Below are 139,331 nucleotides of genomic sequence, written 5' to 3'. Positions count from 1 at the left end.
AGAATTCAATATATATAAAATGCAATCAGTATTGCGTTGAATCAGACCTCGTAAATTAAATATTTATCAAGAAAAAATGAAACTAAGAAAAAAACCCGTTCATGGCAAAAGTCCGTAATATATAGGTGCTTCAGAGATTCTTAATTTTGCTTGATAATTTTATATTTAAAACAAATCAGATTTCATATCATGATGTACATACATGAAAATCGAAATAGATATAAAAAAATTGGTAAGGAATATCTGAGCTTTGTCGTTTATTATTATGTATCCTAAGATTCGGTACTTAAGTATTGTAGTTATAAAACTTACGATTCCTCGTCTTCGGGGATAATCTTGCGCAATAATTATAGCTAATTTACTTATCGTCTGTACTAATCGAATAGCTCTGTAAATTCCACATGTTACTATACTATGTAAGTTAAACATTCGTAGCATTAAGGTTTTATATAATAAATCTATGAAATGTATCTTGCATATACCGAAGTTTTCTTTTAAATATCCTTAAAAATAATACAAGCAAATGACTTACCTGATTTTAGGTGACCTCGAAAACATACCTGCAACAAATTACATTAGGCACACATATTACATATTACAAGCTAAATTGTTGGAGTTAGATTTCAACATTCAGTAATAAGAAAAAGCTTTTTCGAGCAACAACTGTTGTTGTAAATACATAATTGTAATTCGTGTCGAAGTCGACGCTATTTGTGCTCAATTGAATTCTTAATACATTTTAAGGTTTCATCAAAACCAACAGAAAATGTGACTAACAATTTTTACTATCAAAAAAGGTTTCTTTTTCTATTTTCAAAAGCACATTTTTAAATAACTCAAGAAAATATACTTCTCACGAGTCTCATAACATTATAATAAAAAATGACACAAAAAAAACTCCTAAAAATGATGTTTAAAATAGTTTCAATCTATCAAGTCGCATACCGAGTTGACATTTTCGTCATAACAGAGCTGGAGGGTGTTGCCCCGACGAGGGGAGACCGTCCAGGGGAGAGGACTATAAAAAGTGAGGGCGCGTAATTATATGGTGCCACTAAACTAATTTCACGATACATTGCCGACGAAATCTGTGCATGGCACCGCCTCGCCTGTTGGCAAATTGTGATTTTTCGTTAGCAACGAAACGTCTGATTACTATTGTTTGGGTATTCTTATGAATTGCTAATATCACACTACATGTTAGTACACAAATTGCTTTTGTGATGAAATTGCGGGTTGTGTATTTTTTACATAATATAAGGGTAAAAGAAACATTTCAACATTTTGACGTTAAAAATTCATAATATTTTGTAACCATAATTTTATAGATAACAAGAATACTTCTTTGAATGTCAAATCCGATGAGGACTTAACCATGTTTAAATTCTATTTCGTTGTATTACTAATTTAAATATGTACTGTACTTGTACTTAAAGTTATGGCCGAAAGTTTTAGAAATACATATTTGTTTTATATCTACTTATATAATTAGTTCCTCTATTATCAGATTGATACATACTAATTAAGCAATTACTATCATATTGTTAGAAACTAGCGCTGTACTAGTTGCAAGTTGTTCGTCTCTCACAAGGCTCAGATTAGTCGAAAACTTTGCAGATTTGTCAAATGCTTCGCACTAAACTGCAACTAACTAGAACGTGTTATGCTTAACAATGCTCATCCGTACAAGATGCAACATTAATATATGTAACTACATGGATTATACGCTCGCAGCATCGCAACCGGCGGTTCGAAAACTTACATACTATTAAGTACATATTAATGTAAAATATAAAACGAACATAATACAATAATAGTATATTTCATAAAAAAATTAACTCACTATCGACATTATTTGATATAGCTGCATAAATCAAAAACATCAGCACGGCTGCCAAAAATCATTTATTTCGTTATTAAAAGACTTATACTAACACTATTTACACATTTCAATCAAACATTTATATCTACTACATCTTGTTGTTAAAACTTCCCGCGCGATTCTCTCTGTTCTCTCGTCTATATTTTTACTTAACAAAAAGGCAAAGGTCTCGATGACCAGAATGCCACCTCTTTGGCAGAAAGTTTAATTCTGCACTGAACATCACCCCTTGTATTCGTTTACTATGATTAGTCATTTTTTGCCTTACAATTATTTTTTTAATCCTAGGTTAAGATCGTCTACTATTATACTCTTATAACGTATGCGAGTGACACATTCGTGAAATATTCACACACCCAAATTACAAAATTTGTATACTACGTTTGATGTTTATGCGTTTCAAAATATTATTTTTTTGATTAAATCTATTAATACAGGGGAAGAAATGGGAACACCACATCAAATGGCGGGTGTACAGAATGCGGCGGTGGGCCGTGTAATATCTCATTTCACGGCGGCGCACGACTCCGCCAACGGACTTCGTCTCCATTAAATAATTACACGCCGAAACCTCGGGCACAGGGTAACGAAGTAAACTTGATAGTGGTGCATTTAACTTTTATCACTTAAATGTAAAAGTGACCGATATCTGCGAGAGAACAGTGTATCTATCGTTAGAACATCAAGTTTAGAACAAGGCAAATGGAATATAAACGCTGGTCACTGTAGATTAAGTATTTATTCCCTTAAAACGATTTATTTATCAATAATTTTAAATAAAAAGTGAATAAAAAATCCTAGACAAATCTTATTAGCATTAAAAGGGCAGGGAAAAAGGTTAAAAGGATTACGTCATGTGTGCTTAGTTCCCATCACTAGAAAGTAAACGGGAAGCGGGAGTGCAACGAGAGGTCAGCCGGGTAATCCTTTATTACATAGATCGGCGCGGGATGGGCTGCGGTGTCCCACTCTCGTAAGCGCATTACCCGAATTAACAATTAGTCAAGCCCACGTCTGCCAACGAAGTTTGCACAAATTTACATAACAATAAAACCCTTCGTACTCCAGACTGCTGGGCTGATTTTTAATATTAATTGGATTACGATCGCGCACCGTGTATAATGCGTACGAACCGAACGTTACGTTGCGGTCAGACTGAGGTCACGAAATGCGTGAACATTTTATTTTCATTGCAACAGAAATGTTTTAAATTGTACATTTATTTTAATACTTCAATGGTTTCGTATTATTTATTTCCAAACCGTAAATGATATTTTGACGTCAAAGTAGTAAAAGAGGCATATCAAGATCATCCCAGTGAACATTTACAACAATTCTACAAATTTACAAAATGATCTTAAAGACGAAGTTTAGTATAAATCCACCATTATTGTAATATTTCGTAGTTTCATTGATAGCTATTACTCTTATAAGCTGCGCACCCTGTTTTTATAAATTTGAAAACACGAATATGTTCGATACTTCTCTAAAAATAACGCCCGACTGGTCGACAAGAATATTTAAACTTTAAAATCAAAATCTGTGAAGTGATAACGTTGGTAACAATATAGAGACCCCGCATCCACTCCCACTCAAATGGATGCCGATAAAAGCTCGAAACTAAATCGCGATCCGAACGAACAAGAACAATGACATAGCTTAAATTGTAGCATTGTGAACGCGCGGGCGACGCGTCCGCGAAGAATAGAGTCATTTGCCGCTAACAGCATTAACAGTCGTGACCCTCCAGCCATCAGTTTTTGTTTGTTAATCTACAGGAAAGGGCGTAACTCATTTTGTCATCTCGTAATTTAATTTCACTTGAACCCCCGCTACAAGTTCGGTCATGTCTCCGCCGCGGCCGCACCCAGCGCCCCCGCGCCGGACACTCGACATACTAATTAATTTACGTAATTTATTATCACTGTATTCGCGGATAGCCGAGTTATAACTCGACTAAATTTAATACCAACCAAAAACATACAGCACTCGCGGTTTCGGTAGTATTTACGTATAAAAACGTATTACGAAGCGCCATAAATTTCAAACTTTCCGTATCCCGGCAATATAATCTCGTCCAGGCCCAAACGTTATTCGAGAACTTTAATTTCCTTCCACAATAAAAAGCCCAAGAGCCGTCCCTTTCATAGGTAACTGTAGGTATACATTTGGAAACGCTTAAAATGCAATTTTACACGACCGATTTTATTTATGGCCGCCAAAAATGTAAAATGCAAACGTTTTATTATGGGGCTCAGGAAAAATAGGAAGAACAAACAATGCCTCTGTTATCCCAAGACAGGGGATGTCGGAACATATTTGTCCGTTTTCCGCGCTTTGTTGGGGCGCTTGAGCGGCTGCTACACGTCTTTGAATAAAAAAGGAACAGGTAAAAGCTTGAAGACGACACTATATTCCTCTCATCTCACTTTTTAACGTAAAAACATTAAACATAAATATAAAACGACCGGTCTTTCAAAATTGAATTAAAAATCTCAATTACATTTATTAATACAAAACAGACAGGCGTTTTAAGACCCTTTGCAATGAATTGAAGATTCGTATGACTGATAAATTTGATTACTCCTCTTACAAAGAGATTTAATTTTGATAAATCAACGTTTATTATTAGAGAAATATATTGTATTTCGTTCGCTATGAGTTTCGTCAACGTTTTTAATTGGATACTAAATTAGATGAATACGAGTATAAACAACTGAACTAACATAAACAAATGAATCTATTCTTATATAGGTATAGGATGAGAATAAACTTTATTTTTACGTCTTAAGCGTACGTATCCTATATAAATATGGGGTCGTTCGTCTCTAGGGATACAGAGATGGGAAGTTAAGTGTTGAAAAATGTAAAAAATTTAAGTTGCAAAAATGTATAATAAGAATGTCGGAGATTACACCTTGTGTTCATTTATTTTTAACGCGGCACTGGGAGATGGGACATTTTTATTGGCCTGGGCTTTAGATTAGTTTTGTTCTGTGAATTTGATGCATATGCAATGAGCTCGATTGTTCAACTCTCCGCGTATGCTTAGCGCATAACTGTAATATAAATTTGAAATGACAACACTCTGCATAACTTCCCCGAAGAATAGACCTGTGCGTACATGCACCTATTTAAATTTCTACGCGGGGTTCTGTTATATTTAACTTTATTTATTTTAATATCAGCAGCTTAAAGTTTGTATATGATGACTCTTAATAAGATAATAAAATTACATATCATGTATTTTAACAAGTTTTTAGTATTTTAAATTAGTTCCAAAATTATGTGCAACTAGCTGTCGTCCGCGATATCGCCTGAGCGAAATTATAAAAAAAACTTAGTCAGTAGACTATGTGTTCTTTTAGACTATGTTCTAAATCTATGCCAAATTTCATCATTCAAATAAAAATCTATCCATCCATCCATGTAAACTTTCGCATTTATAATATTAGTACGATAACAGAATAAAACGAAGATATTTTACGGTATCGTAAGTGTATGAAGTATTAAACTTTCATGTCAACAAAAGAGCTATAGTAGAGTAAGTACGTGATGGACATGTGTGTGCCACGGTATGTATTTGGTTTGCAAATGACGGAGGGAAAAGCGAGGACTAGGCAAAATTGAAATTTCCTCCTAAACATGTTAATTATGGAGGCAAGTACTAACTTTGATTTTATACAAAATTTTCTTTATTACCATAAATCAGTATAAATGTAGTAAATTTAAATGTTTGATCGATCTCCCATGAGCAATTGGAATGAGCAATACAAACGCCATATGAACATCGCCACCAATTGGGAATTTGAAATTCTGTGAACAAATCTGAATTATAGCAACATGAGTGACATTCTGTGTCCAATTCGAGTACAAAAGTAAAAATATGAACATGTGCAAAAAATATCCGTCGTATGCATTTGGGAATTTTGCGCGGCGACGAATTTAATGCGAGGGGAGTCTAATATTAAACCTTGGGGACACATCACTTTTAATATTTGGCCTGTCCTGGAGGGATTCTAAATTATTTACCAAATGAAAAGGTAATGGTCGAGGAAGAGTGCGAATGAAGGTATGCAAATTTTATGTAAGCATGTATTGTTAGCTACAAAACGCGTTAAAACGTGTAGACCTGCTCTTCTCCGCTTTAATGAAGAATGCGAGCTTGCCAAAACACCGCCGCAGCAATATTCATATCAGCCAAAGTGAATTTCGTCGTACCGCGAATATTAGAAATTATGACTCAAAAATGTACATCATACTTGTACCTTTATTTACAATATTTTAACGCTAATACGTTAAAAGGTATTACACTGTCATCCACCTAAATTAACTAAATGAACAGAGAAATGTTCCAAATATGTAACATGAACATTTCTGAAACGTAACCCAAATTTTCCCGTTACTTTAAACTTAATTTGAAAAATATTTAAGAGGAATTTAAAAATTAATTCATGACCGAAATCTGTTGTTTTAGTGAGTGAATATCCGTCTCAAAATTTGAAGTATCTTCGTATCATCTGGATCATTTCGTTCGTATCAAAACAAACTTTAATATTAACGACGTATTAACAATACCGAGGGTGCTTACCAATTTAGTTTTCCGATTAAATTACAACTGTGCATTGGGCAGAGCTGAAATGCGCTTTCTGAATACGCACCGATGGGATTTGCTGCGAAAAATCAGTAGTAATTCGTACACGTGTCCGTGTTTAGGGGAGAAAGGGGTGAGCGGAGTCACGGGTCGTAAACAGTCACGCATCGAGGCGCCGCGGCTAATGACGGGTCGGCAGCGCAGCTACTTTCCACGTCCATACATCACCAAACGCCACTACCTACAAACGCTCCTAGCATTAGTTATCGCCTCGCATTTTAATTGATAGCCCAACATTTGTTTTAATACTTGTATTTATACTAACTCTATTAATTAAAGGAGTAACTAAAATCTTAATTAATTATTAAAAAATCTAATAACGTAATTCATCCAAATTAGATTATTTTTCAAATTCTTAACTTGCATTAATGCAATATTTTATACTATATTAATTAGGATTAGTTATTAAAGAAAAAAGAAATACGAAAAATACTTCTTTCACTGAGTGCAATGTAATATTTGTTATTTTTTGTAATTTGTGTACCACAATCTTCGTGATGCGAGTTCAAATAACCATATAACTTGTGTACGTGTAATACAAAAATACACAATTTCTTAACATTATCTCGTTTCCGAGACAGACGGTGGGATATAGTCACATGGATTATTCAAATAACGGCTTTCTCTTCCGCCTCACGTCAAATCATAAAGCGGATCTTCATAAATAAACAATGCAGTCATAAGATACCTTACAACGCCAATCTTACACGAACACGATACAAAGTACGAATATCTCCTCGCAATCTATTGTATCACATTTTATACGCAGTTTTTTCGGCAGCCAAGCGTCAAATATTCTGACATTAGAAGACGTCTACATCTTTATACGAAGTTAGCTTGGCATTATTATATGATATTTTAGCTCGATGGTTAAATAAGAGTTAGCTATTGGATAGCGGGTTCTGAATTAGACATTTATTCGAAAATAAGGGCCATAACATCAAAACTTAGTGTTTATTTGTTACAATACAAAGTGTAGCTTAAACATACGTCAACCATTTTATACCGTGACTCTAGCGGCCGAGGCGGATAACTGACAAATCACGGCTATTATCGATACGTAGGATTGCGAAATGCGATCTTGAACAATAAGTAATGAAGTACTCATACCGAATGCAGTGTGGTGATAACTAATTATGGTGAAACATGTTAAAACATGATCAAAGAGTTAAAATGCGTGTTTGTCTAAACTCTAAACATTGTTTAACTAATTTTTTTGGGGTAATAACAGTAAAAGTTTATTTTATTTTTTTTGTATTCAATTCAATTTGTTTTTTATAATTCATAACACAATTAGAAATACAACGATAAAATAATATTTAGTAGAAATCGATTTAAAGCTTAGAATACACAACTTTATCTACTAAAATATCTAAAATCAAAACGTATCAATCTCAGTACAGTAAGTACATAATATGGAATTCGGTTGCTTCGTATCAATACATCGAATTCCAGAGACAAGCATTGCGCTGTAATTTTAGCTGCATTTACAGTCGAGCTGTGCCTAACGTTCCAAGCATTGCCGTGGCTAAATTATGGTCAAGATGCAATAGACGCCCTGTTGCCCCCCTGTATAACTTGCGGTTTGTGGGGAAGTCATTCAAATGCATGTTCGGTACAAAATCTAAACATTTTGCTTTTTTTAATAACTACAATCGATGTTATACGTAAGTGTAACGTAACAAAGTACTAAAAATTTATAATATTATATTAATATTTGTGATTAAAAACATGAAATGTGAAAAAAATGAATGGTTATTTACTTTTATCTGAGGAATATGTATATGCTAACACGATTATTTAAATTTTTTGAAAATCTACAATTCTTTCTTTTATTTTAAAGGTTATGTTAACCTTGTTTTGTTAAGCTTCTTTGTGTTTACAAAATATTGATTTTCTTTATGAAAATCGTATAAAAATGTTCTTGGTAAAAATCAAATAAAATAAACACTAAGGATGTTTCCGTTTTATAATATGTACATATACACAATGAATGATAACTTGGATTTATGTCTGTAACTGGTCATAGTGTACACATAATGTAATTAATTCACAGACTGAACACATTACAGGGATTGTTTTGCACTAATTACGTTTGTGTCATTTGCGTAATATGCCTCCATTGTCATAAATATTGCAAACCTTAATAAATTTTATCATTTAATACTCGTACTGCGGAGTTTATAGTAACTAGTTGATTAATATTAAAAGTAAAACCAGGCTATTAAATTAATAAATTACTCCTATATATTTACAACACGATTGTTAAAATTAAAAGTAGGTAAATAAAAGTACTTTTTATCCGCGATAAAAGAAGGTAATTATCAGTAATAATTCGTGATCAATTAATAATTAAGAAAATAAAGTATATTTCTTATTTATTTATTTCATATAACATTAGGTAGATACACAAATACACATATTGGGAAAATATTACATTAGTTTAATTTTTTATATAATTTCAATATTACAATATTAGCATATAGAGTAATTATACAGAAGACAAGCATGAAGTGGAAGTAATTCCGCGTTTCTTCTGACGAGTGTGCGTGCCAGAGGACTAATTTGGGTCCTCTTTCCACCCATCCTTATCTTAAAATAAAAGGATTGGTATGGGAAGTGGATTTGATTTGGAAAATATTCTCTTTTTGTGCGTCCCTTGCGTCAATTAAAATAAGGCAACGTATATGCAATTGCGGATGTCTATGGGTAGAGCTCACCTTGCTATTTTGGCGTTTTCTAGAAGCCGCTTGCTCGCTTACCACTTTGTAATATAAAAAAATATGATTTATAATGTTAATACAGCATATACTATGCTATATTAACATTATAAATTCAATTCCAAATATAATCGGTCTTAAGCTGTGGTCTGAATAAATTTAACATATAGTCCGAGTACAAAGTCTTATAATTCCTGGAACTGTATCCATGCAAAACATAATTTTCTGTGGATTACAACCACAGAATATTGCATAGAAATTGTTAGAATGTTTAAATTATGTAAAGTAGTAAATATGCTTACGGATTCCGTAGCTTCAATTCTTATCTAAAGAAAATATATGTGATGTTTTCAAAATAAGAAACATGTGTTTCGAGTCTGATTCGTTCACTGTATAAAATGATAGTCAAACATTGTTTATTTAAATGCTGTTTTGTTTTCTGCTTTCTAAGAGTGGTTAAATGACAATAAAGTTTGAATATACTATGCCTAATATTATCCAAAAAAATATATTTTAAAACTTCAAATTAAAAAAAAATCATTCTTAATAAAACTATGTTCAACTAGCTGTCACCCGCAACTCCGTCCGCGCGGCATAAAAAAATAATTAGTAGCCTATGTATTCTTCCAGGCTGTGATCTACATCTATACCAAATTTCATCGAGATCCATGCAGTCGTTCTGGAGATACCTTATAACAAACATCCATCTATCCATCCATCTAAACATTCACATTTATAATATTAGTAAGAAGTAAGATGTATGTATGAAGATGTTATTATCGATTAATAAAAAAATGGCATTTGAAACATTATAATGTTAATTCGTTACAATTAAATCGTAAATATTGGAGAATCGAAGTCGAACAAAACATAGCGTCATGTCCATTGTCACATAAATAACATGTCTACGCCGCGGTGTAGGCTGGTCAGTGCGGCTTTTCTGTTTTCACATGAGGGCAAAAGAGTGAGGCAGAGCAGTACACAGCGCAGTACTACTATTACTTAAACGTACACTTACATTCAAAACAGTAGTGTTCGCATGTGTCAAATCTATAGCCGTAGCTGTTTCACTAGTCTATCCTCGTGTGAAACATTGTACAATGGGCACGACAAGCGTTCGTTTACGGTTGCGGTGGCTGAATGATGTCGCTTGTCGCCGCAACACCGCAGCGCCCTCTGTGCTCAGCCCTACGCTAAACCCAGCTGTCTTAATCAATGACATTCTGTGATTCGGAAGACATTACCAACACAAAAGACTTTGGTCTAAGTTACTAATTTTTATTTTTTCTCTTTATAATGTTAATAATTAGTTAATATTAAAATTATGTATTTACAGTATTTATCGAATGAAAAGCGAATTTTTTGTGTCAGTAAAAGAATTTAGAATTTATTTTAACAACTTTCCAATATTCTCTAAACTTTTTTTGTCGCTTGCGTTATTAAATCCCAAGACAATCTAATAATATGTGCTAACGTCAGTGACCCAGAGGGTAAAGATTAAGGCTTTTCATTTTTCACGGTCTTGGCGCACCCCTCAATTCTACGTTCACGCATCTACCTAGTAACATGTAGGTTGTATTACTCAATAATTCCCTTCTATAAAGAAAATGAAAACATATACTTATAGTTGAGTGACACTAGTATTTTATTATAATAATCACAAATATTATATTACAGATGAAAATACTTAAAAAAAACAAATGAAAAACGGAATGTTAATATTTTACAGAATGTTGTGAATATGAACCGGCGGTTAACAACCAATGAGGTAAAGCAAAAGATAATCTTGCCACAGAAACCAAAGATCTACTTGTTTCCGAATGTAAGACTGCCGTTTAGAGTTAAAGTGCACTTACAGTTTTATTTCGTTCTCCAAGGCGCGTTGTACACTGGAGGTGTGTGATCTAAGTCTTTGAGTGCTCGTTACATGAGAGCACGTTTAGCTTCCTTACAAATTTAATGAGTATTCTTTGTACGATTGCAGTGAAAATAATCCTTTGTTTGTTTTGAAACTGTGCAACCGCAACGAAAAATAAATTGCTTAAGTACCTACTTACAATTATATGAGATGTACAAACATACATCGACTTCTTTAGTAGAAAAGATGTTGACAAAATGGCAATACTAAAGTTATTATTTTACTGGAATACGTCAAAACAAAAGGTATTTTAGATAAAATATAACAGGAATTCAATAAAGGAAAGAGATATATTGAATTATATTCAGCGTTAAGTGCGGCAGAGTAGGAGTTGGGACAATATCACGGATTAACGGAAAGTGTAAAGTGCATCGCTGATGTCGCCGCCCACGATAAACGAAAACATTTCGAAATAATTTTTAAAGATTAAAAAATACATTAACTACCCAAAAATATACAGGTTAAGGTTGTTATATTTGTTACAAATAATTTAAATTATATATTCCTTAAATTATTAGTACTTTAGTGCAAAAATAATTACTCCGTTTATAACATGAAGGTTCATTTTTTCTCGTCTTGTCAGTACACATGATGCCAAAAAGAACCCAAAAAATTATAAAAGATAGCGGTGACAAAATAAACCTAGTATACAAATAAAAAGAAAAAATTATCATTTGCGTTTAATTTTCATTTTTAAAATGAAGTGTAGTTGGCTGGGGCGCAGCATTAATGCCTCGGATTAAATAATGTTAGAGCGCCTTTGTTGCCACAGCTACATGCAAGCTGGGTCGAGCGCTGTGGACTTTTTTGTACAACAAAACATGGCACTGCATCATATTCATCTTTACTATTTAAATTATTATGATGATATTCTTTTTTATGATAATTATTTATAATCAAAAACAGAAAAACTATACTGACAACTGTACACCTTAATATAATCCAAAGCCTAAATTTTTTAACCACAAACAAACTTTAAAACTTTAAAGCAAATTTTACGCTAAATTGTAAATTCCAAAATATTTCCAGCAAAACTCTTTTTCTAACAAACTACGGTACTACACCTATATAACATTACTCCTCTTTCATAATTTTTCATTTAAAAAAATTATAAAATAATTTTTTTTAATAAAAATTTAAATGGCGTAATGGCTGCCATGCGTGGAGACTGAAGTACCTGTGTTAACACAAATTTGGTGTTCAATTGAAACGCAATATAGAGTTGTTTAGTTTTCGTAAACTTCGAGTATGCGAAGTGAAATCTTAAGCAAAACATTGTTACTAAAATACCTACCTTTACCAAATACCTAATACTTGATACTTGATTCTTGACTTTAAACAGCACCTTTTCTGTATTTATTAAACTTCTTGTCAATTTGCCAGCCCTTCTTATATGACAAGAGACAAGCCGTTCTCAACAAAGGGGCAGTTAATGGATGATGATAAATAGTTCTGTCAGTCAATGCTTGAGGGTTGGATAAATACATGATTAAGGACAGTTCGCCACTTCGTTAAGAGGGATTTTAGATCTATTAATTTATATATATTTTGTCAAAGCCTTGATACGAATCTTAAGCTTGTGTTATTCGTGTCTTTACGTTTTGTCTATCTTAATAAAGGTTATATTAACTAACTAATATTTAATTACCTATTAAACAAGTTAGAACGAAATGTTAAAAGTTTTTTTTTAAATAGAGATAACAAAATTAACTTTGTCCTAATGAAGTCAATGTCCGTTTCTACAATAGTAAAGGAACATACTAGCTTCTGCTATAGTAAGCATTTCCCAATTCTTCGGCTAAGTTTTTACATTGTATAAAACATGTATTTATGAGGCGAGCAATTGACTTTTATACAAGTTGTCTTAATATTTCAATGTCTGTAACACAGATCTCGTCCCCTACCTAATCAATTTACGTTTCCGAACCATAAAACAACTGAAACAAGCAGTTAAACAGACCTTAACCGCAATTAAATTTATTTCCCAGCAGACAGATTGGATCAATGTTTGTTTTTGTCATCGTTTTGCATAATTCACGTAATATTCTATTATTTTAACAGGGTAGAGACTTATTACTGTGGATTTCCGCTTTAATATAAAGTTAAGTAGCTATATGTTTACGATATTTTTTTTGTTATTACAAGATTATTTATAAAGACATTATGCCCTTTCATTTTACAAAGCTAATACGTAAATACACATTACACAGTTAAGTTACTTAGTGAACATTCGACAGGTGTTCGTTAATATTTCAAAGTTCGACCCCTTCAATAACCTTGTCTCAAGAGACACATTTACCTCATCTATCAGAGGGTTAAATATTGAATTATTATATTAATTTACTTAAGAGATCACCACCGGTTAAATACATAAATGTAACCAGGAATTAGTACATAGAACCACAAGGGTAGAATTGTTTATAAGAGAATTTAGAACGATAACCTCGATGGACCTATAAATTTATTGAAGTAAAACATCTAATGGTTATCTATTTATTATTTAATAAATGGTACACGATAAAAAATTAGAGTAAGACATTGTCCCACAAAACTGCAAACAGTTCGTTCAGTTCGCATTTTATTTAATAATATTGGATCTATGAAAGCGTTAAATTTAAAATGACTACATCCTAAAACAATTGTATTGAAACATGATTAAATTATGTTGTAGGTAAAACGATCGCAACACTAGGGGCGCCAAAGCCTGGATTAAGGCTGGTTAGTGCGTTGTTCCTGGCGCCGCCGCGAGAAAATGCCAGCTAAAACATAAATTATTTTTAATTTGATTTACGATGTTTATAACCATAAACTTCGTTATATAATAAATTGTTTTTAAGTTCCAAATTAGAAACGTAACAGAAATTTTAAAAATAACTTCAACGCAAACAATAATGTGTCCGTAAACTCTAAAATCCGAAAAAATACATATTTAGAATGCTTTACATAACACTAAGGGAATTTCCTGTTCATAATGCTGTGTATTCCGATAATGGAGTTTACCCATTACACGAAATAAAGAGCTGAGAAAGCTGTATTACGTGTATTATTGTTAAAACAGCACTCAACCTTTAAGACCAAATTAAAACTGTGCTTTTACGATATCAATCTACTTTGTCTTTGTGAAGTATATTGAAATATGTAGAACATGCCCTCAATTAATCTTTAACTAAAACAAAACTCCGATGTCTTTGTTAACAGTCTATAATAAAGATATCTGTAAACAAAATTGGCAAAACAAAGACGTCGAACTGTTGACGCGTCGGAATCCGTAGTGACAGCGGAATAACCTGTCCGCAATCTGACGAGTCAATTATCCCCCCCCCCCCCCATGGCGTCAATCAAGCGGGAACGCGCGGGATTGATAGAGTTATGCGTAATCTATGGTAAAGCCGGCTCATGCCTCCGTCTGCCGTCTGCCGTATGCCGTGTGCCGTGTGCCGGTAACACTAGCCCTGTATTCAGACCAATCGATGAACGATTAAAGGATTGTAAAATGTAACTTCTTTATCGGTGTTGCACGCTTCATGAAATGTTTATAACCTTACCTGTTACTGTAGTAATGAGTTTATTTTTTTTCATGAATTCGTAGATTTTTCGCTCACGTCTTTCGCTTTTAGGCGATAAAAAAATATTTTGTTATTACTAACAACGTGAGCTGATGGAAACTATTTTGCGTACTCTTACGTCGTTAGAAAGTGACAAAAATGTTAGTAAAAAACCAAAACTTTCTTTAGACTAAAATCATTCAATACTATATACCATATTTTCTTATACCTACATTTCATCAATTAATCCAAACATCTAAGGGCATATCAAGAAGGCCATTAGATGTCAGCATGCGATGTGATGTCACATCCGGACAGCTCCCTATCGCGTCAGCATCGCACGTCGCGTCATCTGCCCCATGTTTATACTGCGAGATAAGCATGACCAATCTTATACCGCCCTCGTACAGGAAATGATTCCTTGCTAGAATACAAAATGTACTGGAGTTCAAAATATTCGCATGACAATTTTGTTAAAATGATTTACTTACACTACCAGAAGTCTTTTTTAAAACTGTCGTAATTTTTACAAAAAAACTAATGTGTGTTGATCTTAATTTTGTTAGCTTTCGGCCATAGAATCTCCATAAATTTATTTATTGTGTTGCAGTGGTAGATAGGTAGATACGTATGGGTTCTACATATTGCCTCTTAATTTCGACCTTGAGCGTTTTTGAGTTACTATGACCAATGTTGTTACTGAACATAGTTACAAACTTCATATTCATTATTTAATAAATTTGTGTTATTACTAACGTAGGTACCACGGAATAAAGCTCTTTTTATCTCAAATTCATCTTTGGTCGACTCTATGTATTTTCTATTCCAGCACTGTAAGCCTCCCAGTGACCACCGCTGACATTATTCATTGAAAACTATTCCGCACTAAGCGATGTTTCGGGTAGTCTCCGGCCAAGCGAGGCGGCATTGTTTGTTCGGGGATCTTCGCTACAGACATTACAACGCATTCAAACGGAAACCAGTGGTTTTGCATCCTATATACTTGTAATGTCATATAAATAAGTATTTTCACGTTTTCACATTCACTGGCCATGTAGACAATAAACAATCTAAATTAAAAAGAAAAAATCAATACTTATAGACCGCCAATGTTATCTAACCCTGTGGATAAAAGACATGCTAAGTACTTTAGCTGTCACGTAATTTTTTTTCTTTTATGTCGTTTCCTATACCTATAGTTAAACAATGATACAGTACCAAAAAAAATATTGTGACACTTTTTGATGTTGAATGGAGGGCGCTAGTGAGCTGTCATAATTTAGTTTGACTTACACCCACCGGGTCAGATATCCTTATAGGTCTAATTATTATATTCAGACAAAACTAACCTCAACAACAACGCCTCTTGTACCAGTATCTACAAAGGTAGTGTACTTAAAACTGAATCTAGCAACTAATAAAAATTAAATATATAGATACTAATAATATCTTTGTTTATTTTAGTACATAGTCGCGAATATGGTCCCAATATTCTTACATTACATAGTACGAGCCGCCTGTAACTGACATTTAATAAACCTGGGCGCCGGTTCCCTTCTGTTTACTGCCGCGTTACACTATATTGTAACTAAAGTTATTTATACGACACGTATTAAAGCCTTTCATATTAATTGACAACAACATATAAGTTATTATCACATAAAAGGATATAGTATACAGATTCTTTAAACGAACTAAACAAAAAAAACTTAAGTTTTTATTAAAATAAGTACCTTTTTCTAAGTTTCTAGACAATTGTAAATAACAGATTATTAATTAACAAGTCATTAAAGCAGTTTTAAAGTTCAAACTAATCTTACTAATATTACGAATGCGAAAGTTTCGATGGATGGATGGATGGATGTTTGTTAGAAGGTATCTTCGAAAAGGCCCAATGGAACTTGATGAAATTTGGCAAAGATATAGAATATAGTCTGGAAGAACACATAGGCTGCTTTTTAAGTTTTCTTTTTACTCCGCGCGGACGGATTTGGGGGCGACAGCTAGTTTTAAGAAATATATTTTTGAAAATCTAAAAGAAAAAAAAGACGGCGGAAAAGACTAGAGTGTAACTTATTCCTTCAAGATTTTGAAGAAGTTCAGTTTGTTTGCATTTTCTCGTTTTAATTTATGTAAGAAAATTAAATATAAATTGTTTGGGTTAAAGTTTTCTCGACGCAGTTCAATATAAGAACAGCGGGCGGCTCGCATTAGTTCGGAATTAAGCGAACCTGCCACTGCAATTATCGCGCTTATTAAATCAACGCTATGTTATGACTAATTTATATGTTAGAAAGGTTCGCTCTTGACAAAATCAACGGCATTAAAATGTTAAAGTTCTACTCAACGCTTAAAATGTAATCAAATATACAGACAAATTTTGCAGTATTATACAAACATTATTGCTTTATACTTATTGCTTAATATGCTTACTTACAGATTAAAATTTGGCCAGGGAGAAAACTATATCTTTTTTACAGGATAAATCGCAGAGAATTTATTTTAACTCATCTTGGCAGTCGTATTATGCATTGCTTTACCAATTCTACAGGGAAAATTTTTCCTTGCAAAAAAGCTTTATCTAATTTTAATCTAAATTAGTTCACATAATTCTTACCACATCTCTTGACGTTTGTAAAAGAAACGTAACATGAAAGTGAAAAATAAAAGCTTTTCGCGTAGCAGCATTTTAGTGTAATATTGTACGATGACGTATGTAAACAGGCTGTGCCCATTCTAATTGGTGGCAATGTTCTTCCGCGTGCAGCCGTGACGTCGTCTGATTTCCAGCGACCGACTAACGAGTGGTGACGAGTGACGTCACAAGTATTTTGTTTTCGAACGCTTAATGCATCACGTTGAAAATTATATTTATACGCCATTACACTGAACTAAATTACTACGCAATTTTTTTGGATTTTAAAACAGATCACATTATAAATCACATGATAACATTTACTAGATTAATATTTGTCAAAGAAATTATAATAATATTGTTAGTATTATACGAAAAAATCTTATTACATTTGTAACACATATTTGACTTTCATGCATAAAAACAACAATATAACTGTCTGCATTTTATTCCAAGGAACGTCTAGATATAAAATTGTGATTAATGTTTAGTACTTACGTTGTTCTTCTCACTGTAGTTCAAAACCTTGCTTTGATAACACTAATTTCCACTTTACTATTTTCAAAACACAGTATACCTAACCTTTTAACCTATTAACTTTTATCTTTACGTAGTCTAATCAAGATGGTAACTTATAAAATATGTGGATAAGTACAAACATAGTTAAATTTTAAATCGATTACTCCGCATCGACTCGATTACACTTGTAGAGGTGAACTCGAACATTAATCGAATTTGATGTTCGTCGGGCGAACGATCAAGAGTACGTTAGTTCACATTACGGTGCTCTTGAGTTTCACTCGATACTTGCAACTCGATTGCTCGGTAGCTCAGGATCTCGATATCTATACTAGCATCGACTCGAGATGTCTAACACGAGTGATCGCAGCTTGTCAAGCACATACAAGTATTATACGCTGGATTGAAGGATGAAGTCAACACTTCATTCTCGGCTGATGCATCTCGACCACGATTTAATGGATACATTTCATGGATTTGTTTCTACCAATGTTTGTTCATACTAATCTTGGAGCAAGATTAGGTTAGATTATGTAATTAATTTGTAATGAAGAACAAGCTCTTTTTTTCCTTATTGTGCTGTTCATATTCTTGTCACTTAACTTTACTAAAACTCTAGGGAACACTTTGTTGTGGGTTGTTCACCAATATAAAATTGAAATGATTTTTTTAAAAGCGTTTAATGTGTCGAAAAGGATGTCCATTAGCGGGGTTAAAGTCCTTTGCCTCGGTCATTATTCAGCCCTCTGTAACACCTCTCGCCCATATAACCCTGTCGTATCGAATGTTCGTTAAAAACTTCATTTTTTTTGTTAACAATGACCGTTGACATTTAATAGATGCCTGAATTTTTTAAGTAATTCACAACAATTAAGCAAATTTCATTAAATATAAAATATTTACTTTGGGAAAAAGGATTATTTTTAATTAATATTTATGCTTCGTATTTAAGAGGTTGTTTTATTTCAGTACAAACATTTTCGAGTCCCAGATACTGGAGGTATGTAAACACTATTTAAACTATGTTTATCTGTAGTATCGTGTTGGTTCTGTCACTTAAGCAGAATCGAAATTTGTATTTTCTAAGAAATGATAATAAAATAATGTACTTTTAAATAAGTTACAATTACTGACAGTGTCTATAGGATTAAATGACTACAGTTTGATTGTTAAATAGCGAGTGAGTCACAAAACTTGCGAGTGTCCTTTGAAAACGAAGCTAACTCGAGATCAAATTACTCCCTTAGGTCCGAAGGTGTGTCCGAGGACAATATTTAAACGCTAACGACGTTCACTTTCCTACCCTTTCACTTAAAGCGGATTTTTTAAGCCGTTAGTGAGTTGAAAAGCACGCCCATTAGGGAGTTTATTTTCTTTTATCTCATCCATTACTCGGCCTGTCTGCAACATCTTTTGCCAGTACGAATCTGTCACGTCGGATGGACATTTTGTGACGAGGTCTTATGTAAGCATCTGGTAATTGCATCAGACTTTTCTACAACTTTCTATGATGCTCTTTGACAGACACTCTCTTAATTGTAGTAACAGGTTAAGAAAAATTGCTGACCCGGGTAAATGGTATTCTACAATATTGAACTATTTTATCAAAATAGTACTAAATCTAGTTTATATAAATTAATTTTATACATTACATATACGATATCCTATCAGGATTAAAAATAATTGAGAACGGACGCAAGTTATTACAAAAATAAACCTACTTCACAGATTCACTGATTAAATAACTTTTAGGTTATATTTTGGTTTCGATCATTTAAATGCAAATTATTTCTACTAGAAACATTCTATTTCAAAAAGAAACTTTAACCGTTATTTTACGTAAATTTAATGTATTACGTATTCTGTTTTCATTTAAATTTATTCTAACTGTAAAAACGCGGTATATTCAAAATGTATTTATTCTAAACAAGCGCATGTCGTTCAGTCCTGTCCTGACAGGGCAGTGCAAATTATCTACGATAACCCAGTTTTCAGAGGAAACTATTTAATTCAGTTAACGTGTACGGAAGTCTAAAGTAAGGGAACGAGAAGCACTTATGTCAGATACTTGAATCAGGGACTTAGTTACTCGCTGTTTGCATTTCAAATTAAAGCGGTATCGTGATGCCACTTTATTTCTAAACATGTTTGATCTTTTCGTGGAAAATTCGATTTACTTTAGTTAAATTGTCGTTTTTTAATCGTTATTTTGCAGTGTTCCATCACCTGTACTAAAATATAGTAATTTCTTTTATTCTCTTTGGAAAAACCAAAGATATATAGGTGTGTGTTAGTAAAAATTATGATATTAAATAGCGGTCTACTATTAACCTATAATATTCTCGTACACTTTAGCTACCTTCCCGTCCAATCTGCCCAGCCGTTTCGGAGATTACCCGGAACAAACGCGGCTTGCGGTTAGACAGACAGACAACCAGAGATTTTTTTAAATAAATTTTTCATTATGAGCAAAGCAAACACATGTGTACGAAATATGATTTTTTTTAAAATTTCATTAATATAATATATAGGTTAAAGGAAACACTGCGAGGGTATTTAACCGAACGATTGACGTTTTACATTCATACGATAAAGGCTTGTGATGATGAAGACTATAATAAAATAATAAACTTACCTATAGAAACTACGCTATGTTTAAATTTAGTACATCAAGTCCGTAGTTCCCAGTTAAGTAGGTAAAGTTGTTGCTTTAGGCTTTTAAATGCATACTTTACCTGTGATTAAAATTTCACACTGTCGGTCCCGAGGCTCGTCCCTAAACAATATTTTAACATTAAGGACGTTTACTCTCGTACTGTTTCACTTTAGACGAGTTTTTAAACCCTTTAATGAGTTAAAAGGCGTGGCCATTAGGCTACAAGCGTTTTAGCGTCCTTTAATCTAGTTCATTACTCAAACTGTCTACAGAAGCTACACTTTTATGCTTAAGTCACTTATCAGACCTTATTCAATCTCGTTTTTTTTATTTTAAATTAATCATTCAAAAGATAATGAACATCTTAAAATGTAACTTGAATAATTTTGTAATAATAATAATAATTTTGTAAACGAAAATTAAAAAATAAGTAGATTATTCTTATAACCATAAAAAGTAAACCTAATATTCTTTGGGTAAATTTTAAATAAGAAAGTACTTAAATTTCTTTGTCTTCGATTAATTAAAGTAAAAGCTCATTCAAACAAGAAAAGTGTAATTTGACCAGAGAAATATTTTTTTACGATAAATAAAATATCTGAAGTGGCTTTTAACTTAAGTGAAATCAAATAATTCGAGAGATGAAAATATCCCCTTTTAGGCAATTGATAGCGAACTACAAATTTTTTAAGCTTCTTTATTTACCAAGAGGCAAAGTAATAGGTTTATAGGATTTATTAAAGTACTAGCTGTCGAATCGAAAAACACTTAATTAGTAGACTATGTGTACTTTCAGATTATGTTCTACATCTATGCCGAATTTCATCAAGATCCGTTGAGCCATTCTGGAGATACCTTCAAACAAACATCCATCCATCCATCAATCCATCTAAACATTCGCATTTATAATATTAGTATGATTCGTTGAACTTTACTTTTTATTACTCATACAATTTTTGTAGTTCCTGTTCCTTACCTATAAGTTCAAATAATTTATTACTATTAGTAAATAGACAGGCGTTTCAAAAAAAAATTATCTGAATTACTCATAAGTCTACAGCTAAGATGGTTGTCAGTAACCATTAAAATTAAATTAATTATGTGCATTAAAGTAAAGTATTATCTATGCTCATTATAACAGATCAACACTTATGACCTTTCACTCAAAATTGGCAACAGTATATCGATTGCCTTCCCGGCTAGTGATTGACGCTGCGAGAATAATTGAGTCGGTAATCTGTGCCCGAATTGATACACTCATAGCCTCTCTCTCATAGCATCGCCCCGTGCATCATAATCTATTCTATTCATATGTTTGATACACACGTAATAGGTGCTTTTAGGGCTGTCACCTCTTTTAGTTCAATCTAGCTCTTAGTACTCATATACTTAGTACCTTTGTAGCTAAGACTGCTATTCGACCCTTTTGTATAGTGGATATTCGGGCTACATAATTAACGTGAATATCTTCGGGTGATGTGAAATAAATCACTGATATCTGTTTTTCGATTTCGTCTTCCACTAAGGGTCAAGAGGTCCCAAGAGAACTAGTCTCTGATCGTCGTCTTTTATCGCCGTCGGTGTTCTGGTCTACGTTTATAGAAATTTGGCTGCCATGGCTGTTGTCTGTCCTTAATCCAGATAATTAGTATGAGCTCAATCGTTGACATTTTACACCACATCACAGTTGGTTATAATTATGAGACATGAAAGCTTACCACAATACTATTAAATGCGTTGCAGAGCAATATAATAACAGAAATATATAAAGTAGAAAATCAGTATAAAAGAGGAGCCTCACACTGGTCGCTGTTTAAAAAATCATCACGACACGACAATGCACTCCTCTGTGCATTCTTGATTATTCTCTCGTCGTGTTCGTTTAATTGCATATTTACTGCAAATTGCAACGGTTTACCTGCACCATTATCTGTATTATATGAGGCAAATGAAATATGTATGTAGGAAAATCAATGAAATGGCTTTGGTACCTGTATACTTAACAATTCATGTAATAAACCACTTTAAGAAGCAATAGACAATGAGTAGGTAACCTCGCACAACCTCATTTATTTAATTCAAAGAAATATAAAACTATTTTAGTTCACAAAGAATTTTTATAACGCTGTTTTTTTAAAATTGAGGTTAGTCAGTTCTTTCCAAACTATACAAATATACAATTTGTATACAATTTTAGAACTTTACATACTAGGCTACAAAGGTAACATTTTCTAAAATTTCGTTATTCATATTCAATAAAGTTGCAGCTAACGAACGTAGTGCGGTCGCAGACGAGGCAGTGAATGCTGTTGCCGGAGCCAATCAAATCTTATTGTTTGTTCCACATAGCAACATCGGAGCGGATGGAAATTCGATGTTACATTTACCCCTACCTACGAGTATCTAAGTCAACATGTATACATATATCAGGAGGCTACAAACTTCAACAGACATTAGACATAACTATAGATTGCTAGCTTTTGTCCGCAACTTCGTATGCGCAGTATTAAAAAAAAGTTGAAAAGTATTTCATGTGGTTTTTGTGACTATGTTCTATATCTATTGTATATCAAATTCCACAGAGATCCGTGCGGCCGTTCTGGAGGTACCTTCTAACAAACATCCATACATACATCCAAATACTCGCATTTATAATATTAGTAAGATTAGTATAAGAATTTTTGTGTTAACGATAGGACAAATTTTAATACGATTTTTTTCCATGTCAATATGAAGGCAATTCTAACAAATATTCGTGATAGGCTAGGAATGAGAGATTGATATTTTTTTTTATGTATGTGTTGCAGCACGTAGCTGATAATTTGCATTGCACCTCAGTTATCAACAGAATAAAAATAAATGGGACTAATAGATTAGATAAATCTAAGCCGATAAGTTTTTGTAATTAGTCAATCTTACACATCATAATAATTATAAATCAGATAAAATGCATTAAAAGATTATAATGATTTATGTTCTTACAGACGAAACCGGATAATATTGTTATCTCTATCATATGGAAATTATTTCAATACTAAATCATAACCTAAACTTTTTAAACAAACAACTTCATCCTTTACGTTAAACTTATTCAATTTCATATTTGTCAAAACGTACTTTTCTCACATTTCCTTGCGTTACAAGGTTTTATAATGAAAAGTAACTGAGACGACCATATCTATATATATAAAAGAAAGTCGTGTTAGTTACACTATTTATAACTCAAGAACGGCTGAATCGATTTGACTGAAAATTGGTGGGCAGGTAATAATTTTTACCCCGTTTTCTATTTTTTTATTCCGCGCGGACGGAGTCGCGGGTAAAAGCTAGTTTTAAATAAAGTATCATCAAATGATTGTAGCTGTATTTTCTGCATAGAGACACTGGCATTTTTTAATGTTTTTTTTTTTGGTGATTTGAAATTGGAATTTTCTAATATATATAATTCTCGTGTCACAGTTTTCGTTCCCGTACTCCTCCGAAACGGCTTGACTGATTCTCATGAAATTTTGTGAGCATATTCAGTAGGTCTCACAATCGGCCAACATCTATTTTTCATAACCCCCCCCCCCCATGTTTTAACTGCGCGCGGACGGAGTCGCGTGCGACAGCTAGTATAATATAAATTTCACTTCATTGAAATTGTATTAAAACGCATCTGAATATGCAATTATTGTAATAACTTTTAGAATGGTTGAAGTTTCTTCCGCCTAAGTGAAACCGACAACTGTTGGGATACTTGATTAAAAAATCTTTTTTTCTCTGACTTATTCAAGTAGAAAATTACCATTTTCAAATGTTCTTATATTAAAATATGTTTTTTATCATTTCGCTAGTTTTAGAGATGGGAAAACTCAATACTAATTGATTGCATTTTATCTTATTGATGTACTTTATCTCACTAATTCTATACGTACGTGATCGAAATTGTTGAATGATCATTTTCATTTGTTTTTGACTTTAGACGATTCGTTTCAACGATGAATTGTATCAAGACTGCTTTTCCAGTCAAAGAAGGTAATTCCCGACCCCGATAGCTTGTTGAAATTTCTTAAAATATTTAATTGATTCGAATATGACTATCATTATAAGAAAACTTCATGACGTCATACCAAGAGTGAGAGAATAGTGAAACAAAAAGAAATAATTTTAAGAAAAGTTTTAATTGTTCTATTCTAGAAAAATAGGTTAATTTATTTATTCAGTGTACATTTTGGTCGTTAATTGACGAAATGTTTCTTATATTTATTTAAATGTTCTGGTTGATGAAGTTCATAAAGGAGGTGACTCTCGCATATGCGGAAGGCAGGTTCCTCTCGCAGCCGAGACCAGAGCCGAACGACGTGATACCGATCTGGAAAATTATTAATAATTATAAAATTGTAATTGTTGTTGCTGTGTGTTGAGCGTCAGGGGCTCTGGGGTTAAGCACTTGACTTGCAATCTCTTGAAAGGTCCTGGGTTCGAATCCCGCCATGTACCAATGTGTTTTTCACTTAACATAAAGAAAAAGATTTGGTTAAATCAGATAACTCAAAATCCACAAGGCTGAGACTAAAAATTATTGCAAAAAAAAAGTAACTTAAAGTATACATTTGTACTTTTATTTAGCTCTCTATAGATCTGAGTGATGCTTCCATTAATAAAAAGTTAAGAAAAACGTAAGAACTTACTAAGAGCGGTCTGTTGTTCCTCACAACAGTCAAGGGCCCGCCAGAATCGCCACCGCACACACCTCTACCGTTAGAGCCGCTGGTACAAATGTTGGAAGACTGGACAATCAGTGGGAACGCCAAAGAGCAAACATTGTTCGTGATCACATTCAAGTTGACGAAGCTCAAGAATTGACTAGTAGTAATCTGACCATCTGGAATACGAGTAAATAATTAAGTTTTTAATTGAACAATGAACTAGAAAATATATTTATACCCTTCAGAGTATTAAAAACATCGAGAATATTATAAACATATATAACATATATATAATATATAAACATTAAAAAGTTCGTGGAAGTCCTTTTTCTTATAATACATGTCTATATGATATCCATAATTACTTTTATAAAATGATAGTAATAAAATTATTGATTTTAGAAAATTTGTACTTACTTTGTCTGGTAAGACCGAAGCCAGATGCGGTAGCAGTGTTACCCGCAAAGTTCTCGTTCAATTGGGAGCCAGACGGCAGAGCAATTGTTGCGATGTTGGCTATTAAAAAAAATTCCGTGATATAACCTGCCTAAAAAACCTTTGAACTATACTAATGTATTATAATTATTCCGGATGCACTAAAATATTTAAAATTATTTTTATTCGCTATTAAATTAAACAATATTATTATAAAAAACACGTATTCAAATGAGTCTTAAGTCTTGACGGATAACTTTTCTCAAGTGATGAACTAAGCTTAGTTTAAAGTAAAAGAACATACCAGATGTGGATACAGCGCTGTTTAGGCGAATAACAGCGACATCATTACGGGCGTTGTTCGGGTTCCAGTTATTGTGCATAACAACGTTGGTACTTTCCAGCCTGGTGCCACCGCTGAAGAGAGTGATGGAACCTAACACGACCGTGAATCTCCAGCCCTGGTTGCGGCCGTCGAACCAGCAGTGAGCAGCAGTCAACACCCTGGACGTGGTCACCAACGAACCGCCGCAGACACCACGGTTGCTGGTGCCTACGATATCAGAGATAAGTCCAGCCTGTGAAAAATCGCTTTTTATTAGTAAAAGTAAAGGTATTTTAAATGTATTTCAATAACATTATGGAATTAAAAACTATAAGGACAGACACAACTAAATTTTCACATGTTGTCGATTTCAAAGGTCAACAAATCCCAAAAACATTTACAATTTTCCTCTTGAAATTCTAAATAAATCAAGAGATGCGATTTAAATTTAATAAAATGTCAATTAGCTCATTAATACATTTAAAGCAGAAAATAAAGAGTAAAGAGTGGAACAAACCTGGAACGGGAATTGTCCCAATCTAGCCGCAGATCCTCCGATAATTCTGGGATCATTGTTTTCCTGTTCAGCTTTGTAGATGGCCTGTGCTAGTGGGATACCATAGTTCTGCATGTAGCCATACGCGGTGTTGTACTCAGGAACCTCTGGCTCAATGTACCTCGCGTTAGCCAAGGCAACAGTTGCAACAAGAGCCAGAAGTAACTTCATTTTGAAATAACAGAAAACGTACTCCGATTTTTGAAAATCAAAATTTCTTTTATATTCATAATTCAGTAATCAAGTTTTGATAAAAGTATTAAAATTTAAATAAGCTATGATAATAATTTGATAATACGGACGATAATAATTAATTAATAAGAGTAAAAGAACTTTTAAGTACGTAATAAGAAAATCTAATATATAAAATTCTCGTGTCACAGTTTTCGTTGCCATACTCCTCCGAAACGGCTTGACCGATTTTGATGAAATTTTGTGAGCATATTCAGTAGGTCTGAGAATCGGCCAACATCTATTTTTCATACCCCCCCCCCCCCATTTTTTAACTGCGCGCGGACGGAGTCGCGGGCGATAGCTAGTAAATTATAAGAAAATAGCAATTAGTTTCAATAAAGATCATCACAGATTACGTAGGTCTGAGCCTTTAGCGCCAAGCCAGCGTCAGCCAGCCAGCAGTGATTTTTAGAGCATTTTTGGAGATGCTTACATCCAATAGAGAACATGTTTTGAAGTATAAAAAAAAAGCATTCTAACTTCAAAATTGGATTATTGTTACATAATTTTAACAGTGGTAGACGCCAGCAACAACATCTGTTGCACGAATTGGCCGGCTAGGAGAAGTGGAGGAGATGCATAGGAAGGTTAAATATTCTCTTTTTGTCCGTCTCCTCCTTCGTCGATTGAGGGTAGGCAACGCATCTGCAATTGCGAATGTCTATGGGCAGCGGTCGCTTCGCCAATTCGGCGAATTCATGTGGCCGCATGCTCGTTTGCCACCATGTAATATATAAAAAAAAGTACAAGCTAACCCAAGTCAGAGTTTTAAACAGTTTTGTTAAGATATACAAGTGGTGGTATCAAAAGTTTGGTATCAAAAAGTTACCATAATATAGATTATAATAATATATTTGAATTTTATTTCCACTTACAAGACAATCTACAACCGGATAAAGTTTATTTTACAATCTTTGATATGTTAATTACCATTAAATCTACTTAATAAGATAAGTATTAAAATATTTTATGGAAGATAATGAATGATTTGAAGGATTAGGTGATAATTTTTGTTAATTACATTAATTGAACACAATTGTTTCCAATTGTCATAATCAATTGTATACAACCGCGGCATACAATAATTATTAGTTTAATAGTACACCTTTTTAATCCTATGTTTATCTCCGTTTCATCGAAAAGGATGAAAATATTGACAACATATTTTTATACAAGTTTTTCAGCACTGGAAACTCTAACTCTAACAATAAAGTCCAGTACAAAAAGTATCAAATTATCATAGATATCAGACAAGAACATATCAGATTAAATAAAAGAGTAATGAGAGTGTTACATTTTTATTAATTTAACTGTTTCATTGGATAAGTATGTTTATTTACAAATTCGATCTTATGAAATTCAGGAATGAAGTAACTCTAGCGAATGCCGACGGATATCCGATGTCACAGCCGAAACGAATGCCGAAGGAAGTCACTCCAATCTGCAAAAAACATTATTTGGTTAAAAAAATATTTTCAACTCATTAAATTTTCAAACTAATTCTAAAACCTTAAATCTAATTTACTATGAGAATACAAGATTCTTTCTAGAAAAATCATCAAATAATTGTGATTTAAATTGTCTTTTTAACAATGAATCACGACATAGCCCTGTCTTATACATAGAAATCTTTCGAACTCTTGTTTTATAACATTTATTTATACATACCACAATCTGTCGGCCGTTATTGGTGGTAACCAATGGGCCACCAGAATCGCCGCCACAAACACCCACACCGCCAAGACCGCTAGTGCACAGGTTTGACGATTGGATGACTGATGGGAACGCAATGTTGCACGCATTGTTTGATATCACGTTCAAATTCACTTGGCTCAAGAACTGGTTGTTTGTAATGTTAGCACCTGCAAATAAATTATCGTTAGAGACGATACGAGAGATAGAGTTTATGTCTGAAGGAAAAGTAGAAGGAGAAATACGACCAAGTGGATTTGTAAAAGTACTTCTGAGGACATGCAAAGATATACAGGGCGAAATCTGTTTTGACGATACAGCCAAAGAAAGATCAGGTGAGAAAGGATGTCATGCGTTGCCTACCTTTCATCGACGTAGAATAAGCTTATATCCCCTTCCTATGCGTCCCCTCTACCGTCTAATCCACTTCCTCTTCCCATCCTTTCCTTATAAGAAAAGGGTGGAAAGGGAAATAGGACTAAAATTAGGCCGCCGACACGCACACCCTTCAGCCAAAACGCGGAATTGCTTCTACTTCATGCCTGTCTTCTGTGTGGTCTTAGTATTTCAACAGATGTTGTTGTTGCTGGCGTCTAGTACTGTTTAAAACCTTTAGCAAGGTAAGTAACAGCCATCTAACGATCGATTGTGTAGTACAAATAACCATATCTAAATTAAAAGATGTATTATATTTATCAAAGAAGTAGAATATACCTTACCTGTGCTAGTAGCACCAAAGCCCGAAGCGATAGCGCGGTAGCCAGAAAAGGTCTTATCGGCTTCAGCATCACTTGGCAGCGCAATGGGTGCAATTGTGGCTGTTAAATAATTTATACTTTTACATAGCGTAGCGAAAATTAATATGGAGGGATAGCGATTCGCACGGGCGCTTTTTATCACACGTTATAAAACGGTACAAATAGAAGAAACTCAGTTTCACTTATCTGCTGAAGGCAGCGTTAAAAAAGCGTTGTGGGGATGAGGGATTAGGCACATAAAACTAATGAAGTTTATGGCAATAAGTTTGTTTTAACTATGGATTTTGACTACCGCGACATTTCTATTAACATCCTGAACTCTGTTTTTTTCAAAGAGAACATGAGGTATGAAAAAAATAATAATCAGATTCTCAGAATTTTTGCAAGTGCAGAAATTGACTTACCTGATAGCGCTATAGGTGAATGCAGATAGATGACACCGATGTCATTTCTGACCAGCAGCGGAATCCAGTTGGGGTGCATGGCCACAACGCTGGTCTGTTGCCTATTCCCACCTGAGAACAGCAACTCAGAGCCGAGAACCACGGTCATCCTCCACGCCTGATGTCTACCATCGTACCAGCAATGTGCGGCAGTCAACACTCTATCTGGAGAAATAAGCGTACCACCGCATACTCCACGACCGGTGATTCCGATTATGTCAGTGATCAGGCCAGCCTGTAACGAAAGATCGTGTTTATGATCTTCTGCAAATTATTTTTAAACTATAGAGACCGATGCTTAAATACCGCATTCGGAATCATTGTGTGGTCTCTAAGGGAGAATCTTAGTGTAACCAAAAAGTGTTTTTTTCCCAGACTCAATTGCTTCCAAGCCAATGCAAAATTTAAAGTGAATGAAATTTATTGCAAAATCATTATTTCTACTATCGATCTCTAATAGTAACATAATACTCTTACTAATACACAGGTAAAATAATAAAAAAAATTATTAAACCTGATAGGGAATTTGACCAAGAGCAGCGGGAACTCCCCCAGTAATTCTTCCCCTCAGATATGCTTCTTCTGCTTTTTGAATCCTTTCAGCTTCAGGGACACCAACATCTTGCAAATACCCGTAAGCCGAGTGATTGTCAGGTACTAAAGGGTTAAGAGATTTGGCATTGGCTGCTGCAGCGAGCAACGCAAAGATCACTAACACCTTCATAGTGCAAGTTTACACACTTATTAGTTCAATAGCATTTATATAAGCAATAGTTATCTAGATCAATAATTAAACAGATTGCTATAAAATATAACGATAAAATAAATGATAAATTACTGTGATTGCAAAATCAATTTTTGTTATTTAGGATAGCTTACGTAAATACAAATACACAATATTGTACGTTATTATACCTTGATTAAATATATGACGTTAGCTTTATATTACTAGCGAAGATTTAAAGACTGTTTTGAAATAGCACTTGTTTACGAATTCTTGTCCTTATCAAATATTTTATTGATTAGATGTACTCTATGATTATATTCAGACGTGTAACAAGTATCGTTTGCAACAACGTTTGATAAAACAGGTAAATATCTCGATAATAATAGCTATAGGTCATACTTTATACATATATTTTTCTTTATTTTATTTTAAAAGGTGGCGAACGAACAAATGGCCACATGAATTTCCGATGTACTTAGATATCCGTAATTGCAGATGCGTTACCAACCTTTAATCAACGGAGCAAGGGACGCGGAGAAAAAATAATATTTCCTCTTCCTATACGACCCCTCCTCCATCAAATCCTCATTCCCATCTCATTCTTTACTTTTAAAAAAGGGTGGTAAGGCAAAGAGGACTAAAATGAGATCTGCGACATCACACTCATCTGACGAAACGCGGAATTACTTTCACTTCAGCTCTGTCTTTTATGTTGTCGTGGTATTTCACCGGTTCAGCAAACAGATGTCGTTATTGCTGGTATCTACCACTTTTGCATACTTTTGATTTAATTAATCGTAAGCAAGGCTCTCCATTAATAAAAAAGAAACAAGGCAACGAATGACGGTTTAAAAAATAGTTACATCGTATTAGACGTTGTGATATTCTACGTATAGAATTAGTGTACTAATTAGTGTTTACCCATTAATTCTATGGACACATTAATTTTCTTTCCTACCGTCCGAGAAATATGGGTACAACGGAATACCACAGATTCCTTCGTTGAAAACATATATGACATTTATTCAAAGCTACCTTTATCCAAAATTGCAAAGTCTAGATGACTTCGCAATTTTGAACTTTGACTTAGATAAAAATCTTTAAAGTTAAGAATTACCTATATTTTACATTTATTCAAATGTCTCGAAAAGTCTTTAATAAATTAATTCATATAGAAACTATGGTTTTTGTTCGTAAAACTACATCTTTATGTAGAACAAAACTCTGTTATGAGGTTAACGGGGGTTCGAAAACCGGAATATCAAAACGATATTCCAGCATATTCTCTGCCAATTTATTTAGCGATGGGTTTTGTTTTGAATGACAAAATAATATTCTCTAAATTGAAAATCAAAATATGAAAACAGGCGCGAAGTTCTGAAGAAATCTGATATGAGAATACCTTAAATATTTCTTAGGAAGTTTTCTAGATTTTTCAGGGTTTTCCATTGTCTTATAGAATATTCACTTCTCTAAAATTGGCAAAAAAAACGGCTCTTGGTAATGTAAATTCGGATTCCTTTTTTTTTGCTTATGTGCAAGGGTTGGTTGAAATAAAAATTTAAAATTGTGAAGTGTTGTTTTATTACTATGGAATGCGTGAAAAGAAATGAGCATGACGGCGTAATAAAACAGTTTGACAGCAGTTGATTCGTAATTTTTTATAATCTGTTCTGTGGTTGTGGTATTAGCAAAATCAAATAACACAGTGACTAAATATTTTGTAAAATGGAAGAAATTGGTATTATTTTGCCTGAAAAAGTAAATAACAAAACATTCTAATACGGTTTACTTATTATTTTCGACAATAATCATTAACCTTTATGTAATTTTAGGATGACCAAGTCACCGACACAAAAGGATTGTCTTTCGCTGGACCCCAAACTTTCGATGAACTGGAATCAGAAGATCTGTATACAAAATACAAGGTAATTTTCATACTTCCATCCAATTCATACAGTAATTTTTTAAAGCTTCCTTGATAATTAAACTTTTGAACCTTTGCAATTGTAATTTCCCTGCTAAAAATTGATGGAATTTAAAAACTAGTTTCATAATTTCAAATGTTCCGTATTTACAGAAATTGCAGCGGATGTTAGAGTTTTTAGAAGTTCAAGAAGAATACATAAAAGATGAACAAAGAAATCTCAAGAAAGAGTACCTACATGCCCAAGAGGAAGTTAAACGGATACAATCAGTCCCCTTGGTCATTGGACAGTTTCTTGAAGCTGTTGATCAAAATACTGGCATAGGTATAGTAGATAATTTCCTTTTTTTAACTTTCAAAAGCTATTTACTCTAGAATGTGGTTATGAAAAACAACTTAAACTGATGTGAATGTTTAAATGTGGAAGAAAGAAGAGGTGTAGCAGGACCATGCCAAATGGAAACTCATATTCTTTGCCTGCCCCTCTTGTTTAAGGGGATGAGTTTGTTTTAAACTATCCTAACTGAGTTGTGATGTTAATGTTTTATTTTATACTACACTAATTAAAGATCACATCTGAAATTAGTTGTAGTACCTAGAAGCTAAACTTTAAGAAGAATAATTACAATCTGTTAAACAAAAAATGCATTTTAATAACCTCCTTTATAGATAAAACATTAGTTATATAACTCCAGAATATTGCAGGTTCATTCAATGTCAACATAACTGGTCTCAACCATAATGATTTCTGTTTTTGTATGTTATATATTTAATATATTCATTATTTGGTAACCGGTGTATAAAATGATGTTTAAATATATTTTACAGTTGGAAGTACAACAGGTTCCAATTACTATGTCCGAATCTTGTCTACAATTGACCGTGAGCTGCTGAAACCATCAGCATCAGTGGCCCTGCATAAACATTCAAATGCACTTGTAGATGTTTTACCACCCGAAGCTGACAGCTCTATTTCCATGCTGCAAGCAGGTAAGACATGAAAATAGCTTTGTCTCATATACTTAAGTTTTTATTTATTTTGTAGTGTAATATTTCAAAATTTGATTAGATGCAATTTCTATAGAGTACAGACATTATTTTTCTTAATAACAGATGAAGAAAAGATGGCAAATTCTTTATGAACTTCTACTGAATAGACATTATAAACTAGAATTTATCTTTTTTTTTAAAGTTAGGTTAATTATAATACAGCATTTAGTCTACATTTACTTATAGTTCTTTTCAAATATCTTGGTGGCCCAATGTCATCTGTCCACACCTAAAATTGTATTCTGTGCAGCAACTCGAGTAAAGTTATCCACTAAGATAGATATCTGACAACTACTGTATGTCAATTTCAAAATATAATTAATTTTTTAATATTTAACCATAAATTTAATTTCAGATGAAAAACCTGATGTCCAATATTCAGATATTGGTGGTATGGACACACAGAAGCAAGAAATAAGAGAGGCAGTGGAATTGCCTCTGACTCATGTTGAATTGTACCGGCAGATTGGTATTGAGCCTCCGAGAGGTGTGCTGATGTACGGACCTCCTGGTTGTGGCAAGACTATGTTGGCAAAGGCTGTTGCTCATCATACTACAGGTTATTATTACATTAACATTCATCTTTAACAAATTCACATTGTAGTTTGATGTTCAAATACAGTTAGACCAGGATAAGTGAGAATCATTGTTTCTTCTTGTTGGACGACTTTCAAAGTGAGAAACTCTGGTTAAAAACAGCTATAAGCCAGAAATATTGCGGTCTCTTGAGCTCTCACTTACCAAGGTTCAAATTACCTTTTTAAACTTCTAGTTTTTGTCACTTGCTGTCATTACTTTGTTTCTTATCCTATTTTTTTTTGTTGGCCTCGGTTTAATTTCTTTTCTATTTCCAGCTGCATTCATTCGTGTTGTTGGTTCTGAGTTCGTGCAGAAGTACTTGGGTGAAGGACCACGTATGGTTCGCGACGTGTTCCGTCTCGCTAAAGAGAACAGCCCCGCCATTATCTTTATTGATGAAATTGATGCTATCGCTACAAAACGGTATGTTGTAATAAATTATATTTAATCATTTTGATTTTCACCCGACTGTATTAACTTTATTTGTTAAACTTTGATCATAATGGATTTCTCTCTAACTTTCAGATTTGATGCTCAAACCGGAGCTGACAGAGAAGTGCAGAGAATTCTTTTGGAACTACTCAATCAAATGGATGGCTTTGATCAGACCACTAATGTCAAAGTGAGTATAGACAATATTGACCTACCTAATGGGTATACCATTTTTTTTTGACAATTTTATATATTTTAATAATAAATTAAGTTTAGGTTAAATTGTTTGATTTCAGGTAATAATGGCCACGAATCGTGCAGACACATTGGACCCTGCGCTGCTGCGACCTGGACGTCTCGACAGGAAGATCGAGTTCCCTCTGCCTGACAGGTTAGATATTTTTACAGATAAAATAAAATTTAGTTCCATTTAAAAATCTTAGAAATAATTAATGTTTTGATACAATTGTTGGAGTATTAGAGTTTCACAGTTGTAATATATATGAACTTATGGCAGACGTCAGAAACGTCTGATCTTCTCAACAATCACGGCGAAGATGAACCTGTCGGAGGAGGTGGACCTGGAGGAGTTCGTGGCGCGGCCTGACCGCGTGTCGGGGGCTGACATCAACGCCATCTGCCAGGAAGCCGGCATGCACGCCGTCAGGGAGAACAGGTATACTATTTTACTGGATTGACAATTCAAGATGGCCGCCGCCACAAAATAACGGATGACATCTTTGCTCTCTTTCCATGGGTATTAAAATTAAAAGTCTTTTTAGTAGAATACAGAACACTGTGAATTCTATGGTATAGTATAGGTATAGTTTTCTTATAATATAATTTTTGTTTGGCTTCTAAAATTGTACATGTAAGTGAAGTCATTGGTAAAAACCTAGTAAAAGGGTCAAGGTTATAATGAAACGGATTTGTAAAATGTACTTCATTATCAGCTCACTATACGTCCCCACTGAGGGGCTCGGAGCCTACCCCAAATTAGGGGTGACTAGGCCATAGTCAACCACGCTGGCCCAATGCGGGTTGGTGGACTTCACACATATCATTGAATTTCTTCTTAGACATGTGCAGGTTTCATCACGATATTTTCCTTCACTGTAAAATGTACAATAAAGTTTTATTATTTATGAATATATTCAATATAGCCAAAACATTTTAAACAATCCCCTAAAAATTAGAAATAGTATCAAAAAAACTTGAAACAATAAAAAAAATACTTGTTTTATTTAAATTTTAGGTACATCGTACTGCCGAAAGATTTCGAGAAGGGATACAAGAACAACATCAAGAAGGATGAGAGTGAATACGAATTTTACAAATAAGAACTTCGATGATTCTAAAATTATTATAATTGTTTTATTTTAATTGGAAATAAACTTTCATTCGTATATATTTTTGTTCTAATTTACTTTTATTTCACCCTGATTTAATTTACTAATAATTTTACATACTTCTTACTTGTCATCAACTGGAAGGAATAAATTTTGAAATGAAAAAACGAAAATTATTTCCAAATCTATATTTCATAACAGTTTCTTATTAACAATGTGATTTCATTACAATATATTTGGCATATAACCTTATGAAAACTGATACAAATTAATTACATTGACATGACGCAATTAAATTATGGATACGTCTGTGATGATACTATGCAACATTAAACAAGTAAATATTACCAACATATTTTGTAACAATTTAAGGCACTTAATGTTTTTATTCACACAACATAATACAGCTGCCTTAGAAATCACTGGGGAAAAATATCTACAGCAATCATCAGCAAGGAGTCAGTATAACCTTACCAAAACGCAAAGATACCTTTTAATTAATAACTCTCAAATACTGTAATGACTTCATAAAGTCATAGTATTTGATAGATTGAGGTTTTAAATATTTGTTTTAAATTTAGTTTAAGATTTCTTTATGTAGATAACATATAGTAATAAATTACGTACAATAATATTTTAACATCTTAAAGTTGCAATGAATCGATTACCAACACTTAGATTTAGTACGGCTCATTTTAATGGTACATAAAACAAACCTTAAGTAAATAGTAAAGTTAATGTATACGTTAATGTATATAAACTAGAGTTTTTATTGTAAACGTGTCTTTAAACAGAACAATATTTAACTATAGTTTCAAGTCGAAAAAAGATTTTAAAAAAAATATTTGTGACTAAACTAAATAAAAATGTAAAGTTGATTTTGTTTTATAAATAATTTATGTATAAATTAAATAATGAAATTAATTTTTGGAATGTGAAACAAAGGAGATGATGTGAAAAACTATCTACAATATTTAAAATGCTTTAAAAATATTCTAAATATAGCCATATCATAAGATTTAAAACATTGAGAAATGCGATATGGCATTCCAAATAAGTACATGATCCAAAATTTAATAATACTTAACAATGTTTAGGTTTAGGCACTTATCATCACTATCATATAAAAACACAAATTTTAATTTTTTAATAAATTAAAACCAGACATTTTTTACAGAAATAAATCATAGCCATTACAAATTTACTTCAATATAAGATTATTAAAAAAAACAGTTTTTTTTTTGTTTTTCTCCTATGTGCCAAATATATAAATATTGTACATAAACTATTAAAGCTGCATATATCGGAATTAGCTGGCAAACGTAATAATAATTTTAAAGAATACTATAGAATGATATGTTAATTTTAAGTAAGCCCATCTACTTTCCCCTTTTTAATATTACCAATAAAAAAATTCAAAAAAATTGTTCATCTGATTGACATTAAATCTAAATTTTTAATGACGCAAAATTGTTTTAAATTTTATATAATAAAATTTATGAAATGAAAAAAAATTCAAGCATTTTTTCATATACACTCAACATAAAAAACATACTATTAAATTGAAATTAACATAGCAGTAAATGGAATCGAATCTATTTTCTAATATATATATTTCATATCTCATGGTTGAGGTGAGAAATACATTTTTTTAATTCTTATTTAAATGTACCATTTAAGTCTTTATTAATTTAATCAACATTTAAAGTACATAAATATAACTTGTACATTATAACTGTGGACGGGGTGAAAATATTTGAACCAAATGTTTTCTATCACTGTTAATATTAAAATTTGTCTTATTCTAAACTATTTAAGGCATAAGTTACATTTAGGCTACAACAAGATAAATAACAAATTTATGGCAATAAAAACACGACAATATCTTGAATAACAATAAAATAGATATTAGAATTAAATAAAATAGTGAAATTAGAGGAATGTATGAAAATGTTTGTCATATTTGTATGGAATAACGAGTTAACTTGATAAGTATACATAATTAATTTAAAAAAAATATGTTATTTTTTTTATAAAATTTGAATATATCTCACATATACATGATATTGTAAGTACTCATTTTACGTTCCTAAAAAGACAATGGACATTACTTAAAGATGATACGGTTAAAAATCTGTATGTAATTTATATATAATTATAAATTTAATCTATTTTAGTTATAAAGTTCAAATAATGCGTCCGTTCAAATATCTGATGATCCAAAAACCTTTTAATTTGACAGATTTAAGTGCAAAGTGTTCTATTCTCCAGAGTGATAAAGAAGTTTGTTTTGCAACTACCTACTAAATTTTATGAAGGGCACTTATAAGACACTGAATTCAACTATGGTAGTTAACAGTGTTTTAGTACACTTTACTAACATGTAAATGGGGTGAATAGAATCGTTCACATCAAATTATTTAATCTGTGCAGTAACATTATTTTGGTATATAAGTGATGTACTTAACGACAAATCAATACCAAAGTGTAAAAACTATTCTGGTTTTATATCTATTCTCATGTTACGGTATCTAAAACTGGATTTACTGGTGGGGGGTCGCTGTTTGGTGGTGCGGCGGCATGAGGGGTACGAGCAGTGCTGGGGGACCAGCTCGGCGCAGGAAGGGGTGGTGCAGCAACCTGGCAGCGGACTGACGCTGCGCAGGATCCCGCACCAGCGCGCACTCCACCAGCTGCAGCAGGTCGGGCGGACAGCGCGCCGCACCACGCGGTCTCGGCGGGGGCATGTCGCGGATACGACGCATCGCCTGGTAATAGACATTAAAGATCTCATAGAATATCTCAATGAGATGTAAAACTATGTCTCTAGCAGCAATTCATCATCGCCTTCTCTTCTTCCCTTCTACTAATGGTTACCCATTAAATCCCTTCCTAATGTAAAGCATTAGGTAAACATAAATGTTTGTCAAATTATTTGATAGTGTTTGCGTTTGTTTGACACTTTTGCCTATATATCGATATATTCAATAATTGTTTGACCTCATTTAAAAACAAATTATACAAAGTAGTAATAATATAATATAACTAGTTAGTAAGGATTACACATGTGTACAATGTAATTTGTACATGCCTTTAATTGGTATACATGTTATCCAAAATGTATCAGTGAACTTTTAATATGTTTCCATTTAATATGTATGCTGTTGACGTGATTAAATAAATAAATAAATATAAATTTGAAATGTTTGATCAAACAAAATTGACCAAAAATTTAATCGTTTTCAGGACACTCAAAACGCACTTAAACGTTTTACACTTCTTAATATATGAAAGCACTCACCTGTAATGGAGGTTCATTAAAGAATGGTGGCTCTCCGTCAACCATCTCAATGAGCATTATCCCCAGTGACCAGACATCCACTTCCGGACCGTACGGGAGTCTTGATATCACTTCTGGAGACATCCAATATGGTGTTCCCACTAAGGACTTCCGCTTTGGCAACTCCTGCAAATAATTTTTATTCGATTAACATTTATAAAAGAAACCAACAAATCAGGTCCATTCATGGCTTTAACGAACTTACTTGCGAAACTTGAGCACAGAATCCGAAATCAGATAATTTGACTCGACCATCTGCTGTCAACAGTATTGAATCAGATTTAATGTCTCTGTGTATAACACCTTGACCGTGGAGAAATGCCAACGCCTGAAACATAATATAAGAATTAAATAAAAATATTATTATTAAATTATTAAAATTTTCGTGAGACATTTTCATTAACTTATATAGAAACGGCTATATACATGAGTGTTTTAGCCGTTCCTATATAAGTTAATAAAAATATTATTCCCTAGGTACCAAATCCTTTTCAGATAATAAAAGAAACTACATTTTTTTTGTTCATAATAATAAAAATCATTCACTACCAACTTGCTATATCTTAAAACCCAAAAAAATGGCAAAAAGTAATTTAATTTCTATTTTTTTTTTTGTTTATCAAAAAGTTTTCAACTATTAATTCATAATTACTGAAACAACAAATATTTTCACAACCCCATTTCAGTTATACAGTTCCAGAATTATAAATACCAATCTTCTTTCAAAAAGATTCATAATACGAAACATGTTTAACTTGCAACATAGATAACAGGTGACCTACATTGTACGAATAGAGTTACCTTAAGGCACTGTTTGCAGACCGTCGCAATCTGTTCCGGGTCCATTCTGGAGCGGGTCACGATGTCTGTGAGCGACCCGCCGGCCATGTACTCCATAACTACCCATAGCTCATCGCCCACTAAGTACGAAGCGTGCATCTCTACTATGTTAGCGTGCGGGTAATCTCTCATTATAACCTGTGAAATAATAGTAAAATTATAATAACATGACTTAAATTGAACTTAACCAGCTGTAACATTAATACAAATACCACAAAATTCAAAAATACCCACACAAAACATCTGTGTTCATACTATACTGGAAAACCGCTAAATGACATTGTTTGGAACAGCATATTAGTTATAGGAGATTCTAACTAAACACCATAATATAAATGGTTTATTCGCTAGATATATTACACTTTCCCTACCAAATATAGATAAAAGTCTTAAAAACTAATATTCATCTTACCACTTCATTAAACAACAATTCCCTTCGTTGCTGTTTCAATAAGTTCATCATCTTAACAGCAACACGTCTCCGTGTCCTTGTGTCCGTAGCAGAACATACAAAGCCAGTGCTGCCCTCACCGATCTTATTGAAACCAACCAATGTTGCCTTCGGGTCACCTTCACTAACAACTAACCGGAGAGCTGCCCTGAACTAGAAAGGGGATTAAATTCATTATTACGCTGCATTAGCTATGTAACCTGAATAACGAATGACATACTTTTAAATACAATTACTTTGGCTTCCTTTTATTATAGTAAATATTTGTTTACAAATAAAAATAAATTAAACATCATCTACTAAAATACTATATTTATGTAAATTGGATATGTAAGGTTGAAAAATCTGCAAAATTTTTAAGAATTATGGTTAAATATATAACAACGTTGATTAGATCATCAATTTCAATAATATGAAAGGTTAAATTATTGATGTTAAAAGTATAATAAAGTTCAAGTATCAATAAATTATTCTTTATATCATAAATAAATAATAGAAAATGTTATTTGAAAAAAACCAATCATACAATAATGTTGACCTTCAAATAATGAACAAAGAAAGGACATTATTTCAATATTCGAGAGTTCGAAAACAAAATCTTAAAAGATAATTGTTGCATATATGTACATTTGTTATAGTACAACTTACTTGTTCATGAGTTAAACGCAACTCATGTTTAGATGCGGCCAGAGGCAAATGTGATGGTGCACCAGGAGGCATAACATGTTGATGTCTTGTCAACGAATATGTGTCAGCTAAAAATAATGCAATACAAAAAGTATTACTCACTTTAACCTTTATGTTACTAATAACACAATAAACAATAAATTTTTGAACACTACAGTAATTCAAAAGAAAGCAATTGACCTAAATGTTAACACCTTGAAAAATATCACTTACCCATACTAACATTATTTCCATTAAGGCCTTGCATTGCAAGTGGTGTGGGCTGGGCTTGAGGTGGGTGATTATGTTGATACGGCACATTAGCATTCTGAATGTTTTGGTATGTTATTGTTGTCTGTTGATTGTCATTCGGCTCAGCACCTGCCCTCACTAGCCCCTCTTGCCCCGCCTGCGTCCATTCCACTGGCGATTCAGGTATTGATTTCTTTAAAGCAAAATTACTTTGCTCACGTCTTAAACTAGGGTATTGCTGTGGTGCAGGAGGCACCGGTGGTGATTCTTCAGGTACAGCGGGCGGAACATTTGCTTGATTCCGTAAATCTCTTCGTATACGTGGAGGACTTGTACTTCTTAAAGAGTTTGATCTAGCAACATTTGATGTTTTTGGTAACACAACTCCATTTTGTATTGGTTGGGTATTAATCACTATAGGATTTGTTGACGGAGGACGAACCATTGAGGCAACGGAGGCAGATCTATGTTCCCCTCTCACTATGGTTTTTAAATCTAGTATTTCAGTTGGCGTAATCTCAGATGGGTCAACTAAAGGAAGAGGTCTATTAGTTGATTTCAAAATCTGGAATGAAAGGTGTATTTATTAGGACTGTATTGTATTGATATGTATTTTAATATTATCTCCTATTTCAAAATAAATTAAATTCTTAAACTATAACACCATTCACTACTAATAACTGTCTCGAAAATAGTTTTATTAAAGCAAAAAAAAAGAAATGTATGCGATGACTTTTAGTGATAACTTTGGTAAGGTAATTTCAAAAATATACAACCCTCAGATTAATGTCAAATCTATGAATTGCTCAACAAACACACATTCAATTTTATGTAGAAATTTGTTGCCACAAACCGACCTAGTAAATAATTTTTCACAAAAAATGGTAATGAGATAGAAAATATTAATCCATAGTTTTAGAATTTTGTTTTAACAAATAATATTGTTTAACACATTTTGTTTACTAAGTGGGCAAGATTTTTAAGTTACATTATCATCTTGTATTGACATTTGTCAATTGATAATACTGTGCAACATCTACTAATATTATAAATGCGAATATTTGGATAAATTCGGATGTATGGATGTTTATTTGAAGGTTTCTCCGGAACGGCTCAGCGGATCTTGATGAAATTTGACATAGAGGTAGATCATAGTCTGGAAGAACACATAGGCTACTAAAACAGTTTTTTTAACTCCGCGCGGACGGAGTCACAGGCGACAGTTAGTATTATTATGTAAAAAGTATTATCAAATACGGCTGAATTATTTTTTTTTTCTAAATGAATATGCACTTGAGTCTGATGTATCTAGTGTAGAAATGTTTCCAAGTTTGTCAGAATTACAAAATATCATTTCAAATTACCTGATTGCTGCCAACTAAGGAAGCCCATTGCAATGGAAGTCCCACAAATTTTCCCTCTCTCTTATCAAAGCCTGTATGCACTCTATGCTCAAAATTGCTCGGTGGAGAAATCAAAGGCTTCTTCTTTTTCTTTGAAAACATGTTGAAAATTTATTTTCACCTGCAACTATTAACTTATATTATTTTTATTTAAGTCGCAATAAATATATTTTACAAACAACACGCACTATTGATTACACTCAAATATAGAGAAACTATTTAAATCACATGAAACACACCCATTCAATAAGAACTAAAATGGCAAATCACAACATCGAACTTTAAAAAGAAAGCTTGAAATTACAAACAGTTTTCACTTTGCACCGGTACTGTTTTCTATCCTGCACACGCCACTGCCTACAAGTACACTAACAAGTTATAAACATAGAACATCGGCTAATCACAGGCTTATAAACAATAATTTTCATAAATCTGCCAAATTCAACAATTAGTTTATCACTTCCGCGGAGTACTCAGTCAAGTTGTAGCCATGCATGATCCACAAATTTAATAAACTTAATGATTACGTACATTATTGTTCTACGTAAATAATTCGATTTTACTTTTTTCACTATGCCTTGAATCGAAAACAATATAAATTTATAAGCTTTTCTAATAAAATCTTTGAATTCATCGCGAAAATATGCATTTATCGTATATAATTATTATATTTTCATATTTCATCAAAGCTTCAAAGTACTTTTTGTTGTTGCCACTTGCTGTTCATACAATATAGATTAGATACCTGGTACAAATATTGTAAGGAATTTTGTGTTACCTAGCTGGTAATACAAAATCCCTCAGATTAAGAATCCTCTTCAATTGCACCTGCACTGTGTGCACAGTGAAGCAACAATTTTTATATAACGGAAACTAAAATTAGTCTTTTTATTTCAATAAAAAAAAACAAGATTTTATGTTCATGCTAAAAGCTTTTAATAAAAAAGTATTTCATCATGAGTGCGAAAATAAATCTTCTGTAGATAAGCGCCTCCAAAAGGTGTGCGTGTATTTTTACCTTCTAAACTGAACTACTTTGATAAATTAATTTATAAGTCGTTTTAAAATTTTGTATTATAACATTTATGGACATGTCATACCTCTTTGAATACTATGGTGATGAATATGGTATGCGTACCAATACCAAGTAACCAAGTATTGGTTTCCTTGTTAGTTATGGCTGCAAGAAGTGTGACAAATTTGAATGGAATGTCTGAGTGTTGACTTTTTGCGACAATTGCCTAAAAATTGGGAAATTAGTTTATCTGAATCGAAATCCGAATAGAATTATCCGTTCAACATAACTACAAAAACAAATGTACTGAAATTAAAAATGATTCAATGCATACTAATATCTTTTAATTATTTGTTCTTAAACATCACGTACCTGAATTGCCTTCAATTTTTTTGTTAGTTATGAGCATTTTATTTTTGTTTTCGTTTCTGCGTTTTTATTTTGACAGCAAATGTCAACTTAAGCTTGAGGTTGAGATAATGTCGATGTAATGAATTGAGACATTCGTTGCATGTTGATGTTTATTTAAGTTTCAAAATCGTAAATTGTTTAATCATGAAAGAGAAACGAGAGAAGAAAAAAAAGCATAAGAAAGATAAACTAAAACAGAAAAAATCCAAAAAGAAAGCAGTAAGTTGTTTGATGCTCAACACCACTATTTATTTTTTCGATTTCTTTAAGTAGCCTTTTATTCATTTTGCTTTTTTCTTCGTTTAGTATGAGTCTGAGTCTTCAAGCAGTTCAACACAGTCGGATGAATGGGTTGAAAAAGATACAGGTTCGTCAAAAAATCGAGATGAATGGATGTCAATGACAGGTATGTTGAAAACATACACCAAAGATGATGTTAAAGTTTCCCGAGAAGATGACAAAAAACATATAGATTCATACAATCCTTCTACAAGCTCAAGAGAATTAAATCCATATTGGAAACATGGTGGTTCTGGCCTACCTCAATCACATGAAAGTTTTTGTAAATCAAAACAGTTTATGAAACCTTTTGATGATGATGATTATTATACTAAACCACTAAGTAATCAGGGTAAGCAAATGACAAGAACTAAGTATGAACACAAGGATGACAGAAATGTTGGTGAAAGAAAATATTACAATTGGCAGAAAACTGAAAAAAGGGAAGAAAAACAAAACTACAAAAGTAAACATGATTATGATACAAAAACAAGTGAAAGTGTAAATGACAAGCGTTCATCAGCTTCTTTGAAGGGTCCATCTGAATCTTCTGAAAAAGTGTCAGATTCCTTATATCTTAGTGATGAAAAAATGAATAAACTAGCGGCTAAAATTGTTAAAGCAGAAATTATGGGTGATACAAAGTTAGTCAATCAGTTGAAAGTCAAGCTAGAAGCAGCAAGGGAGTATAGAAAACAGAACCCGGGTGTTTGTAAAGATGATGACAGTGGCATAATGTTAATGACCACCACTCCTTCAGGAAATAGTAGGCCATTATCAAAAGCAGATTCATCACATGCAGGTGATCCAAGAAGTAAAGGTGGGAAAAGAAAAGCAGAAACACATAGCGCCAATCAAAGAGTCAAGTACTTTGGAAATGATGATAAATACAATTTATCACAAATGGTAAGTATAAATAAACAATGTCACAATTTTTGTATTATATTAGATTTCACTAATCCGGCACTTCAATAGACCGCAGCCCGCAGCTTCAATAGATTCAATAGAATTGGCACACTCCACCACAGCCTCCCTTGCCTTCTCTCATGTAATTTCTTGCAAGACATTCATTTGTGGGCAAGCTTTGTTATCTTCTAACCTGAAGAACTTGTCATATTTAATTGTTGAATTAGCTTTTTAGGAAATGCTTTACTTTATTTATTATAATTTTTTCTTTACAATCTGCTAAGTACCCTATGGTTTTTAATAGTGTCGGATTACTCAGATTCTACTGTATTATTTTGCTGTATAAAAAACATTTACATTATTAAATATTTCTTATTCCAGTTTGAAGAAGAAAAGTATGGCACTAATTATGACCAAGATGCAGAGTTAGCTGCAATAGCAGCAAAACATAGAAATCCTAATGATGATTTGGAAGACATATTTGTAGATGAAATATCAAAGAATAGAAATGTGGCTAAGGACAATGAAAAAGAGAGACAACAGGCTATCAATCAGAGCATGAAACTGGAGCGATCTTTAGAAGGATGTGAATACTGCATTGATTCTAAAAATATGTTGAAACATTTAATAGTGAGTTATGGCAGTAAGGTGTATGTGGCATTACCAGCTAAGAAATCACTTGTCAAAGGGCATTGTATTATAACAACTCTGCAGCACAATACATGTGTTACTTCCTTAGATGAAGATATTTGGGAAGAAATATTGGTTAGTATTAATGGTTTCAAATGTCTTAGCAGCTCAGAACACAAAGTCACTGTGCAGTGCTGACCTTGAGCTACCAAAATGTTTGACACTGACATTATGACAACTCTAGTAATTATTACAAACATTTTATATAGATTAATAGTTATTATTATAGGTTCTGTGGCTCAGGGGTTAAGCACTTGACTTGGAATCTGCAGATCCTGGGTTTGAATCCTACCAATGTGTTTTTCGATTTACGTATGTACATTTATCCGACGTTCGTACGGTGAAGGAAAACATCAGGATGCAATCCGCACATATGTCACTCACGGGAGAAAAAGACGGTGACGCGGCTCGCCACCCGTCATATTCCTTCTCCCGAAATGGCGAAAAATGGATTACGGAGGTTCATTTGGCCATACCGAATGGAGGTCCGTGGTCTTTGCCTGCCCCCTCTGGGTTACAGGAGTGAGTTGTGTAATAGTAATAGCCATTAAAATTACTTATGTCAATATAATAAAGTATTTCTCTCTGAATTTCAGAATTACAGGAAAATGATCACACAGTTTTTCAACTCTCAAAACAAAGATGTAGTATTTTTTGAGACTGCCACAAGGCTTCACAGATACCCACACATGGTAATCAACTGTGTGCCTTTGCCAAGAGATGTCGGAGACATGGCTTCCATTTACTTTAAAAAAGCTTTACTTGAATGTGAAGCAGAATGGTCTATGAATAAAAAAGTTGTAGACCTAAAAGGTAAAAATATTAGAAAGGGTGTTCCAAAAGGTTTACCCTACTTTTGGATAGATTTTGGTATGGATCCAGGGTTTGTACATGTTATTGAAGATCAACAGTTATTTCCAAAGACATTTGCTGAGGTGAGCCACTTTTTTGAATACACACTTTTATATAAATATCTGTATTTTTAGATAAAAATGTAAACACTCACCATGTTTAGTAAAAAAGAAACAAGTTTTATTTTAATACTTTTTTCTTTCAGGAAATTATTGGTGGTATGTTAGACTTAAATCACAATCTATGGAAAAATCCGCAAAGAGAATATGGTGATCTTCAGAGACAAAAAGTTTTGGAATTTGTAAAGGAATGGAAGCCTTTTGAGACATCAATGAAGAATAAAGTATAAAAATCATGAACAAGTCCTTGTTTCATTGTAACACTACAAATACTTTGAACATATCCCATGCTACTACTATTTTTCCATATAAATTGAAATGTTGTGGCAAGTATCTGTACTGAATGTGTAGAATGAATAGTTTTAAAGCTTATCAGAAATTTAAAAAAGACAGAAAAATATAAGGAGTTGTTAATAACACTAAAAATATTTTTTTAACAAATTTTATTGATGTCATAACCCTTGATGTTCTTTCATCATTTCCTCCATTAGCCTTTGTCTTTCTGCAGCCTGTCGCATTTTGGTCAAAACAATGGATTCATAGTCCCTTTCTGTTAGCAATGAAGGGGCCCCTTGCTCTCTTTTTGTTGTCAAAACTGGTCTTTCATTTAGCCATTTTAAAGTTAATGGATTTTCTGCTAGTCCTGAAATAAAATAATGGAAAGGTTAGAATAATACTGTTGGATGTTTTTAAATACTCCTAGATGTTAATGGACAATGGACACATAATAAAGTTATTCTACTACTATAATGTTTATGTATGCATGCCAGTACATTTAGGTGTTCTGTAATCCTAAAAATAATCACATTTACTATTTAGTTACCTTTTTCTAGTTCTACCGCCATTTCTGAAGCTTCTTTGGTAGTAAATTCCACTAAAGCACTGCCCTTTTTCTTAGGAGAAATAATAAGGACTGAAATGTTGCCATATTTTTTTAGAAATCTTCTTAGGGAAGGTTCATCATAACCACCATTATTTGGATCGTTTTTATCTGCTTTCCATTTTATCTTTATTCTATTCAAGCTGGGATCCCAATAAGGTTCATTGAGTCCGAACTTATTTCTTCTAATTTCTTCCTTGATTCTCTGTTGTTCTTCCTGGAGGAGACGACTGCCTTCTTTTTGTAACCTTTGAATTTCTGCAGCAAGTTTTTGCTCATCTGTCAATTTTGAATCTTTTCCCGAAGCGGCTTCACGTTCCCTTCTTTCAAGGTCTTCCTTTAGTTTCTGACGCTTACTATCTAATTGTTTATGACGTAGCTTAGCAGCAGCTTTAGCTTTTAGAACTTTGTCGTACGCAGTTCTAGCACCTGCGTCTGTCAATATCTCTAGAGCTCTAGACAATTCATGGAAAGTTTCCGCCGCTTTTGGATCGTCTGGATTTTTGTCCGGGTGACATTGTAAAGCTTTTTTACGATATGCTTTTTTGATCTGAAAATATTATAATATGTAGTATTAGATATATATAAAATACAAATACACACACACAAAAAAAAAACTATACCTCTGATTCAGTAGCAGAAATCTGGACATCTAAAATAGCATACAAGTCTACATCTTCAATATTTTTCTTAGCCATTTTTGAGCCTTATTTCAAGCAAATTTAATGTCGCATTATTTTAATTTAAAAATAATTACGCTTAACGAAGACTAAAATAAAAAATAATTGAAAATACATAAGTGTGTAAAATTAGTGTTTCAGCAGTCTGACATTGACATTGTTTGATCAATAATAAAGGAGACAGAGTATATTACGGATAGAGTAAAACATGATATCGGTTTTGTACATTGAGTCACCGCCGAATATGTTCTGTAATCTGTAACTAGTATCTATTATTTTTGTAAAAAGAGTAACTGTCAAAATAAGGATAACCAAAAAACTAAGTACTAAAATAAATTGAATTTCATATCTAATAAAAGATAATACGAATATACTGTATTAAAGTTAATATATTAAAAAGCCATGTTGCCTCGATATTTAAGTATGTTGATTATTAGTAACCTTAAGTTTTAAGAACCAATGTTTTCTTCAGCTAATTTTCTCTTGATTTTAGGGAATTCAATCAAAAACGGTGGGCTATATCTGCGGACTAATTCAACAGTAGCTCAAACAGTAACACAAAAAGAACCAGAAAATACCCAGGGTATGTAATTTTCGTTTTGTAATATAACCTGTAAAATAACTTGTAGGTAAACCAATCTTCATAGCGAGTTTCCATAAATACAAGAAAGTAGGTACTAACTTTCATACTATTAAAATCTTTTTTTTTTGTTCTATCACACAATTTGGTTCTAAATAATAAATCTTCTCTTGTGTTAATTTTGACATCCAACTTTTCAGTTCTCTTAACCTGTGTACTGTTACATACCTCAAATTCCTTTTGATACGTCCCTTCTACAACTGAAGATTTTTTACGTAAAATAGATAAATAATTTATGTTATTTTCAATATTTCAGAAACTGTGCCTAAAAGAAACAATCCACTAGAACACCCAGACTATTTTCGTGTACACAATTTATTCACTGTTAAAGATTTATTTGATGCAAGAGTGCACTTTGGGCATAAAGAAGGATCTTTAGATGAATATATGACACCATACTTGTACGGCTCAAGGTTGGGACATCTAATATTTGATTTGGATATTACAGCAGATTATTTACGTAAAGCCTTAAATTTCACTGCTCATATAGCATACAGAGGTGGAATAATTTGTTTCTTCAATAGAAACGCATTAAATGCACATTTGGTAGAAAAAACTGCTCAGGAGTGTGGTGAATATGCACATACAAGATTCTGGCGTGGGGGTATCTTTACAAATGCTGACCATCAATTTGGTGCCATTACGAGGTTGCCTGACTTGTGTATATTTTTGAATACACAAAATAATATACTCAGTCAACACACAGCTGTTAGGGATAGTGCAAAAATGTTAATACCTACAATTGGTATTGTTGACACTAATTGCAATCCTAATTTAGTTACATACCCAGTACCTGGCAATGATGATACCCCATGTGCCATAGAATTATATTGTAAATTATTCAAAGCAGCAATTCTAAGAGGTAAAGAGGAGAGAATGAAATTATTGCAAGAAAGTGAATAAATCATTAAATTTAATAATATCATTTAATAATCTTTAGGAATATAGTGTTTTAAAAATAACAATAGACATAATTTAAAACAATAATGATTTTTATTTAACATGGTCCCATAATAAATTGCTTATTTCTAATACAGTTTTTGTACAAATATGTTAATTTTAATTTGGCATATAAAATTAAAAGTTTAAAATCACTTTTATAATTAACAATATATATCAATAACATAATTTTCTCTCAAGATTTTTTTAAAATAGAAAGGCACATTTCATAGCCATGACAATATATTGATTTGCTAAATGTTTTATCCGAGTAGAACTTTACGCATCATATGAGTATTGGTGTTGCTATCTATTTCACGACTTTCCCAGCTTCCAGTGATACATTTTGAGCTGCATAAGTATTGGAGCAGAGGTATGCGATATTTGCCGCAGAAATCGACAAATTTGATGTGCTCCACGCGATTATCGAAGAAAACACCTGTAAAAAAAAGAGATGGGAAGATTGAAAAACATTTTTGCATGGTAGAAAATTTGAAGACCTGACAAGACAACGTAAGACAGAAATTGTGTTTTAGATTAGTTTACATTATTTTTATTAGCCGACTTCAAAAAGAAGGAGGTTATCAATTCGACTGTATTTTGTGAAATTCCCCTGCTGTAACATTTGTATTAAAACATCTTGGGATTTTTTTCAATGTTAAAGCGATTTTTTTAAATTATTCAGCCTAAGGTAGTTTTTAAAATTGTCTAATAATAAGACTAGTCAGAGATGGACTTTAGCATGCTTTGCTGAGTCCAATGGAAAATAGATTTGGCACTGGTCAAAGAGGCACTTTAAATATGAATTCAGTAACTACATGTTGTAATGCCAAGTATACCAATGATATAGCATATTCCATAAAGCAAATAAATCCCTCCAAGTCTTGTTTTACTATCAAAGGTTATCTTACATATTTGCGTTATCACTTAAATTGCAAATTGTGTTGAAATATGATTTTTGTTAAGTAAAAATTATAGTAAACTATAGTGTCTTTTCCTCGATCTTTGTATAAAAATAAATAATTAACCAACTGAAACATATAACAGTTTGATAACAATATATCTTGTATAGATCTTTCGGTAGCGGAAACCTTCCTTTAATTTGTAAACATACCTTTGCACTTTGGATTAACGCAACGTTCCGCTGCTTTTAAATATTTGATCAACGTCAAAGGTACTTCGCCAACTCTTATCGGTATCTCATATAGTTTGATATTCCGACCCGCGAGCTCCAACAATGATGGCGGCTGCAACGTCATGTCTTTCACGAACCTCACTACCAGAGGGTTATCTCGAAGACTCAACTGTAATCAAAGTTAATAAAAATATTATTCAACGCTAAATAAACAATCATCGAGTTTCCTTTAGTAAGGTCACAAAAACCAAAATATCAATGTATACGTAAACGATTTCTTTACTTCAATAACAAACGATTCATTACATTGTAATATTTTTTCATTACATGTGTCAACATAATTGACGAGCTAAACAAATTTAATATTTACAAACTTGCGCTATTATACAAATCGTAAAGCAATGTAAAATGCGGTGTGAAAACCAACTTATTTATTTAATTAAAAGCTATTCTTACGTCCTGTTACGGACTAAAAGATTGATGAATTCGGGCGTGGCTATCATATACCAAATGAGCGGTGTGTTATCGCAATTTTAGAGTAAAGCAAAGCCGTTAGGGTTTGGCGCTGGACAGAAAGGGACAGGTCTACAAATTACGCAAAATCACATAAACCCAAATATATCTCGCCCAGGGCGTTAGTATAACTTAAATCTGATTTGTATGGAAAAAGTACAAGTCATACGATGCTGTAAAGTCCAAGAAATTGAAAACAAACGGATGTGATGCGATTGTTCTCAACTTTGTCATTAATCGAGAGCATAAACAATTTACATTCAAAATCCTATTGGATATTGATTTTCATTAAAAGTCGTACAGATAGCTGGCCTACACAGCCTTAAGAGCGTATTCGCTTGTTTATTAATTTATTTAATACGATTAAAATTACAAAGTATTTGACTGGTAGCAACAGTAATATAATTTGCTCTGTTCTCGGCAACATAAGGCCTAGGGAAACATGACTTCGAGCTCACTATGTTATGTAAGGTTATCTGCAGTCATTATTATGGACGCTTATTATTATTAGTATTTTAATGTCCTCATTTCATGTGAGGGGGCAATGGAGCAGACGGTTGAGATGTCTGAACTAATCAATTACCCTAGTCGTTTTGGCGTAGTTGTGTTCTTACTAAGAACTTAGCTGTTTCTATTTCTGTTTTTAAGTATCCAGTACTTCCTCCCGTCTAGTTAAACTATCCACGTGACCTCTGATTTCCTTAAAAACAATTAAAAGATTTCAATGTATAGTATCTGCGTAGTTATTTATGTCTTTGCCCGGGATGAGATTTGGTGATTCCTCCATATAGCAAAATGAATAGTTTTCAGTGACAAGGTTCGTCGTTTGCTTATGATTTATATTGCCTAAACATAACGACTGTTGTTATTAGTATGCTAGGCTTATTATCTTACCTCGGTCAAACATTTTAGTTTGATTATTTGCGGCGGCAGAGTCTTAAGTTTATTCTTGTGGATTAACAGGGAGCGCAGCTGTTTAAGGTTGGCAATACTAGCTGGCAGCTGCTCGATGAAGTTGTCACTCAGGACTAGCGCCTGGAGTGACGTCAACGCTCCAACTGACTCCGGCACCTCAATGATTTGATTGCCTCCAATTGAAAGTATTTGCAGGCTGTGAAACAGATTGAATTAACTGTAATTGACACAACTGAGGATTTATAGAGCTAAATATAGAGATATAGTGTAACTATATACAGTTAAATTATATTTAAGAAATTTTAAGCCGTTACGTAACACAGCAAAGGTAATCTGTATAAAGAGATCAGCATTATCCTTAATCTTTTTACGACGGTGCTTTGGACAGAAATGCCTAATTTTTCATAGGTCGTGTTGGTACATCTATTGGTTTTTTAAAGATGATAAGATAAATGGAAAAAATATGCAGTGCTATATCTCCTAAAGCCATATTTTAATAGTATAAGTTGATATAATAAATGTCGTAAATATGTCACAATATAGTACGTATTTGATAGCCTCGTTATTAAACTAGGAACGGTATATTAAACAAAGAGCTCGCTCTATAAAATGATGTTTAACAAACGCCTATATTATATAAAGGTCACGTAGGCCCTATTGTTTTATTGTATAGAAGCAGCAAACATAACTAGTTCATTTTTTAAAATAAATTTCGAAATATTGATCTTTAAGAGGTCGTCGCTCAAACTTCTTAAACAAATTTTAGTTTTTAATGATATTCAACATTTGTCAGTGAAACCCAAGCTTATTTAATTAGTTTACTACAAAAATCATTATTGCAAGGTCAGAGATATGTTAAGCCATATCTAAACAAGGTTTACAGGCTTGTAGACTGTTTGATAATTATATTAAACGTTAAGCAAGATTTACATGAAACAGGGGTTTTCATGGTAAATGTTTTCCACAATATCCACAGTTTCACGGAGCTTTTAAAATTTGTAACTCCAAATCAAATGGAGGATGACTTCTAAACCTCTAATGTAGGTTTAAACGGACAATAGAGAGTGGGGGTTTACATGTTTTTATGGGATTTAAACAGTGGTAGAGTCCGAAGCAGCTGCACGAATCCAATGCTCGGCTGGGGGCAATACTACGACCACGCAAAGGGCATGCGTGAAGTAGAAGTTATTCCGTGTTTCGTCTGTGGGGCTGCAGACTTTATTTTGAACACTCTCCTCTGGCGTTAGTATATTATTTGTCAATAAAAAGGTTAATTGTATATGCGCAGCTCTTAAAAATGGCGAATGTTGATATAAAGTGTGGTCAGACAATATTCGGCGATCCGTTAGTTATCTCCTACTCCTACCTACTATGAAAAGAAAACATTATTTGAATTTTTACATCGATAGAACGTCAGTTACTTCCGGTAAATAAGGATGTGGATATATTGTAGAACGTCAGTTACTACAATATATTCTTATTTATGATAACCTTGTAGTAATAGCTCCCGAAACATAAAAAAATAATCGATGGAATTATCACGATGACAATTTTAGCTCATATCAAATGACGTTATGTCTAGAACTAAGGATCAACTTAAAGCATTCGATAATAAAGACTATCGTATCTTTTCCTTTATTTACAATTTCAGATAACAGTCTCGGAAAGAAGTAAGATAGGATGATTTTGTTCCACAACTTTCTATCGATTACGACTATTGTAATTTCATTTACACTAACAGGACTGTAAGTGTGCTGGAAGTCTTGCATAATGTATAAAATACGTTTATCTTAGTACTTTGTATTTATAATGTCAACGTTCATACTCCTGTGTCCATGACTTGCATTTAGGTATGTTATTGTCAGACGTATCACGTATCTTCAAACTGGTAGCTAGCCAGCTAGACTAACTAGTAGGAGTGCGTGTTTCAATTTGAATAATTACATCATGTTCGTATAAACAGCGTTACTTAACTTTGATCTATACCTAATGTCAATTGTTATTATCACAATATTCTTATCTTAAGTAATTTTTGTGTTTGGCATTAATAATCGATTGGCATTAGCCTCGGTGACTTTTATTTCTCTTCTTTCTGCTTATATTAAATAACAATTTTATTTTTATTTGATTTACACAATTGCATAAATACACTTTATCTGATTAGTATATAGATTTAATGTGTCGGTTTTTATCTGTCATTGGAACAGTCGTAATTATTGAAGAATTTGGAAAATACCTCTCACCTGACTGATGTTTTTGTTATCTTATAGATATGTTCATGTAGGAACTTTATCTTTCCTACGAACTTAGGTTCAGGCCTGTTTTAGTTAATTATAAATCTTTTTGAAGGGATTTTATTTGAATTATTTTTACCCACCTGTTTAATTTCCATATATCCTTTGGTATGTTGACTATCTTGTTACCACCTAAATATAGGTATTTAAGTGAATTTAAATCTAACACTTGTTCTGGAAAGAAATTCAGTCGATTTCCGCTTAAATTCAGTTCTCTCAATGTGTTTCTTGTAGAAAAAAAACTTTTGGGCAGCGACTCGTTGGTGAGCTGGTTGTGTTTGGCAATGAGTGATGTCAGTGGACAGTTTTTGAGCAAGTCTGGGAGTATCGCCAATCTGTTGTTGCTAACATCGAGAATTTTTAAGTTGCAGAACCTGTTTATAGTCTCAGGCAGCGCTTTAATTCGGTTGCTGTAAAGAAGAATGATCTCGTAATTTTCCGCACAATCTTTTTCATCGATAATACACTGCAGTTCGGCCGATATAGTTATTGAGTCGAGAACTCTGCTCGATAGATCAAGAGTTTTCTGCTCCCTGCTGTCACTGTCGCAGCTATCTGATGTGTAGCACTCCATTGCGATGGTAGAACTTGGTCACGGACCCCACTGCACTATTCATTAAGCGTAAAGATGAATTTGATTTACATTATTGGGTCGCAAGCCGGCCGCGGAAGAGCCTCCCGCCTCTATCGCTGCGCGTGCGCAACTGCTCCCTGCGCCCCGCGCCGCCGTGCCGCACGCGGCGACCACTGACATGTCTGATTCTAATGACGACACAATAAAGCTTTGTGTATGTATATACCTATCTACTGGGTACACGACCGACCGATATAAAGATAATTGGAAACTAGGCGTATCTTTGTTAGATTATAAGACATAAAAATATTTTTATTATGCTTTATTTATTTAGCATTAAAAAAGTATAAAATAGGCAGAACTGTAGTACTGTATTAACACCAATAGCTCCTAATGAGTAGGTATTGACTTTTTTTCGGGCGTTGTACTCTACCCATTCCATTTCGTCGTGATTCGCGGCTATATCTATTATTATATGTGCATAGTAAATTTAGCTAATTTCTTGTACAGTACAAAGAAGGAACTTTGAAGGAAATTTATAGGACCATAAAGAATCAAAAAAATTAAAAAATAATTCACTAGTTTGGGTTGGTTATTCTTGCAACTTGAAACAAGATTATTGTTGTTTAGGCATTGTTTCAATAGATGGTGTTGTTTTATATCGTGTGCATCATACCGTACAGCCTGTGTACAGCAGTGCAGAGAAAATTTCAATTTCGTCCTTTTGCAAGTTATAAACATTAGTTTTATATTTAGTCCGTCCTTAGCTTCCTGGTCTGATTTTTGGTGTGTATTAGGCATTTAAAATGTAAAATTAAACATGACAAGAATGGAACAAAGGTTTTAATTTTTTAGAAAACCTGTAAACTTTTATGTATGTAGTATTCTATTCTTTGTATAAGTCAGCTCGCTTTTTTCTTTTATAAATATTCTTAAAACTTAAATGCATTAAAAATATATTTTAATGCGTACATCGGACTTCTGGGAGGACGTCACTGATCGAACTACCGAGTATCACCCGAACGAACCCGAATTTAGCCGATTAACCGAGCGAACGAGTCTGTGAAGTCCGAAGAAACTAAAAATTTGTCGTTCACTTTATTGATGTAAATTTGAAAAATTAACAAAATGATATTGTAAAATCATACTAAGACCATCTTATTTTGTTTTAAACTTTCTATTAGTGATACTATTTTGACTATTATATTTCTAATATAGTAATTCGTCGGCGAAGTGATAGAGTTTAGTGCGAGTGCTAGCAAGGGTGGTAACGAGAAATGTGAAGTAGTATCTATGAAGTTCAGGATTCGGCCGTTTATTTTATACCTATAATAATGAGCGGGCGCCCTAGGACCACGTCTTTCGCCGAGGGCGGCAAATCCGTTCGAAAGACATTCGAAAATCAACCACCGAAACCACCTCTCGGAGGAGTAAAAATTTGCAGTAAGTACCACCTAACCATTCTTTTGTCGGCCATCGTGATTTCTTACACTGTGACGTATTCCATTCTGACATTGTAGTATGACTGCAATTTGGCAAATTCGGATGAATTCCAAGAATACTGCGTGCTTTTACTAATTAAATCGATATTGACAGAACTGTATATATCTCTTCTGTACAAAAATGGCTACAGGCCGTGCCTTAGATTTGCCACATAAGCCTTGGCTTGGCGTGTGACAGATATCACGTCAAAATAGGTTTTTTCAACAAAATGCGTAGTATTTTAAGCTACTTTTTTGAATACATCACGTTTTACCTTCAATATAGAATTTGGCAACGTAGTAGCATACCTTTCTATACATAAGAACCATTCAATCGTGGTCGTAATTTTACTATTACTTTGAGGTTACTCTAAAATGACGTAATTAATGATAGGATCTATAGTTAGAACTAACTATATAGCTCAAAAATTTAGTTAGTCTTTTTTTAAATCGCATTTCATAAAGTATGAATGTCAAAAGTGTATTAAATTATTGGGATTTAAGATAACATCAGGGTACATTTAGTAACAATGGATCTTAAAATCATGTAAAATCAAACATTTGCCTTTAATTTTATTACTATATTATCTACAACTGATTGTAAAAGTTATTATTTATGCATGAATTATTAAATACATTGTTTCAAATTGGTATTGAAGGAGTTCTACCAAAATATATTGAAATAAATAAAATAGATTGTTACCACTGAAATACAGATTAAAATATTTAGTGATTATTATGAAGCCTATTAAATTTCACATGGCTGAAAAGAAGAAGCCAATTAACATAAAAGTTAATGTTCAAATATAAAGTGTAGTGTTAATGATATGTAAAATGAACAATATCCATTGCCAATGTTGTGATAGATTGGCAAATTGAATAAATTTCTATTATGGTATTGCTCATTACAACAATTATTCCAACAGGTACATTGCATGAGGTTGGAACAATATGACTTTTTGTCCAACCTCTGATAAAGAAGATTTTATCTCCTTGAAATGTAAAACTTAAACCACTACATTTTGAATAGAATGCAGTATAACATCCTATATGTTTCCATGTTATTGACACAACTAAATATGCATAATGATCTTATTAATTTCTTTGGAAAAAGCTAACAAACCTATGACTTTATAAAATAACAATAAACTATAACAAAGAATATGGAAGAAACAAAGATGTTAAAGTAATGAATACAATTAAGTAAAAATATTCAAGGTTCATGAGATGTTGGTTTTGATGACTATATTTAGAGACATCAGTGCCGCAATTAGTGCAAATGTTATGGATGTAATTTAAGATTATATTGCACATACATTTACACAAAGCATGGATGGATCATGTAAAAGAGAATATGCATAAATTCAGATATGGTAGCTGATAGAGATGTATTGAGGAGTAGTACATACTGTGCCGACCCTCCATAGGGATAAGGACAGGTTGATGATGATTGCACATACATTTACAGTAGTGAAAGATTAAAGATTTTTGAACATTTCTTTTTTTATCCAATAAAAAGGCGTAAAAAATTGACAGTTTTTTGAAAAGGTTAAATGTATTTATTATATTTTTTATTCTTATGATTACTAATAAATAATTTATAGATTTAGCATCAAGATTTTTATCTAATAAAATGTTTAATTATGTGTCTGAGTAAAATATTGAAGTCATATACAAAATTTTTTATGTTGCATCACTTTAAAGATGATTCAATTACATGGAATATTTTATTACATCATACTTTTATATACATTAAAATGAATAAATATATGATAAATCCATGTTATATAATGAAATTTAAAAATTCTTACTATAGAACACATAATTGTCATGTAACAAAATTAAATTGATGCTTAAGATAAACTGTATGGTACATATACAGGTTACTTATTTACCATTTGTTTGCATGAAATAATAATGTTGAAGGGATCAAAATTTTTATTGGTTAAACATTTATGTAATACATTTTAACATATTAATTTATTTATATCTGTAAACTTCTGTATTTCTGAAGTCACGGTGTAAATAGATACAAAACTAGGAATTATTTACACCATGATAATGAATGATTTTTTGTTACTAAATTAACAACTTGCTACAATTAATTATAACAATAAAACATTATTTAAAAGCAATGATTTGTTAACAAAAATCATTGAATATTATGGTGTAAAGCCACAGCCACAAAGAAGACAGGCCTGAAGTGGAAAAATTCCCTACCTAGTCTTTCCTTATAAGCAGAGTATGGGAAGGGAACTGGATTTGATGGATTCTCTTTCTGTCCGTCCTCTATTTCGTCGATTAGAGGTAGGCAACACATCTAAAATTGCTGATGTCAATGGGTAGCGGTCTCTTCGCTATTTCGGCGAATCACGGTGGCCGCTCGCTCGTTTGTCACCCTATGATACAAAAAAAGCTTTTTTAATTTAGTTTATTCATCCTGTTTTACTGTAAGTTCAACTGTAATTTTCTTATATTGATTGTTTGTTTTTTTTAAATGTTACATGAGTTAGTATTATAGTGCATACATATTTTTCATTTGATTTTTGATACATAAAAAGCAATATAAAGTACAATAAGGGCCTTCACAAGGCAACGTAAATCTACGAAATATTTGCTTATTAGAAGAGCTATCCTTTTGACTCTACTTTAAATTTGTGAAGAAAACTACATTGACGTTACATATGTTTGTTAACGAGGAAAACGTTTATTGATTATCTAATTCCCCCAATTGGTGCATTTCGGAGCATTTGACGATTATGTGCGCGAGAAAGCAGTTGTTAAACTTTTATCTGTCGAGTTAAATAATTTAGTGGGCGTGTCTCTAGACTACTTCGTCGTAGCCTAGGGAGTGAGCCTTGCATTTTTGATAACGTAGCAGCATAACCTTGACTCCGCTCCGTGGACTACGAACGAGATAGCCAGATAGCGCCCTAAATACCTCTCAAGAACTTGTTTATTTTATGCCAATGTAAAAAAGAATACATAAAAAAAATGCGGTCTAAATCGATGCACAACCTCCCGCGATTATTTAAATTTCTAAGCTATAAATACATCTATAATCAATATATTGGATCAATTTGCACAAAAGTTTCCAGTCTTTTTTGCTGTTGAGATTGTTAGAATATCGCCAATTGTTTTTAGGAAGGGGAAGTAGATTTGGCGGAGAATGGGACACATAGGAAGAGGAAATATCCTCTTTCTGTGTGTCCCTTCCTCTGTTGGTTTAGGTAGGCAACGCATCTGCAATTGCAGATGTCTATGGGCAGTGGACGCTTCGCTATTCGGCGAATTCAGGTGGCCACATGCTCGTTTGCCATCTTATAATATAAAAAAAACCTAGTATAATAGGTAAATGTCATTTAATTAGAAATTAGCGTTACAATCGGTGACTGGGAGGAAATCGATAAGTCTTTTTCGCAGCAGAAGACTGTACCGATTCAACGTAAACATTGTTAAAAAGAGAGACTTACTACATTGTGCCTTCTACGACATTCCTTCGAAGCATAGAAATCGAATGGAAGCCTACTTTTATAACTGAGCGTTTACATTGATATCTCTTAATCGAAATGAAAACATTCATTAGGCCAGGTAAAATTAGAATCTCACAATATCACATTACGGTTAAGTGTCTCGGAACTGTCCGGCAATCATTTGTTTTTGTCTAGTTACTCTCAGTCCGAAGGGCGATATGATCAGTTGTTATCGGGCAAGTTATCAGCGAGTGACGGCGATCTCGCTATCTGGCGGCCGCAAGTGCGCCATCCTGCCACTCGCGACATAACCGCGCTCACTCTCGGTTTCCTCGCCTTTCGCTCGTCGGCGGTCACACTCGGTGTAGCATGGTGCAAGTTAGCGACGATCGGTTCGTTAACCCACTTCCTAACCGTCGCGTTTGCATTTCAACTTAGACAATTGGTTAATGTTTCTACAATGTTAGGAGTTTTCCGTTAACGTTGGTGTTTGCGGTGTGTTGTCTTGTACGACTATGTTTATGTGGTCAGTGCGGTGCTTAAGTGGTTGTTATAGAGGTCAGGAGAACAGGAACGATGTTACGTCGACGGGGAACCTATACAGTGAACGCCGATGCGGGAGTTCGGCATCGCGATAGAATAGAACCGGTTTCTTTGCTAACGAAAAAAATTGGTAGGCCAAATTTATTGCTTTTATTATTATAACCTGTTTAAATAACATTGAATACACGTTTGTTTTTTTAGGAAAACATTTGTTATATTTCGCTTCTAGGTTTTCGTTTGTTAAATTAGTGCATCAAGTTTCGTTAAAAGTGCATTCTAATTTTGAATGAAAACATTTGCCTGAACTGCTTTACTTTCTAATTTGTGTTGCCATGCTAAGCGGAGAAGGTAAAAGTTTAGTAAGGAAGGTAAAAGTTTAGTAAGATTTGTTACACAGCAGTTTTCGAAATTTTTGTATTGTTGTATTGAGAAATGTCTATAGTATGTTGAAAAATTAAATCATTGTTATATAAGCTTTAGCCAACATTTAGCCTTTTCGAATTCTTACAAAAACTAACTACGAAAATTACAGCTTAATTAGGACACTTTTAGGCCATCAGCTTAGTTGTTAAGTCAACAATGTTAAATGACATCCGAGTGTTCTATTGCGTTCAGGTTTTTTTATTTTAAATGAACCTAGTCTTCTTTGATGGCCATTTACTTTAGTTTATTTATATTCTTATGTTTAAAAGATTCTAATTAGATCAAACAACGCCTTGAGTTGGTTAACATTTATATTGCGTTAACATGTTACTTAAGTGTTATACGTCATATCACGTGCTTTTCTTCAAGTATTAAGATGAAGAAACAATATCAGTTTATCGACTTTTTATCTGTCTTCGTGTAGAACGTGTTGTTAGACGAATGCGTTGTTGACTAATCAATAATTTCATAAGAAAGTTTTTTTAAACTACTTTTTGAAAACTATATGTTATAACATTAAACTAATAATGTTATGCCACGGTTCAACTCATTAACGGTACACCTAGTAACACTAATGGAACTGCTCGATCGGGATAGACCACGCACACACAACTTGCGTCGATAAAACAGTACCTAGAGGTAATCTTCGCAGTATCATAAGGTTACTGTGAATCGGGATTATTGTTTTTTTTTTAATGTTAATCTTTTTTAATCAATCTGTAAGGCTAAAGTTAAACTTAGAGATCTGCATTCACTTCAGTTTAATTTACCATCAGCATTTACCATGCATATTGTCATCCCATTCATTCTCTTTGGAAAAAACAGAGATAACAATAATTTATCTTTAAATACATATAATGACGACATGAAGCTGTTATTTATGTTTTTAACTGGCGCTTGCTCGCGATTTCATCCGTGGGGAGTTATAAAATTTGGCCTATGCTACTCCCGCACATATCAGCTACCTTTCAGTAAAAGTCTCGTCAAAGATTACAAGGAACAAACACGGATTTTCGGTTAGACAAACAGTCGTAACTTAAAAAATTGGATCTTCGTTAATATTTTTTTTTCCATCTCACATACACCTCTGATTTTATTAATTGTATAAATGCAGATGAAATTTCTACATTTGTGTGAAGAAAACGCGTCTCTATGTAATTGATGCCGTAAATTTATAGTTTTACTGTATGGTGATAGGCAAAGTTTGATAAAAACGATAAACCGCTACGGAATAAATTTAATAGGATCGTGTCAGAGATAAGTCATAAGTATTTTTATGCCACCATTAAATAAGATTAGTTTGGAGCAATTGTGTTTTTATTGTTCTTGATAGGGAAGGATATCTTAATCAGTGGGCGGATCTTCAAGTTCAATGTATACGTAACTAGCTGTCGCTTGCGACTCCTTCCGCGCGGAATGTAGAACAAAAACTTAATTATACTATGTGTTCTTCCAGACAATGTTCTACATTTGTGCCAAATTTCACCAAGATTCGTTTAGTCGTTCCGGAGCTACCTTCAAACAAATATTCATCTAAACATTCGTATTTATAATAATAGTAACAAAGATATATGGAAGGAATTCAAAGATAAAATTGCCGCTGTAGGTTAATACACAATGGATGTGCAGAAAGATTTAGATTTAGATCTTAGGATAGGGACGTTTATTACTAACTGCGAATTTTCAACGATAATGTTAAATATGCAGATGTAGACTAAACATTAATTTCAATTGTTGGTGAATGTATTTATATATTTTTAGTGACATTGTATCATGTTGCCATCACACACGTCGTTAACATTTCAGATTACAAATGATAGTGTTGTACTTTTAGATATAATGATATCGATCGATAAATTCATTGTTATCTTGACACATCCTTAATTCAGAACAAAAAATCATGCTGCACACCCTCGTATGGAATCAGAAAATTCTATTTTCTTTATTACATTTCCGATTACCAGACTCACAATTCTAATCTCAGGTTCTCAACATTGTATGAAATTATTGGTTCAATGAAAAATAACAAAACGTATCTGGTTATAGTTTAATCCTATTCATGAATTTTATTTACGTATTTTGGCAGACTAAATTTTCTGTAATTTGTGATCTTTTATTTTTAAATATTAGATACCGTAGTAGTTTTTGACTATTTAGTTCTACATGTCTGAAAGAATGTGTAAAATACAATGCACTTGACCGTACGACTATTATGTGAGTTTATGTAATATCTATTGGTTCGCGTTAGATCCGTAAGCTAAGTAAAGAACAACTTGGAAGTCTTAGAAGTTCAACTTATGTAACACTTACATATCTTTCAAAGTAATTGCTAATAATTATAGTCGTGATGTAGGATTATAGTTAAATAAGTTAATTTAAAAGTATATTACATTTACATTCGTTTTGAAAGATTGTATAACGATGGCTATGAACGTAGCGATGCTAGATTTAAAGCTGCCACGCTTGAATAGGCTCGATAGGGATAGTGTTATGCAATGAACAAGAATTAAGTAAAATATAAAGTTGCTTTATTATGCAACCTTAAAAAATATTTCATTGTACGTTAAAGGTAAAAAAATACCTTACAATTTTCATATATATTTTTTAAATTATTAAGTCCAAAATGAGTAAGGCTTCATTCATTCAATTCAGTATGGAAATTCCAATAACTCTGGACCGTTCCGTTTCGTACTCATTACTTCTTACCTAAATACATAAACAGTAAATAGATATCAATCAATTAACTATATGTTTAGATCATTCTTGTGACCACAGCCGACTATTCTTTATTAAAAAGAGTAATAGACTGTACTAAGATTCAATACTGCCTTATATTAAACGGAAAAGCGATTGACAGTTTCTTTTACGCCTCCTCTAATGTTCTCGTCATATATAAGCCGACCATATGTATTTAATGCTCATAAAACCACATTGTAAATACATAACGTATTTATGGATAGGCAACGTATTTACGACTTTACGGTCAGGGAAGGGTCACTTAATATCAGCTTGCTTTTTTTTTAGATTAAATAGAAAACGTAGATATCTTACTAATATTATAAATGCGAATGTTTGGATGTATGTTTGTGTGTTTGGTATGAAGGTATCTCCAAAACGGCTGCCTGGATCTCGCTGAAATTTGGCTTGGATATTGAACATAGTCTGGAGTAATAACACATAGGCTCTTTTTTTCCTTATCACGTTTTAGTTTTAATTCCGCGCGGACGGAGTCGCGGGCGACAACTACTTTTTTAATATGTGTAGGCATACTGTTAACAAAAGCGATAACTCCTAACATTTTAAATCACTCACAAAGTTAGTATGCTTCTATAGTTCAGTAATGTAGAGGAGGTTGAATAAGAAATGAGACATGAGGAAAGTAAATCTAAAAGCGTGAAGGTTAGTTGGTACCTGCTGTGTACGTTAGAATGGCTGACGAAAGTTGTTGTCGTCAGATATATGGCATTGAAATGCATCAGCGGAGACTGAATCAATATGACGTTTTAAATCAAAATGTGTGTACACTGACGAAAATTGATGTTTATATATTGATGTATATAAGCGGGAATGTTTGCATAAATAGATGCACATTTTTTTTACCTAATCTTTCATTAAATGGTATATGTCTTGTATAGAATAGTGCCAGATAAATGCATTACCACAGAAATGTGATGCAAAATCACGTCAATTCTGAATTTGCAAAATGTTTTTGATAATGCTCTAATTACATTTTTTTATTTAATTTTATAGATAGTCGAGTCTAAGATCTATAAATATCCCTTAATCCAAAAATTCCCGGAACCGGGTAAATTAATGGTATTGTAGATCAAGGGATTATTCACTCCACGTTGATTTTTGAACAGTAGCAATCAATTCTGTTTATCAAGGTTTTTACCTGTAACGTTATTATGTCTTGGGGAATACACTACCTTATTTATGTGACTTATGGATTTTGTTTCTTTAGTGATTACGCTATTAAAGGTTTACTTTAAATAGTTACAGTGTCTTTTTAAATTGGCGTATACTTAGGTTACCGCGATAAAACTCGTGTTTCGCCGTTAAATCATATTTTATTGCTAGCAGTGATAAATAGGTTATTCTCGTTTCTTGTAAAAATTTATAAAATAAATTAAAGTGAAATTAAGGTCGAGTGCCGTAAAAGGAACAATAAATACGTAAATCCACACTGGTCTAATCATTGATTCTAATAATTCAGGCAGAATCAGTAAGTCAGAATTTTGTCTTGATTTCAATGAATGAATTTTGTCTTGAGTCATTGATTCTAATAATTCAGTCAGAATCAGAAAGTCGGAATCTTGTCTACGTCAGTAAGTCAGAATTTTGTTCATGTTTAAAACAATTCAACAAAAAAATGTTCATTACTATTGTCTTGTTAATTAACGAATATTATTTGAAGTGTTACTTATTATGATTATGATTTACGATCATTCTCACAAACTCTTCACATATAGTTGTTATTAGGTAACAAAATCTGTTCACTTGACCTTCTAATCTTATTTTAATAACACTACTAGAGTAATTAAAGTTTTTATAACACTTTGTGTTGAAGTCCAAATTCATGAAAGTTATATTAACTGCAAGATCATTCATAGTACGATGATCTAAAAGAAAAACTTATATGATCATATACAAAGGAAAGCAGCTGATTGTCAAATTTTCATCACTAATACATCACATACTGTGCTATGAGCCTACGTGAAGTTAATAAAAGTTTGGTACGGGTAAAGATAAATTGGGGTATTATTTCATATGTACCTTTTGTTTATAAATTTTATGTCTTTATTTGGTACGGAGTGTGTCACCTTTGAATGGACCGGTTTATGTTACGGCCGGGTGGTTGTGTTGCGACTATGTATCCTTGGTAGGGGCTCAAAGGCGAGACCGCGCGCTGGAGCATGGCACGAGCGGTGTCACTTTACACAATGCAGATGCGCTATCCGTGAACTGGACCAGGAAGACTGCACGTTTGTTTTCTCTTTAACATATTACAGTCAAAGAATTAAATTCGTTTCCCACTAAGGAACGTATATGGTAGGGCAAATTGTCACAATAAAGCTGTAAGCACACATGTTATTCTAACAAGTTTTCGACTTATTGGCATTTGGAGTGTCAATCGACTTCGTCGAAATGGTTAGTAAATAAATTTCCTTGACTGTATATTCACACAATTTTCTTTATCAAAACATTGTATTAGATTTTTAATGAGATTATTACGGAACATTCTGGAGGTTATCACTTTTTAGACATCGAAGATGACAATTATAAAAAGAATTAAAATAAGTGGTTTAAATATTTGGTGAATCCGTACATTACATATAACAATGTTCAAATTAACCGACGATGTTTATAAACAACGGTTTCTATTTCGTTATCAACCTAATGGCTTCCGTGTACGCTGTCATGGAATACATTCTTGTAACCGGAACCAGATTAAGATTGTAATGTTTTAATACATTCTCGTCTTCTTACTGTAATTTAATTATAGTCTAATACCTTGATCTTCTGACATCGTCAATGATGAAAATTTTATTTTTGCATATCAATCAAATAGAATACTTAGCAACTAACAGTTGACGTAGACTGTTTGACATATCGGATATTTCCTAACACATGCAACTAGGCTGCATGCGTCGTTTGATTACCCGCGAAAAAGCGATTAAAGTTTTATGATATTTATTTAAATGGACCGTTATCGATTTGGCCAACAGTTTACTCTGCACTAGGGAATGTTTAGTATGAAATAATTATTCGTTGCATTGTTTCAATTGGACCATTATTGATGTATGGGAGAGTAAAACTTACAATTTTAGTAGCTACAGCATTTATAGTTCAAACAAAATCACAGCTGAAACATTTGTAATGTTTTTGTAATTACGGATTTCTATGTACTGTTAGAGAGAGAAAATCAACACTGTGCCGGTGTATAGGCGCAACACTAGACCTACTTAAATATCAATGCTTACGTCCCCTCACTACATCTATCTAACACTTGGTTTTGGTAACAAACCGTGTAACTAATATTGTCTAAAAGTACATACTCAAAATATGCTACTTTTAACAATTATGTTTATTTCAAACTACTAGAAGCTGGCGGCTAAACACATTTACTGTAATAATTGTGGAGCTTTTTCTAATTTAATGGCAGCATAAGCTTCGTTGTTCTTATAGTAATGTTTTGTGTAAGACAACAGAATCTTGAATTTTAATAATCAATAAGCAACATCGAAGCGAAAGTGTATCGGATTGTAGGTGCGCTTAATAGTCGGCGTGACTTTTTCTGTCCTTCTCACTAAGGTCCACTGAAATTGTAATCCAATTGAGGCTTCTAACCTTGCTGTTTAATTCAGAAGCAACTGACTACATACACATTTGTACACGGACATTGAATTTAAGTTTTCATCAAATTGAAAGGTTATTTAGATTTTATATTGTAGAAAGTTTTATTGTTAACTTAGTATAAAAATATACCTTCCTTGCTTATTATAGATATAACCTCAGTAGAAGATTCTAGACGTAATAAAATTATTTGTAAACAAACATCTTTAATTATGATCTTGTTCCAAGACAGCATTTTGTTTGAAAATCCGAAAGTAACGCGAATTTATTTTCTATTACGACAAATAAAGCCGTTTCATTGGCTCATTTCTAATGAAGGTTAATTATTATACGGAAGCCATAGATGTGAACTTTATTTCATTATCATCAGCTTGGAAATAATCTCTTGCTGAGTATGACCAGGCTTCTCGGATTGTACCTACCGTGGATATATTGAGACCATTTTAGCCATTTATTGAAAATTACTACATAAATATGTTATTACAAATAATGTTTCCATCACCTTTATTATTATTTAAAATCTTATTAATCCAAAAAGTTCATATTTGAACCGTCTTAACTTTATACCAAAACCAGTTTTGACAAAAGTCACAGGTAGTGAACCCATCCTTGTTGTAATGGTCTTTATATACAAAGATTTAAAATCATTTGTATACATTTTTCTGAAGTAGACGAAATGCTTTCATTATTGGCTCGTTAGTCTAACATTTTATTTATTGTATTATTACACTATATTGCTATGTGGTATCCGAGCTACTCAATACAAGGGAAAGCTGTAATTGACACATATAATAATAACATGTTATGAAACTTGATGCATGACAATATTTACGCATTTTTTTCCAAACTATCAACAAAACATTATCATGTTTCGTCTGTGAGTTTAATTAACCATAATGTCTTCAGCGGATTATTAGTTATATGATTAAATGTTTTAAACATGTAATTGCACGTAAAATTGATATGATATATTCGATTTGATTATTATCCAGTGCACCGATTGTTATCACGGTCAATATTTGTATATTTCGTATTAAATATGGTACAATTAGAGTGAATTTCATCGATCAAGTTTACACACGAGGAATAATTCGAAAGTCATGACATTGTAACGATGTGTTTATCATTTTTTAAGTTGGTTTTATTCGGTTAACGTCGGTATCTTTATTACTAGTTACCTGACACGCTTTGTAATTTTAAAGTTAGAAATGTCTAAAACGTCAGATATTCAAAATGCAAGCAGAAAGTTTGTTTGAACTGACAAGTTTTGTCTTCAATCGTGTGCTACTTTGTATATGTACTAAATACCATATACTAACCCTAACAAAAAATATACACTTGGCTTGAATACTAACAGCTACGAGAATGTCAGTTATGTTAACACATAACATCCTTTTATTTCGATCCCCGGTGACGGCATCCGTGTCTTTTTCGTTTACGTTACTTGCAATTACCAAACGTCTTTCATTGTTTGATAAGGCATATAACTCGAAAATAACTTATTTCAGTACTTTTTAAGATTGTCTTCCTGAGTTATAGACAGAGGTTATGCAAAGTTTTTCACTAAGTCAATACCAAAACTAACTTATTACATAGACACCGTATACCGTACTTGTGTACCGTACCACTTTTATAAATATTTACATGTAAAATATATGCAAATATATAAATATAGTTTTCTTATGAAAACTATTCATAAGAAAACTACTTCTTTCGGTATGAAAGTAATGGCTGAAAGTCAAGTTATTTGTATATGGAACAGTTCGCACTGCACTGGTTTGTTATTAGTCTGTTTACATAGTATCTTAACGACTATAATTTCAGAAAAAAGTTATGTATCGATGACGTCACATGTCGTGAATTATCATCGACTGTATAAAAAGGTAGACACGACCGCGACGTGGTACCGAGCGAGCAGAACGACGTGCGCTAAGACAACATTACCACGACTCACACTGTTAGATGAGAGCTTCTGCTTCACTCGCCATTATGCAACCGTACACCGGGCAAACATACACGTTTCTCATCATATGATGTTGTTGTCTCGAACCGATAGCTTCCAGAACGCGTAAACCTTATCGCTGTGTCTCCGTGTTACTTTATAATTGAATTGTCTTCTCATTGTTCGCCATGAGAACCGAAGATAAGCATCGAGCCATTCTCTCGTAACACTCGATGAGTCATAAATAAATATAAGCTCGCTAATTGGCAAAATATTGAGATAAATACAGTGCAGTGACGAAAATAGTGTTCCCTTCTTATTTTCTTACATTCCAGTTATATTGCGTTAATGAAATGAGATAAATAGTTATTTGTGAGAGTAATTATATTGAATAGAAAGGTGGAATTGACAGTATGACTCGAGTGTGCGAAGTTTGAATAAGCGCATCTACGGTGTGTGCGTCGCGGTTGTTGGGCCGGGGCGGGGCGGGCTAGTGGCGGTCGGCGGCCGGCAGTCGACGTCGTGCCGCGCTCGCGTGCGATCCTCCGCCAAGCTGGAGTGTCCCGTAGGCCCGGTATGCCTAGACAACCTGGGGGTCTCCGAGGGCCCCGCAGCGATGACGCTCCGGCCCGTCGGAGAGGTTGGCGCGCGATCCGAACCCTCACTTCTGCGCCTCCTCGACGCAGACAAAAATGGCCAACTGAGCCGGGCCCGAGACCGCCTCTCTTCCTTTTGTAAGAAACTTCGACGTACCATCAGTGAGTTGGTCTTTGTAAACGTGCTCCGCAACGCTGCATCTGAACGTGCGCAAATGTTAGCCCGCAACCATCGTCCTACCATCCAACCCTCATATTGTTTCATGCATTACACATGTCCACTTAAATGTTCTAATGTTGCTTTTGTGTTTACCGCGACTCGCAGGCGACGTCGACGCACCTAAAAAGGCTGAGCTGGCTTCGGAAAAGAAGACCGCCACCTCCCATCGTAAGTGCTACATGTGGCGCACCAATTTAGCTACAACTTTGTAGTCTTAGATTTTTCTTACGTACTTACAGCAAAATGTGCTACAGTTAAACGCTACAATGTTTCATCTCTCTTTATATAGTTAACGATTGTGATGTTTATGGAGTTGGAAGATTGTGGCGTTGACTGTCCTCGTTTTTTTTTAACTTTTCTGGCTGTTCTGCGTTCTCATTCCACTCACATTTTGAATATAATTACACGTAAAGTGCAGTGTAAACGTACCGAGACATGGTTAATATAAAAAGACAATGTAGAGAAAAAATACAACACATCTAAAAACTAAAATAATCTAAACAACAAAAAGTTCCATACAAATAACAATACTATACTAACTTGTTAAAATTGGCTGGTAAAATATTTACATAATTTGTTTAACGAGCTATTACTACTAATATTGTGTTTTGATTTTGTCAAATTACTAACGCTTCTAATACATTACATCGTACATTTTCCGAGGTAGTGACCGTACTTGTCTCCAGAGAACGTTCAAATTAAACTTACCGACACTATGTTAAATTTACATTTTACATAAAAGGATACTTAAAAATAAATTTGCGAACAACGCAACCACTTGAAAAATAACACTTGTCTTTACTGGAAGCATGCTTAATCGATGTTTTTTTAGATAATTAGTTGTTTTTAGAGGATGTCATTACTTAATGATGTTTGGCATGTCGATGTTGTACGTAGTGATGTGTTTTAGCTTTATTTATTTCAGGATTTATAATTCAAGACTGATTATTTTATGTATAAAACAACCGACGATATCATCGTTATTATTATAAATATCACTAACATATTGAAAAGGTGCAATATTAGTAGTAACCATGATTTAGGAGTACTTTTATAAATTCAACAAGCATTATGTTCAGCTCGGCTCAACAAGTAAAAGTGTTCAAATGTGAAAGGCCTGTCACAACGATGACAAATTGAATCTACCACCCGATAAAAGGTTTTTGTACGAATTCTGTTGCAATCGTAATGTAGCAACTTATTTTTAAAACGTAAGATCAATATCGATTCGTAAAATTATTGTACGAAATGTAAGTTTCGACGGCAGTTACGTTTGTACAATGTTACAACTGTCATTGTACTTATCTCTGTGGCTCTTCGTTTTGCGCAGTTTGTAAAATAATTGAGAATTCATCATATTATTCATATTGTACTGTCTGTCAAAGACATAAATTCACTTCCCACTTCGAATATCGTTCAGAAAAGCTTCACCATAAGGTTATAATTTTCCACGTTTGTATGTTGTTATGGAGAGTTTTAGATCAAAGGTATTGACAGGTAAAATTTAACTGGCATAGGTAGGAAATAAATGTGTTCGACCATACATGTGTATGAAAAGCAGGAATACGTTAACACTTATTGTATGGGCTTGTCCAATGTAATAGAAACTCTATATGTGTAAGCATTGACATTAAGTCAACTGCGCGGCACCGCACCCACGGCCTTATTGACCTGAGCGCACTCCACCCTTGTTTATCATGTTTGTCTAATCATTTCATTCCCTTTGTAATATTCCTTGCTCTTGTATATTGTTTAAATAAATAATTCTCCGATGGTTTTCGGTTGCATAAGCTTACAGTATTTTACTAGGGTTTTATATGATGTCTCTGCCGCAACTTAACTAATTCTAAACTCTATTTTTATACAGGATAACAATATCATTAACTTGTTAAAATAGATCAGGACCCATTGCCTGTCGCGTTGTTTTGTCCTGTCCATAAAACCTGTTGTGAAAATAAGATTCGATTAATACTATCATTAGTTCTAATAACGCCATTAGGTTTAGTCGTGAAACTACTTTGTTATTGTGCGTTTTGTATTTTATTTCTGTCTGTGTTTATATCTTGTTGAACTATATTTTAATTGAAGTTAATAACAATGGGAGTAATGCTGTGTAAGTGTTTTATATCCATTTATAGTTGTTTTTTTTATAATATACTAGCTTTTTACCGCGACTCCGTTCACGCGTAGTTAAAAAAAATGGGATGAGTATACTGTGCGTTGGGGTTAAAGGGTTAAATGTATCTCATCTGTTACTCGAGACTATGTTCTACATCTGTTACAAATTTCAATAACCGTAACCGTTTCCGGAATTTATATAGCCTATGTGTTCTTCCAGACTGTGTTATACATCTAAACAAAATATCATCGAGATATGTTAAGCCGTTTTGGACATACGTAGCCATCTGTCCAAACTTTCGCATTTATAATATTGTCACTCAAAAATATCGTCGTTTTATGAATGCAATTTTAAATGTCAATTTTACCGTCGGACAAAGTTAACATTTAAAGTGCTTTCTACCATTCTTGTTCATTATTTGGCATTTGAAATAGCAGGTAGAAAGCCCTCACGGATGTTAGAAACGACCCACACCTGTCCGTTATTTTAAAGTGTCACCATAGCAACGGCATTTCTTATAATATACTTATTTGAAACGTATGTATGAAAGTAGGCTATATGAACGAAATTATTTTCTCATTTACATCTGTATTGTTATATTTAAGTTAAGTTTTTTTTATCAATTGTTGCATTTTGATTATCGGTAGATTCATTACGATTTTTCTATTCGATTTCGATAGCTCATTTCGAATTATAGCTAATAAATCAATCCATTGACTAGTTATATGATGACTACCACCATGTGGGTTGACCTATCCATAACCCAGATAAGCGAGTATTGACTAGATATTTATATCAGCTAAAAACTCACATATTATGTTGGGAGTTTAGAGCCTCGAATGTTTAAAATACAATGAGTACAAAACGGTGGAAACTATAAAAAATTGAATACGGAATAATGTCGTATTTATGTTTGCTTTATGAATTTCATGACATACAACTGACAGATTATGAATGATTCATAATCTGGGAGTCTTTGTCTTTTCACGGATTTTTTTTTTGGCACGCGCACCAAAAGATTATTTACAGTGGAAAATTACTGCATATTTGTATCGAAAATGGTATTTGCAACTAAAATTTTAGGTACTTACCTTCATCGTCACCTTTAACACGCTTTGAAGAGATTAACTAGGTTTTATGTTATAGTGTTCATGGGGTAAATCTGAAAGTTCGAAGAGTCTAAAGACAATCTTTAATCTGCAATAGTGTATCTGTTTTCATGCTCTTATGATAAACTATTTTATTAATGCGTGAATAACAGTAATTAATGTGTGTCTTGATACATTTATGATTATTTCAGTTGCGTGTGTTACTATGACAGTGTCCGGCTTTCAGTGACATGTGACAGTGCATTAAACATGTTAGCCATCACTACATATTTTAACAATGGACATGACTACGGAAACAAGTTTTTCAAGTTAGATCGCAACGTTTACTATTTTTATTGCAGTATAACTATAAAATAACTTATATGTCATAAAGAATATATTATTAATTATAAAATGAAAATTATGTTATATAAAAAAACAAGATTTGTCTTGAATATGCAAAAAAAATTGACCTTTGCATAGATATAGTTGTGTCACGTGATGTGCATACAATAAGGTTTATAATGTGTTCTTTATTCGCCGTCTCCGTTGACAAAGCCGCTTATCAATAAATCAATCGACGATGAAAAATATGCTTTCGAATATTTCTCGTTTTCGTAAGGAGTCTTTTACGTACGTTTAAAGCGTTTATTTGGTCTACAAGATTATTTTGATTTTAATGTTACTTTTAATGTTAATGTTGCCTAAATGGTTTAATTAATATTATTTATATAAAGTTAATTATTATTTGAAAAATCATGACTATTTTAACTAACCTACACAGTCATAGAAGCAGTTACTCGTAGAAACAAGACAAGTTAAAACATTCATTTGAAAATTCTGAGCTCAATTTAAATAGTGCGAATGGTAAATTAACTCAGTATTCCAGCTCTAAACAAACTAGTGCTTTAAATAGCTAGGAATTGCGGCAACACTGAATTGTATTTACACAATGGACGCACTGATGAAACTAACAAAAGAGCTTCACTTCAATGACATTGTTGTTTCCGATGTCTGGTATTTTTTTCTTAAAATGCGACCGTTTATTAGGTTAAATTGAATTTCACTTATTAAGTTTCCTGTACATTTGATTTCATATTTACGTACTGTTGTTTATTAAAAATCCAAAATGACGTACGTCAATATTCATACCACATAAATTGAGAAACGAACTGGAAGCTTATTTTCTAGCTGTGATAGTTTGTAAAAACTAATTGTAATAATCACGTAGCATGGTGCAATACGTTTCACGTAGCTGGACAATTTGGTTCGTGTTTAACGGTTCAGTTCACAACATCATTGTAGTTTATTATTAACTCGTTCCTCTGAAGTGGCGCGGCCGGCCGTGAGTGCACGACTACCGCTCAATCCGCACACGCTATATTACTCTGCCTTCCGGGAAAGTCTCCTGCCACTTATGTACTCCTAGTACCTGGGTAATTGTTGTTTCCCGCTCCTGAATGTCAACGGTACATTTATAAAACTATTTTATGTGGAGTTGCTTGTTAAACATTGTGGCAAACATGATGAACGGATGTAAAGTTATATCTGTTATGAGATCCCTTTAAAGATGGCTCTTTCCGTCTCAATATTACTTCGGGTTAAAATATCGCAATGAACACTGTAAGCGTTTGACATGACTTGCTAGATTTTAGATATTCGATGTTATTTCTTAATATTGCTTGTGTGCGTGAGTTTTTCAGTGATATACAAAACTATTTAGGATGAAAATTATTGTTATTTCGATCATGACTGTCATGTTATTACATCTAGATGCTATCGACTATTATTATTTCAAAATAATAACAAAAACCACCACTGTTATTAGTTTTCCACAGGCGAGGTTAAGGTTATATTAATTTTCATGTAGATGTGACATCGCAACGTCGCAAATAAATATTGAAGTATTTATGTAACATGCACGCTACTTCATCCGGGAAGATAGTATAAATATTAAAAAAGAAAATACTGACTTTACATATAACTTAAAGTATACTTGTGGAAATCCATTTATTGTGCTCGTTACCTTGTAATGGCCATGACAATAGCTCGACTTTTCAAAACACTGCCGACACTAACGGTTCATGTTACTTGTATTAAGTCAATGTTACAATAGAATTCCACTGCCGTTACACGTGTATTACAACAATATTGTTACCCCTTATAACATCTTTGAACAAAACGGGGATAATAATTTACGTATAATGGTGTTATAGCAGGTTTAATACACGAAAAATTCCAGAATCTTAGATTTAAAAGAAGTTATAACCTGGATAATACATTTTTTAAGTCTGAGTGCTTTAGAAATGTCTTTTATTGTCTTAAACTTATTAGGCTAATAGCACTGTATAATGCTTACGGTACCTTTATATTTTATATATACTACAGTTTTAAAATGTATAGGTTACGGTAAAATATCGTTACCATTTTAACTTTTTATTATTAGTTTTGTGTCAAAACTCGGTTCATTTACGTAAAAGCGAAATTTACCATATTAACCTTTTTTTACAAAGTTTTATAATATTTCTCCAGTTTAAATAAACGGTTAGAATACAAACATTTTATACTAAAAATACTTAATAAGTAATGTTTGAAAATTAATATTTTTTGTCTCTATGTACCAAGCACGTAAGAAATGCTAGTTGTCTTGATCAGAGAGAGAGAATAGGCTAATATAGAATAGAAATAATACAGCTACTTTGTCCATTAAAGGTAGGCTGTCTGTTCTACATTATGTTGTTGCAGTGTCTAAAGATATAATACATTTAATACCAGATTATCAGCTTGCTAGTTTCCTGCATTCTTTATATCAAAATTTAATGTTTATGTTCTCCGTGATTTCAGGCAAGGACGGTTCCAAAGTGACGACGGTTGTAGCGACGCCGGGGCAGGGCCCCGACCGGCCGCTGGAGGTGAGCTATTCGGATATGAAGCTCATCGGCAATGGCAGCTTCGGTGTTGTCTACCAGGCCAAGCTGTGCGACAGCGGCGAGCTCATCGCCATCAAGAAGGTGCTCCAGGATAAGAGGTTTAAGGTAAGATCTTATTTCTACGGTAGGGTTGTCATGACTGGTTTTCGTCTTTCAAATCTTTCAACAGTCATTTCACCTGTAACTCCCTTCTAAAGAATTCTACGATTCACGAAATACATCTGTCTCTTTATAGCCACATTCTATTTAACTTATACACTTATATATTGAACGCGAATGCAAATTGATTGGTTATATATTTCTATTCGATTGTGAATAAAATAACTTAAAACTTCAGATATATTATTGACCGATTCTAAGAGTTCGAAGAAGGATCATAAAGATGTTCATTCGTTTTCTTTAACTATTGCTTGTTAATTAAAATCGATCAAGACCGATTAGACTTGTAGTGTTGTCATGCTGCGTATTTTTACGTGTAGCACAATTTAATCTTTCTAATTAATGTTGTTTTCTTGTTACAGAACCGAGAGCTTCAAATCATGCGACGACTGGAGCATTGTAATATTGTCAAACTGAAATACTTCTTTTACTCCAGCGGAGAAAAGGTATATTCTATTCTGTACCCTTATTTACCTAAAGGCCAATTTTTCAATCGGGGTTCTTGATCTATAATTTGTTTTTAGTTTATTCATTCAGCCCTTTTCGTCATGTCTTTATTGGATAAATAAAGTCTTTAATGGAAAAAGTCTTTCGAAAGTACTGCTTTTGTTACTTCGGACTGTTGAATATTACTAACAAGGTTGTGAGTTGCTATGTTTTATATTATTTAGTACATACATTTTGAGATTCATAACTTGTTGCAAGTAAATTGTAAAGATGATCTCGGAGAATTGAAAAATTGGCCCTTAATATTTCTATATATTTAAAACTCTCCCTAAAAATTGATGGTCTGTTGGTTAAATTGATTGTTTTATTTGGGATAAGGTGTCAGTGGCCGCAGCGGTTAGTCCACTACTAAATGCGATGCAGTCTTTCGATGTCGCAGTATGTCACAGTCAGATATTAAGCTAGTGTGCTCACGCACATAGATCTATGAACTCCTAGTTTAGGCTTGCCGATATTTATTGTATCCAATCACAATGGACATAATCCATATGAATTATCGGTCGGTGGCCTGGCATTGTGCAGTGTTTTATCCCTCTATCATCGGCCAGGGCTTTCACTTGCGGTTAATAAATACACGATCTTCGGAACACGTCAGATGACGCGACAGTTTGCTTGCTTTTTTTTTTGTTTATTGTGAGAATTTGCTAAGATTATCGTAATCATCTCTTCGTTACTAATAGCACATCGTATTATTGAAATTACACGTTCTAATGTTTGCAAATGTCATTTTCAGTTAAAGGCTCGTGCGATTTTAGAATCATATTTTTACTACCAAGTTATATATAATCAATGATGAAGTAAGGTTACATAGGTCTTAAACGCAGATCTTTTGTTAGACATATTGTTGGAGACAAAATTTGTCTAATTAAAGACTGTTGGTATACAATTTTTTTACTATAGATAGTTTTTTTCACTGTATTAACAAAACGCTTCGCTATTGTATATACGATATTAACATTATTGTCTCTCATTCGTAGCTGTAGCAAAATTGTACAGAATTTTTTATTTCAAATATTTTGTTATTTCTAAACCTTTTCCAAATATCCCGTTGTTTTATAGTTCAAGGTAAGACAATATTTGTCGCTGCACTCTGGAGCCAAGATCCTTTGGACGTTTGCCAAATTAGTTTGTCTTATAGTACCTATTTACTGAGTTTATAACCATGCTGTTTTATGTGGTGCGTCAATTTATATTCATATTGACATAGATGTTGTTAAAATAGCCCTTATTAATGCAGTTAACTGGATTATTTGGTTGGGTATCGGTATTACGTATTAAAGCCATTTTTCTATTGTGATGTGTTGGGCTTCGGCGTTACGTAATTTCATGGTATGTCTTCTTTTGGTGTATGGAATGCGAAAAAAAAGTGACACTCATCTTGATTAATTCTTTTCTTCATCCAAACGTTAAACACTAGACGGTAACTAGGTACACATATTTGACGTGATGTAAGAGTAGTAAAAATAATGTAGGAAAATAAAAGAAAAATCATTCATACTCTTTACTCTCTTCAACAATTGTGCGTAAGTTTAATAGTATGAGCCGTTTCAATGTTTTTGGCGGCTCAAGGTCACTGCGCGCTGCGCAATGCCCTCCCCCCGCATCCCTTTTCGCCCCGCTACACCTACAAGTATGTACTGCGCAGCGACTCGTAAGATGTTCCGAGCCGCCAAGATATTTGAAAACCTCAATGATAAGTATACAGATTATATTTATTATACAGTGTTCATACGGTACAAAATTAAAATCTGTATTATATGAATTATTATAACATTAGATAACTGATCAAAATATTTTATAATATTCTATTGTTAGGCTTACAGATGGGCGATGAATATTTATATGAATGTATAGGCGATTTAAAAATATTTTTCTCCATACAATCTTGAGTGTTAGTAAAACATACTTGTAAGGAAGTTATTAATTTGTTCCTGTTTGCTTGCAGAAGGACGAAGTGTACCTGAATCTGGTGCTGGAGTATATTCCCGAGACTGTGTACAAAGTTGCGCGTCACTACTCCAAAGATGAACAAACCATACCCATTAGTTTTATAAAGGTAGGTATAGATATAGATCTTATCCACAAAGGACCAGTTCTGTTAGAGATTGAGAACAAAATTGATCATGACTATTCTGTTAACTAACTCATGAAAGTATGTATATATTTAAACTTCTGAAAGTAGTTTAACTTTTTTCATTAAATAAAACATGTTGTCTGTGTTTTGTCATACATAATGAGAGGGATTTTGGTGTTTGAAACCATCGATAAATGAAATAGTGAAGCAATCAATACCTTTATCTAATATCAATTGGCTAAGAAATAATTTCAAGAGAGGTAAAATTGACCTTTCAATTCGCTCATTTTCACTGACATAGCTACGATTCTCTGATTTTACTACTAGTTAAATGTATGCGATATTTTATTAAAATAGATTTACTCGTATTTTCCAGCTGTACATGTACCAGTTGTTCCGGAGCCTGGCGTACATCCACTCGCTGGGCATCTGCCACAGGGACATCAAGCCGCAGAATCTGCTGCTGGACCCGAAGACGGGTGTCCTCAAGCTGTGCGACTTCGGCTCCGCCAAACACCTCGTGCGCGGCGAACCTAATGTCTCCTACATCTGCTCTCGTTACTATCGCGCGCCAGAACTCATCTTCGGCGCTATCGATTACACCACTAAGATTGGTGAGTATACACACTAATAAATATTATTGATTTATTTTTGGATATATAACTAGCTTTTACCCGCGACTCCGTCCGCGCGGAATAAAAAACAAAAAAGGGGGTAAAAATTATCCTATGTCCGTTTCCTGGTTCTAAGCTACCTGCCCACCAATTTTCAGTCAAATCGATTCAGCCGTTCTTGAGTTATAAATGGTGTAACTAACACGACTTTCTTTTATATATATAGATTAAAAAATTAATACAGTTTAATATAAAGAACAAGAATTAAAGATGAAACGGTTATGTTATGTATTTTTTTACATACCGTTGTTTGATCGATCTAAGTAAAATTTGGTACACAGATAATCTAAAGCCTGAGAAAGGAGTAAATAACTAAAAAGCAACTCGAAGGTCTGAGTGAATGTGTACTTGTGTGTGTCAGACGTGTGGAGCGCGGGGTGTGTGGTGGCGGAGCTGCTCCTCGGCCAGCCGATATTCCCCGGAGACTCCGGGGTCGACCAGCTCGTTGAAATTATCAAGGTAACTATAATACTAACTTCTTTATTGATGGAAAAAATAATTATTTCTATGTCAATATATAACGTAGTTTGTAATCTTGATTATTTAAAAATAAAAATGTGGAAAAATTCGTAAACACATTATGATGAACATTTCACTTTGTAATAAAAAATTTAATTCTTCGTTTTCATTTTCCTCTAAAGCAGGGATCCCCAAACTATTTTAGACAAGTGACCCCTTTTCCGAAATGAACTAATACCTCAGACCCCCCATGGCCAAATTACCTACTTTTAATATCAACCCCCTTATACATAATTGTAGGACCATAGGGTCCCTAAAGATGATTAAGGACAGACACTGGCTCACCACTACCACACTGGAGCGCAGGCGCACGTCCGCTTCGTACCGCGTTCGTCACTCAACTACCCAGAGACAGCTGTGCCTTCCAGTGTGGTACATGAGACAGTGAATTGTATCTATTCCATAGACACAAACACTACATCCCTTCCTTGTTAACAAGTTTTATTTTATTATTATTTTCAACTCAATAAACATCTTATATATATTTTTTTACTGTAATTATAAATTAATAATTTCCAACCAGATTGTTTCATTCATTAATGTTTGATGTATCTTCATTTAAATTTCCATTACATTTCCATTCCCCTTCCACTCTTTTTAGATGTGTAACGTTCATTCTTAGTATTTGTCCAGTTTCTTCATTCCTTACCGTGACATGTAGTTTTTCCGACTACATGAGGCGTAGAGATAAATGTACTTGCAAGTTTGTTTGTCCTATCTAATTCTTTAACATAAATTTCGAGTCCTCTGGGGCAACCTCAATTCCAATTGAATGGAATTCTCTGTAGTCAGCAATAGAAGTGTTCCAATTTAATGGTAACCGAAGTGTTTCCAATTTAATGGTAACCGAAGTGTTTCCAATTTAATGGTAACCGAAGTGTTTCCAATTTAATGGTAACCGAAGTGTTTCCAATTTAATGGTAACCGAAGTGTTTCCAATTTAATGGTAACCGAAGTGTTTCCAATTTAATGGTAACCGAAGTGTTTCCAATTTAATGGTAACCGAAGTGTTTCCAATTTAATGGTAACCGAAGTGTTTCCAATTTAATGGTAACCGAAGTGTTTCCAATTTAATGGTAACCGAAGTGTTTCCAATTTAATGGTAACCGAAGTGTTTCCAATTTAATGGTAACCTAACTGTTTCCAATTTAATGGTAACCTATCTGTTTCCAATTTAATGGTAATCTAAGTGTTTCCAATTCAATGGTAATCTAAGTGTTTCCAATTTAATGGTAATCTAAGTGTTTCCAATTTAATGGTAATCTAAGTGTTTCCAATTTAATGGTAACCTAAGTGTTTCCAATTAAATGGTAACCTAACTGTTTCCAATTTAATGGTAACCTAACTGTTTCCAATTAAATGGTAATCTAAGTGTTTCCAATTTAATGGTAATCTAAGTGTTTCCAATTTAATGGTAATCTAAGTGTTTCCAATTTAATGGTTACCTAACTGTTTCCAATTTAATGGTAATATAAGTGTTTCCAATTCAATGGTAATCTAAGTGTTTCCAATTTAATGGTAGGTAATCTAAGTGTTTCCAATTTAATGGTAACCTAACTGTTTCCAATTTAATGGTAATCTAAGTGTTTCCAATTTAATGGTAACCTAACTGTTTCCAATTAAATGGTAATCTAAGTGTTTCCAATTTAATCGTTACCTAACTGTTTCCAATTTAATAGTAATCTAAGTGTTTCCAATTTAATGGTAACCTCAATTCCAATTGAATGGAATTCTCTGTGTTCATTGACACTGTATTAATCCAATTTAATGTATTCACATCTACTGAAAATCATTACCACCAATTTAATTTTTTGATTACCTAACTCCAACTAATGAACTTTATAACAAACAAAATTACTTAATGTCACTCAAATGTTTAAATTTAGGACTTGTCTCTCATAATGAACATAACAAATAAAAACATTAAGTCTAACATTAAACTCGAAAAAGAGATAACAAACATAACTTACGTAACAAACACAAATTAAAATCTATTACTCCGCGAACTAACTATGGAATAAAACTATTTCGTTCGAAGGCGTTCAAATGTTTAACAACTGTCAGACGAGATAAAGAATTGTAACAGTATTAATGCTTTCAAAAATAAACTTAAATCATATATCATCGCTGAACTGTAATAATCTCTCAATATTTTCTACATATATAACTTTGTCATTTCTGTCAAGTTAGATTCTCTTCTATAATTGTGTTAAGGTTTATTTTGCTTTATATTCATCCTGTATTCTGTATCTATATTACGTATTAACCCGCAAGCCTGTATGATACACATATTTATTTTTCGGGTATATCAATAATTGTTCAGCATAGTTTAATAACATTTAAAAACTTCACAAAACATTTGTTTATAGCTAACGCTTTAAACTTACACCTTCCTTACAACGCACAGAAAAACTATAACTATTACTTTAAATAAATGCAATTACTCATAACAATTTTTTTAAAATAAAATTACGAGCACGGATTTACAGAAGTTGTTTACGCACGGCGGTACGGTTCCGAACATATCTACTCCTTTTTTTTTTTTTTTAATGAGAAATAAAGATCTTTATACCTAATGGTAGTCATAAAAATTAATTAAATTAAAAGAAATTTACATCATCTGATTAAATGATGTACTCATCGAACAACGCCATCAGAAGTCATGTCGTCATAACAAGAACAATGTTTACATTTCCGTTCATGTGACTGTACAACCAACTTAATGGATATCTGCAATAATTAACAACTGATATAGGAGAACGGTAGGTCTTGTTGCTAACAAACATTTTACGTATAATTTAGATATATTTTGTAGTACAGAAAATACAAAACAAAACAACAAAAGTGTGAGTCATTGTCACTATCAGTGGCTGCAATGAACTCCCCTCGAAGATATACTATGATCGCCATGAATAGTACGAAGAAAAGTATATAGATTAACCTTAAATTAAATTGAAATCTAATTTTTTTAATTTTTTTCCATTATTTTGCATAATAATATGCATTATTATGCATAATTTCATATAAACCAAACGGCTATGCCAATAAAGTATTTACTATTTAATCACGATAATTATGCATTATTCAAATGCACACTTAGCTAATCCATTTCCCTTCTTTTTTTTAAAAAAAATTGCAGTTGTTGTTACTAAGTATCAATGTTATCATAAGTCATAAGATCATTGGTTTAAGTATGTATCAATTCACTAATCACTCAGCGTTCCGACCGACGCCATGATGTATTATCAAGCCGGCATATCAACAACACTCAAGCTTAATGTCAAAATTAAGTATTGAATTAAATAATTGAAAAATGTTGTATGTCGAAACTAAACCGAATAATAATTATATCATGTAGCATCGAATCTTATCCCTATTCTTTCGTTTAAAGAAAAGTTCTGAAGGGGTCTTTCCTGTTACTGAGTGAGGAGTACAGTTATACATCATAAAATACTAATATAATGTTTCTCTTATATTCGTGGTTTTTTTTTTTCGCTTGCACTTATTCTAAGGCACTTTAAGATATCTTTATTTTGAAGCTCAACTTCCCCATTCATTTGCGGCCAATATGGAACAGTACTAAAAGTTTAATGTTGCAATCTTCACAAAAAAGTTTTAAACTCTTCATTTACAAACTGCTGGCCATTATCTGCAGTGATTGAATGTGGATAGCCCAGTCGACTAAAGAGTTCCTTCAGGATGTTAATAATTTGTGAACCTGTTATGGTCCTGGTCACAGATGGGCACAGTTAATCAAAAGTTAACTTCATTAATCTTTAATTCGTTAAATAAAAATGTAACTTCGTTATTCGTTGAAGCCTTTAATTAATGAAAATTCAACGCAAGTTAAAGTTGACAGTTAAAGTTAATTTTTGTTTATATTATAAGGGACAATCAGGCAAATGGCCATATGAATAATCTCCGAATCGCATGGACCGATTTTGTCGAGACTATCAATAGAACCTAGGCTATATTTTTTCTAAATTACGGACGAACGCTAAACCTATCTATAGTTTAGTTATATTTTAAATTCAAATAAAACTTAAACGATTGGGCCGATGTACTACTGCCTGTACAATACACATGACAGCGTGCACTAGTTACACACACTTGTATACTACACTGACAATGATGGACAAATGACCTTTTCAGTCATTTTTTTTTCGACATTCCGACGTCACGGAATTAGAGAGTTAACTAAATTTAGACATCACAAATTTTCTATTAAACTGTGAGACCTGGTAATATTCAAAAGAAAACAATCAAAACTTTTGTGCAGTATTTACATGTATCTGTTACTATTTGCACCCGTATATTCATTTGCTCATGCTCCCACAATTGAACATTTAATTTTACGTATAATTTGGTAATATATATTTTTTTTGCTAAGGACCCACGAACAGACTTTAGTATTAACTACTTTTTTATTTATTAACATAGGTTTATCAATTAAACTTCTTAACATCAGAGGGAACTTATTGTAACATTGATAAATAAACTATATAACCAATCCAGTGATACATCTCAACGCATCAAACTATACAACTGAGATGCCATCGATAACTTCTAGCATCTAATGATATATCGTCGGATCTAATGTTATATGTTAAATAAAGTTAAATTGCTCTCAGTGTACAGAGTGTACGTCACACGACCACGACATAACGAAAACAACCGATTGCGGGTGATGTCTTCTATCTTTCTTATCACCTATAAAATCGTTATAGTCAATTAGTAAGAATATGTTTTGACTTATTTTCAACGACATTCGATTTATTTTAAAACAATCTTTCAATATACGCAAAAATCATAATTACACTAACACAATTATTCTATCTCTTTCTTCATTTTTTCTCGTTTTAGCATATACTTTTTTTGTTGTAAACAAACAAATTATCTTCGCTATTGTAATAATGTACCTCTCTTTTTAGCAGTCGTTGCAATATCAGCTGCATCCTACTGAAAATGTTCGATTTAAATCTAAAATCTAAAATACCTTCAATTTAATGAAAGTTCTTTTGTTTTTACTAATGCTTCTTATTTAAAAGAAGTCCGAGACACATTAAATTCAATCTAATGAATTTCATTTTGTACAATGTAACAAAATAGTTTAGAATATCTCTAATTTAATAGAAATCCAAATTATAAATGTATACTTTTCAATACTCCGAAGGTACCTTATTAGGTTTACCTATTTACGCATTCATATATCCAATTTAATGGATATCCAAAATAGACGAAGATATATCTCCAATTTAATGAAAATCCAGAGCACTATATATCTGTATTATCTATATATATATAAGAAAGTCGTATTAGCTACACTATTCATAACTCAAGAACGATTGAATCGATTCGACTGAAAATTAGTGGGCAGGCAGCTCAGAACCAGGAAACGGACACAGGATTATTTTACCCCGTTTTCTATCCTTTTACTCCGCGCGGACGGAGTCGCGGGCAAAAGCTAGTTTTAGTTAAAATGATAGCCGATTTTCAAAATACGGCCTGTACCTGTCATTTTACGTGAAATACTTAGTTGCAGTTAATAGATAATAGACCCATATTTCGTATGACACTGTCTTAGATCCTAGAACGGTTCGTTGAAGAAGATTCACAAATACCTTTGCCAGAAATATAATTATTTCTGAACAAAATAAATATGTCAGTTGATACTTATTGTAGCATTTGATGTGTCTCGTTACAGAGAATATTTGATGACCAAATAGTGAGTAGATTAATATAACAGATTTAAAACATCTTTACAAATAAATCAGGCCACCCGTTGACCCCGCCTTTTATTGACGTTCCTTACACTTATGAAGATTGATATTGTAAGTACTCGAAGGTATAATAATTTACAATAATTTCAATCGCTTTTTTTTTTACAATTAATTTTTTACAGTTAGCTGTAATAATTTGTAAATATTATTGACAATTAAAATTTTTTGTGAACTAAACTTTAATAGACAAATATTCCTACTCATCATAATAAATAGATAACGACGGCGGAAGTGATATCGCATGCTTGCAATAAATCGTCATTACTATTTTACACGTATACAACTTATAAAATCGGATAATACTGTAAACTAATGTTCCCCGTATCATATTGTCATCTTTCTTCTATTATGAAATCTATAATAATTGTACTCTACTTTTAGGCATAAAATTAAATATCTTGATTGCAATGTTTTAATTTACACACAAGTATTTTATTACTTAGGGCGCAAAATACGGACATAGTTACCAATTTCCTATTTTGTTTTTTTTTTTTTTTTTTTTCACCTCGTCGCCATTTGTAGGACCATAGGGTCCCTAAAGATGATTAAGGACAGACACTGGCTCACCACTACCACACTGGAGCGCAGGCGCACGTCCGCTTCGTACCGCGTTCGTCACTCAACTACCCAGAGACAGCTGTGCCTTCCAGTGTGGTACATGAGACAGTGAATTGTATCTATTCCATAGACACAAACACTACAATAATGGTCCACTAACTTAAAACAGTTGCTACAGGGTGTTATTTTTCATTCTGACTAAGGTTAATAGAAGAAGACAGAGTGAGAACTAGCAATTCTTTAAGTTAGCAGACTATTATTAATAGGGGTCGATTTTTGGAACTCGTCGACCCTCAAAATCAGTTTTCGTGTGTGTCGACCCCAAGGGGTCGATATCAACCGCTTTGGTAATCCCTGTTCTAAATGTTCGTTTAGACATAAGCTGGAATACTAAATGACTGTGTGTACATAGTATGGACTCTTGATTTTAGAAGTTGGTGGACAAAATTTATGATTTTTTTTTTAAATTGTTTCCAGGTCTTAGGCACACCGACACGCGAGCAAATCCGCGAGATGAATCCAAACTATACAGAATTCAAATTTCCACAAATCAAAAGCCATCCCTGGGCAAAGGTCAGTAAAAATAAAATAAATTTATCATTAATCACTTTTGTATGTACATTTATATCATCAATATTAAAAAAAAAAGATGGTAAATATTTAATCTGAAAGTGTGACTATTATTATTACAACTTTATTAAAATACGATGAAAATTATTATGAAATAATTATATTAATAGTAATTTAATCGTATTTTAATCGATATGTGGGGTTTTGATTAAAGTAGGTTCATAATGAGTGTGACAATAGTTCATTAGTACTACTACATTACAGTACATGCTGGAGCGTATGACGATGCCCAAGTCGGCCACTGACCATCAGCGCATTCGAGTAAGGCAACGTTGTACACTAACCTAAATGCCTCCATTACTCAATGTATAAAACATCTACATTATAAAAACCCCTTTCCACTGGAGCATTAACCGCGCGACTATTTCCTCAAGCGACTAATAGTATTCGCGCGTTCAAAGTCTCATGGTCGCTCAGTGGAAAAGGTGTCAAAGTCCATTAAATTCATTATAAAATTACGTTACTTCAAATACTTCATTCAAAATAACATTTACTAATGTGAGACGCAAACTTATTCTGTGCTTGTTTTTGACTTTAGAAATGAAGGCATTTAGTATTTATTCACATTTTTTGACTTTTTGACTTCTTGACTTTTCCAATTTTTACGAAAACTGAGTCCAAATTGAAATGTTAGATTTGTCTACAATTTTGGCTTAATACAGTAAATAAATTAAGTGTTAGAATTAACTTGCACATTTTATACTTTTACCTATAAAATACATATTTGAAATGTGAATAAAGAAAAAAAAACATTAATGGGCAAAGGCCCGGCATGGGTTAACTAGAAAGAACAATATACAAGAAGTCGAAATCTTAGTTGTCGGGTCGTTTTCTATAAATTAATGCAAACTAAGACAATAATATTCATAATAAAAATAAACTACTTATATAATTATTACTAAAAATTATCTCGATAATATGTACATTTAAAACATCGGACCAGTCAACTTTGATTGAAACTGTAACTTAAACAGTAAACTCCATAATATTTGCACATTGATTTTTGGAATGTAAAAGGTCTTCGGAAAGCGACATCTGTCACTCACTATATATATGACAATAGCTCTAAAGCAGGGATTCCCAAAGGTGATATCGAACTTAAAGTATTGCTAATTCTCACTCTGTCTTCTATTGACCTAAGTCAGAATTAATAATAATAATTGATCTTAAAAGTAGGTAATTTGGCCATGAAGGTCTGTGTTAATGGTACATTTTGGAAAAGGGGGTCACTTGTCCAAAATAATTTGGGGATCCCTGATCTAAAGTATCGGATTGTCTCTTTCTAATGTCTGATGTGCAATGTTTACAGCCATTTATACTTCATAATCAAATTACTGTTAAATTTCTTGTTTGTTGTTGGTGTTCAGTGTGTTCGACTTGAGTGAAGTTCTTGTTTATTTTTAATTTAAATAATTTACAACTCTTTTTTTAATCTTTATTGAGCAGTTGTATATTTTAATTTAAAAAATCAATAAATCAGATAAATCTGTATTAAATGCGACTATATTTAATTTTATGTACAGTATGGTTACTGTTTTTATTCTATTTGAATTGAAAATTTGTATTATGTTATATAAATTATCTAAGTAAATCTTATATTGTAAATATGTATAGAGGAATGTTGTTGTAAACTTGACAATATCTTGTATAAAGTCAGTCATATTCAGCAGTCAGCATTTTCGATCGTTTACATAGAAGTATATTTGTAAGAGAGAAATTCTGTTTATTTATGATGGTCTGTTAATTACTTACCCTAACATGTGTATAAAGTGTTGGTTTTTCGAGCATTTTACAATATATACAACGATCTGGTCAAAGAGCCTACTAGATGATACTTTGACCGTTTCTATCGGTCACATTGCTGTTTAGCATCTAAAGGTTGACACATAATGTTGATGTTAAATAGAATTGGAAACATATTTTCCCATCCAAGGTTTATCGGATGTTCACCGAATATATGCCATTTTATCCTCATAAAGAAGGTCGAAAGTAATATAAGACTGTGTTATGATGGTAGGTGTTCCGCGCGTGCACACCTCCCGACGCGATCTCGCTGGTGTCGCGGCTGCTGGAGTACACTCCGGGCGCGCGGCTCTCCCCGCTGCAGGCGTGCGCGCACAGCTTCTTCGACGAGCTGCGCGAGCCCGCCGCCCGTCTGCCCAACGGCCGCGCCCTGCCTCCGCTCTTCAACTTCACCGAGTACGAGCTCGCCATACAGCCCTCGCTCAACGAGTTCCTCAAGCCGCGCTCCCCCGCCGCCCCCAACGACGCACCCGGCGGCTCCGGCGCCGCGGACCACGCACATGACGCCCAGGGTACGTGCACATCCACACGCAACATCTACATCAATTTACGTACTTTGCTAAATGTTAATTCTCTAACAGCAGACAACGCAGCGGCGTGCGGGCCGAGCGGCGGGTCGCCGAGCGCGTCGTAGATGGCGACTTAGCCCACGCCCACGTCCGCGCCCGCGCCCACGACATCGACCGTCGCCCACGCCCACGCCTGACCTCATCGCCTCGCCCGCGCGCTGATCCCCGACGCCCGACAGACTATCGCCACTCTAAATGCATTTAGAGCGACCGTTCCTCATACCTCAGTCGGTCTGTACCCGGTACAAATGTATGGTACACTCGTCCGTCGCGGACGGCCGTTGTCGGAACGTGTCGGAACATGTCGGATGCGATCGGAACTTAGATGGGTATTTCATATGCTATTTAGTGATAGTATTTTTATTTTCGTGTTGGCCATCGGGTAAAATTATATGCATAATAGGTGTTTTCAGCGAGCAGTCGTGTGATACAGTAGTGTTTATGTGGAAAAGCTTGAGCCGTCGCAGTCGGTGAGAAGGGTAAAATCCGCAGTAGACTCTTTACCGTCTCCATGTGATTACTTTGTACTTTTGTAAGCTCAAATTTTTTTTCTATGTAAATACCTTGAAACTGCGTTTTTAAATTAATGATTATTTTTGGTGAACGTCAGATTAAATATCTGGATAAATGGTATTGTTTTATATTTTACATTGTATTTGCTTATTTTTCTGTCGTTTAGTATATTTTATTGGCCACGATGTACTCTGCGAGGAGTACCTTTATCACATAGACGGGAAGTGATCGTTGTAATATTTTACAATAGAATCAGGGGAGGTATTGATACTTGCTGCATGAAACTTTGGACCTTTTCGCTTGGGCCGCGTGTAATCAGTAGAGAAATATTCGAGTAGTGCTTTATAATATTTGTATTTGAAATGTATTCACTTACCGATGAACTTTTACGAAGGTAGTTTCGCTTTCAATTATGGAATATAAAAGCAAATTGAACATTTTCTTGCACCCACAAATGCGTACTTGTAAATTCTTTTATAACTAGCATAAACTGATCTCTCAAGATAATTTGTAATTTTTATTGATATCTCAGAATATTATGTATTTGTACAATTCAAACAATATATAAATTTTTAGATTAAATACATGGGTATGTTCGTTTATTCGGGGAACTTCGAAATTAGTAAAAAAAAATGTTTATTTTATTGCGGTATATCTTACCTTTATCTAGGGGCTGGATAAATATTGTATTTATTAAATAGCACTGTCTGTCGATGTCCTATTGTAATGTCATAGTTTTTCGATTATATTGTATTCTATATTATAAAGAATATTTCTGCTATGTAAAATTTGTCATTTAAATCACATTATTAGTAGTCATTTATGAAACGAGTGTTAAATAAATTAATAATTAAATTCATTGTCATAGTTTATAAGCTTTCATTAAATTTTTTTATTTCCGCACTAAGAGTTACAAATTAGTGAAGGTTTGTCAATAAACCTTTAAGTGTAGAATAATTGAATATTTAATTGATGGTTTAGAGTTAGCCTGATGAAGTGACAAGTGGTAGTTCTGCGCCGGCCGACCTCAGCGCTGAACTCCTCCCTTTGGATTGCGATGCACTCACACACATTGCCATATGGAAAATAAAGTTAAAATTATAAATACTAATACTTTAAATGGTCAAAACTAACAAATTTTAATGTTACTGCTTATAAAGTTTATAATTTTTAGACTCACTTGGTTGGCGAATTTTATCTGGTATATTTTGGATATTTTTTCAACTACTAGTTGTTGGCAATTGTCAAATTGAAATTTATTTACGAAAAAGTTTTTTTTTTACGTTTAGTAAATAAATTATATATGTGCTTAATGGCATGTATTATGTTTATAACATTTGGATAATGTTTTCTTGCAATTTTTTTTATTGAAAATCTTAATTTTTGGGGCATCCAATGTGTTTTTTCTCACTATTGACTCTTTAAAAATAAATGATACCGTGTTATGGTACAATATGGTGAAATAAAATTGAATGAAATGTGTTCAAAGCGAGGGCGAGGTCTCGTTGAGAACACATTGTACTGAGAGTGACGCACTTGGCTGACGTCACGCATCCATTGGGAAGTCCCGTGTACATTTGGCGGCGGCCAAGTATATAATAAAAATTGTATTACTATAGGTATGTACTAATTACTTATAAATTTGTAGTATTTTAAGATATATAACGCGCTCGGCGCACGATTTGAAATCACACATAGCGGAGCTTAGTTGTCCCTAAGGCCACTGATTTGCTGACACCTTTATAGTTCGTGTAAATATAATTACCTTTATAATATGACTCTGAGTATCGTATCGGGCGGCAGTCGCGGCCGCCTGCGCCTCGTCGGCCGCGGTACCGGCGAGGTCTAAGATAGTTTAGATACGCATATTTTATTAAGTCTTATTCTAATATGAATTTTGTAATCGACGTCGCTTCTAAAACCCTCTGTGTAAAAAGTTAAGACATACTAGTGACCTGAATGTTTGAAGCTGTGTTGTCGGAACGTCTCTATCCCACTGAATTCTCACTTTCACGATTCGCGTGCACTTTTACTACTGCGAGAGAAATGTCCGTCGAGTATTACGATTACCTATGACTCATACAAACACATACACACTTCGAAATGGGGTTGACTTTATAAATTATTTAAAGTGGAAAAGAGTTTTCTTATTACTAGTACTTGTAATATTAAATTTAATAGTGAGTGAAAAATTGTATTTTGTTTTTAATTTGTTTTATTGAATTTGAATACATAGTAACACCCATATCGTTGTTAGTTATGAATGAAAATAACATAATTATAAAAGTAAATATTAAATGAATAGTAAACATGGTTTTTTTATTTTGTACCTTACATAAAAATCAGCTCTCGACGTGAGTAAATGTTGCGTGTTTACATTGTACTATTTTTATGAATCCAAATTAAAAATTAATATCAAAAATTAAGGACAAAAAGCTATTTAAAAGTAATTGACAAATTATCGTTATTAATAACATGATTTAATATTTGATATATAAATAATAATAAAACAATTAACTGTTATATGACTTAATTATTTAAAAACAAATTAATTATAATATCCTTTTCTTTTCAATAATTGTACAATAATTAACATTTCGATTGACCATACCGAAATAAAAGTGAAGAAGATGGTCCATAATAATGTGATTTTATTTTCCTTTACTTTACTCACTTTTTCACTATTAATGTTTGATATTAAAATATTAAAGTTGTTTAGCGACTACGGTAATATGGTAATAACGCAGTTTCATCATCTGCCTGCAATTGCATTATATAATATATGTATTTTTATCTGTTTTTGATCGTAATTAAACGAAAATTGATTTAACCGGTATGGACTTGTTTTATTTTTGATTTGTTTAACGTATTAAAAATCGTGGATTTGCACTGTTGAAACATGCATAAAAACATAGTAATCCCTCTAACTAGCTGTAAAAACAGAGGTTAACAATACGTTTTTGAATAAATGTTTTGGTAGTGGAATCTCCCCTTAATATGATCTTACTAGTATAATGCTTGAAATAGGTCAAAAACACCTATAGTGCTAATTTAAGGATTACTCCACCAGGTTAGTCTTAAGCGTGACGAGACCATCGCACATTGTAATCGTAAGTAGTAATTGCTGAACTATGGAAAGACATCAATAATGCTCGATAAGAGATACGATCTGAGGAAGAATTTTCATTTTCAAATTTTTTAATAAACCTCCGAATCTAGACTCTTCGTAAATTACCTCAAACTTAAGTAAATATGAGGGATACGGTTTGGAAAATATTGAGGTAGCATACGTTTCTAAGTAGATGGCACTCCAGAAGAAAAGAAAAAGACATCACAATTTTTTTTTTTTCAAAAAAACGCAAAGCCTCTATACTATTCTCAAGAATTATCCGAAAGATTCTGAAATTAAATTGCAAATTCTTAACCCAAAACTTATAAAAAGTTGGTTAATCTTTCATTGTTTCGGCGTCAGTATCTGGGATCCAACCAAGTCTATGACACGGTAATAATAATACCGTGAGTGAGAGAGATACAGTTATACACAATTCCTGTGACGTGACAAAGACAGGGATAACTATCTTCCGTCCCTTTCTGCGTACCAGGGTTTGGGCTTTGTTTGGAACAAAGGTTGTCCCCTACAAACAACCTAGGTTGTCCCTAACAAAGTTTGACATTCGTGCTATTTTTCGAAAATTGTGAGTACTTAGTGGCTGTAATTGTGCAAAAATATTTTGATATTACAGTTTTAGTGAGATCAAGTGTATAAAACATGGTATACTGCTGTATTGTTGGTTGTAAAAGCCGTAGTGAGCGAAAAGAGAAAAACATAACCTTTCACTCGTAAGTACTGAAACTACGCACTTATTCACATGTATTCATACAAAATAAGGAAGAAAATACAAACTAGTTGTTCTTTACAGTCTTTGTAATAACTAATATGTTAAAATACGGGTAAAATCAGCTAAAATAAAATAGTATTTTTCGAACATTATGCGCCCAAACGCAGATGTCATTTGTGTCAAATAATATACTGTAGATCTGGGAAGAAGCGGCCATATTAAACTTCTTTTCAAATTGGTTGGTTATTACCCGTAAAAATAATACCACCATCTTGTTGTAAAAATTACCCTGAATTTAGGGGAAATAAATTATAGTATGTATAATGTATATAAATGAAACAATTCACATTTTTTATACTATTTTCAACAGATTTCAAAAGGAGTTTTTAATTCTGGTATATGCTGTGTTTTTAAATATTTGATACTTTCTTATCCCGTTGATTTTAAAGAGTATGCTTTTTAATTTGTCCCATGTAAATTTTGTTTCTTAGAAATTACAATCAAAATAGTTTAATATTAAGTAGTTTTACATGTAGTGTTCACTGTAATGATATACAGAGTAATTCAAAATTATATGACTATAATATTGGTATGTTTTTTGTAGCTTTTTATGAAGACTTAGGGCTTCGTGCATATCGAAGAAAAATAGGACATCGTTTGAATGCTCGTCTAATGGACCTAAGACTGAAGAGATGCCGCGCTTTGTTGAAGCAGTACGCGGGAAAAAAATATCGGGAAATTCTTTTTTTGGAGTCACTCAAGACATCCTTGATTAAGGCAGCCGCCGATATTGACATGGACCTCGTTCGTGCTGTGATAGACGACTGGCCGAGCAGATTGAAGGCCTGTATTCAAAATCACGGATGTCATTTTGAATAAACTTTAGTGTCATAAGAATCTATGTTTTGTTAAGTTCATTTTGGTATATAAATGGTCACATAATGAATAAACTTGTTTCAATTATTTTATATTAAACATGTGACAGAATTTATGACCTGACTAAGTATTACTAAAAAAATCTGTTTACGTAATCTTAGTCACATAAACAAAAATTACGCATTGTTTTTTATATTTATTACGTTTATTAATTACAATTTAATTGGGAATATATAAATTGGTCTATATTAAATTATATCGTAATTATTCATTTTCGGGACAAAACAAATAACTGGTAACCCCAATCCTTTTACTTATATATAGGTATAGTCTATAGTACTCTCTATCTGTCCCTTACGGGTGAACGCGCATGCCATATCTATATAATTCTTCATCTGAGGATCCAACCATTTCATTGTTCTTATTTTATCTGTGAATTTTTGGAGTAAAGCTCAAGTTGAAATAAAATTCAGAATATTTAAAGTCTGTGGTAGCAAAAGTCAGTTATCAAAATGTCAAAACACTAACAATAACAACCACAACAAAATCGAATTATACGTGGAAAAAATATATGTTTTCGTTTTCTAATATGAGATTATATTGAAATGATAACGTTACGGAAACAAATACTGTAGTAGTATTGATACGAATTCATCGCTTAAAATATTTGACGCTATCGCCATCGGCTCCTGTTTTAAGACTATTTTGCAGTTTATTTAAAGTTATTTAAAATTAAAATAAATCATGCATGAGGCTTACGAAGCATCACATTTGCTAAATGCAACAGTTCAGATCGAGGCTATTGCAGCTTATGGTAAGTTTCTCAAAATTTACTCACCTACATTCATATCTACGAATATTACGTATGAATAAAACAACAAACCAAAAAATCTTATTACTTTTAGATGACAACTTGTTGTTGGGTACGAGGCAGGGTCACTTATTGATGTACTCACTATCAGCGACCAATGGAAATCAAAAATATGAATTGCAACTTCTTCGGTATTGCAAGAATTTTAGTAAAAAACCTATTCAGCAAATTGAAGTTATACCTGGTATGTGTGTATTAATATATGCCTTACAAGATGTATTAATGTATATTATCTTTGATATTTCTGAATAATGGAGTGTTAAAAAATTATAAAAATGCCTGTAAATATGTTTATTTGTTATTTTCAAGTTTGGTAGACTGTTAGGCTACATAGATTGTGTAATATGTTTTTATATTTACAGAGGACAACCTGCTGTTATGTCTCACAGATAATCTCTTATCAACATATGATATAAATGGAGTAAATTTTCCCTTCATAAAATCAATTCCACAAACTAAAGGTGCATCACTATTTGCTTTAGATAAAAAGGTAAACTTATATTCAATTTGTAATTTTAACTTTGTTTTGTTCATTGTTCAAGATTATTTGAACCTACCATATTTTATAATTATTAATAATGCACTCAATCATCATCATCAGCTCACTATACATCCCCAATGAGGGGCTCGGAGCCTACCCTAAGTTAGGGGTAACTAGGCTATAGTCAACCACGCTGACCCAGTGCAGGTTGACTTCACACATATTGAATTTCTTCTCAGACATGTGCAGGTGGCATCGCAATGTTTTCCTTCAATGTAAGAATGTTGGATTAATGTACATATGTAAACCGAAAATAGAAAAACACATTGTTACATGACGGGATTCAAACTCAGGACTTGCAGATTGTATGTCAAGTGCTTAACCCCTGAGACACCGATGCTCTCTCTAATGCACTGTATACTTAAACATAAAGGATGGCATATGGAGCAATCTTATTCTTAGCAATCTCTATTTTCTAATACATTGTATGTCAATATTTCTTTTCAGTGTGCAACATCCATGACAGGTGAATCAAATTCAGTTGTGCATCTATGTGTGGCAGTTAGAAGAAAACTTCAAGTTTATTATGGTAAAAATGGTGAATTTAAACAACATCAATTTGAATTTACTGTTCCCGATGTGCCCAAAGTTATGGCTTGGGGTCAAGAATATTTGTGTGTTGGATTTAAAGCAGAATACACTCTATTTGATGTAAGAAATAATTGCAGATAGTTATCTAAAGTTTTATTATTCATAAATAAAATTAAAAAAATTATTCTAAATCATTATTTCCAGCTATCTTCTGGCAAACCTAAAGAGTTGTTCCCTACCAGTAGTTCCCGCTCACTGGAACCAACAATAGCCAAATATTCAGACAATTCTTATCTACTTGGACGAGACAGCACTTCTGTGCTTGTTGAAGAAGCCAAAGATATTGAAATAAAGAAGACCATCAAATGGGCAGAACCACCATTGGCTGTAGGTAAGTAAACCATTTGTTATCATTTCTGATATGGAGGCAAAATATTGAATATAAAAAGTTTGACACTTAACATGTATTTCTTCCACCAATTTTTCTAATAAATTATACAACTGGGAGTATAGATTATATGAAAATGTGTGCCGGAAAAGTGAAATGAACATGACAGTGACATTTACCAACAATTTATAATGCAAGAAGCTATATGACCTGTTAATAGAGGTGCTGCTATATCACTGTCAATTGTCAGAATAGAATAGAATTTCTTTTTTAATGGCGGTCAAATTGTCAGAAAATCTTAGTTAAAGTGATCGCCATAGAAAATGAAATAAGATAATTACAGCTTATAAAGATCTTGTGACATTTTTTTGGCATTGAGAGGGTAGCGCTTGTGAGTTATCATAATTGGCTTATGACCAGGAAATTATACACTAATGATTCTGGTTCACTTTTCTTGTTTGCAGTGTGGGAAACACCTTATATCTTAGGATTGCTGACTGACCGTGTCATAGTCCAGACTGTGGAACCTTCAATGTTTATACAGACCTTACCCGACTTAAATAAAGCAAGACTTATGTACAGGTGAGTTTAATGTGCAGTAAAATAAACAATTAAAATTCCCTAATCAAATGATATCTCCCTCTTCAAAATCCTTTAAGCAAACAAACTGGGTTAAGTTAGTTTATAAATTGACAATTGTAGGTGCAAGCGGGGTTTGATATTTGTGGCGTCAGTGGGTCAAGTGTGGTGTCTCGCTGAAGTAGACGTCACCAAACAGCGTCAACAACTGCTCAAGAATAAACACTTTCAGATAGCCATTGATATTACTGTAAGTACGTTATTGTTGCTCGTCAGTTGATAACTCGGATTAAATTGCCTCTTATTTATCTGTGCTACTATCAAATGTGGAGTCTAGGGAGTCTATAGTACAAGGCCCTTTGAAAATTACTTACCACCTCGTTCCCCCGTTCAATGCTAGCGAGATCAATGCCTTGATGAATAAGATGAGAAATAGAATAATTCGATTTACCTTCATTAAATCTGAAAAATACGTAGAGGATGCCTAACTTTGAAAATGCTAGGTCCTTTGCAGTCGCACTGGTGAAGGTCATCGAGGGGGTTTTAATGAGTAAGAACCTCACATAAACATGTCTTTCCCCCAATAGACCGGTTACGAAGATTACCTGCCGATGGCAAAAAAAAAAAAAATCTTTAAAATTGTTTCGCGATTTAATTTAAAATGTTTCCAACTGACGTACTGCATGTGGAAATACCTAGCTGTATATCTGTATGATAAAATATGGCGCATAAATTTGTAATTGTTCCTCAAAAGGCTAAAATAATATTATCCTATGTCTGTCTCCTGGTTCTAAGCTACCTTCCCACCAATTTTCGACCAAATGGTTTCAGCCGTTCTTGAGTTATTAATAGTGTTACGAACATGACTTCCTCCTCATTTAAGATCGCTTTTTTTCAAGGAGTTTTTCGTTTATGGTCAAGTCAGGGAAAAATGCAATATTAAATGCGATTATATGATACCAGTTAAGGTTGATTACTCTGCAGGGGCACTGCAACGCCCTAAGATATAGAAAGCTTATTTGGTTAACACTTTAAATTCAATAATAATTAACTTTTTTTCTACAGCTAAATTCAGATTGTTCCCCGGAAGAGAAGAAGCAAACGATACATTCAATACAAATGCTAAGCGCTCTAGAGCTTTTCGACGAAAAGAATTACGCGCAGTCCATGAAAGTTTTCATACAATTAAACACAGATCCGGCGGATGTCATCAAACTGTTTCCAGAATTAGATAATAAACCTGGAGCAGAAGATGATGGTAAATTGAAAGGAAAAGATTTACAAAATGCGTTAACAGCGCTAATAAATTATCTTGTACAAGTGAGATTGAAGTTTGCGGAGGCGGTTGAAAAGGGTAACATAGATAATGCTGATAAGATGACACCTGGTGCAAGTAGTGATATCACCAGCCACAGAAATGTCACTCAGCAGTTGGAGTTAATTGATACAACGCTATTGAAATGTTATTTACAGGTAATAAAGCAATGTTACTGAGAAAATCATAAAGTCATGCCATAATTAATAACCTATAAACTGCATAAAAAAAACAAAAAAAATATAATAGTAAAAACCTGTAAAACTTTTCGTACACAAGGCAACGTAAATATACGAAACTAACGTAACATCGTTAAATCGTCTATTTGTTCAGCACAGGTATAGCGACTACATGTCAATCGTATAGATTTGATCCGCCATCTTGAAAATTGCAGCGACTTTTCTCACAACGATCTTGATAAATTGGTCTTGAAATGTTTGTGTAAGAACATCTATGACAATATATTTAAGTCTTAGCGACTGAAATCGTCGGATTTCGGATATTTACGTTGTCTTGTGTACGAAAAGCCTAACGAAACGAATTAGTTGGATTTTAGTATGTTTTCTTGTAATATTTGAGACCTTTTATCAAATAGTATAATTTGTTTAATTCTTAAATATTATATAAAGTTATATTTTTAGACTAATGACGCGTACGTTGCTTCTCTCCTGCGCTTGAACAACTGCCGCCTAGAGGAGGCGGAGAAGACTTTGCTGCAGCACGGCAAGCACAGCGAGCTGATCATATTGTACCGCACCAAGGGACAGCACACTAAAGCGCTGCAGCTGCTGAGGGAGCAGGCCAAGCAGGCTGACTCCAGCCTCAAGGGATATCATCCAACTAAGTCTTATCTACAAAGTCTCGGTATGATTATCTGTTATCATTCTCTATTGTTGGGGGCGTAACAATGCCCCCACTGATGACAACAATGCTCTTCTAGAAGCCATTTAAGGCACTTTTGACTGCCTCATATTAATATTTGGCAATAAGGAGAAAAACTACTTTACTCGCCATAGATGTCAGTATGATGAAGAATGGAAGTATACCATAGATATACAAAAAAAGAACACTTTATTTTATATACTAAATACTCTGTGGACCGTAGTCATGGCAACGACTTTCGTCAAATTTCACTCTAAAAATTAAGCAATATTTTTAAGAGTTAATTTATAATTTTTAACTAGTTGTCACTCACTCCGTCCGCGCGGAATAAAAAAAACAATAAGTAGCCTAAGTGTGCATAAGATCTACATCTGTGCCAAATTACAGTGAGATCCAAGCAGCCTTTCTGGAGATAACTTCAAACAAACATCCATCCATTCAAACATTCGCATTTATAATATTAGTAAGATAAAAAATGTAAATGGAGTAGGTACATTTTGAAATCGCTATAATGACGTATAAAACTAACAGATGACAGACCATTCTTAATACTAGCGCTACCTTCTTAAGTATTCTCACCTTTTTTAGTGAAAAAGTATTATTTACTATGGAATATAGTTATTAATGTGACTTTCTCAGGTTCTGAACATATAAATTTGATATTCAAATTTTCCGATTGGATACTACAAGAGCATCCAGAAGAAGGTTTGAAGATATTCACCGAGGATATTGCCGAAGTTGAAAACTTATCTAGACCGAAAGTTCTAGATTTTCTATTACGCGAACACAAGTCTTTAGTTATACCTTATTTGGAACATGTTATACATACATGGAATGAAACCAATTCCTTGTTCCATGATGCATTAATTAGTATGTATAGAGAGAAAATATTGGAACATAAGAACAAAACTGGAGGTACCACGGATGAGGAAGTTAAACATACTAAAGCCAAATTACTAGCTTTTCTAGAAAAGTCTACGCATTATACACCTGAAAGAGTCATATTGCCTTTCCCTAATGATTGTTTGTTTGAAGAGAGAGCGGTTATATTGGGCAAGTTGGGGAGACATGAACAAGCGCTCGCTATTTATGTACAAATCTTAGGTAAGTATATAAATTATATAATACATAATGATTAATAACAAAAAAAATTGTTACTTATTAAAAAAAATCATGTTTTTTATTTTATTTTATTACAATATTTTACTCAGGTATAAGTAGCATTTATGTGAAATATTTTTTGATGTCTGTGCAGTACTTTTTAAGTTTATTGGTGACATAAAAAAAATTTACTATTGAATATTACTAGCTTTTGCCCGCGACTCCGTCTGCGTGGATTAAAAAACTTATATTGTAGCCTGTGTTCTTCCAGGCTATGTTTTACATCTCTGCCAAATTTCATTGAGATCCGTTGCGCCATTCTGGAGATACCTTCTTCAACAAATATCCATTTATCTTAACTTTCGTATTTAAGATATAAGTAAGATAAATTAAATATATTTCAGGTGAGGTGGAAAGGGCGATACGTTACTGCGAGCAAGTGAAGGAGAACTCAACCAGCAAGGGTCCAGATGTGTATGTGATACTGATGAGGATCCTGATGAACCCGGAGCAGGGCGGCGCGCTGGCAGGCCCGCTGGCCAATGTACCGCGACACCCCAACTCCACCGTGCCCGACCTAGAGACGGCTCTCGCTATACTGGAGAAACATGCTGATCATATATCACCTGTAAAGGTGACTGACGTCTTTTTTTTAAATATTTATACCACTTACTAATAAAATTCGATTGTCTATATGTAATACTAGCTTTTGCCCGCGACTCCGTTCGCGCGGAAAAAAAATTAATACTACTATGTTCTTCATCTGAACCATATTTCAACAAGATCCATTGAACTGTTTTGGAGATACATTCTAACAAACATCCATCCATCCAAATTTTCGCATTTATAATATTAGTAAGAAGTAAGATTGTTGCAGGCGCTATCAGTGTTGCCAAATTCAGTGCCTTTGGTCCGCTTGAAGCATTTCCTGGAGAGTGCGCTGGAGAGGCATTTGACTGAGAAGAGGAAGATGCAAGTCCTTAAAGGACTCTTGTACGCTGAACATCTTCAGGTATTATATTTTGTATAGAATAACCAATTATAAATATTTTTTAGTATACAATTTAAAAAAGTCTACAAAAATGTGAAAATTATGACCTAAAAAAAATATGACGTCATTTTATCCATTCATTGTTACATCTTTGAATACTTAATTTTAATAAATTATGAAAACGTTTTGCATATTTTCATCAACAAACGTAATTTTTTGGTGTTAATTTTTTCTTTAAACGCCTAGAAGAAAAATCGAGCAAATAAATCGTACAAATATTTTTGCTTGTGTTAAAATGACATAATATATTTTGTAGGTGAAAGAAGTGAAACATTATCACGAGTCAAAGAGTATTGTGATACATGATTACAATGTATGTCCTGTTTGTAAGAAGAGGTTTGGTAACCAGAGCGCATTCGTTCGCTATCCAAATGGAGATATCGTACACTTTTCATGCAGTCGAGACAGGCAATAATATTCCAGTAGCTGTATTATGTCACCGAACGATCGTGAATCTTGCAACTTTATAGTTTGTCTAGACAAATTGAGAGTTAAAAAATTGGATATCGCATTCATTCACAAATTAACGACTGCCAACAATTTGCGGTTTACAAAATGCTGAAATACACGTTACTTAGGCAAATTACAAACAAATGGGATTCACAAATGTTCGGTGACTATGTAAACGAAGAGTTAGCAAGTTTATTGTAAGAAATGTATTCTTTTTGTTTATTCTATTGTATTATTTATTGGATTGAAATAAAATATCTTAGAATATGTTGTTTTATTTTTCTACATTTTTAAGATATGAATATATGTGGTTAATTATTTTTACTAGTTTATATCATACTAGCTTTTACCCGCGACTCCGTCCGCGCGCAGTTAAAAAATGGGGGGGGGGGGGTTATGAAAAATAGATGTTGGCCGATTCTCAGACCTACTGAATATGCTCACAAAATTTCATGAGAATCGGTCAAGCCGTTTCGGAGGAGTACGGTGACGAAAACTGTGACACGAGAATTTTATATATTAGAAGATATCAGTGATGGCGAATCTGTACGTATCAACGTGCCATTTTTCTAAAGAAATATTTATAAGAGGTCATAGATATGCCGTCAAATAAATTTGTCTTTGTGATTATTAAGGACATTCCGAAGCGTAACAATCATTTACTTCATTTTTTTCTTAGTGAATAATGAATTTTGTGATCTGTGAAGTACCCATGTTTTATTAAGTATTGTGTCGCGTGACATTAACATCACTCGTCACCTTAGGTTCGTTATCCCTGACATAGATAGAAGTATAAATATAAATACAAAAGTTAACAAAATACATAGATGTCATCAAAACTAATTTTGTTAATATACTAGCGGTCGCCCGTGACTTCATCATCGCAGAGGTAAAAAAAAGTAACCTATCGTGTGTTTGCGTGCATCAGCGGTCCAGGAGTTCCGGAAATAACGCAGAACAAACGCGGCGTTACGGACAGACATACAGATAGACAAACATTTTTAAAATTGTTTCTCATTATCAGTTACGCGAATGAGTCATGTGATTTATTTTACATACAGACATTTCGATTTTATTAATATGTACAGAGTATAGATAGTAGTAGACAGAGTATACGTAGGTAGTTGAGGTTAAATAATAAAATCCAACGAAACATTTTCATTTTTTAACTCTTTAAAAATAACTCACAAGACATTACTGCGTTCTTCGGAATAAGGCCGAGGTTCTCTATAAATAAAATATGTTCCTGAGTGAATATTATTGTTTTGAATAATATTATTGACCGTGGTGTATGACCCTTTTTAATTAACACCTATCTTTATCTTCGGCGTCGAAACTGCCAAAGATAAAGTGATTTTATAACGACAGGCGCCAGAGCTTATCTAATACTTATTTTCTATCATGGCTATATTTGTGATTCTGTCATATAAGAACTACATAATATAAAATACTCGTGTCTGGGGGCCCATAAGCGAAGTTATTAATTTTAGCAAAAAAGACCAAATAAAATTATGGTGAAAGGGGCAGCCCATTTTCGTTAAAATACTTTGCATCGTTTTGCAACTTTATTTATGGAACTCATTGAATAATTATGTTAATTTAGCGATAGCCAGATTCGGTTAAAACCGGATATAATTTGCTTATGAGCTTTTCCGAAATATGGTATAAAAACAGGGCGGTATAGAAACAGGAAACTTGCTCATTCTTTCCCATATTAAATTAATAATGGGATGTTAAAAAAAAATGTTAAACTAAAAAAAAGCTTTGATAAAAAGTTAAACCTGGTGATCTAAAAATTTATGTTACCAATATTCTGTACTGCAACTTATTGTTTATTATTTTGTTTATTAATTTATAATCAAATATTTAGCTTACATGTGCGTAAAGTCGGCTCGGTTATGACGCGCGGTGACGCAACCGCACCACAACGTATGCCCACAGCGGCGACGCTCTGCCGCCGCCTCTGTGGCCCAATGGATAAGGCATCGGCCTCCTAAGCCGAGGATTGTGGGTTCGAGTCCCACCAGAGGTAACCATCGTGCCCACTTTTTATTATGTTTCTAATGTACTCAAAGAATGATAATATTATAAGATTAATTAAGTGTAATTCAAATTATATTTTGTTCTATATTACATTAAAGTCAACTAAAATATAATGTACGAAAAGAAATATTTAAAGCAGAGTTACTCGTAGCATTTTAAGTTATTCGTATTATCCTTCTTAATTCAGTATGACCTTGAAAGTACAAAACACAATAGTCCATATCATTGACCGAAAATTTTTTGAAAAACTTTTAAAAACAGTTACAATCCATACATAAAATTTACACTTCTATTTTGCCTATTTTATCATATTTACTAGTACAGTTTATCTAGTACTTCCTAGATCTGAACCTGCCTTCTTGGACATCATGACGCACGCTTGCTGGATGACAATAGCACGTTTGACTCTACCCACATTTGATAGGAATTTGCTGCACAATATTAGAGTCGACGCGAATCGACACCGCGTTTAAAAGTCCTCATATCACAGGGGAAAGCTGTTAGATATGATAAGGATACGATTTTATTGATAATGGCCGGTGAGGCATCGATCAGTCGATACTATTGCGGTCCCCGGGCGACTGCTCGCAGCGAAAATTAAACGCCTTATCGGTGGTGATTCTACACAAAACAGTTATCAAATGGCAATCAGTAATCGATCATAATTGGCATTATTAGTGTGTGATTTATTTAAGCGGTCCTTTAGTGTATGATGAAAATGATGGGCGAGAACGACATGGGTTATGGGGACTATTACAACTATGACAACAGCTGGCCGGTGGCGCCGCCGGACTACGGCGCCGGGTTAGATCCCAGCTGCCAGTACCGGCAGCCTGAAGAGGACTACAGATACGGTACTTATGCGTAAGTATTGAAAACAAATTACACTTGAAAATGGTCTCTATATTTCAAATTTGTAAAGTCATACTAAGATCTTATCTGTTACGAGTTTATGAGAGAGAGAACTTGAAAAATTGATAAATTGAGACTGTTCAACGATTTCTATTATCCTAACTACCTAAATATTAGTATAAAAGCTGCTATTTAATGTTCTTGATTGTTCTCTCTCTATTTGATACAGTTTGTTGCACAATAATGAAAGTTTCCTTTATGGTAGTTACGATATACGTTTTATCACAAAAACTTTACATTACAAACGCGTTATATATTTTTAGCTGCATAAATGTTAGTAAAATAAAGAAATAAAAGTAAAATACAACAATTTTTAATCACTTAATTTTGAACACTAGAAAATGTACTTAAAGATCTAAAATATCTACCAAGACGTAAGAAGAAAAACTAGTTAAGAAAACATGCCTTGTATTTTCTGTCTGACGATGTTAGGTCTTAATATAAGAAGTATTCCAAAATTTACCGTCGTAAAATACACCGCATTAAACAAATGAATAACGTAATAAAAAGTTTGCATACGTCATGGCGTGCCGCGACCGCCAGCGTCTTCAGTTATAACTTAAAAACTGTCTAGCCAGAAACTCAGTCTGAGTGCATTGGAATTGACTGCATATAGTCTTTTACGAGCCAACCATTTATTTTTACTGCAATCTTCTTATTGCTGTACAAAAGATTCAAGTTAAAATCGTCACAACTTCTAGAACGTTAAATAAGGGAATCAATAATATTACTTTACATATATAAAGTTCCTAGAATGTCATGTATTTTATTACGACCAATATATATTGATACAACTCACTAATTTGAATTGAATAACAGGGATACATTTTGAATAGTTTTTAAACAACAAGCTACCAACCGAGTTTATTTTTTGAAATATACCTACGTACTTCACATTCGTCAATCTATCGACATTTGTCAAAACCATTAGAGATAAGAAATAGTGAACTATAGTGCATCATCCCCAACGACTATTTCAATCCCGTTTTAGATGCGATTAAATTTCTTTTGAATATCATCCTGGATTCTTTCTCTATGTGCACCTTTTTCATTAGGGGAATCTCTTGCACCATACAACATGACGAGTCGAGTCGGTCGGGCGGTTACGTTCGCGTGTCCCACACCTATAGCCCGGCCGCCAGTCGCCGAGTACCATCGAGCTCGTAATCCGTCAGCTGCGCCTTCCCAGCCTTCCCGTGCCTTCGAGCCCTTAATTGGTTTGGAAACCCTCTTCGCGGATTCGCGTGCCACCGACCATTTACGGTGAATGCGCCTAACCAGATTGCCGTAACGAAATATACCGTGAAAACCCATTGACTTTTACTCTCTACGCCCGATGAAAATGTACGAACTTTTCTTAATCTAGAAAGTTAGACGTAAATTTTATTTTTGTTAACCGTTGACTGACAGAGGTTTTTCTGCGTGTAAAGGTTAATGATTATTTAAGCAGCGTATAATGTAGGCGATTTTTAGTCGATCCTGACATTATAGCTTATTTTAAAGACAAGACTTGCTTTCATTACTGTTATGCAAAAAGTTTTCTATCGTGTACGATGAAGCCGAAGGTATAGCAATGGATACATTTGGCCATGGGGTATTTTTTTCTCGCGGGCATCGGCGCTTGGTACGAAACGCTCGGAGTATTGTGTATTCAAGTTTTATGTAAATTACTTTTCTATCGTGCCTAAAATCATCCCTCTATTATTTTATCATTAGCTATTGCTAATACGAAACGACCGTTTTATAGTTGGCGCCTAATGATAGGCTTTATAAATTGTTCGTATTCATTTTCTTATTACATTATAAAATTATTTTATGTGCGTGATATTCAGGGTAAATTTTCCAAACTATTTCAGTTTACTTGAATAAATTTATAGGAGCAAAGTACATTTTAGTCTAGACGAATACTTCTTTCATCAAAAATACATTTTTAGATAAATATATATGAACTTTTTTGTCCGATTGCAATTAAATAAGAAGAAGGAACTACTGAAAAGGCTATGTTCAACTTCGATTGTGTTACGATTTATTATTAGTATTTGAAACATGACAGACATTAGATGAGAAGGTGCTTTATGGATGGGATTGTCTTATGCATCTCTATTCAATAGAATCTAAAACGTATTAACATATTGTCACTGTTTTGTTTTAATAAAAGTTTTTATATAGAAGAGTTTATACCGTAAATCTGAGTCAATAAGTATAGTAGACAGATATTGATGATCGCTAACGAACGCTTCCCGATGAAGGCAATAAATCTATGGTAGTAGGGCTGAGTTGGGTGCTGGGAGGTCGCGTATTGAGTGATACAGTGAGCCGGCAGAGGGCGCGCGCACCTGCCCCCGACCCTCACAAATCTGGCCCTCGCAATCGCACCTTACCGACACATAGTACAACCTAAAATTGCAGATTATACATGTAATATCCTATGTTTACAATTTTAATGAATGCTTTTTAAATGAAGTAAACACTTTGAATGTTTTTGTTATTCAATAGCAGTCTATATTTATTATCTTCGGAAATACTTGAAAACCCTGTGGCTTGGCCTCATTTAGGCACCTTAAGATGGTAACACGAATTGAATGCAACTAGGACCTAATCGGAGTAGTAAAAAATCGTCTGAATTCCTTGAAAGTTTATTATTAAAATCCTAGTATTAATCAAGTAATTTTAGGGTTAACAGAAACGATACTTTTAATTTTTGCTCTTCATATGAGTAGCTGAAGATAATAATAGAAAATAGTCGAGACGATTTGTCCCAAAAGTTTAGGTGTACTGTAAATTAAACGGGTGAGCGGAGCGATGGTTTCAAACAGATATTTTAAAAACTCATTCTCAATAAGTCAATTAAACGATTCACGTAGCCCGCTGCACGCCACTTAGGGGATGGTTCCCGAAGTAATTGCCCTTTGTTATTGTTGCCCTTTGATGCGGCCACAGCGCTTTACAAGCCCTTTTCTTTGCCTCAAAATGTAGTGAAATATTTTTTATAATTTTCAAGCGCAGTATGAATCATTTATACAGAATTAATCAAAAAAAACTGCTATCAAAAAATCAAAGTTACGAAATAAAATTAAAAAGTGAATTCGTAATTGTCTGCCATTATTATTAAACCAGAAAATATAGTCAAATCAGACGGCACTTAAAACTTGTTCAAAACTGAAAGTATAAATCTAGAAACATTGCAAAACTATTTTATAACTTATGTTTTTTTTTTTTACTTAAGTTTTCTGTTAAAGTGACCATCTGTTAATTGTTTAATTGTTTGTATGAAGAGGCTTTTGTCTTATGTTAAGAACTTGCCAGATGGCGCTCGCGCATTGTAACCAGTTGCACACCTGCAACTTGTAAAACTAATCCGATTATTTTTTTTTCTTAGTGATTTAAATTCATTCTTTATTAATTATTAAGTTTTTACTGTAATCTGATTACACCTTGAACATTATTTCATGATAAATCATATTTTTGTTAGTTAAATATGTTGAAATTTTGTTGCTTTTTAATTATTTATTTAACAATATTTGCCGGAAGAATTATTTTACTAGCTTTTGCCCGCGACTTCGCCCACATAATTAAACAACTTAATAAATAGCCTTCCAGACTATGTTCTATATCAATGCCAAATGTCAAATTAATTGACATTAAATTTTATCATGATCCTGATTTTTTTTTTCGTAATTAAACAGAAACTCCGGAAAATATTAAACAACGAAAAAGGAATTAGTGATATCGGTCGAGCTGTTCGTGAGTGATGTCATGACCAAGGGAAAAAGCTAGCTATCGCCTGCGACTCCGTCCGCGCGAAAATAAAAAACTTAGGTATTTAGTAGCCTATGTGTCCTTTCACACTATGATCTACATCTATACCATAGTTCAGCGAAATTCTTGCAGCCGTTTTGAGATACCTTCTAACAAACATCCATCCAACCAAACATTCCTATTTATAATATTAGTCAGATATAAATAAATTTCGAAGAAATATTCCTGTACTTAATGCTTTTGATTGCAGGGCCATAAGGCCAGTAAAGTCTATAAAATCCTTAAAATTTTGAAGATCTTTATTAAATTGTTGAGACTTCGTTAAGTAGAAACAAATGTTGTTGGTCTCTTCACAATAGAGACAATGCGGTGCGCACACGTGCAACTCATAAACTTATAGCATTTTGTACCTGTTCACGGAACTACCCTCATTACCATTGTCCGATGTCGACGGTGCCCTAAGTACTTCCATATGTGCCAAAACTTCTTGTTGACTAAGGCGCGTCGACTTGTTATTGTTTTGATACCTGCCTACATATTACATTAGGTGTGCATTGTAAGTGGTACGTGCAAAAGTTCTTTTCAATAATTTAGATATTTTATGTAAAATAGTTTACTTAAAGACTTCGTTATTGTTATTAAAAACATATTGTTCTTCTTTATTTATTACTTTAAAAACATCTTTGAAAATAATGTTCTTAAAATGTTTAATTCTTTCATTGATTCATTTATATTGCTTTAAGCACGTAAATAATAGTGAGAGACTTTTCTTGCTATAAATATGTCCATATTTTTTTATATCGATAGATTGAGTTGATACATACGTAGGTACACGACAAATACGAGCTTACATCGACTTATTAAAAACACTCTAAATGAAAATCGTTATCCGGGCATTTGGCGCGGCGTCCATAACGGACCGGGCCTCAACAATGGGCTTAACGCGCGCACTCATTACAAAAAGCGGCATAACAAACGCGCTGCGTCGAAAGCTCCTCTATTCAGAGTGTATACTCCAGTTTTTTTTATGTCTGGAGCGGGCGCGGATTGGACGTGCCGGGGTCCGCCCAGCCGGCACGGGTCCCGGATTGGCGGAGGTTAGTGGAGCACCCTCGTGCCTGAGTGGGCTGTCGAGGCGAGGGCGGGCGGGGTGTTGTTCACCCCGAGGGCCACTCGAGGGTTGTTTAGTGCGGAGGCGACGTCGCGAGACGTAGCACGTGTCCCCGCGAGTGTTGTCAGCAGTCAAGATAATTCCGAAGGCGAGCTCTCCCTTACGGGAGATGAGGAGCGCGGAGGGCGATGGCGAAAGCCGGGCGCCGCCACTGCTGGCGCCGGCGGGCCTGCTGTGGAGCCCGCTGCTGCTGCCGCCGTGGGGCCCGGCCTTCCTGCCGGCGCTCTACCCGGCGGCCTTCAGGTCCGCTTTTCCCGGGTGAGATAAGTTAAAAGTGAAATAGTGATGTACTCGTACTATTTAGTTTCAATGTAATTTTTTCTGTGTTTAATGTCGGTAGGTAGGTCAATGATCGTTGCGTTATTGAAAGTATTGGAACGATATTTTTATATTCATTCTATGAAGTGATGATTTATTTTCTAAGCCTCACTTTGCTGACAAAATTACACATTACCTCCTAATTTTCTGAAATAAACTTAGTATATTGTTACTTTAGTCAATAATCAATTAATTTCAAATTACAAAGCTTTTTGATATCACAGTATCAGTATTCAATTTTATTTTATCCTTAAAAAGTGTTTTAAGAAAATCGCCCGCTTAATAATATCCAAGATACTTTGGTCGTAGTGACAAGAAGAGATTATGAATTAAAATAATATTTTATTTGTATTCAATAAACATTTTTTTTTAATTTCAATCGATTGATGCGTCTCAGCTTAAAGTTAATATTAGTATAGTTAGTAATAAGAGTGTTGGAGTAATTTTCGTCAGGTGTATCAAATAAAGCATTAAGAAAATGCATTTTCCTAAGCACTCGAGTGCGATGTTTGGGTTTTTATAAACACAACACTCAACGAACATTGAGTGTGTTTGTGTTACCGCACGATAAAGGCGCCTACACACGTTTGTTGAATTTTCGATGGCAATAAAAATCTTCAGTGATAACTGTAATATCGGATTTGATGATTACAACTGTTATTACTACTCTGAAAATGTTATCAGAATTTTCACATTTTAAACACGACAACCTTTTCAACATTAATTCCGATCTTCCATATTAACCCCCCTTATAAAAGCTATCAAAAGATTATCTCATACAAAATAGTTGCATGCAATAAACAAATATAAAATGCAATGAAATAATAATTTATTATTCTTAAAGTATTACGATCGTAAAAAATATTTAGCAAACTTGTATTAAAAAGTTCTCAAAACGCTTTTGTGTAAAGGCGACCGCGGTTAAAGAATATAAACAATAACGTTGGCTGTTGATATTGGATAGTTATTTATGAAATAATGTTTGTTTTCGTATCAGAGTGGTCGACTAGCATCGGGTATACTTACAGAAAAAGATTTTAATTTTTTTAAATCAGTCGTTAGCGTAATTAGATGGAAATGATATATGGATGGCTCTTACGTTAATAAACATATCGCATTGTTTTACCATAATGTTTTTTTGTTGTTAAGTTTTAAGTTGATAATACTATATAATCATTTATAAGATTTCGTTTATCATATAATAATATTGCTTTTGCTCGCGACTCCGTCTGGGCCGAACAAAAAACTTAATTTATAGCCTATGTCTTCTACCAGTCTATGTTCTACATTTGTGCCAAATTATAGTGAGGTCTGTTGAGCCGTGCTGGAGATACCTACTAAGAAACATCCATAAAAACTTTCGCATTTATAATGTTTGTAATATAGTAAAGGGATCCAGTGCTCGTTTGCCACCTTCTCCTATCAAACCATATTACATTTTCATGCGTTGAACTCGTAATATACTTCTGTTCTATAAAATTATTGCAATTAACGTAAGATTATTAACGTAGAAGCCATTACTATTTAATTAAAAGCGTAAAATTTTAAGGAAGGTGTTCCTTAAAATTTTACGCTACATTTACAAACATTTTTGAATGTAAATTATATGGTTATTAGCCATCATATGTTGTTATTCTGTTGCAAGCTTCAGTTACGAAACGACTTTATGAAACCTAAGCAACAAACTTTAAAGAATTGTGTATAGATAGTAATTAGTAAACGTAGAACATCGATTTACTATAAAAATTATTTAAGTTCAATGTTACAAATTGTGGTGTTAATTATTGCTCATATTCTGGCATGTCTTCAGATAGCAAATCGAATGGTTAGATTAGATATAGCTTCAGATAGCAAATAGAAAAAGCTAGGGAACTGTCCCGTAGCAATGATGGATAAGTATCCATCATTGCTACGGGACAGTTCCCTAGCTTTTTAGCGCGAGCTTGTTAATCGTCCTGTTTACAACCTGCCGCCTTTGCTTCGCCGCCCTTTCATAACGTCACGTACGGTACAGTATGAGACGTTTCACGCTAAGGTGTTATAAGATGTATATTTTAATAGACAGATCGACTTAAGCAGGCTTTGTAACATCAACCGCGCTATTATAGTAGTCACGTATTCTCGAGAGCTCTCCTTGAATCGAATGGATGATGGATTTTTGTGTTTTCTTTAAATTATACAGCCCCTTGAAACGGATTGTAATGTTAACATGTTAGTGTCCTTGTGGTAACAATACTTTATAGCGGAGGCGGCTTAGGTAAAGCTTTTTTTGTTTTTATTTTGATATACATTTAGTAGTTTAAATTTATATTTTAATTTATTTAACAGTGTCTAAAATTTAAAAAAAAACTATTAAACATTTTGATACATCGAATGATTTTATGAATGATTGACATGTATTTTTTTTCGAATGATTGACATGTATTTTCTTCTTTGACATTGAGTCATAGCACTGCGTTGAAATCTTTTGTTTATGTAAATTTTAGAGGTCAAAAAATGTTTAGCATTTTTAATTAAAAAAACGAAGCATTTTGTATTTTATAACATGATTAGTAATTTTAAAACTTTGATTGAATTTCCTTAAATCAGACCAAAAATATCCACAATATTTTTCATATTTTACGCTATAGGTATTTAAAATTATGTTTTTTGAAACAAATTTAATCTGCAGCAATTGAGTACAGTAATTTCTGTTGCGGTGCCGACTAGAATCATAATACCTTTCCAAAGTTTAATAACCTTTTTTGTTTGTTTCTATTTACGGAAGTGTTTAAAAATGATAATCAATATAAATTTTGTTACAGGCTCTTAGATAGTATGAAGATGCCAGGGCAACGACCGGGGTTCCAAATTTCTGATATCCTGGGCCTGAATGAGGCGAAGGGCCTGGAGACTGCGCCAGCGCCGACGGGGCTCGGCTGCGGTCTGGAACTTCCGCCCTACGCTCCGCCGCAGCATCATTACTCGCACGATTTACTCAGACATCATCAACCCTGGCTTTCTTTAGACCAACACGAACCTACTGGTAAGTACTTTAATATACATTTACAACTGGATATAGGTAGGTAAGCTATATCGAAGGCAATGTTTTCAACGATTGCCATGTTAGAGAAGTAACTTTTTTCGTCTTATGGGACGATATGGCGTTCAGCTGGGATGTCATTATATATTACGTTCGAATTAAGAAAAAAACTTGTCAAATGTGTTATGTATTGCTACATAGTTTATCTTGGGTGGAGATATTCAGCACAGGTTTATCTAAACTGGCGATACTGTTATCGTGCCGCACCGTAAGACAAGTCTGGTTAAACTCGTTCGTATGAAATGTCAACTTTATCCGATAACACATGTTGCCTACTGATCATATTATCTCAGTTAACATTTATATCGTTAATGTTACTTCATCTTGAAAATAACATGTTTATTGAAATTTTTCATTTATACAGTTAAAATTAGCCATGGTTCAAACTAAAATAAAATTGATTAATTCAACTCACGGTTTATATGTGTTAATCAGATCAATTAACCGTCTCGTAACTCAGCTCTTTTAGTACCTGCATAGCGTTATGGTTTGCGTTTCAAGCTGCGAACTGCGAGTCACCAAGCAGTCTGTGGCTCACGTGGTTTTAGTATCGCGACGAGCCGTAAGCTGAATCTCAATAGATAAAGTCTATGTGAGATGAACATTTGAACCGGTTCAGAGCTAATTAACACGCTTCTGGTTATAATTACCTGCTTAGCAATGTAACGAGGTTTTTTTACAAAACTTATTAGTAATTATATTCTTTAAAACATTTAATCCCTTTGATCGAGAACTAACTTCATTGTTTGTTAACTCGAGTAAATATTTACAGCACATCGAGATTAAGTTTTATTTTATTAGATGTAGCGATTTTAAAGCTAAGTAGCTTTTTAAATAGAGCGTTGGCGGCTCAGGATTAAGCTCTTGACTTATAATCTGCAGATGCTGGGTTGGAATCCCGCCATGTACCATTGTGTTTTCTGATTTACATATGTACATTTATCCGACGTTCTTACGGTGAAGGAAAACATCATGATGAGATAAGATATGTGTGAAGACGAACAACCCGTACTGGGAAATGGTTAAGGCCTAGTCACTCCTAGCTTAGCGCTCCTCATTGGGGACGTATAGTGAGCTGATGATGGTTTGGATTTTGTTAGTTTTTAGCGTAATTTTCGCTTTTTACAGCGCAATTTCGAAATTTTCTGTACAAATTCTATGTTCTATTCGTGCCCTGCCAAAAACATTTACATGAAGCATATTGTTCACTGTCTCTGTGAAAAGTTATTGTGATCGCAACTTGTTTTAGCATTTCGTTGTGCGAACTCGCGGTAAGCAAAATCGCAGAAACGTTCGCGGTGACCCACTCGAAACTAATAGCGTTTCGGTAGTCGTGTTCGAGAGGCCGAGATTATTTTTTGAAATGCTCCTCCAGTCGAGTGCCTTCACCCGCTAATCTGTTGTTGTCATTAATTATTTTTATCGCTTTTATCAAACATTTGGGCACTCATTGCGGACGTACTTTCGATTGCTTGTTAGCACTTCTTTGCGATAACGATTTCAAAAATCTGTGGCTTAAAATTTTACGCTTAGTATTACTATTATTTAATAAATAGTTTTATTAGACTTTAGATCAAAAACAAGATGACTAATTCTCAGTTAAATTAGATTCTTTGATTCCGTTCTATGAACGTTTTCGCTATTTTTATTGTAAAATTACAAAAAAATTAAAGAATTATTGAAGATTATTCGTTCATTAAAATGTATTCATAAAATATAGAGTTGCTTTAGTTACAGCATATATTCCTGTCTTAATTGCAAAAATAAAAATTATCTCTAATTTAATGTTCCGTATTCTCACGAGGTACCCTAATTAAAGCACGACAATTGACTATAAATTGTCTTCAAATGTTGAACTATGTCCGGGGTATTCAATGAATGGTTCACGCCCTCGCTGCTAGGGGGCTACCAGAGCACCGATTGTTTGTATGTGGGGTGCAACGCGAAACGAATTTGTCACCAATAGAGTGGGCTCATGCCCACCGTTAGCAAGCAGCTGTCTGCTATCAATTACACACTGTTTGCGGCTGTTAGGGATGCAATTCGTTCATTATTCAATGACATTTATAGATTTTAATGTACATTATGTACGTCGATGTATCGAATTGCTTGGGATTTATACTTAAATGACTTATAAATGATCATTACTAGGGTTTTTCAATACGGAAAAGTTTTTTTTTTAATATTTATAAAAAGTGATGCAATTAACTGACGTTCATATACAAATATTTAGCAGATGTGATGTGTTAAATCCCTTAACGCCATGATACTTAGACTGAAATATATCGTCTGTTTTTTTTTTGTAAATAGAATGAGAGCAATTAAAATATTTAAAACTAAACTGTCGACAGTAAAAATCAAAGATACGAAATGTCATCTGTATTTTTTAGCCGACTTCAAAAAGAAGGAGGTTATTTTCATAGGCGCTTGTTATTCAATTGATGCCGGAAAAGTTTCACATTCTAATTTTAATTGAAAGCAATCAGTTGTGAATGATAGTTAACTTGACTAATGACTGATTCGCGAACACCAACGAAACCGCTGAGTTCGCGTGCATTGTTCTGCTGTCAGTTGTTACAACAACCACATTAATGCATCTAACTCTTTGGAGGAACAATTTATTGGAAAATTTTATATTTTAGTATTATTTCCAGCTACTGTTTTGTTTTTTCTATTTTTATCTATGACATGGTAAGGATAGTCTAGCATACGGTCAATAATTAGAGGTACATTTAAATTCGATGCGCTACTAATAATTGTTGTGAAAATAATCCTTTTTAACGTGTAAATAGCTTTTTTTTAATCAATTTCAATGAATAAGTATTTTAAATAATCGTTATATATTTAAAAAATCCTAATTAAAAAAATAGAATACAGTTTTCTAACAGAATCTTTCTGGATGCGCTTATTGACCTGAACGGTACAATAGAGGAACAAAACGAGCTCCCAGCTGCCGGGCGCTGGGTGTGGTTCTCCCCCCGATCCCCGCAACCCCTGCAACCCCCTGCACCACGCCCAACCCGCGCCCATCCCCTCAACCCTGTATAACAAAACCCCCTCCATTCTGCATTATCACAGCCGTGTGAAATCATTGAATCCGCGAGGGGTGAGCTTCGAACAATGCTATATTTGCTGTGATTTTTTCACGTCCCATTATTTGTTCGTTTGTATCCCGATGTAGTTGGAGTTAAATAGAGCACATCCCTACCAGATTATGAGGAGATTAAGGAACGAGTGTTTTGTAATACAACCGTTTTAGCATGTAGTGGCCAATAACTGATTTTGTAGCGATTCATCGTATTACTATATCAATTATATGAGCAATTTTTATTTCATGTTTCCATTACACCCATAATGGATGAAATATTTGATTTACCTAGGAAGTCCTACGTAAGCATGAGGAACTATCTACAAATATTCACTCACATTTGCAAAAAAAAACAATAGTCTTGACTCTAACGTCATGTAAGAGCACCTTTTTAAAACATGCCTGTGGTTCAAAGTTAAATTTCAAAATTTACACTTATAGGTACTAGTACTTATATTTTACATGTTAATATTGCTGTCACAAAGTTTTGATATTAGTTCTAATATACCGAAAGTTACGTTGTTGGAAGTCTAACGAGTTAATTTTATTCATAGGTGGTATTGGTCAACAAGCGAGTCCCGACAGCACGTCCCGTGCCTCCGAACTGTCCTACGTGGGTGCGTCAGCCTCCTCGCCTACCATCACTGATCCGCGTCACGACCAGGACCAGGACCACGATGACATAGACCACGAGGACGAGGACCACGACCAGCCAACCAACACCAGCGACCCCAGCCTAGCGCACAAGAAGCGCAAGCGACGCGTACTTTTCTCCAAAGCGCAGACTTACGAGTTGGAAAGAAGGTTCCGTCAGCAAAGATACCTCTCCGCCCCTGAACGGGAACACCTGGCGAGTCTGATTCGCCTAACACCGACACAAGTCAAAATCTGGTTCCAGAACCACAGGTACAAGACGAAACGTGCGGTGCAGGAGAAAGGAGCTCATGATTTGAATGTCGGCAGTTTAAATTCTCCTCGTCGTGTAGCGGTGCCTGTCCTTGTGAAGGACGGTCGGCCATGTATAGGCAAGCCGGATGGTCTCCCCCCGCTGGGCATGTCGCTACCGCCGTACCAGCCGATGCACCACCAGCCGCCCGTCGGTCACGGCTCCCAGCCCAGCGGCTGTTGGTGGTGATTATACAATCAACCAGTGATTTGCTAGTCGTTACATGAAGTAATGTCGCTTCGAATTGGGAATAAGCGTATTACTTTTTGTTTAAATTGCTTTCTTAACATTATTGTTACTTTTGAATTATCCTTCTAGTTAGACGGACAAATAATTTTCTGGGCCTAATATGTAAAATGGTGAAATTAATATACACATATTAATGAACACGAAAACTAATTTAAAACCTTAATTCGATTTTTTTTTATTAATTGCAACGTTAGTTAATTGAAAGTATTAGAGCCCATAACACCCGTCTCTTATAGGAACCTCTATTTCGTGTATAATTTTAATATAATAACGTAGTTTTTTTTAATCAGATACATTGTGAGTTACCTCGAATAACAAGGAAAATGAAAGTAATACTTAAAGTATTAAATAGTATTAGTAAATACTGAAAGTATTACTTGCATTTAGTATTTATTTATTTAATATCAGATATTCAAGGTGTATAGAGTTCCTATTAAATATGTCTGTGTTAATATTCTAGTTGAACAGCGTAAAGATTTCACCTGGGAATTTCTCTTTTTAAAATTAATTCTTGCTTTTTTTTAGTTACCATTAAGTTATTAAAACAATTAGGAGTCTATATAGCCCGGATTTTGATATGAACAACTCTAAACGTGAGTTTTCACTTATAAACGAGTATATTGTATCGGCAGTGAAAACCAACATTAGAACAGTCGGCGGAAGATTTTATATTTTTTTTAATGGACATATTTTGCTACGTACGCAAAACAAGCGAATCGTAAAATATAACTTACAATTTTTATTATTAAATCAATTTCTAAAGTTGTGTTGATTGTAATTCATTATTTAACTACATGATATGATTCCGCGCTTAAAATTTTAATGGTAATTTAACCGCCCCCTGATGTCTATTTCCGAAACTAATTACCTAAGATTAATAAGTTAATTTAGCGTATAATCTTAGAAACTTACACATTCCATTAAATAACTAGTTTTGTATATTAATGTAAAAAGCTAACAAAAGTTATTAGGTTTAATATTGTCTAATATTATGAGAAATTGACCAGATTTTATCAGAATGCAATATTTAGATTTAAGGTTCAGTATTATAGTCGAATATACCAACTTAGTCAATAATTATTTATATATATAACAAAGTGAAATTATATAAATTTACTTATTTTGTAGCTAAATGTGTATATTGTGTAAATATTGGCATAAGTTACCGAAATATTGAAGTTTAATGTGTGAAAATGTGAACTTGGTGCGAATTTTAGAAATCATCATAACTTTAACATCATTGTAGAATTACTTTGCATAAGTAAACGCATTGAAATTGTATAAACCGATTTGAAAATAAATTATTATGTGATTATTAAAATTACTGGCTGAATTTCATTTTACCTTCATAATATTTTTTTTTGGAAATAAAAAGGTTTCATTATTTTTAATATTATTATTACAACATGAAATTAACATCAGTGCAACTATCTCTCTATATATATAAAAGAAAGTCGTGTTAGTTGCACTATTTATAACTCAAGATCGGTCGAACTGATTTAGCTGAAAATTGATGGGGAGGTGGCTTAGAACTAGGAGACGGACATAGGAACTTTTTTATCTTGTGTGCATTTTTTTTATTCCGCGCGGACGGAGTCGCGGGTAAAAGCTAGTATCTAATAAACGAGCAACACATTGAACCAGATACTGCATTTATTAGTTGAAAATAATGGATTACACAATGTTTGAAATAAACAATTAATTAAATAAATCTAATCTAACAACTGTTTCCATATCATGAGTTTCGATTGCCGACACAAGTACAAAAACATATTGATCATCCTTCTCATTCTGTTGGAATAAACAGATACTGATTTTGTTTATGTATTTCAGCAGTACAAACTAATTTTAATCAGTTTGCACCGTGAATTTTAACTTTGAGAGATTTAATGTAAGTTAGGTATTGTTGCTTAGGTATTTATTGAAACCTGTCACAATATTGAATATTCCACGCCTGCTCTGGGTGTATTTATTTACAACAATCAGCGATAACCGATAAAGCTTTCCTTGAGATAACGTCGTGCCGCCGCGCAGCACCACGTTTGCTCGTTATGAGATCCGCGCCTTAACCACGTTTATTATATTACAATTATTATTGACAATAAATGCCCTATAATTAGGTCTTAGTTAATCTTTATGTTTTGATTTTTTAATCCAGCTTAAATTACAGACATAATACTATGATGCTAATAATTAAGACAGACTGTCATAATTATTAGCATCTTAGTATTTATGCGGGTGTAATATTATTCCTAAAATTAATGTAATATTTTTATTATTTCTTTTTCCAATATGTGTTACCCAATTGTTACACGAAATAAATAAATAAATAAATAAAAATTAACCATTAGTATCAGTGAGTACTTTACCAATTATACGTAGATGTATGAATGTGGAAAAGAAAATACGTCAAGTCCAGATTTTTTTTAACTTTTCTCCAGATATCTAAGTTTTTTTTTTAAATTTAGGTAGCGAATACAAGTGGTCTGCTTGTCTTAATAACATTTATGGACAATGTTCCAGTAACTGAACTCTTATGCCAAGAAAATGATCCCAAGTTAGTGTTTCTGAATTAGGATAACTAGCTATTAGTTAGTTATTTTTTTATTAACGTGTCGGATTCAATAATACCGAACGATTTTCTGACCACTTAAAGTAAATTGTGAAATTATTTTAATATAATTAGTAAAGTAGAATTTATATATTAGAACATGAGTAAAATATGATGCAAACAACTTTATTTCAATCTCTCATAGTGGTATGAGTGATTGCACTAATAGTATTCCTATGAAAGTGGAACAGGTGTAAAGAAGAACATCGCTACAAGCGCAAATACGAAGTAATCGGGTCGCAAGCTATCGGTAGGCGACGTGATTAGATAACACCCCGGCCCCGGGTCCGGCAAATATTTAACTGGCAAATAGAACGCAACACACGCCTCTGACGACATTCACATATCTACAGCGAAAACAACCATGTAACTAGGCACGAACTGGACAATACATTCTTTTGTTTGTATTCAAACTACATATTATATTTGTAACTAGCTTTTACCCGCGACTCCGTCCGCGCGGAATAAAAAATAGAAAACGGAGTAAAAATTATCCTATGTCCTTTTCCTGGTCCTAAGCTACCTGCCCACCAATTTTCAGTCAAATCTATTCAGCCGTTCTTGAGTTATAAATGGTGTAACTAACACGACTTTCTTTTATATATATAGATATAGACTTCTAACTGTAGGTTTCTGAGAACAAAATCTATTTTTAAAACATAATGTTACCTCTGTTTTGTCGAAGATAATAACAGGTATGACAACATGTTTTATAAAGATATTTTGGTCTCGGAAACCAGTAACAGAAAACAGTAAGAAAGACTGGTTTGTGTGGTATGAGTATAAACCTTAAAACCACTGCAGAGATATTAATTATTCAGTCATCATTATGGCATCTGAATACCGAGTTCTTAAAATAGACTAAAAGGGTTTAATAGACGGTTTTGATTTTAAGTATAGTAAGTGACAAAACCTATACGATCAAAAAGAGCAAGAAATTATTTCAAAACAATACAGAAAATAAGTGTACCGAACACACATAAAGTTATATTCACACGAGCATCTGAAAATTGGCTACATAAGAATAAATATTTTATCCCAGAAGTATGTTTCTCAACTAGAGGACCAATTTTGTATCAATCACATCTACTCACGAATACCTTTATGCTTCGGTATTTGTAAGATGTAGCAAAAAATCCACATTCACTAACAGCTAACGCCTTCTCGTATTGATTGAAAACACATTCAACAAAGAGATGTCGCCGTTTATTAAATACATAATAAAGCGAACACAAAGCACAGAATCGTTGGTACTACAATAGCCAAACAAACTGTGAATTAATCTCGATTCTCAAAACGCCTTCGATTCAGTAAAGGGCCGACAGAAGCGACTGTCGAAGTTCGGTTAAGCCGATTAGGTTGATACAAATACGACTGACGTATGTGTGAACGTAGCCTCGGCGTCTCTATACGATCCTTGATCGAAGCCATTCAAGTAAAGCAAACAACCAATAGAAATTATAGCTACCTCAAGCTATGTAACATTTAGTTATGTAGTTCGATTCAATGAAAAAAAAAAATAGAAAGGAAACATTTCTAAGTAATAAGGACTAAATTGTACAATTTTCCTTTCTGATTTATTAATCATCAAAGTATATTTTGATATTGCACATTACGTTAAATATTTGGTTTTTTATTTATTGTCATCACAAATTTTATACACCAATGCTTCTTTCCATTACTAACATTTACTGTAAACTTTTTTTTATCTATAAACTGGGTGACACTCATTAACAAAATGTTGCCTCTTCACATTCTTAGTGTAGACTAGTGAAAACTTAATTTCGAAAGGACATAATTTGCAGTATCGGTAGTGTTAGGGTCGTATTGTATGGGCCAGAGCGGCCGGGTTGGCAGAAAGATCCGTGTAACAATATTGTCGACGTAGCAATATAGTTATGATGGACGAGCGTCGAGCGATCGCCGGACAGCGCGCAGTCGACTCGAAACCCGATAACGGCCGCTGATGGCTTTTCCTCTACCTTGTTTGAGTATCTTGTCCTTACTTATGTGATTTCAAGTGACTGTCATTTAAAAATAAAGTAATTTATAATATCGTCCCTGAGTCACTGTACAAAAATCTGTACAAGTTTTAGGTTTCTTTGTAATTTTCATTTGATGTTTTTCTCTTAAATTATTATTTTTTCTAAAAATCGCTACTAACAGATATAGATTCATAACAATTGTTTACGTTCGTACGTACATTTGTACGTACGAATGTACGATTAGTATAGCCTTGTCTTAAGAGATTGTTTATGATGCGATTTCCAATTAGTTTTACGTCGTGCGAACATAATACTAAAAAAATCATGGGATATTAATAAACTGAATTAGTAAATCTCCTAAGCGTGTATAAATGTCGAAATAAAATCCCTAAAGTAAATCAAAGTCATCAAATATTGTGGAGGGATGTGAAGAACATTGTAAGAGGCCGGGCGACACGCGCGCGGCTGTCGCGGCTTACCACCGCACCGCCACCGCCCGCATACAATTTATTGTAGCGCTAATAAACACGTCATAGTATAAAACCAACCATACACGAAGATGGTAACAGTATTACAAGACTGAATAATTAATTTACAAAATTACACACACATATATGTGTAATATACATAATATTGTGATGCACGAACGTATTTAACCAAGAAATATTTCTAAACTTATATAACCAATTATACTTAGCGAAAATAATATGATGGATCTCTAATATCACGATTTTGACTCGTACTCGTACTCGTACCGCTATTCGTTTTAGTTCATTTAACTCTGCTCTTCAGTCCGTTAAAACAAATTTAAGATTCAGGTTATACTTTCCGTTTTTTTTTTAACAAAAATACGCCTTCTACGTATTTTATCGAAATTTATATTAGTTTTTTCTAGGTGTACGAATTTCGGCAAAGCCATTTCTCATAGCAGTAGCGATATACGGCATAAAGGTTTACGACACGTCATATTTATGGCGCAGGGTATTGTGATATATTTTTTTGTTGTTCGCATTAGGTTTTATCTGACTTTCCGCTAAATCAAGTAGCTACTGGCCGGTGTCAGGAAGCACCCTCGTATATCATCGCGGCGGATGCGAGCAGTTTGGGGTTGCCGAGGCCGGGCCGGGGCCGCGTAGACCATTTGTCTTATCGATTCAGTTAGCTGCTTATTTTCCTATTAGCACCGTATGTTTGATTATTAGATTTAGGTTGATTTGATTTCTTACTCGGAATGATATTTCGACTTTATAATAATTCGTTAAGTGACTATAGGTTTTTTCGATGAAGATGATAGACTGAATGAAAATAAAGAAATCTCTAACTTTTGGCAAACTCTTTGAGTTGAAATGTCAATGTTTTTATATTTAACAAGCGTTTATGTTGTACTGTCCATGATACGGCGATGGTGTGGATGTGCCAATGAGAAAGGAGTTTTTTGTTAATCGAAATTAGAACCCGTAATGTAACAATTTAGTAGACTAATAACTGTGCTATTAGGATTCATAAGCTACCAATAATGGTATCCTTTAAATTGAGTGTCCTTTATAACAAAGGAACAGCGATAAATTCGATAAAACATGCTGATAATCTCCCGCGGTGCACAAGATGAGAAGAAATCTTTCAACTAATATATCAAACTATACGATACTGTTTTCTGTGCTGGTTCTTTGAGTCTCAAAATGGTACGTATGAATTTAGTCTATGTCATATAAAGACGAGGGGCAGCAGTGGTCCGAACTATTCATATTAAGACGTCACGCGCCCTTTTTTCGGTAAAAAAGGGAAAATGAAGACCGCCGAGCGGAAATATTACCGAGTAACGGCATTTCCGCACAATAAATCGCCGTCCAATCAAAGGAAGCCGTGCTCTGTGCCCTCATATATCTTTATTAATGCTACACTTTATTTTATTGGTGCTTTTTATCGTATGTATTTATTGTTGTCTAATCTTTAACGTTTGCAGTGTGAAATATTGATTTAATTTTTTATCTTTTCTATAAAAAGAAACGTTTATATAAAGTTTCGTTTATACGTTGCCTAAGCTTTAACGCTCAATTCAATCTTAGGCTCAATTCTTAGTTTCATTGCTATTCAGTTTTATATTGTTCTGAATCTGAGATAAATAGCATTATGAGATATGCTTGTATAAGTTTATTTAGAAGTACCAATTGTCTGAAGAAATTTCTCGATCGATGAACACATATTGCTAAGTTTAGTACATGTGAAGAAATTCGTATGGGTAAGTTAATATAGCGGTCAGGTAGCGTTTTGATGGGAGTTATGGCATTTATATGGAGGTTGTGTGTTTACCTGAGCGTCGCCGTTATCTACAGGGGGAGGCTAAATCAGAAAATCGATACGACCGCCTCGTCCGCGTCGGGCGCTTATTACAACACGTATTCACTCTACAATTTAAAAGTTTTCAGTTCACCAGAGCTAAATAAATCTTTTTATCCGACTGACAGGTGAATTGTTTTTTCCTAAGTTTACTCATATGTTTTCTTTGCAAATAATTACACGGACATTTTCAGATCATTAACAAATAATACCGAAATATTGGTAGTTAATCGAGTCTTTATTAAATCTTTCCGAATTTTTTGTGTTTTGAACGCAGGGGATGTATGAAAAGGAAAAGAATTATTTTTGATTCACAGTATCAACTACTTACCTTATCAAATATTTTAATTTAACATTACGTAACAACACTGATGAATTACACATATTAAAGTCTATAAAAAATAGGGCAAGTGATATTTTGCACTGAAGTGGTTATTTTTACAAATATTTAGGTACAAAACTAAAGGCTTCTTGTTGTTATTTTCTCACATGAAAAATTGCCTTTACCAAAGTTCTTCCCACACAAAGAAACTAGGACATTTTTAGGTTAGAATTTAGATATCAATATGCTTAGCTATAGTACTCATCTCCCCGTAGTTAGAGACAGGAAGTGGCGAATAGAGTCGTCAATATAGCTTCACTTCCGACTTGCTCTGCAATAATTGCGTCCCGCTGATTGTTGTGAATGAGCTGTCAGACTTCAGATTAATGAGGTACAGATTAACAATGCAGTGACCACCTACAAACCTATTTACTGATTAAAATGACCCACGGCAGCAGATGTATTGACAGCTGGGATTGAGACGTTACCACAAACAGTTGAGTGTTTTTGATTACACTTTTTTCATCTTTAAAACTCTTAGAATGTATGAATTAAAATGCCTGTATTTAACAAAGTAGAAAAATAAACAATTAACCGAAATAAAATTTGAAACCATAAAATTACAGCTTGTTTATTAATTAAATAAATTATTATTATTATTCCTTATTTATTTGGAATTATTGATATTCTTCGTTTAATTTTTAGACATAATGCAATCTGTTGAAAAGTTATAACCGAGCTTTTTAGGAAAGTTTACTAAGAAGAGGTTCTAACAAAACCTGTATCAGCTTCAACTGTAATACTAAAAGAATCATATTTAGTGTATTTCGTATTCAAAAGCTACACTAAGGAGAAACCTTAATGACTATAAGCGTCTTTGAGTGTCCGTCAATTTAGTAGTTAGTTAACTCAGTGATTTGGCCATTGAAAGAGTATCTTTTATCTGGTGATACGCGGTGTTGGCGGGTGTCGACCACCGCGTCGACGGTGAATCAGCTATCCTCCTAATGGTCATTTGGTTTGTTGAAATATGATTAATTATTCTTATCGATGCTCCCCGGGCTAGCCTGACTGCTGCCGGCTGACTGCTGATGCCTCAATGATGAGACCCGCTTATCCAGCATTATTATAATTGTATGGACAAGGCGGATATTCATTTTGAAAGTAATGAGCAGATATATTTTATATCAAAATTAGACATGTTTTTCGAGGAATAAAGAAACAATGTCTGTTTAAACGTAATGATATATTTTTGAACGGATTGTGATCATGTGATGTTTGGTAAATGAAAACTAATAATTAAATTGAACATGGACATGTTTACATAAGTTTACATTAATAATCCTTATGTTTCGTACCAATAATAAGTATAAAGAGTCCTTCGAACAACTTAGCATTTTGATATTTTATTCTCCTTATTAATTCCTTTTGATCCACTTGCTACCAGATTGTATAGTTATTTTTTATGTTGTTGGGAATCCAAAAAGTTGTTCATTGTGTGAGAAGAATTATGCTACATATTAAGGAGTTATATTCAAAGGTGTGATTGATTTATGAAAATGAAAGCTGATACAAAAGCAAAAAGGTTTTAAACATTTAACATTAGCTTTTAATATATTTTGTAGTATCGGAACAAACGGTGTATAAGTTATTAATAAACTTATATAAATAAAATAAAATAATTTAAAACAAGTAACAAAAAGTAAGTATTGTTATATTCTATTATGTGCGCAAGACGAAATGTTTTGATGGACTTAAATTAGCTTAAATTTTTTCACTAATTTCGTCAACGCTTATTTTTCGCTCGCTAAAATACTTGTTAAATTCAGTTGAATTTTTTTTAATAAAAGAACTGCGACAATTAACTAAAGAAAAAAATGATTAGTGAAAAAAAACGTATATAATCGTACAAGTAGTTTGTCGAAATGACCATGATAGATTAGAGGACGGAGTCGAAATTAGATGTCGACGGGGGGTCCTGCCCGGTGACAATGCCACACGTCCGATTTACAAATAACAAAAAGTTTCCTTAAACTTAGCCTCTGTTCTCTATTTGCGAGTTAAATTTATGTTTCCTATCAAAATGTTCACAAAATGCCAAGCTGAGAACGCGCAAATAATCAACGACGAAAACTAGATACGGACTTTCGGAGTTCTCTAATTAATAATTCAAATTGCTGCAGACATTTAGAATCAAGTCCAAAACCAAGCCAAATATTTTACTGTATACAGACGGTTTAATGACTATTTAAACAGTCTCTAACCACCAAGTTTAGTATTTTATTATACTAAATTAAGCAACTCTTTAGATGTTCTACCTTAGATGTCTAGAGACCTTGCTTTTATTAACAAAATGAAAATAAACCTTATGCAGAATATTTATTTTGTATGTAAAGAATAAACTTAAAAACTATTGAGACGATTTAGAAAATATATTTTTCATTAAAAACATAAATAATCACTGAGTAACATAGGCTATATTAATCATTGATTTTTTTTAATTCCGCTCGAACGAAGTCAAATATAAAATTAAGTTAAAATATTAGTATCGACGGCATATTTATATGTTTTAAAATATTAGCGCGATATATTATATGTTTTTATATTATATTTTATATATTGTTACATTAGTATGACAAAATTCTATCATAAAAAATTAAGAGTTTATTTATTTTGAATGGTTAAAATTATACAAATCCTTTATCCCCATTCTTCTTTGATTCTTTGAAATTCGGAAGTCGGAGTGGCTTTTACACAACACCGTAGGTAATTCATATAATTGGTTCTTTTATACGTCGCCACCGGAAAGGGCCACACGGTAAGCTCTCGCGCCCTAAAAGGATTTGTACTACATAGTCGAAACAGGGATCTCTCTAAATGTCTGTCTTAAATGTATTGCAGACAGACTGTCGCCTCAATCAGAGAGAAGAACTGTTTAAATTCTTTGAATTAAATATTCAAAAGTTTGAATCGTATCTAATTCCTCGAGAATGTGTTTTTACTATACACAATAAACAAAACTTGTGCTTACTTATAATAAATTTGTAAAGGTTTAATCAAGGTAAAATTTTTGCGTGTATCTCGGAATAAACTTAACAACGAGAAATATAACTTCTCATTATTTTTATATGGAAATAAATGATTGACGGAAAATCAATACAGAAAATAAACTTAGGTTATTTATGTGTTTTAAAGTTGTTTGTTTAATCGTGCGTAGATATTATATTTCGATAAGAATTACTGATTGTATCTTTACTGTGAAGTACTTTTACAATATTTAAAGATAATAAACAATACTGATAGTAATGATTTAACGTCTATCTATTTGTATTGTTTGATAAAATTTATCGCAATTATTGATACCTAATAAATGATTAAATCTATTAAGACCCATCTACTTCGCTACCTATAATGCACAATAATAACCTAACATAGATATTAAACCAAAACCTATATAATATAGCAACATATAAAAGCAAAAATTGTGGATTCCGCTCTATAGAAACACGTAAAAAAAAATTCAGTGGAATTGATAACCTCCTTCTTTTTGAAGTCGGCTAAAAATGGACAGATAAATCAATGGATACGGTTACAGTGCATAACAGCGAGCACCATAGCACATTACTCGTATATTACAAAGGAGTGCAATATTACCAATATTACATATTATATATGCGAAAGTTTAGATGGATGTTTCTCTGATCTTGCTGAAATTTGGCATGGATGTAGAACATAGTCTGCAAGAACACATAGGCAACATATTAAGATTTTTTCAAATTCCGCGCGGATAGAATCACGGGTAACAGCTAGTAAGTTCATAAAATGTTATGTAAAAGTTACATACTTACGACTAAATAACAATTCTTGCGTGTGGTTCCATTGAAATTAAATGTCTACAATACATGTTTGGGGCACAACAATATGTTCATAATCCAAAATGACATTTTATTTGGTTAAATATACCAAATAATAAAGCCGCAGTGTGAATTCAAACGTATTCTCCAGAGGCGTCCATTCATATAATTTGTTTTTCATACAAATCGTTACGGATCTGTGTATAATTTTGCGAAATTTAGCGAATTTAGAAGTATTTTCACGGTGTCATGCATGTTTAAAATTAAAGTTTTATGCAACAGCGTCGGGCGTGAAATTGATTTGAATCCGTTTCATTCGCTAAACGGAAGTGTAGTTTCGACTTGGTCCATTCATGTTTCGTGGCCATTCATAAACATTTTTACAACTCGCCATACTACGATGAACCACAACACGGCAGGTAGGCTCGAGCACTTTCTTTTGTTGTTTGTCTCAACGACTTTTAAGTCAATTGATTTTAATGTTTTTTGACAGTTGTTTGTGTAGATTGAATTGAATTTGCAACATCAAAAATCTCTTTAGTACAAGATTCGGGATTAAATCATACAAAATCCAAACATTTACCATTTTACTTTGTTTACTCATTTATAAAGAAAAAATGCGAAGCTCCAGCATTAGATCTATGCATTTATACTCGTCAGCTATGAATTCTCTAACTCCACTTTCCTTTGGTATATAACCATTCTGGTATAACAGCAATTCGAAAATGTTTTGTTACATTTTTAGCAGTACTGTGTATCAATCTTCTTTATATCCTTCAACAAGTTTAAACAAGTGTGTACTAATGAATAATTGTTTTATCAAAACAGTACTGAAATTTTAAAGAAATAATTTCAATTGTAACTGAAAACAATAGTACAGTCAACAAAAAATAAAACGGACTCTCTCAGTACTCAATGAAACCTCCATTTAATAAGACAAGTGCTTTACAACTTCCCACAAAAAACTTCTTCAGGTAGTCCGGATGCGAATGATGCTAGGACTACGTTCCCACGCGTGGACTGGACAGTTATTATTTTTTATGAAGTGACAATTTTAACGCTTATTGTCTCTTGTCTGTTCTTAACGTTTAAGAGATGAGGACAAAGCGCCATATGTCCCGAAAGGATGAAACAATACTGCCGTAGGTCCTGCATACAATCATGTTAGATTATCGCTTGTTAAAAACTTCAAACAGCGAGGTAATATTTATTTATCTTAGTGTTATCTACACATTTTCTGCTGGTGCATGTGTTGCATTTGTTAGTATACATTGGATGGCTGAAAGGTGGTAGTGTATCAGAGAAAGACTGGTAAAAGGATCAAATTATATAGTTATTAAGTGCCATAATTTATAACTTACGAAATTATAATATAACATAGTAAATCCTGGTATATGTTTAACATAAATGTTAGTTGTGTTTTGGTTATCGGAAGACGATACTCTTAACTATATACGTTTTATAAATGCCATGATTTTTACTGAAATACCATAAACCTTAAAACAATAAAATCTCACATAACGATAAGTCAATTTAAGTTTTCATGCAAACTTAAGTTAATGTTTCTAAAAAAGAGTAAGTATAACATAGTAATAAATATGCATAATAATATTCCATTGATAACTCATGCGTATTTATTCGTTATGAATTTACTTTTCATATGAAAATTGCATTCCAATGCAAGTAAAGCATTTCTTCGACACACAAAATTTACTTTAAAGAAAATTAATTTTTATATTAATTTCCATATAACTACCAAAATAACATAAAATGTTTACATCACACTAATATTAATTTTTTACCAGTACTTAAGCATGGGGTAAAAAATAAACATATAGTCCTATAGTCAGTAGTAACAATCATTTTAATGAATTCTCCATTCATGTACTACTGTGGTCTAAGCAATTTCCATGCACATCCGTTCGGAAATGTCCGGCCGGTGAATGCTAATCTAGCAACATTGGCCTGTTTACACAGATCCCGGCCACAAAGCCGCTCGATGAATGAAGTGTGGCGACCACCCAATGAGGACAGTAGAGTAGCCACACTACATATTATATAGGGGAGAGAAAGTACCGACACTTAATTGTTATTTATATTAATTGATTTTTTTAAGATAGTAGTGAAGCGTATGCTAGTTACAAAATTTTTATTTTAACAACTTATTTTTAGGCAATTTACCCAAACCCTTGATGACTTATATTATTTTTTAGATTAGAAGGGATCATAAATCTTCTATTTAAGGATGAACAGATTTGATGTAGGGGTTTGTTTTATAATATGTAGGTTTGTTTGTTAGGCAGGTTTGTAGGTAAGTTATATATTAATTAATTATTTCAGTCCAGATAAAAACAGACAATAAGAGAGGTTTTTGTTACAAAAAGTGTAATAGAATTAGAAGCATGCCGGGGGTCGCAGGCGGCGTCGCCTGAGCCAACATTTCTTCGACCTTCGCTCCACCGTCGCCGGCCACAACGCGCGCCGCTCTCATTATTTGACGGTCAATTTATTTTTAATCTGCACCCGGCTTAGATACAATCCACATAAAAAGTTGATATTTCAATGCTGCGCTACATATTCAACGTAGAATTCAGCGCAACTATATTTAAAATGGTCTAATCTTTAATCGATTTTCAGCTGCATAAATTGCGTTGTGAGCTTAACCGTAGTCGGAAATCATTATTTATCACTACACTATTCTCGAATGTCTAATTAACATTTTGATATATGACAATTTATAAAGATTTGTTCTATTATTCAGTCTGAATATCAAATAGCAAAAGATAAAAATCCTCGTTACTTTTATTTAATGATAATATTTTTGGAGGACGGTAATTTTGTTGCCCTATGCCAAAATAACTTAGATGCGTCCATTTATCAGACACCTTTTGATTCGCGCCCACCTCGGTATTGTGGACAGGCGTTATTCTGTAAACTGCCTCTCATTATACACTTTGTGTAAAAATATGTGCTCGAGTATAAAGGTAAACATTGATGTTTTTGAATCGGGCAGAAAGAATACATGTTTGGGCCGCCACTGGGCGCTGGACAAAGGGCACAATGAGTCGCGCTCCATGAATGGCGGCCGCACACTAGCACTCAGCGTACACTTAAATACTCTAAGAAAATACTATTATTTTTTGTTATCTATTATGTGATACAAATTTTTAGTATAAATTATAAGTTTAAAATCGTAGGACATATTCTACAATCTTAACCTCTTTATGTATGAAGAAAGTTTTAATTAATTACATTAAGTACTTGGTCATTGTTAGTATGCCTGAATGAATATGTCTCCCATACGAATGTACTTCATAGTTGTATGATAAAATAGTGTTTAGTCGATCTTTAGTCTTTTTTTATCTGTTTTTTCTCTGTTCACTCTATCTCGTATAAAAGATCATACCGTATAACATTAAGTAAACCTTATAATAAACGGACTAAAGAAGATCTAAATATACAAAAGGAAAAGTATCTTATTATTGCAAATGATTGCTAAAATCGCAACACTCGTATATTATAATAAGTCGATAAAGCCACAAAAAAATATAGTTTTTACGTCTCTTGGAATCATTGTTAGTTTTTTTTTTTTATTTTACTACGTGCTATTTTAGGTCTTACATTTAAAATTCGAATTATATAGGACTTAACAAAATCGATACAATTAAAACTTTCTCATTGTTCTTTGTTAGACGAATGAGATGCAAAGATGAGCTGGCAACGCAAGGAGAAACAAAAGTCTTTCGTCTCCATTAACTTACAATTCATGAACGTACAGTAGAACAGTATAGGCAAAATAATCAAATACTTCTACTCTACGCAGCTCAGCTCAATTTACAATTTGCGTTTCGAGCTACTGCTAGTCACCAGGCAACTTGCGGCTCTTCGACTCACGCAGTACATCGCAATGAGCTGTGAGTTGTCAATATAGCTGTTGAACCGCAGCTCAACGGTTCAAATTTGTGTGAGCTGAACTTCTGAACCAGTACAGAGCTAATTTACTCATGGCTAGTACTAGGTGTTAATTTAATCGAACTCGATCATTTTCAATCCTAAGTTGCAGTGCATATTTGAATTTTTTAAAACAACAACCTTTAGTATTATTTCAGTTTCTGTTATTTGAGATTGTACTACGACTCGTTTTATAAAGCCCTGAAAATCCATCTCGAGTAAATTGAAATTGGAAAGAGATGGCTTGTTACTGTGCTATCGGAAGCCTTCTCAGGTTTGATAAGGACGGAGGATATGGGAGTGAGAGCTCAATAACGAGCCAGCCAAGGGTTAGTGTTTCTCTCACAGTCGCTACTCCGCGAGGCAATATGCGAAGATTTATGTACCTCCCCCCATTTACTTATGTATTGCGCTACTTTCTTACTTTGATACTTCTTTATACTTTTACTTTAGTTATGTCATTAATTCAAGGTATATTTAGTATGCCACAATAGTCAAATGAACGAAATATCTCTCTATTCGTTAAAACACATTAGATTTTAATATAAAAAACCTACGTAATGAATATAAATAACAAACATATTGTTTATTTGAAGACCATATTAAGTTTTATTTCATATCAAATCGGTTCTCCCCCGAAACCAGTAAGCCAGAGCGCCCTCCCACTTAATCTCCAAGTATCGCTAACAAATTTAATATTTACTCTGACTGACTTATCTTTATAAATCGTCGACATTATTAAAACCACCATTACATTTTGATTGTTGTGTCGCAGCCACCCTGGCTTTGTTGTTGTATAGCCCAAGTTACAAGAAACACACTACAAAAACTTTTCTAATGAATATTTTTCAGAGCGATGTACGGATTTTTATCAAAAGAATGCACTCTAAGAATTTTTTACGGAATGATAGTAAAATAAAGCCTTTTTTATTGCTTTGTTCTAAACAGTAAATTGTTTTCACTTAGACCAAAAACAAACTTTATTAATAAAGTTTTTACATTTTGCTAAATTCAATAATATATTAGAAAACAAAGAACTGTAACATCAGTAATCTAAGTACTAACGATAAATTTTAAAACTGTACTGGATTCTGTTTTAATTCACAAAATATTATCGATAAATTTACTCTGTTCTTATACAAAGATAATTGAATCTATAAAACGCGTGCGGCTATGAATTGGGTCATCGTTCAGCAGAACATGCACCCTCATGTACGGGCAGCCATGCTCAGATTTACTGCTAATCCTAACCTATGTCTATGACTCTCCGCTACGCTGGTGTATATTGAAATTCGAGTTGACTTTATTAAAATGTTCACGGATTTGTTTGTATATAAATCAAAGTTTTAGCATATAAAATGTTTTCAAATAAGCTATTTAACTTGATAATATGTAACAAAAATGTTAAACGAAATCTATATCTTGAACTTTAATTGAAAGATTAAAATAGATAGCCTGTAAGTTGGTGTTTGCTATTTTCTATAACTTATACTTATACCTAACTATAACCAATATTATAACAAACCGAGGCACTTAACAAAATATTTTATATTATTCAAATGAACCAGATTTAAAATCAAGTCAATTCAAAATAATTCTAGTTCTGTTTGTGATTATTGTCATTTAAAAGAATTTATTGCGAACCATTTTTATTTTAAACTAGCTGTCGCCAGCGACTCCGTCCGCGCGGACTTTAAAAAACTTTATTAGTAGCCTATGTGTTCTTCCTGACTATTTTCTACATCTTTGTCAAATTTCATCAAGATCCATCGAGTCTTTCCTGAGATACCTTCAAACAAACATCCATCCATCTTCGCATTTATAATATTAGTAAGATAAATAAGATTTTAAATATATTTAATAGACGATGTACTAAACCTTATGTAAACGAACAGCTGTGTTTTAAGACAAATTAAATTAAAAGTGAGCGGGATCAGTGATGGTGGCGGGGGATGGTGACAATAACTGTCTAATTAAGCGAATAAAGGGCGTCACCACAAAGCCGATGTGATGGATTCCTCTAATATCGCCTGATGTCACTGATACTGTCACAGATTCACCTTGTTAAAAATTTAAATCTCTCGCCGTTTTGAAACATTTTCTTTATTAAAGTCTAGACTAAGTTTGATATATATTGCATGTAACGTTTACCTTATAATACTTGTGATCTTACTTCTTACTAATATTATAAATGCGAATGTTTAGATGTATGGATGGATGGGTTGATGCATGTTTGTTATAAGGTATCTCCAGAACGGCTGCATGGATCTCGCTGAATTTTTTTTAATTCCTCGCGGACGGAGTCGCGGCTGACAGCTAGTATTGTAATAGATCTATCTATTTGGTTAACGGTTGGTCTCTTACGAAGTTCATTCTAGTAAATACCAAGAAAGTTTAACGTTAGTTATAATAACCATCTGAGGTCAGTTTACTTGAAGAGGTGACCAATATATCCAACATATAACATAATGATTTTGGTAATCACGATAAGTTTATGTTCAAAATTTAAAATATTTATCAGTCTAATTTTATCAAGTAAAACATTGACTTCCCCCAAATATCATTAACAAAAGCAAAAAGCCCATGTGCATTGAAAATCAGATGTCCGATCAAAATAGGCCGGGCGCATTAAGTAAGATGTAACAGCAGGGGTCGGAGGGCGCGGAGGGCGCGGGAAGGCGCGGGAGGGCGCGCCGGAGGGTCCCGCAGGATATTGCCTAATCATTCCCGCCTTCACACCCTACTAACTGCCAGTTGTTTTAGTATTCATCGCGTTTATTTAGCGCCCCGCACAGAGATTGATTCCCCATTGTTAAGCTCACCTTAAAGATGTTTTATCCCTTTATTTGGTCCTAAAAGGAATAAAGTTTGTGTAAGAAATCTTAATTGTTTGTAAATTTATGATTAACTATTCAATATTTTATTAGTAATTCGGAAACTTACAACAATATCTTTCATTCTTCTTCGGGAACTTCGGGAACAATATCTTTCATTAAAAATACCTTTCGAAATTCTATTTTTTTAGGTATTACTTCTAGTAAAAAGGTTTTTAAAAATAACAGTTTGTATTCAGTTCAAAACAAGTTGGATGGTGAACTCAAATAATTATTTATTTTTCTTGCTTAAGTTATATACACTATTTTTTATAACCAAAATGGCTTTATATTTTTTGGTTATAAAAAATGTTATTAAATACACGATATCTACCTCGTATCAGAACGAGAAGGGTCCGTATGCATAGTAATGATCCTTATAAATTTATTTTCATAATTGGATTGCGAGGTTAACTATGCGTAAAACAATCCCAAAATCAGAAAAGTTGTTACAATGAATTGTGAAAGTTCCGTAACGTTTTCGCGCTATTAATTCTGACAAAGTACTGTCGAAAGGGTTGCCCTGAGGACGGTCGGTTAAAATATTGTGACGTTTCGTTGCTATCGTACAAATTCTTTTATTATTTCCCATACGGTTATTACTTTAATAATGTTTTATTTTTACTTGCCTTCGATATTTTTCTCGAAGACAAAGTAAATGTTTTTCCATGTCTTATAAAGGCCGGAATTGTGCAAAGGCATTAGCGAACGTAAATCGGAAGGAACCAAATAGCAACGGTCCCCCGACCATAGATCATTCGCTCAATGAGAGTACAACAATCAGACAACAGGCATTGAGCGTTCTTCCTTTTGTGTGACGTAATTTCATCAAAAATATCGGACACTACAATGGAAGTACATGCCGACAAAAGTCGCCGGATGTTATTCGAATCGAGTCGCCGACACGGGATTTTTTTACGCAATGCTTGCACAAAGAATGCGCTGTCTTTCGATTGTAGCAAGGGGATGTTTCCACCCACAATTCATCGAGACTCATCGTTCATTACGTCTATCGGAAATGACTTCACGGATGGATCGGAACTTTTGAGCCACTTGTGCTTTTGATTGTTGTGATGCGACTCGCAGTTAGAGCTCGTCTACGCGGCGTGTACTCAGGTGTGACCGCTTTTGACTTCGGAACTCATTCACTCTCTGAGTAATGTTAGTATCATTATAAAAGGGAATGGCTATTGTAAAAACGTATTTTTGGATCTTCTATGCAGAAACCTTGTATTACCATTACTGTCCACGAGAAATAACTTTAATATTTCATATTTTTTGTACTGACGAAAGCAAAGAAACGAAAAATATTTGGGATTTAAAATAAATGTTTAAAATGAATAGGGTCATATATGTACTATATTTGAATGAAACCACAATTTATATGTGTATAATACGTACATAAAATTGCACTGAAGTATATTCTTAAAATTGAAAATAAATTTTCATCTGGATGAGGAATACCTATTTAATGATTATATTGTAAATTTTATTTATACTTTCCTAAAAACAACATTTAGAGTGAACCCCTTAAACCCTTTAAAGGTAATTTCAGAAATATTTGCACGAATCGAACAGCCGCTATTAATGTTACTGGCAATTAATCAAGCTGGCAACACCATTAAGAAAATGAGCCGATGTTGACACAGGCGGCTCGTCGGTGCCATTACTGGACTTTTACTGTTATCGCATATCGTAACCTCCACATCGACCATACACCGTGTAATTAGTCCACAATACTAAACTGAGTCATTACTATAATTTAATCCTCCCTACAACCCCCAACCAAATTTATAAACCATCCATTAATTGTTTATTCGTAACGTTTCTTATGTTGTGCAAGAAAACCAGCAATGTATTACGAAATTTATAATTGTTTCGTATCAAATAAATTGTTACGCTTAATTGTATGGAGGGTCAGGATACAAAAGGACAATCGTAACAGCAATGGGATGGGTACAGTCGCAATCGATTTTTAGACATTGTATTAATTTATTGGAACTGAAGGACAATTTTTCCCAAACAATAATCAATCATAGGTGAAATTTTAGTTTTACTAATACGTATACAAAGATATTACTTAGATGTAAATCGATAAATGTATAATTTGTTTCCTACTCTACAACCCATAACGCCATCTATCTACCGTGTCCGGAATTAATTGAAATAATTTTATACCGTATAAAATTGGACATAATTCTTTGTGTCCCACAACAAATGTTATGTAAATTAAAGTGACCAATTACTAACTCCCGATAACGATCTTACACACATAAAGACCCAAAAGGTTAAAAAGTTAAAAAAACACCACAATAGAATCGCGTCAATCTTAAGAATTATTTCTTGCATACACAAAGCATCAATTACGCTGTCGGATCAACGCAAGGCAAGTGTGCGGCCTCTAATTGTCCGTAAGTGACGCTAACTGGGCCGCACTTTGACTTTTAATAGCAGGACTCATCACGGAATAGGTTTTATAACGTAAGTCCTTTTACCGTGGGTTTTTGAGACCAAAAATCTGTGTAAAACATATTGTCATCCCTGTCATTACCTTTGACAAAACAGAGATAACAACATAATTGAAACGGAGTTTTAGGTCTTAGAAACTCACGGTAAAAAGAGTTACGTTCGTAAAAGGTGCCAGCATGATATATACAGGTGCGATTGTCATATTTACCTCACTTCCCTCGAATAGTGGCAGAATTTATTTAGTATAACGGCGACCTATTGCCTAGTCCGTTTATCTATAGTCAAGGGGGCCACCTCGATTCTAGCGCGGTAAGGCAACTAATAGAATACCGAGCGATGTTAATTACAAGTTAATTGAAAAGGAAAACGCCCAATGCGACGTGCGAGATTGGCTTATTAAACCAGCCAGTGTTTTGTTTAAAGATTTAAAATCACTGGCTGGTTGTTGATTAAAAAGA

At 33.5% G+C, this 139,331-nt stretch overlaps 10 protein-coding genes and 1 non-coding gene across 20 annotated transcripts; 7 read left to right on the top strand and 4 right to left on the bottom strand.

Moving 5' to 3' along the window:
* Window positions 1–24,695: 24,695 nt before the first annotated feature.
* LOC106710784 lies at window positions 24,696–30,458 on the bottom strand. The gene is made up of 10 exons (XM_045681087.1): window positions 30,178–30,458; window positions 29,625–29,898; window positions 29,182–29,280; window positions 28,439–28,632; window positions 28,111–28,211; window positions 26,498–26,768; window positions 25,960–26,233; window positions 25,638–25,736; window positions 25,203–25,396; window positions 24,696–24,883 (listed from the first exon to the last, which is right to left on the bottom strand). Exons 1-10 carry the CDS (start codon window positions 30,385–30,387, stop codon window positions 24,779–24,781), a joined length of 1,821 nt encoding a protein of 606 aa, XP_045537043.1. The 5' UTR covers window positions 30,388–30,458; the 3' UTR covers window positions 24,696–24,778.
* A 1,572-nt stretch (window positions 30,459–32,030) lies between these two features.
* Window positions 32,031–35,724, top strand: LOC106711201 (26S proteasome regulatory subunit 6B). Its single transcript, XM_014503465.2, has 10 exons — window positions 32,031–32,151; window positions 32,226–32,318; window positions 32,471–32,642; window positions 33,146–33,307; window positions 33,723–33,926; window positions 34,222–34,369; window positions 34,472–34,568; window positions 34,675–34,769; window positions 34,896–35,054; window positions 35,634–35,724. The coding sequence occupies exons 1-10, from the start codon at window positions 32,119–32,121 to the stop codon at window positions 35,716–35,718; spliced, it is 1,248 nt and encodes a 415-aa protein (XP_014358951.1). The 5' UTR covers window positions 32,031–32,118; the 3' UTR covers window positions 35,719–35,724.
* Window positions 35,725–37,930: 2,206 nt separating this feature from the next.
* LOC106710909 (serine/threonine-protein kinase PAK mbt) lies at window positions 37,931–43,361 on the bottom strand. 4 transcript variants are annotated; one of them, XM_014503101.2, is made up of 10 exons: window positions 43,211–43,361; window positions 42,919–43,036; window positions 42,641–42,806; window positions 41,259–41,841; window positions 41,007–41,113; window positions 40,320–40,511; window positions 39,869–40,045; window positions 39,273–39,395; window positions 39,029–39,193; window positions 37,931–38,495 (listed from the first exon to the last, which is right to left on the bottom strand). In XM_014503101.2, the coding sequence occupies exons 3-10, from the start codon at window positions 42,779–42,781 to the stop codon at window positions 38,271–38,273; spliced, it is 1,713 nt and encodes a 570-aa protein (XP_014358587.1). In that variant the 5' UTR covers window positions 42,782–42,806; window positions 42,919–43,036; window positions 43,211–43,361; the 3' UTR covers window positions 37,931–38,270. The 4 variants fall into 4 exon arrangements, with proteins under 4 accessions (XP_014358587.1, XP_045536821.1, XP_014358581.1 ...); XM_045680865.1 differs by having other exon boundaries at window positions 42,919–43,361; XM_014503095.2 differs by having other exon boundaries at window positions 42,641–42,800; window positions 42,919–43,361.
* Window positions 43,362–44,145: 784 nt separating this feature from the next.
* LOC106710869 (CWF19-like protein 2 homolog) lies at window positions 44,146–47,359 on the top strand. Its single transcript, XM_014503054.2, has 5 exons — window positions 44,146–44,324; window positions 44,412–45,290; window positions 45,672–46,055; window positions 46,577–46,915; window positions 47,038–47,359. The coding sequence occupies exons 1-5, from the start codon at window positions 44,250–44,252 to the stop codon at window positions 47,179–47,181; spliced, it is 1,821 nt and encodes a 606-aa protein (XP_014358540.2). The 5' UTR covers window positions 44,146–44,249; the 3' UTR covers window positions 47,182–47,359.
* Window positions 47,360–47,387: 28 nt separating this feature from the next.
* Window positions 47,388–48,613, bottom strand: LOC106710879 (dnaJ homolog subfamily C member 17). Its single transcript, XM_014503065.2, has 3 exons — window positions 48,455–48,613; window positions 47,775–48,381; window positions 47,388–47,594 (listed from the first exon to the last, which is right to left on the bottom strand). Exons 1-3 carry the CDS (start codon window positions 48,527–48,529, stop codon window positions 47,404–47,406), a joined length of 873 nt encoding a protein of 290 aa, XP_014358551.2. The 5' UTR covers window positions 48,530–48,613; the 3' UTR covers window positions 47,388–47,403.
* A 180-nt stretch (window positions 48,614–48,793) lies between these two features.
* LOC106711375 (28S ribosomal protein S2, mitochondrial) lies at window positions 48,794–50,116 on the top strand. The gene is made up of 3 exons (XM_014503683.2): window positions 48,794–48,932; window positions 49,005–49,094; window positions 49,408–50,116. Exons 1-3 carry the CDS (start codon window positions 48,914–48,916, stop codon window positions 50,052–50,054), a joined length of 756 nt encoding a protein of 251 aa, XP_014359169.2. The 5' UTR covers window positions 48,794–48,913; the 3' UTR covers window positions 50,055–50,116.
* A 154-nt stretch (window positions 50,117–50,270) lies between these two features.
* Window positions 50,271–55,688, bottom strand: LOC106711364 (leucine-rich repeat-containing protein 58). The gene is made up of 4 exons (XM_014503672.2): window positions 55,031–55,688; window positions 52,633–52,849; window positions 51,205–51,394; window positions 50,271–50,529 (listed from the first exon to the last, which is right to left on the bottom strand). The coding sequence occupies exons 1-4, from the start codon at window positions 55,519–55,521 to the stop codon at window positions 50,354–50,356; spliced, it is 1,074 nt and encodes a 357-aa protein (XP_014359158.1). The 5' UTR covers window positions 55,522–55,688; the 3' UTR covers window positions 50,271–50,353.
* Window positions 55,689–56,539: 851 nt separating this feature from the next.
* Window positions 56,540–91,104, top strand: LOC106711245 (glycogen synthase kinase-3 beta). 6 transcript variants are annotated; one of them, XM_014503547.2, is made up of 10 exons: window positions 56,540–56,964; window positions 70,662–70,724; window positions 76,608–76,798; window positions 77,215–77,298; window positions 79,305–79,415; window positions 79,810–80,047; window positions 80,469–80,566; window positions 87,442–87,537; window positions 89,612–89,909; window positions 89,979–91,104. In XM_014503547.2, exons 1-10 carry the CDS (start codon window positions 56,856–56,858, stop codon window positions 90,029–90,031), a joined length of 1,341 nt encoding a protein of 446 aa, XP_014359033.1. In that variant the 5' UTR covers window positions 56,540–56,855; the 3' UTR covers window positions 90,032–91,104. The 6 variants fall into 6 exon arrangements, with proteins under 6 accessions (XP_014359033.1, XP_014359049.1, XP_014359056.1 ...); XM_014503539.2 differs by lacking the exon at window positions 56,540–56,964 and adding an exon at window positions 70,226–70,498 and having other exon boundaries at window positions 89,982–91,104; XM_014503532.2 differs by lacking the exon at window positions 56,540–56,964 and adding an exon at window positions 70,226–70,498.
* A 4,588-nt stretch (window positions 91,105–95,692) lies between these two features.
* On the top strand, window positions 95,693–103,056 carry LOC106710794 (vam6/Vps39-like protein). Its single transcript, XM_045680851.1, has 13 exons — window positions 95,693–96,008; window positions 96,100–96,249; window positions 96,428–96,555; window positions 97,054–97,257; window positions 97,342–97,528; window positions 97,990–98,107; window positions 98,228–98,354; window positions 99,170–99,577; window positions 100,061–100,283; window positions 100,941–101,405; window positions 101,807–102,036; window positions 102,280–102,414; window positions 102,710–103,056. The coding sequence occupies exons 1-13, from the start codon at window positions 95,939–95,941 to the stop codon at window positions 102,866–102,868; spliced, it is 2,604 nt and encodes an 867-aa protein (XP_045536807.1). The 5' UTR covers window positions 95,693–95,938; the 3' UTR covers window positions 102,869–103,056.
* Window positions 103,057–104,862: 1,806 nt separating this feature from the next.
* Trnar-ccu lies at window positions 104,863–104,935 on the top strand. Its single transcript has one exon. It is a non-coding gene; the product is annotated as a tRNA-Arg (tRNA).
* A 552-nt stretch (window positions 104,936–105,487) lies between these two features.
* On the top strand, window positions 105,488–118,704 carry LOC106710994 (homeobox protein vnd). 2 transcript variants are annotated; one of them, XM_014503204.2, is made up of 3 exons: window positions 105,488–105,810; window positions 113,911–114,131; window positions 117,831–118,704. In XM_014503204.2, the coding sequence occupies exons 1-3, from the start codon at window positions 105,656–105,658 to the stop codon at window positions 118,409–118,411; spliced, it is 957 nt and encodes a 318-aa protein (XP_014358690.2). In that variant the 5' UTR covers window positions 105,488–105,655; the 3' UTR covers window positions 118,412–118,704. The 2 variants fall into 2 exon arrangements, with proteins under 2 accessions (XP_014358690.2, XP_014358699.2); XM_014503213.2 differs by lacking the exon at window positions 105,488–105,810 and adding an exon at window positions 110,315–111,046.
* Window positions 118,705–139,331: the final 20,627 nt, after the last annotated feature.

This window comes from Papilio machaon, chromosome 14, assembly GCF_912999745.1.
Source record: "Papilio machaon chromosome 14, ilPapMach1.1, whole genome shotgun sequence".
Classification (NCBI taxonomy): domain Eukaryota; kingdom Metazoa; phylum Arthropoda; class Insecta; order Lepidoptera; family Papilionidae; genus Papilio; species Papilio machaon.
This window is presented reverse-complemented; position numbering and strand designations above follow the sequence as displayed.

Coding starts and splice junctions, on each gene's coding strand:
- LOC106710784 (XM_045681087.1), bottom strand. CDS start 30,387: ATGAAGGTGTTAGTGATCTTTGCGTTGCTCGCTGCAGCAGCCAATGCC. Junction 29,899..30,177: donor TTGGTCAAATTCCCTATCAG/GTTTAATAATTT, acceptor CTTTCGTTACAG/GCTGGCCTGATCACTGACAT. Junction 25,737..25,959: donor CAGCGCTGTATCCACATCTG/GTATGTTCTTTT, acceptor TTTTTTTAATAG/CCAACATCGCAACAATTGCT.
- LOC106711201 (XM_014503465.2), top strand. CDS start 32,119: ATGGAAGAAATTGGTATTATTTTGCCTGAAAAA. Junction 32,152..32,225: donor GTATTATTTTGCCTGAAAAA/GTAAATAACAAA, acceptor ATGTAATTTTAG/GATGACCAAGTCACCGACAC. Junction 33,927..34,221: donor TGTTGCTCATCATACTACAG/GTTATTATTACA, acceptor TTCTATTTCCAG/CTGCATTCATTCGTGTTGTT.
- LOC106710909 (XM_045680865.1), bottom strand. CDS start 42,781: ATGTTTTCAAAGAAAAAGAAGAAGCCTTTGATTTCTCCACCGAGCAAT. Junction 40,046..40,319: donor AATTGTTGTTTAATGAAGTG/GTAAGATGAATA, acceptor ATTATTTCACAG/GTTATAATGAGAGATTACCC. Junction 39,396..39,868: donor TCTGCAAACAGTGCCTTAAG/GTAACTCTATTC, acceptor ATTATGTTTCAG/GCGTTGGCATTTCTCCACGG.
- LOC106710869 (XM_014503054.2), top strand. CDS start 44,250: ATGAAAGAGAAACGAGAGAAGAAAAAAAAGCATAAGAAAGATAAACTA. Junction 44,325..44,411: donor AAAAATCCAAAAAGAAAGCA/GTAAGTTGTTTG, acceptor TTCTTCGTTTAG/TATGAGTCTGAGTCTTCAAG. Junction 45,291..45,671: donor AATACAATTTATCACAAATG/GTAAGTATAAAT, acceptor TTCTTATTCCAG/TTTGAAGAAGAAAAGTATGG.
- LOC106710879 (XM_014503065.2), bottom strand. CDS start 48,529: ATGGCTAAGAAAAATATTGAAGATGTAGACTTGTATGCTATTTTAGAT. Junction 48,382..48,454: donor TTTCTGCTACTGAATCAGAG/GTATAGTTTTTT, acceptor TAATATTTTCAG/ATCAAAAAAGCATATCGTAA. Junction 47,595..47,774: donor GGCGGTAGAACTAGAAAAAG/GTAACTAAATAG, acceptor ATTTTATTTCAG/GACTAGCAGAAAATCCATTA.
- LOC106711375 (XM_014503683.2), top strand. Junction 49,095..49,407: donor AGAACCAGAAAATACCCAGG/GTATGTAATTTT, acceptor TCAATATTTCAG/AAACTGTGCCTAAAAGAAAC.
- LOC106711364 (XM_014503672.2), bottom strand. CDS start 55,521: ATGGAGTGCTACACATCAGATAGCTGCGACAGTGACAGCAGGGAGCAG. Junction 52,850..55,030: donor GATATATGGAAATTAAACAG/GTGGGTAAAAAT, acceptor TCTGTTTCACAG/CCTGCAAATACTTTCAATTG. Junction 50,530..51,204: donor CGTTAATCCAAAGTGCAAAG/GTATGTTTACAA, acceptor TTTTTTTTACAG/GTGTTTTCTTCGATAATCGC.
- LOC106711245 (XM_014503532.2), top strand. CDS start 70,357: ATGACGCTCCGGCCCGTCGGAGAGGTTGGCGCGCGATCCGAACCCTCA. Junction 70,499..70,661: donor GAAACTTCGACGTACCATCA/GTGAGTTGGTCT, acceptor CGCGACTCGCAG/GCGACGTCGACGCACCTAAA. Junction 80,048..80,468: donor CGATTACACCACTAAGATTG/GTGAGTATACAC, acceptor TGTGTGTGTCAG/ACGTGTGGAGCGCGGGGTGT.
- LOC106710794 (XM_045680851.1), top strand. CDS start 95,939: ATGCATGAGGCTTACGAAGCATCACATTTGCTAAATGCAACAGTTCAG. Junction 100,284..100,940: donor GTCTTATCTACAAAGTCTCG/GTATGATTATCT, acceptor TGACTTTCTCAG/GTTCTGAACATATAAATTTG. Junction 101,406..101,806: donor TATTTATGTACAAATCTTAG/GTAAGTATATAA, acceptor AATATATTTCAG/GTGAGGTGGAAAGGGCGATA.
- LOC106710994 (XM_014503204.2), top strand. CDS start 105,656: ATGATGAAAATGATGGGCGAGAACGACATGGGTTATGGGGACTATTAC. Junction 105,811..113,910: donor TACAGATACGGTACTTATGC/GTAAGTATTGAA, acceptor ATTTTGTTACAG/GCTCTTAGATAGTATGAAGA. Junction 114,132..117,830: donor AGACCAACACGAACCTACTG/GTAAGTACTTTA, acceptor TTTTATTCATAG/GTGGTATTGGTCAACAAGCG.